At 62.2% G+C, this 115,963-nt stretch overlaps 6 protein-coding genes across 17 annotated transcripts in view; 3 read left to right on the forward strand and 3 right to left on the reverse strand.

The window, feature by feature from the left end:
• Positions 1–5,539: 5,539 nt before the first annotated feature.
• On the reverse strand, positions 5,540–19,261 carry YTHDF1 (YTH N6-methyladenosine RNA binding protein F1). 7 transcript variants are annotated; one of them, XR_016387967.1, is made up of 6 exons: positions 18,893–19,261; positions 18,607–18,631; positions 17,480–17,559; positions 8,897–10,417; positions 6,314–6,413; positions 5,540–5,802 (listed from the first exon to the last, which is right to left on the reverse strand). XR_016387967.1 is itself a non-coding variant. In XM_022597545.3 (5 exons), exons 1-5 carry the CDS (start codon positions 18,917–18,919, stop codon positions 5,776–5,778), a joined length of 1,680 nt encoding a protein of 559 aa, XP_022453253.1. In that variant the 5' UTR covers positions 18,920–19,260; the 3' UTR covers positions 5,540–5,775. The 7 variants fall into 7 exon arrangements, 5 of the variants coding, with proteins under 5 accessions (XP_022453253.1, XP_089753305.1, XP_089753306.1 ...); XR_016387966.1 differs by having other exon boundaries at positions 6,139–6,413; XM_022597545.3 differs by lacking the exon at positions 6,314–6,413 and having other exon boundaries at positions 18,893–19,260.
• A 9,515-nt stretch (positions 19,262–28,776) lies between these two features.
• BIRC7 (baculoviral IAP repeat containing 7) lies at positions 28,777–32,631 on the forward strand. The gene is made up of 7 exons (XM_089897181.1): positions 28,777–29,248; positions 30,117–30,216; positions 30,540–30,621; positions 30,706–30,772; positions 31,570–31,773; positions 32,084–32,178; positions 32,335–32,631. Exons 1-7 carry the CDS (start codon positions 28,885–28,887, stop codon positions 32,560–32,562), a joined length of 1,140 nt encoding a protein of 379 aa, XP_089753307.1. The 5' UTR covers positions 28,777–28,884; the 3' UTR covers positions 32,563–32,631.
• A 2,987-nt stretch (positions 32,632–35,618) lies between these two features.
• NKAIN4 (sodium/potassium transporting ATPase interacting 4) lies at positions 35,619–48,461 on the reverse strand. The gene is made up of 7 exons (XM_022597538.2): positions 48,033–48,461; positions 42,919–43,056; positions 41,878–41,958; positions 40,605–40,799; positions 36,480–36,721; positions 36,159–36,221; positions 35,619–36,021 (listed from the first exon to the last, which is right to left on the reverse strand). Exons 1-7 carry the CDS (start codon positions 48,195–48,197, stop codon positions 35,787–35,789), a joined length of 1,119 nt encoding a protein of 372 aa, XP_022453246.2. The 5' UTR covers positions 48,198–48,461; the 3' UTR covers positions 35,619–35,786.
• Positions 48,462–58,562: 10,101 nt separating this feature from the next.
• On the forward strand, positions 58,563–70,247 carry ARFGAP1 (ARF GTPase activating protein 1). Of its 6 annotated transcripts, none has more exons than XM_089897182.1 (13): positions 58,563–58,739; positions 61,500–61,563; positions 61,765–61,874; positions 62,050–62,221; positions 62,630–62,730; positions 63,497–63,583; positions 64,035–64,131; positions 64,933–64,989; positions 66,090–66,122; positions 66,826–66,855; positions 67,558–67,614; positions 68,704–68,780; positions 69,780–70,247. In XM_089897182.1, the coding sequence occupies exons 2-13, from the start codon at positions 61,504–61,506 to the stop codon at positions 70,123–70,125; spliced, it is 1,227 nt and encodes a 408-aa protein (XP_089753308.1). In that variant the 5' UTR covers positions 58,563–58,739; positions 61,500–61,503; the 3' UTR covers positions 70,126–70,247. The 6 variants fall into 6 exon arrangements, with proteins under 6 accessions (XP_089753308.1, XP_089753309.1, XP_022453219.1 ...); XM_089897183.1 differs by having other exon boundaries at positions 68,710–68,780; XM_022597511.2 differs by lacking the exon at positions 66,826–66,855 and having other exon boundaries at positions 68,710–68,780.
• A 3,897-nt stretch (positions 70,248–74,144) lies between these two features.
• Positions 74,145–102,058, forward strand: COL20A1 (collagen type XX alpha 1 chain). The gene is given in 38 exon segments (XM_089897186.1): positions 74,145–75,318; positions 77,752–77,862; positions 82,460–82,603; positions 82,777–82,941; positions 83,212–83,334; positions 84,257–84,332; positions 84,334–84,417; positions 84,715–84,833; positions 85,404–85,568; positions 86,220–86,303; positions 86,306–86,383; positions 86,565–86,734; positions 86,958–87,087; positions 87,780–87,925; positions 88,017–88,140; positions 88,301–88,996; positions 89,191–89,333; positions 89,485–89,585; positions 89,587–89,609; positions 89,924–90,066; positions 90,259–90,388; positions 91,428–91,466; positions 92,114–92,252; positions 93,475–93,617; positions 93,779–93,888; positions 94,332–94,490; positions 94,581–94,658; positions 95,189–95,275; positions 95,965–96,018; positions 97,718–97,813; positions 97,927–97,980; positions 98,106–98,159; positions 98,457–98,510; positions 99,337–99,408; positions 99,823–99,858; positions 99,964–100,030; positions 100,220–100,366; positions 101,615–102,058. Coding segments are annotated over 38 exon segments (4,569 nt in total). The 5' UTR covers positions 74,145–75,119; the 3' UTR covers positions 101,641–102,058.
• A 5,004-nt stretch (positions 102,059–107,062) lies between these two features.
• CHRNA4 (cholinergic receptor nicotinic alpha 4 subunit) overlaps positions 107,063–115,963 on the reverse strand; it is a 12,715-nt gene continuing 3,814 nt past the window's right edge. Inside the window, exons 3-6 of the mRNA XM_022597597.3 lie at positions 114,756–114,800; positions 114,560–114,669; positions 110,018–111,359; positions 107,063–107,301 (exon numbers count right to left, since the gene is read on the reverse strand). Coding sequence (XP_022453305.2) covers positions 107,176–107,301; positions 110,018–111,359; positions 114,560–114,669; positions 114,756–114,800 — 1,623 coding nt within the window. The 3' untranslated portion in view covers positions 107,063–107,175. The remainder of the gene's footprint in view (positions 107,302–110,017; positions 111,360–114,559; positions 114,670–114,755; positions 114,801–115,963) is intronic.

Raw genomic sequence — 115,963 nt, forward strand, 5'->3', positions numbered from 1 at the left:
GTCCCTCACCAGCAGCCAGAGAAGCTGGGACCAGGACCCATCCCATGGTCCAGGGCTGCCGAAGGTCTGTCCACCTTCCTCTCCAGCCACGCCCCACTCCATCCTGGCGTCCACCAGGCCACGCCCCTCCACAGCCAGTGGCAGAAAAACTGTGACCCAAGGCGAGAGCGAAGCCAGCTCCGTGCCATCCCCTCCTGGGACCGCTGGCTGCCAGGTACGGGGTGAATCGGGCCAGCCCTGAGCTTCGCTTCCGTCACACTGCCCAAGAGTAAGGCACTGGTGGGGACTGTCCCAGGAAGGCCGGGTGGGGCAGTGTGTCTTCTGGCAGCACCCACATTTACCCCCCACCAGCCCACCAGCGCCCCCGCCTCCTGTGCAGCTGGGACCCCTCATTTGGTCCACACCAGCCTCTTCCTTCTGCCAGCCTGCTCGCCCTCTGAATGTGCTCTGTGACCCCCGGGGGCCTCGTCCCCCTGCGGGCCCAGGGGCCCACCGTGGCAGGGACTGTGTCAACAAGCCCTGTCCCTTTGAAAGAGGCCAGTGACCAGAGCTCCAGAGGCTGACCGAGTTCCAGGTTCCAGTGACTGCAGGGCTTGGGGACAGTGGGAGGCCCTGGGGACCTGCACAAAGGGACACGTCCACTCACGTGGTGACGGGCTTCAGGTGCCTGCACCAGGCCTGCACTTGGGCAGGAAGGAACACTGACATCGCCAGGGGGAGGTGACTGGGGCAAAGGGTGCCATTCGGCAAAAAAAAAAAAGGGGGCGAACCATAGGCCCCGGCCACTCCCTGGAAACTGTCCTCTACTGGGACTGTCCCAGGGCTCAGGCATGAAGCACGGACCCTGCCCTACCTGGGCCACGTCAGAACCTTTGCCAGCAGCTGTCTTCACACTGCGGGTGGGGAGAGGCTGTCCAGCCCCTGCCACCGCAGTGGGGCGCAGAGGGCAGTCGTTACGCAGGACCACTCGGATGCCAGGCCTCCCGCAGAGCTGGCAGCCCGTCTCACATGAGCAAGGAGACACCGCAGTTCATCCCACCAGCGGGACAGGCCCTGCTGAACGCCTGCTGGCCCAGCCCTGGACCCCTGCCCCTGCCTCTGCCGGAAGGCGTCCCACCGCCCGCAGCGGCCCAGGGACTAAACCCACTTCCGCTCCCCTGGGCTACTGCCCTGAGCTTCCTGGCCACCAAGCACCTGGCCCCGGCGCTCCCGGTGCACCGGCCCTGGACAGCAATCGCCAGAGGCGGCCACCCAGGGGCCTCGGCGGAACGAGCTGGAGGGGTAAGATCGACCCCGAGGCCTCCCCACCAGGTCGGCGAGGAGCCGTGGCTCCTGGTCCAGAGCAGGGAGCGGCGGCGGGGGTGTGTGGGGGGGTGCTGAGCATGACCTTGAGGCCTCCTCCACAGGGAGGCTTGGCCAGGAAGCAGCGCCCCCAGGATGCTCTCAGGCACACTGTTGTGTTGGTTACCAAACTGGGCGCAGCCGCGTCCACTCACTGGAGCCTGACGACGCGCTGCAGCCAAACACGTGTGACCACCTGCTGAGAGCTCCATACAGCCCTCACACGGGGCAGAGCACACGCACGCAACACATGCACTCAGCACACACCTACCTGTACATACGCACGCGTGCATATACCGCACATACCGCATATACCGCACACACAACCACACATGCACACACACCTACACATGCACAGGCACGCATATACAACATACACGCACACATCTACACACATATATAACACATGCACACACCTATATATACACATACAAGACAATGGCACGCCTACACACCCACGCACACACACCCACGCACGCACACACACCCATGCACACACACCCTAGCACACACACCCATGCGCGCACGCACCCACACCCACGCACACACAGCCAGCAAATGCTCGAGGAAATGGGGCGAAACGCCGGCGACAAGCAGCTCTGGGTGAAAGGTATTCTCTGTTCTATTCCTCTTCTCACAGCTTTCCTGTAAATCTGACATTATTTCCAAATTAAAAGTTTGAAAACAAAGAATGTGGCTTCCTCACCAGCCCTCACCCCCATCCTAGCCCCCTGGAATATGCCTCTGTGAGCAGCTTTCCCCGACCTGGGACCAGGGTCCCCTTTCGCGGTACCCGGTACCCTCTCCATCTCCAGGTGCCTAAGCCCTGTACCAAGGGGGTGGCAGGCCCCCCAAAATAGCAAAGGGGAGTGAGGCCCTCCCCAGCCCATGGAGCAGCTCCGCCCAGGGACCTGGACGTTCTGGGGGCTCATCGAGCCCACCCTCCTGACCTCTCGACCTAGACTGAGAAATGGTACTTGCTCCCTCCCTCAGTCTCTCCCACCAAGACAGGGGCGAGGCAGGCCACCCTGCCGACACTTCCCGTAGGCCCTGGGGACGCCAAGGCCACCACTAACCCAACCCAAGCAAACTGTCCCGAGACAGAGGGACGGCTCGGGGTCTCCTCCCGCCGGATGGAGGTGGTGGCAGAACTGACACCTGGGAGGTGGGAGGGGTGCTTCCGGGGCTGGACGCCGCCTCCGGCCACTACTCGTCCAGAGCACTGCGCCCTGGGTCCCCGGCCTGGCTGGGCCCCTGCCGGGGAGAGCCCCTCCCCCTCAACCTATGGAAGCCCCTAATTTCTGAGCCAGTTAAGCAGGGCTGAGGTGACATGGGCCTCCCCATGTCACCTCACCCTGTCACCATATAAAGCAGGGGTCGGCCACCAGCCTCTCATCTCTCTTCCCCTCCCAGACTCCAGCGGGGCAGAGGGCAGCCTGGTCACACGAGAAACCACCACCCGCACTGCCAGCCTGCAAGAGCCCAGAGCCGCCCTGTACCTGGAGGGGTATTCCTGCGCCTCCCGGCTCTGCATCCGCTGGGACCCTTGAAGGGAGCCTCGCCCTGTGTCACCACGGGGGCCAGCAGGTCGGGCACCCGTCTGGTCGCTCCCAGAGCTGCCCTCAGGAAGGCTGCCGTCAGGGGTGAAGCCAGGGCCCCCGGGTGGGTGCTGAGGCTGCGTCCAGGTGGCACCTGCCCTGGACCCGCTGCCTGGTGAGGAGGGGTCCAAGTTACTACCTGGCGCATGGCTGTTTCCATCCCCCTTCCCCTGCACCCTCCTCTGGGGGCCTTTCCAGTACAGGAAGACGTGGTCCACCGGGTGATCGCTCAGCTCAAAAAGGTTCCCCAGGTGACTCATCCCGTCACTGGAGTAAAGACACGGTGCAGGACAACTGCTCAAATTCCTTTTACAACACACTGGTTTTGAAAAAAGTTGAGCGTGCAAAGCTCAAAAGCGACTCCAGGATGCGGGAGAAGCCAGCGCGGGGGGCGTGCAGGGGAGGCTGGGGAGGGGCAGGAGCGGTTTGCACACAAGGCTGAGTAGCCCACGCGAGGACTCCGCTGGTGGCCACGGCGTTCGCTGGTGGGACACGAGGACCCCGCACCCTGACAAGAACCTGCTCGTGGGCCTGGGCTCAGGCTGTTGTCGTGCCCGATGAGCCCCCCCCACCCCACGTTTCCTGGATGGCAAGGGACCCGAGGCACAGGGCCCACTGAGGGAGAAGCCACAGGCCACCAGCAGGCCAAGCCCGCCTCTGTCCGGGCCTCCCTGTCACTGGACAGTTTTAACACCCAGTGCGCAAGAGCCACCCATGGGCCAGCCCGTGAGGACGCGGTCTGTGGTCAGACCCTCCAAGGAAACCTCTGGAGCCGGAGGGATGTGTGGAGCACACTGGGCGGACAGAAGCCACCGCAGAGCTAAGACTCCCCACGGGCGGGCTTCTGGGTGGGCTGACCGGCTGAGTTTGGGGGGAGGGCAGACAAGCAGCAGCCCTTTGTAAGCGAGATGTGACGCGAGGTCCCCGCTGACCCTTCCACACCGCGACCTGCGTAGCTTTCCCTCCTCGGGAACGTTCAGGCCCGAGTGCCCCCAAAGCCAGCAGGGCGGCCACCCTCTGATCCAGGGCTGGTGCGAGCCGGCAGCATTGGGGGTCACCTTCAGAGCCTGTGCCATTTAAGGAACAGATGCACAGGCCGGTTGGTGGCTGATTCTGTCACGGCCTCTGCTGCTGACTCGCAGGAAGAGGCAGGGCACCGTGTCACAGCACTGCCATCAGCGCATCGCCCACCGACCACTTGACGAGCCGGGAGCCACCTGCTCTTTGAGGCCACCCGACGGCCAAGCACACGTGAGAAACGGCTGGCAGACATGGGAGACACACACGGACCTCTCGAAGTGAGCCTTTTAACCAGCTCTGCAAGTAAAATATTAACCAGTGGGCTTCCCTGGTGGCGCAGTGGTTGAGAGTCCGCCTGCCGATGCAGGGGACGCGGGTTCGTGCCCCGGTCCGGGAAGATCCCACATGCCGCGGAGCGGCTGGGCCCGTGAGCCATGGCCGCTGAGCCTGCGCGTCCGGAGCCTGTGCTCCGCAACGGGAGAGGCCACAACAGTGAGGGGCCCGCGTACCGCAAAAAACAAACAAAAACATTAACCGGTAAAACGGGGTGAAGAATGAAGTGACCGCAGACTTGCTAAATAGGTATTGTTTATTAAGGCTTGTATTCTCCTAGAGGAAGTTATCCGATGTCGTCTGTGACTCCATATAGGCAATAACAGTTCAGAGAAAGTGACACGTTCTAAATACAAGTCTAGATAAAACGGCTTAAACTGTAACTCGGAGGGCCTGACGAGTACAGCTTTCAGAGAGCACCTGCGCTCCGCACGGTAGGCTCTGCCCAGCTCGTGCGCGGGGCGCCAGGCAGGCGTGCACACCGCTTTCATGCTCAAACTCCCATGGCGAGTGCTTCGGAGGCCCCTCGTTCCACAAGACACGACAGCAAATTCAGTTTCTAAAAGGTTTTCTGTTTGTTTGCTTTTTTGTACCCATTCAACAGGAAAAAAACTAGACACGCACGCTGAAATTTACAATCGGTGGCATCATCCATCACACCGTCTGGACTACCAGATCCCAGGTTTAAAGCTTAGCATTATTGGCATAAAAACGTGAAACGGCATTAGGACTCTCCAGTGAAGAAAAGGGGGAGCGAACGGCCTGCACACAACGAGGAAGGCCTCCGCACGCGGGCCTGTGGTCACCGCCTGAGTAGGAGCAGAGCAGCCGCCGGGCGCGCACGGCTGTGCAAGACCCGTGTTCCCAGGAAACAGCAGGTTCACCAAACTGGGGAGACTGGAATTTATCCTTCTGTCCAGTAGAAATCAAACGGGCAGATCAGCATTCAGACGACAGGTAACAGACGAAATGGCAAAGCGGCTGACGAGTTGGTCATCAGCCTGTGACTTCGGCATATCCTGAAGGGAAGCCCTTGAACAGAACACGCTAAATGCCGGACGACGCACGGGTTCTTACGCTCGCTATTAAAGCAAAAGGGATGAGAGACAAGAAGTCTCATGTAAAGATATTAAATGACCGTGAACATAAGAACATAATTTTCACCAATAATAATAATAATAAATCTTTGGGATGGATTAGGTTTTTGTTTTTAAGGATACTTATATTTCACATTAGGTCAGTGTGACTGATAAGCTGACGAAAACATAGTCCTTTATTAGTGAGTTCTACAATACTGTAATACATAGAAAAAATACAAACAAATGCAGATCATCTGGGCAAAAATAAACTACAAAGAACGTAAAGATGCGAGCAGTCGAGCCCTGCACGAGGCCGGCCAGAGCCGACGCCAAGAGACAGCACCGAGCACACACTCTCCAACCGCGCCAGCCCCATGTCTGACGGTACAGAACCTGCTTCGTCCTCACTGCTTGTTTCGATTCTGCCGCTCCTGTAAAAAGAGAAAAGAAGCTTAACACAGTGAGCGAACATGCCGCGCAGACAAATTCCCTCCAGGTCGAGGTGCTGTGGCCAGGTCTGGACCCGGCTCCCTGCAGGGGCCATCGCCCAAGACAGTTCCAAGCTTCGGGGTCCTGGCCACACGGAATGGGCGCCTGATAACCGCCTGACGTGGTGGCCACCTGCGCAGGGAAGACTCCCCTAGCCAGTTTATTTCCTCCCACCAAGAGGACCACCTTTCCCAAAGTGTGTGACAAGCCTGTGACCCGCAGCTCAGTCCCTCCCCACAGCTGCCTGCCTGCCGGAAGCCATCTAGGCCTCTACTTACGATTCAGCTGAGACATGGAACAGTCCCCCTCCTCCTGCCCCCCTCAAGCAGGATGAAGCTGGTAATGGACACTGCTGGAGAGGGGCTGGTCGATGACGCAACGCCCAAACATTCAGGATCACTACACGTGTAATGTACAACACAAGCAAAACCCTCTCTTTTGCTAGAAACGGACCGCGTGTGTCTTCAGGTTCATAAGACGCCGACTCCCCCACATCCTCCGTGCCGTCACCAGGGCAGGGCACCTGCGGTGCTTTTCAAACCGTCTCACCGTCCTGAAAAGCCCCAGAGCATGTGGGTGAGCCGGGTTGGGTGGGTGGATGGCCGCAGCTCCAAGAATTAACACTGCCTCCCCACCCTGAACTCTGAACTGGAAGGATCAGGAGCTCTGTGTTCTGCATCCTCCGAGGAAGACCACAGCTACCGCCCCTCCTGGAGAGCAATGCAAGCCTCTCTTTGGAGTTCAAAGTGGCTGCGGCTGGAGTGGTGCCGACAAGGGTGGGCACCTCCCAAAGCCCCGACTCCCTTCAACCATTACAAGGACCACCATCCCTGAGACTGTGAACAGCCTCTTCTCACAGCAAACCCAACAGAGGAGGCGCACTCCTAACCCTGTCTCTGCCCGGTTTTCCACTGAGTTGCCGTGCCTGTGCAGAGCTGACCCTGGACCGTGGCCAGTCCAGTCATATGAGGGACTCTTCAGCTTGACTCTGTCACTTAAAACCTGCACTATTTAAAGCACCCTAAGGAGTGGCTGTTTCTACATTTAAAACCCAGAGGCTTGCAGGGCTGGGTCTGACCCAGCTGCCACAAGACTTGGTGCTTCCCTAAGGAGCCAGCTGGCTTTCAGATGGACGGCTGAGGTGCAGGACAGCCAGCACTCCTGCAGAAGGGCAAGTACATCTTTCCTTTCAACACAACGTGCTTCTAAGCATCATGATCATTTCAAAGCAATGGAGTCAAACTCCAGCTGATCAACCAAAGGACTTCTTGAGAGTCTCCAGGGCGGCCTTCTTGGTGACGGTGGCCTCGCTAGCAAGCTCAGGGCTTTAAGGGAGCTGCTCCCAACCTCATCTCAGTACCCATCTTTCTTAAGGACACACCCAACTCGTGCATGGAAAGCAGTGCCAGCTGCCGACTCCAGAATGAACCCTGAAGACAAGCGTCCTGGTGGAAGTTTCTGGGGCAAAGTTGAGACCCACCCCCACTCCTCTACAGTCCAGCGAGCTCGAGAGAGGCCACCAGGACAGCAAGAGGTCGGGCTTCCAGAACATGGATTAATGGAACGCTGACCCCTGTGGACCAAGGCTTTCAGCCCAGCTGGCCCGCGCACCTTTCCTCGCAGGCGCTCACCTGCTTCTGGAGCATTCGCTGCCCCAGGGGGAGGGAGGAGCAGCCCGGGGAAGCCTCACAGCGTAGCCCAGAGGCAGAGGACACCGGGCGACAGAGGACACCGGGCCGAGCCCACTGCAGAAACACCTGGAAGCCTCGGGCCCCGAGGGTCTGAGGGAGGGCTGCTCCTTCCTCCGCTCCTCCGCCCGTTCCTGACGTGCCAGCTCCATCACGAGGCAAGTTCTAGGTCACCAGCACCTTCAAACACCCACCAGGGCGGGGCAGAAGTTTACCCCTCAGTTCATCACAACCAGCAAAGCCCAGGGCCACAGCACCTAAGACGCCACACACGCAGAGCCGGCGCCCAGTCACCAGGGACGTCAAGTCTCATGAGCATGATCTCCGTCCTGTCCCTGCAAATCCAGCAATTTGGTGCTTCATTTTATACCCAATTTGGCAGTAACTGGAAATAGGCCCTTCTCCTTTCCGCCCAAGAGTGAGAGTGGGGCCAACCTGCTTTCAAAGTTTTGCAAACTGTGAGCTGTTAGTTTTGTACAACTTTAAAACCGCTACCAGCACTGTGTTCTCTGTACATCCCATTTACAAGCCTTTCTGCCGGAAAACACTCAGGACACTGAACTTCCCAGATGGGTAACGCTTTTTTTTTTTTTTTTGTACTACAGAGGACCAAACAGGGGTTGAAAACCCCCCTATTATCAACTGACATTTCATGAAAGAAAGAACATTTTAACACCAAAAAAGCAGGAAGAATCTCAGGACGAACTCTCTTGAACGAAGTGGCTTTGCCAAGTGTGTCACAATGTCCTTATTTTTCCCATTTCTGGGCCAACTGACAGGCCTCTGAGCCCTGATCTCCTACAGAGCAGACTCATTCCGTGGGCTGTCACAGGAGGTTGGGACCCACTCAGAGACCCACCCAAGGGTTTTCGCTGTGACTCTAGATGCACACATTCCAGTTAGGAACTGCCTGCATTCCAACCTCCCCCTCCCCTGCCCTTCTACTCTCTAGACAAGCAAACTCAGGTTTCCAAAAACTGCAGGATATTGGGTTTTCGAGAGAGAAGCAAGCAGCGACCCCTAGACCAGAGCGTCCCCACTGCTGAGGGCAACGCCCAGCGAGGCCCTCGGTGGGGTATCTGCCCCAGCAGCCCCGCCTGTCCACCCCGGGGCCACAGAACAGTATTTCTAAGTGTTCCTGGCTGGACAGAGACTAGGAAGCACTGTTCTAGAAAACATCATAATTCACAAAGAGAAAAGGAGCAAGTTACCCGCAGGTCCTTTACAAGAGTGTGTGCACCAGTGTTTCTTAACAGCTGGAAAAGGACCCCGGGTTCCCGGGTGGCGACCACTCAGACGTCCCCCGCCCCTGCCAGTGACCCACCACACCCCCGGGACCCAGACTCACCTTGCGCACCACCTCCTCCTCCTCCTGGCGCTTCTCGTAGTGCGAGAAGTCGTCGAAGATGGAGGTGGTGTGCTTGTACGAGGCGATGATCTTCAGCACTTGCTTCGCCTTCTCCAGGGGCACCTCCTGGGTGTCACGGGAGTTGGTGACCGGCTTGTTGTCATTGTTCTCCAGCCGGATGTGCCGGAGCTGGTTGTTGGGCACGTCCTTGACGAAGATCCACTTCACATCGAACTTGCCCTTCCACTTGTCCTGGGACCAGACCCCGGCGCTGGTGCCGTAGTCCACGGGTGACTTCATCTCAGCCACCCCGCAGAAGTGGCCGCTGCCATTGACGCTGAAGAGCAGGTAGACGGGCCCCTTGCTGCCGAGGGCGCGGAAGGCGCTGTCCAGGCGCCGGTTGCCGTGCTCCGTGCTGCACCAGAGGGAGTACTTGATGGAGCGGTGCACGTCATCCTCCGAGTAGCTCTTGATGATGAACACGCGGCCGCTCTTCAGGTTCCAGTCAAACTCCTTGGGGTTGTAGCTGTGGGCGGCTTTCAGTTTTTCTAGGACGGGGTGGGACTCCGGGCTCGGGGTGGCGCTGGGCTGGGCGCCCCCGGGAGAGTTACTGTCGCCGCTGGTCCCCCCGCTCTGCCCGAACGCCGTGCTTCTGTTGCGAGGGGCAACCCAGCGGGTCTGGGGCGGCTGCTGGGGGCCCGGATGCTGTGGTGGGGCCGGAGGGGGAGGCTGGGTGGGAAGGGGCTGCACGGCCGGCTGGGGCTGGGGGGCCGCCTGGGGGGCCGGCTGGGGCTGCGGAGCCGGGGCCTTGGGCACGGGCCCCTTGTTGTCCCAGGTGCCAATGTCCATGTTATGCTTTATGGGCGGAGGGGGCAGCGCGCCCCCGACGGCGGGCCCGCTCTTCGCCTTCATCTTCGGCTGCAGTTTGGCGGGCTTGCTGGCGATGGCCGCCCACGAGGTCGGCTTCGACACCGGCATGGTCACGTTCGTCCCGCCGCTGCCGGAAAGGACGCCCGTCATCGCCACGCTGCTGACGACCGATCCCACCGTCTTGACTGCAGAGGTGGTAACATCCCCAATCTTGAGGCCCACCATGCCCTGCTCCAGGCTATTCATTCCAGGGGCCTTGTTGAGGGTGTCGCTGTGAAAGCCCGTCTGTCCGTCCACGATCGTGCCGCCCAGGGAGCTCGGCGGGTAGGTGTAGCTGTTCCCGTAAGCTGAACTCTGAGCCTGCTGCCCCTGAGACCCACTCGCCCCCCAGGCCGAGAAGGCGGGGTTTTCGGGGAAAAAATTAAACCTGTGCTGATAGATGTTGTTCCCCAGGCCCCCAGGCTGCCCGAAAACAGCATCGTGCATAAAATGATGGTCTCCGTTACTGAGCTGTCCGTAGGTGGTGAGGTATGGGATTGGAGGATCCCCTCCAGTAGACCATGGCGCTTCATTGAGGGAATAGGGAAATCCGATGGATGGTGGGTAATAGCTGGACAGGTAGGGGTCGGCCATGGAGGGGTAACTGTTACTCTGCGGAAACAAGCACGTGATGAGTTAGACGTGTCCCGACATGGAGGAGGCGCTGCCACGTCAAGAGCGCCCACTTCAGCGCAGGCTGGTGGGGAATGGGCCTGTGCAGCACCGGCTCCCCTCCCAGCGGGCCCAGCCAGGACAGAGGCGGCGACGCCCAGACGACCCAGGGGCCACTCCAAACAAAAGGACCACTTGCAACTGATCTGGATTCAAGTTAGGTGACAGCAATCTTCTCAGCAACCCCTCCACTGCACCTTGAAGAGTGGCCCACTTCAAGGCACTCAGCCTGAGGAACAGGTCTCTGTCCCACTGGCAATAATGCTTACACAAGACACTGACAGCACGGACAGCACAGCGCCAAGTGAGCAAGCTTTAAGGGGCAGCAGCCACGAGCTCAGGGCTACAGGCGTGCTGATGACCCACCTGGATGACCCCCAGGACTCCCGCCCCACCCCTACCCCTGAGCCCAAAGGGGTCTGGCCCCCTCAGTCCCCACTGTTTCCTGGGGCTCTCAGAGGGGAGCTGGCTACGGTGGGGAGACCCTTACTGAAAACGTGCCTCCGTGTGATGGCCAGAACCCCTGGGAGGAGTTTAAGTAGCAGCAGGGCCTCCCCTTGGGGGGGGGGCGGGGTTCAGGAAAGCTGCCCAGGGCCAGGTTCAGACCTGGGGTCAGCAGCTCTGGGAAGACGTCTCCTTGCAGAGAGACTCACCCAGGGGTTCTAGTCAGAACTGGGCCCGAGAGCGGAAAGGCTGTGAAGGAAAGCAAGAGCGGGGGCAAACGTGGAGTTCTCTGGTCCGATTTCTGCATAGTTCTCCCAAGTAACCAGAAAGTTCTACAAGCAGAGCGGCGGCTGGAGCCCTCCTCCCCGACCCCGCACCTGTCGTCCAGTCCGAGGACCCGCTGCCCTGGCTGGCAGAGGGTGGCTGGTGTCCCAGGTGACTGGAGGAGGCTCTGCTTCACTGGAATGAGAACAGGGAGTAGCTCTCCGGAGCCCCCAGAAGTCCCGTGGAGGACAGGCCAGCTCCTCGGCACATCCCGGCCCAGCACGGGATGTGCTGACCCAGGCACCCTCCGCCGGTCCCCACTGGCACCTCCTCCCCCCTGCCCCATCCTAGGATTCCTGGGGCTTTGGGAATCACGCCTCCTTCCTGCTGGCTGCTCCACTTGACGGCAGACTATTCCAGAAGCACTTTTAAAATGGAGTAATGACTATTTGCCTGTTAACACGAATCCTTGAGATTCTCAGGGGGTAGAAGAAGCCAGACAAGTGGCCGTCATCAGTGCTCTGAATGCAGGGGAGCCGTATGAGCCACTGCCCTTGAAAGGATCTCAGCGACTCTGGCCCCCGCACTGTGGGCCCCCCAGCCCCGCCTCCCTGCTTGCCTCCACCCACCCTGTGCCCGCAGGAGCGGCTGCTCTGAGGAGAGTCAGTCCCTGGGAGGCCAGGGTGGCGGACTTGCCCTGTGAGGTGGGGCAGCCCCAGGGGTGGAAGCCTCCAGCCTCTGACCTCGGCGCCCACCGGTGTCTCAACAGCACAATGGGGACAAGCCTTCTGAAGGGAGGCCAGCACTCCCCTCCCCCGTCAGCTGGGCACCCACCTCGGCAGTGGCGGGGCCACATCAACGCGTCCTCCCTCGCACACAAGGAATGCACTCGGGAGAAGAGAGGACCCAAGGGCTGCGTGGCATCCAAACCACACAGCCACGCATCCAACCACAGCCACAGGAGCACGGCCACGGAACACTGAGCCCACGGGGCCAGCACCTCCCTTCTGACCCGCGCTTCAGCCTTAAGCACAACAGGACTTCACTTAGAACGTGAGCCCACACGTACTGTGTTAACTAACCATGGCACGTCCCGCAAGTCCACCCCAACCTCACTATTAATGCAGAAGCCCAACACCCTGGTCACACAGACCCCATCGTGCAGATGGGCAGCTCTCAGCCACCTCCAGCCAGGACTGTCCAGGGAAAGAGGAGGTGAGCCAGCCGGCACCCCCGAATCCTTCACCCAGCCACAGGCAGGACCAAGGCGGAGGCAGCCCTGGGAGGACTCCAACCTCTCCTCCCGCAACGTGTCAATGCAGGCAGGTCACTACGAGGAGAGCACCAGTGAGGCTGCAGCTCTTTACTGGAAAATCGTGAAATAACCTGGACTGCAGCTCTCCCTTGAACACTTAAATTCATACAACAAAAGGAACGAAGACGCCTCACTTCAAGTTCACAGGGTAAGCAGCTGTGGTTTACTAAGAAGATGCCACGTGCCACCCGCACCGCCATCCCCAGGGCTCCGAGCTGGCCCTGGCCGAGCCCTCCCGACATCGTCTGTCCCCACCAGGCCGCGTGCAGTGACCTCCAGTGCTGGGAACTGAATCCATTTTCATCCGCTTACTGGCAGCCCATCTTCTACCGTATCTGCTGGGTCTCCTTCCAAACTCCAAGAGTGAAGCAGCGGAGTAACAGGCAAAGCTGCCAGGAACAGCAGGAGAACCCGGGGGGCCTTCCCTGCTGCGGTCCGCATCCCCCCGCCCCGCCCCCCGCCACCAGGGCTCGGGGCCACTGTCCGCAGTGCTCGGGCTGACTGTCCCAGCCCCGAGTCACAGCGAAACTGAGCCGTGCCACTCAGAGAGCTGCGACACAAGGCCGCCAGGGGCACCGCAGGGTTCGGGCACTGCTCCAGCTCACACCCAGCCCCTCAGAAGCCCGCCCAGCCGCGGCCTCAGGCTCTTCAGAGCCACGCTCCCGAGCTGGGCTCCTGTGACAGCAAACACGCCATCTACTTAGTTAGCTGTGCAGCCCAGGTAAAGAGGCCCAAGTTCACCTGCCAGGGACGTGGGTGCAGAAACCAAAGGGATGACGACAAATCGCGCCCTTTCTCTTAGTGCATTAATACTTCTGTGCAGAGGTATCGTGGGGCTACTCAAAGGAGCAGCATGGAACAAACTCTTTTAAGGACGACGCAGGTAAAACCGCGCCCCCCCGAAGACCACTTTCACGTGTGACACGTCTAACTGTAGCCTCTGTATAACTTAGGGACTCAAGAAAGGGAGGCTGACAGGTCTCCAAGGCAGAATTAGTCTAGTGACAGTAGAAAAGACACCCCCAAGCGTTGGACTTTCAGGGTGCCTCCTTGTGACCGAGTCAAAAGCGATAAACAAAATGGGCACTCCAAACAAAATAAACTCCAATAGTCGTGACAGTTACCCCTAGATGACTTTCTTTGAAAAACCAAACAGTAAAACACGATAAACCCATAAACCTATTCTATAATTTTTTTATACTTAAAACAAAACTTAACCAGTTTTATAAAAAACCCTCATGCTCAATGACCAAAACCACCTGCCTGAAAGTTGGAATGTTTGATTTCTAGATCCATTTTTCTGAGAAGTTCTGAAATTACTCAAATGCTTTACGGTTCACAAACAATAAAGTGACTCAGCCATTACAGTGACCAAGAAGAGGGATTGGAGGGAGAAACAGAAAGCCCAAGGCTTCAGAGGCCCAAGGCACATGGAACACCCCGTACGCTGAGAAGCATTTACGTGGGGGATGCAGGGGGCTGGAATAAACTATGCAAGAGGGGAGGTACCAAGGGCAATTGTGAAAGCTGTGACAAAGTGACCCAGGGCTGAGAGCAGGCCCCCCACACCCACAGCTCCTGGGGAAAATCCTGGGGTGCGGCTGGCCGCTCGCTTTTCCTGGGCTTCAGGTTGCAGGTCAGGTCAGAGGAGACCATGGCTTCCGACACCCACACATCTCTGCGCTTGTCTCCCGCCTTGAGGTGCGCGGCTCTGAGCAGCTTCATAGCGGTGAGTAGTATGTCCTGATGCCACTCGGCGGTACCATCGCCGCGTCTGAAGGATGCCCCCGGCTCCCAGACGCAGCCACAGGCAACCAGTGCCCATGAGCAAGTGCTCCCCCTGACCCCCGCCCAGGCCCCCGGAGCCACTGTGGAGCAGCAGGAAGGCGCGGGCTGAGCTCCTCCAGGCTCTCTGCACGGGGCAGCGCTGCGAGAAGGCATCGGTGCGTCCAGCTTTGTGCCGCTGGGGGAAACGCCCCCAAACCTGACAGAAACACTGGGTGACAGCTGAGCACCATTTCCAAGGAAGGAGCCTTCAGGGTGGCCAGACAGGAGCTTCTTGCCAAGAGAGCAGAGAGGCGTAAGTGTCAGCTCGACCACGGAGGACGGACGGCACGTGAGAGACGGTGGACACGAGGTCTCGAAGAGATGCCACACTGACCCTCAAGTGGCGGACACCCCACAGCACTCCGGGCAGCTCCACCCACATCTCATCAGAGGACTCAATCAACAGCACGGCTTAAACCAACTACAAATGATCAGCCCTAGAACCTGAAACGAGTCAATTTACACAACATCCCTACAGGGTGAGCGCTGCTCATTACACTGAGGACACAGCTGAACTATTAAAGAGGAAGAACGAAAAAGCTGACTTTTCTCCTTTCTGTCTACGTCAGACGTGACCGGGCACGCTGACAAGGCTGCCGACAACTGAGTGCTTGAGTGTAGACGCAGAATCCCTGGTAACCCCTCCGTCCGCACGCTCGGCCTGGCATTTGGCCAGCAGCACCTACCCCAAACTCAGAGGCACTGTCTCCAAAACTCTGAGCAGGCACTTTCTGGGTCCTTGCAGTCTTTCCTTACCTTTCAGAGAAAAAAACAGAGAACGAGAAAGCAGGCCGGCCCTTAGGAGGGCGAGGTCAGGACAAGCCAGCAGCGTCAGAGCCCCACCCAGAGCCCCACACCCTCGCCCCTGGGCCCGCCCCGTGCTTCCTCTCCCCGCAACGTGTCCAAACAGCTGACTGAAGTGTAGTTCAAGTCTGCTACGTAAGGATGCTCCGGGGTGCCACTAGGAAGGAAAACACACACCGAGGGCAGGGTCCCCAGGCCTTTCTGAGGGAAGCGCACCCACCCCGAGTGTGGTACAAGTCAGCTAACGGAAAGGCACGCTTTTAAATGCTTTCCAAGTCTTCCGAAGCACTAAGGCGTCACAAATCAGAACACCAGAGTGTCTCCAACCGGCTACTACAAACCACAGCTGGGTTAAGAAAAGGTAAGAAAGCAGCCCAGGGCTGACGGATACGCCCACGACCTCCACCGCGGTGACGGCTCCACAGGTGCGCATGCGTACCAGGGAAAGGCCACATATAAAACCGTCCTCTTTAAACACGGGCAGTTCATCTCACGTCAACACCACCTCAGTAAAGGCTAAGTGGACAGACAGGAAGTGTGCGCTCACTGCTTCCTGCCACACCAATCTCCGCTCCGGCTTCCTCACTAGCAGTCTGGGCTGGACGTCACGGCAGAGGCCACATCTAGAGGCAGTGACAATCCCAAGGGACCCTTGACTGCATCACAGCCCACGTGAAGAAATGAGTGGCGAACACAGGACCGAAGGACCCCGCTGCACACTTGGGTGAGAGGTACCGACCCTCAGGCCACAGCCTGGCTCTGCTGCCAGGCACAGCAGAGCCTCTCTGGCCTTCAGGTTCCTCATCCGCCCGACGAAAAGGCCGGGAAAGCTAGGATCTAAGAGCCCTCCCGTGTTGCACGCTTCCTACACTCTGCAACAACTGGGCATTTCTGGAAGGTCTGCTCTCAGTTAAGAGTTTTCTCAATAAATTCTCTCCTAAGTGACGTGCGGATTAATCGTCTTGCTGACAAGTACACATTTTAACACACGAGATGAAGAGGATGTTCGAAGGCTGTCCACTGATAGCACCAACCCACCACGGTCCTTCCACGCAGCTTCTCCAGCGTGAGCCAGCTGGGACTACTCCCCTGACATCAGAAAGTCATCTACTCCACTCCTACCTTATAAAAAAAGATTCCAAGTGAAGCAACCCCCTCCCTTGAATTTTTGGTTAAAATCAACACACAACACTGCTAGAACAAATCATGTAAGAGAAATAAATAAGTCCACTTAACTTCCTGCCATCACCTCTGGCTGAAAGCCCGTCACTGAGCAGCCCCTTGTCCTGCCCAGAGGAGGGGTGGGCCCTCAGGGGGCCCCCTGAACAGGGTCTCTCAGGCTCCTCAGCTGCTGACTTGCCAAGTGCAGCAGGAGGAGAAGAATGGAGAAAAGTTCTAAGACGTTCTACAGAAGGGCAGACTAGCTTCATTCCACGGGGAAGAGGCAGAGCCTGACTTTGCTCTAAAGCAAACATACACTGTGCATTTTAAAAGCAGCAGATCTTTTGCTTAAACCTCAACTCCAACTAGCCCAGTGGTTTTAACCAGGACAGTTTAGCCCCCCAGCAGATGTTTGCTGAGGCGGTTTTGGTTGTTATGCGGAGGGTGGTACGCAAATACTAATGACATCTCACGGATGAAGGCCAGGGAGGCTGCTAAACATCCTACAATGCCCCCCAAACAGCGAGTGTTTCTGTCCACAACCCCCTTAGTGCCAAGGCTGAGAAAGCCTGCAACACCTGAGAGAACAGGTGGCTACATCTCTCTCAGGTGCCGCCTTGAGCTCTCTGGGCACCATCTAGTCTCACCTTCCCCACAACTCTTATCAGGAGCCACCTCTTCCAACTGTCCTAAGAAAAGGAAGCAAGCACAGAGGAGGCAAGCCATCGAAGAAGCGTCACAGTCAGCAGTGGTGTGAAGAACCCAAGGCTGGAGTCTCACTCCAGAGTCCTGCTCTAGCTGCTCCGAGACCAAACGTCCAATCATCCAGAGCTAAAAACAGTCACCAGAAAACTTCAGAGAACCACGCACACCCCCGCTCTGTCTAACGCAGTGCATCACTCACCCACCAGTGCTGAGGCCCACGAGAATCCCGCGTGCCTGCCAGGCGCGTGGGACGTCATTTCCTCCAGAGAGAAAACCAGCTTCCCCGCACTCATGCCCCACCTTCAACGTGAAGCTGCTCTTCAATATAAGCCTTTGTCAGCCTCTTCCTTTATTTCTAGTACTTTATAGTCTGCTTCTCTGTTGTTTAGGATGATAAAATCAGAAATACGCTAATAAAGGTTTATTACAAACCTCAGTCAAAATAAATGTAAAAATGTTAAAAAATAAAAAAACAAACTCACCTGGTTTGACTGTCCAGAAAGGTAGGGCTCAAAGTCATTGTCATGAACTGTATCCTTCTGATGCAAAGAACCATTTTGTACTAGAATGAGAAGTTGCAAAATATTACCTTTGAATTTTTTTAAGGTTACTTTTAATCACAGAAATTAAAGATAGTCAAGGTTATACCCATCAACTTCTACTATAAATCACTTTTACTTAAAAATGAGCACAGACATTACAGAACTGATACACAACTAATCAGAAAGCTGACACAAAACTTTCAATCACTTAGCTTACGTTTCTGATAAAAATTAATCGTACTTTGGTAGATGTTGACAAAATAGAGGTGCAGACAAAATACTGCAAGGAACTCGTAACCAGGTTTTGGTAAAGATGATGTGGGCTGAGATCTATGTCTGCCAGACAGAAAACGGTGCTTCCTAAAGCCTGGCTATGTGGGCAGCAAAGCTGGGAAGCTGCAACTGAGCGACGCTTCTTAACTGTTATCTGGCTGTGCTCTTATTTTCCACTGTCACCACGCTCAGCCAGGAAAAGAAGGGAAAGGTAAATAAGTGCTGGGCCTTCTCCAATCTCAAAACATGATAACCGTATTTGGTTACACCCGAGTAACACACACACTGGTTCAAAACAGTGTTTGGAGTAAACATGAAGCGTCACCAGTTCTCTCAAGACGGAGTTTTGGGGGTGGACCCCAAGCCAGAGTATCCCAAGAGGCTCAAAAGACAGGGGCTTTACGACTGGGGTAAGGCGCCAGCGTACAGGGCCAAAGGCCAGCAGCCGCCCCAGGGCCAGCCCCACACCTGGAGCCGCAGACAGGCAGGTCGCTCGGCCCCCGGCCTCCTTCCCTTCCCCCACCCCAATCAACCAGCCTGCCGTGGGAGGGAGAGATGGAGTTACTCTCACCACCGATTTGCTTGCTTCTCCTTGAAAACTCCCTATTTCGAACCTGTTACGTCTCCCCCAGTATCACAGCCTAAGGTTTCGTCTCCCCGAAGAAGAGGGAGAAACACTCCGCGGTTCTGGCTGCCGCTTCCAAGACCTCTCCTCCCCCAACACGCGCGCCGAGCTCTAGGCGAGCGCCGCCCCCTCCGCTCCCGGCCCGCACCGCCATCCGGACTCCGCTCACCTTTATTATCTTGCCCTTTTGTTCTCTGCTTCGCCGCAGGCCCAGACGCGCGAGCGGACAGCACCAGGGGAGAGGGGAACACAAAATTACCCAGGAGAACCCCTCCCGGCGGGCGGCGCGCTCCGGCCCCAACGGGCCCGCGGTCCCGGGCGACGTCGGCCCAGCCCCGCGACGCCGACCCCGCGACCCCGACCCGGGCCCCGCGACCCCGGCCCCCATGTTCCCGCTCCGCGAGCGGACCCCGCGACCCCGGCGCCCGGCCCCGCGACCCCGGCCCCACCGCTACCTGGGGGTCCACGCTGGTGGCCGACATGCTTCATGAACAGCCGGCGCGGTGCGGGGCCGGGGCGCCCGCCGGCTCGGGCCTCCCCGCGAGGCCGGGCCTGTCACCCGCGCTCTCGCGGCCCCGGGCCCGCCGCCTCCTCCCCGGGCGCCGTCCGGGCGGCGGCGGCGGTGGCTGGGCGCGCGGGCCGCTCGCGGGCGAGCGCGGGACGAGACGCACTGACGAGGCGCAGACTTCAATGGCGGCGGCGGCAGCGGCAGCTACAGCGGCGGCGACAGCAGCGGCGACTACGGTGGCGGCGGCGGCAGCGAGGACGAGGCTGCGCGACGTCAGCGAACGCGGGGCAGGCCGGGAGGTCGACGAGCCGCCACGCGCCGCGCCTGCGCGTCGCCGCCCGGCGGGATGGATCTCACACCCGGGTCCCAGTCTCGCGCGGCAGGGCGGGGCGAGCCTGGGCAGTCACATGGGCGTGTCCAGTGGCGCCGCGGGGACCGCCCAGCAGGTGTGCATCTGTCGGACCTCTCGGCCGCAGCCGCAGCGGGGGCGATGATGCTGCTGCCGCGTGGCGCGTGCAGGCGCAGACTGGTGCAGGTTGTGAGCCTGGTGGCACCACCGCGCTGGTTCTTCAGATGTGAAGAAACTCGAGCCAGCGAGTGCGGCCACCCACCGAAAGCCACTTACAGCCAGGCTGCAGTCCACTCTACCCCACAGCTCTCCCCCAAACACCCCTCCAAAAACCCCTGGAGGGGCGTCCAGGCTCTGAGCTTTGCGGTCCTCGGGGCAGCTCCTCCTGGGCTTCTGCAGCCTCTGTCCCCGCGGAGCCTTCGACTCGAGGTTCCCCGAGGGTGCTGCTGTGTGAGCGCTCTCTTGGGTCTCCAAGGGGCTCCCCAGTTTATAATCATAGTTGCATGTTAGATTCTTGACCACAGGGAGGAAAAGAGTTCATCCCTGCACTTTGCCCCAGTCCAGGACCTGCTAGGGGCCTTTTGGTCTCTCCTCAGAGATGGACAGCCCCTTCCTGGCTCCGCCTTCCTGCAGGGAGCCCACTTCTCTCTCCCCACTCACTCCCAGCCCACCCCACACCAGGCCCCCGGCCTGGCTGCTCCTCGGGGCTCCCGCGCCCCTTCGGCCACTCCCCAACATGGCTTCCAGGTGGGTCTCTTTTCTTCTTTTCTGGCTCTGGCAGGTGTAACATCTTCACAAGGCCCAGACCTGCTGAAGGTTGAAGGCCTGGAATGCCAGCTCTCTGCCTCTGTCAACACATGGCCTTCTCCCTGTGTTCTGCCTCTGAGTCTTCCTCCGCTTGTAAGGACACCATCATCGGATTTAGGGCCGCCCTAGTCAAGTATGACCTCATCTTAACTTCATTCTATCTACAGAGACCCTATTTTCAAATAAGGTCACATTCACAGGTATCCTTTGGACAGGAATCTGGTGGGACACTATTCAACCAGTACAGGGATCACAAATAATGTCAACTGAAAAATTTGGAGGCGAGTTACAGGGGCTGAGCGGTGGAAGGAGTAGCCCCGGAAACCAGAGGCCTGCAGAGGTATGGCCACACAGGCCTGCTGGCCAGGGAAGGGGCAGGCAGGATCTGATAGCCACCACCTGGGCCCACCCCGGGCTGCCACCCTGCCACCTGGGAAATCTGGCAGTGGTCCTCACTGATATCAGGGAGAGGGGGGTGTGAGGGCCACTCAGAGCAGGGAGCATAGGCCCCCAGAGGCCCAAGGTGGGGACTCTGTGGGCCCAGCACAAGGGGCTGAGGCTCCCAGACCAGCCCCGGGGAAGCCTTTCCTCTGCCAGGCCTGAGGACACAGGAAGGGTGGAGTCACAGAGTGTGGAGCTGAGCTTCCTTTTACTGCAGAGGGTCACTATGGTCTGCCCCGGCTCCTGGCACAGGGAGGGGGTGTGGGGGACTCATGTGACACTGATCAGCTCAGGCTTTGGAGCAGCACGGGGACCTCTGAGGCAAGGGTTGCCCGGCCCCGGGTCTGTGCTGGGACCAACGGGCTCTCCCCACTGCCCAGAACACTCTGCTCCTGCCCTCCCCCACCTGACCCCTGGTCACCCTTCAGCTTTGGGGAGGAGCCGAGTCCATGCAGGCACGTAGCTCAGGGATCTCCTGCCAGGTGTGTCCAGTGACAGAGGGAGCCCACCCCATCCGGGGCCTTCCACCCTCAGGCACCCCCTCCCTGCTGTACGCAGCTGGGGTGGGATTGTCTAAACATTTCCAACATTGATTTAAAGAGGTTTGATTTTCTATTTGTTTCACAGGCACATAAGCACGTGGTGAAAAACCTCATCTAGGACTTCCCCAGTAGTCCAGTGGTTGGGACTCAGCACTTTCACTGCCATGGCCCCGGGTTCTATCCCTGGTCGGGGAACTAAGATCCCAGGAGCCACGTGGCACGGCCAAAAGACAAACAAACAAACCAAGAACACCTCATCTATGTACTGAAAGGTACAAGGTGGGAGGCAGAAGGTCCTTCCCAGGCTGTTCCAGCCTCGCTGCCCCTGATGCACGTGCACACCTGTGCAGGGACACCTAGAGGGAGGTTCCTGCAGGCAGATCACTGGGTCAGAGAGCACACACATTGGCCACCTGCGTGATGTTAGATCTGGCAGGTGACCCCCAAGAGAGGCCTCTGGATTCACCGGCAGGGAGACCTTCTGCCGAGCTGGGAGTGGGGCCTAAAGTGTGCTGGCCCTGAGTTCAGGTGACCACCTGGCTGGAGCAAACTGCCCCCTGGGGGTTGGACAGGGCTCACCCAACAGCTGGCCTCCGAGGGCCTGCAAACAAAGACACCTGGCCACCCGAGGGGTGATAGAGGTGCTCGTGCTGGCGTCAGCCCCTCCCCGGTCCCTTTCTCACCTAAACTCTCGGGGCTCATCCTTAATCAATGGCCTCCTTCCAGAAAGCGCCCCCTCTGCACTTTCTCTGGAGCTGCTTCATACGCCACAAACCTGCTCACTTTCTCGGGCTTCCCTGCTCCCCAGCTCAGGAGTAACCTTGACGTGCCTCCTGTAATTTACAGCACTTTACGGTTTTGAAACTGCCCCTCCGTAAGTGTCTCATTGGGTCACTAATTCCGTAAGTGTTAATTGAGCACTTCTGTGTGCTCTGCATGTGTGGGGTTCTGGGGGTACAGGCGGTCCCTACCCCACAGAGCCCCTGAGGTGGGGGGATGCTTCACAGCCTGCTTGATCGTCCATCGAGGGGAAGAGGCTCAAGGGCAGAGGAAGCGCCTCATGCTGCCCCACGACCCAGAGCGGAGAGAGATGGGGGGAAACAGGGCACCTTGGATCAGAGCTCAGATGGAGCCAGGAGGGGTGCCAGCCTGACCTGGGGAAGGCCTCTGGGGCCCATCCCAGAACTGAGGCTCAGGACAGGCAGAGCCTCGTCAGCTAGGCCCGGGAGCCAGGGCGCAGAGCTGACTGCCCACCCACTGGGAGAGGAGCTCCCGCAGCCCGGGCCATGCCCGTGTCCACTGCTGAGTGCTGGGAAGACAGCTCGGTGTAGGGGAGGTGAACCATCTAACAGGTAGAGAGCAAACTGGTGAGATAGAAGCAGCTCTGGGTTCCTGGAGCTGGTAAGCCTCCCAGAAGAGAAAGCTTGCCCAGACCGCACAGCTAGTCTGGGGCCGGCTGGAGGCACCCCTGGGCCCTGCCGCTTCCCCGGGGGCCCTGCAGCACCCCTGGCCCGTGCCGGTCGTGCCTGTCAGCTCCCACCCTGCTTTTCCAGGAGCTGCACTTGTGGTGTCTGAGCTCCACTTGGTCAAGGGCACCTTCGGCCTCAGCAGCAAACCACCATCTGTCCCCAGAGACAGTGCCAGGTGGTTTGGGGCCCGGATGTCTCACAGCTGTGGGAGCGGGACGCACCCTGCCGGGTGGTTGATACAACAGCAGGGACTGAGTTGCTCTGCAGCTTCGTTCAACTCAAGGGACATCGACCTTGGCAGTGAGAGGATGCAGGTGAGCTCCCGGCACAGCGGGGCCACCACAGTGCAGGCTGAAAACCTGGGGCCTTGTTCCAGAAGCAGGAAGAGGCCTTGCCTCCCTTCCCTCCGCATCTCTCTCGGACCTGTGGTGGAAGTTATTATTTATTATTTGCTGTTTAATGTCAGGGGCTCTCACAGAGGAACACAGACTGTCGTAGACACCTGGGGCCCATCCCTGTCAATCAGTGTTCCTCTGTGTTCACCCCTAGACCCCCGCTGGGCCAAGGGTCAGTGATGGTCACTGGCTGGGGGACAGGGAAGTGGGCGGCCAAGAATCGGTCCTAGGGGAAGGGATGTTGGGAGGCCCCAAGTCCCTGCCACATGCCCCTTTGTCCCACTGGATGGTACTTTACAAAACGTACATTCAAAGACGAAGTATTAAGAATGTCGAGATGGTGACCACAGAGCTTTAACCCCCAAGCACCAGCTCACCTCAGTGCGGGTCGGATGCCGTGAGGCCCCAGGACGCCACAGGGACTCTCCGCTAGAGGTCCACGAAGATCGGGGGCCCCAGCAGCCAGCGTGGCAGCACTAGGAGAAGGGGCAGAGGGGCCAGGGTGACAAGACCGTGCAAGATGTATCAAGGGCTGCATGTGGCCTGGAAAGGGAGGGGCCTCGAAAGCTGGGCCAGGTGCCTGGGGAGGGTAGGTGGGTGGGGCGGGAATGAGGGCGAGCAGGGCCAGCCCTGGAGAGGGGACTGGCACCGGGAGGGGTCCTGGGGGCAGGTAAGGAGAATGGCGCCGGACAGTACAGCCCTCCTATGGGAGGAGGGGAGCCCAGGGCCTGCAGCGACTGTCCTGGGACGGGCAAGGCTCTCCGCACGGCTCGCCCGCTGTCTCTGCATGCCAGCATCATCCCCCCCTGTCTGGCGACACGTCCCGCTAAACTCTGGCTGGGGTGGGCGCCTCACCTGGCCCGCTCAGAGCCTGTGAGCCCCAGCCCAGGACCGCAGCTGGGTCCCCAGGGATGCGATGCTTCCCGGCTGCTGAGCTGTGAGTACAGGAGCTGTCGGTGGTCACTCAGTGGGCATTCTGGACTTTGCGGGACTGAGACCAGAAGGCCACTGCTCAGCCTTCCCTCCTTTCCCTTCCCCGGGCCATAATTCCAGTCTGAGGTCCCCCGAGCCTCCCAGCTCAGCTTCAAGGGGTACCTGGGCTTGGGGAAGGGGCAAGAAGGAGTCAGGCTAGCTGTGCCGAATCCTCTTCAGGGACCAGCCAATCATCCTGCCGGGCCTGGGGCCATGCATGCCCAGGAAATCATCTGATCTAACAAGCCCAGGTGATGCAGACTGGGGTGCCTAGCCCCGAAGCTGTGGTCCAGGCGACAACTGCACGCAGGCGGGTCCAGCCTCAGCCAGCGGGGAGATGCCCAGGAGGGGGCAGGCCGCTCTGGTGCTCACTCTCCCCACGCGCCCCCTTCTGGCCTCTTGCGGCTCTGCCCTCGGCTCTGGTCACAAGCCCGGAGCCAGAGCCTGGCCCAGCTGCTGGGGGTCCGCAGGCCCCAAGGCCCCCAACAGGGGTGCCCACAGCAAGGACCCTCAGGAGCACCCCCAACATCGGCGCCTTGCCCACCCCCTCTGGCTGTTTCCTGCAGTGACCCCCAAATAAAGCTCTTCCACTCCAGTCTTGGTTTCAGGGTCGGCTCTGGGGGCCCCACTCCAGCCTCAGGGGTGGAGGTGGCGTAGTATAGAACATCCTTCTCTAAGGGTGAATTTTAAAAGCCATCCTTTCCCTCTCCCTCCGCCCCTCTCGCTCTCCTTTCCACAGATCTTTATGATACTCTGGCCCAGGCACTGTTCTAGGCTCTAAGAACCCCACCCCCAGAACCGCAGCAGACATGGCTCCCCCCAGCCCACGCGACCGCCTTGGTCTGTCTGTGCCGACCCAGCCCAAAGGCAGTGCCGGTCGCACCCAGCCTGTACTTCGTCTGACTCCCGCTCGTAGCTGGAAGGACGGGTCCTCGTCATTGTCAGCAAGTGGGGTCCCAGGTGGAGCTCGGGCCACCAGGCAGGGTCTGTCTGCAGAGGCTCTGAGGGGGATGTCTCTGTGGACACGGCAGGGAGCCGGTGCTGAGGGTAGGGTTGGGGTGTGGATCCCAGCCCCAGGTGCTCTGCCCCGCCCTCCCCAGGCCCTCAGCCCGCTCCTGCTCTGCTGTGCTCACCTGGTGCCCTGTGGTCACCTGGAATCCTTGCTCTGCGGACACAGGTCGGGGTGTCCCTGTGCCAGCCAGGTTCCCAGACCCCTGGGTGGGGTGCTTGTGGAGCTCTTTTCTCAGCCAGAAGAGAGGTGGGGGTGTGGGAGGGAGGGGGACCCTACTCCCCCATCTCAGAGGAGTCTGTGGTGCCCCCAGGCCTGGGCAGCAGGCCCAGCGGCTGAGCACTGAGCCTCCTGGAAACTCAAGAGCCCGCAGGGAGCCCTGAGGCCCAGACCGGACCAGAGCTCGGTGAGCACCCCTCCCCCGCTGTATGTGGACTCAGAAGCCTCATTCCAGGGGAATAAGTCCAGCAGGTCTAGCCACCTGCCCAGGTGGCCCTGGCCCCGCCATCCTGAAGGAAAGCCAGAGCTCGTTGGAATGGCTGCCTCCGGGGGGTGTGGCTCTGGGGGAGGCGGGACCTGTGATCATGCTGGTCTGGCCCCCCACTGCTCTTGTCATGCCTTCTTGGGCCAGGCCCCATCCTGGTGTGGTAGGGGAGGGAGCCCTCAATTTGAGGATATTCCTGTCCAACCCCAGCTGGTTCTGAACCTTTTCGGGAGAGTGGGGATCTGGTCCGAATCCAGGAGCAAATTGTACGGGGTCCTGGGTCGTCTTTGGGCTCCTGTCTTTAAACGGATTGGGGTGACCTGGAGGCTCTACCTGCCATCTCCCATCTGGCATCGTCTTACCTGGGGAGATTTCGTTGTAAAGACTCACAGCAAAGGTGGTCAGGGTGAGCCATCGGAGGCATCGACAGATATTCGTTCATGTTTAAAAACTGACATACAAACAACAGCAATAAAAACCTGGTATGTGCCCATTTAAAAATAAAAACAACTGGCACATAACATTAAGTGAGGAAAACGGGCAAACACACAGGGCGCGTTTAGAAGGAAACAGTGAAATGTAAGAGCTGTGCTCCCAGTGGAGGGGAGGCTGATGGCTGTTTTCAGTTGCTTCTTTTGAAGTAATTATAGATTTACAGAGAGTTGCAAAGAAATCTGTGAGGCTCCAGTGAGCTCCATGCCCAAGCAGCTGTCGGGCAAGGTCGGTTCTGGAAAACTGGCCCTGGTGGTGCCAGAGCTGTTCAGATGGTGGCTTTTACTTTCTTTATGTTTTCAGTATCCTTGAAGTTTCTGGAATAAGCATATGGTAGTTATTTTTAGCTCCTGATTTCTTTTTATGTAACTGTATAAGTAAGACACGAATAATTCCTTGTGTCAAGAATTTCAGCCATGGCCACAGACAAGCACAGAGGCCGAGGCTGTTCCTCCTCCGAGAGATGACCACGGCTCTGTGGGCGATCCTCCCAGCCCCTCCTCTGTGCAGCCACACGCTTGGATGTGCTCGCAGAAATACCTGCTTCCAGGCGGGGGGGAGGGGCAGGAGGCGGGGCTCCCTCAGCTCAGGCACCGGCCCTCCTTCACGGGGAGACTCCACCACAGGGTGGGGTGGTGCCTGGAGGATGCGTGTTTGGAATTTCCAGAAGTGAGGGAGGCTGTTTCTCCCCTGCCCACCCCCAAATTTCAGGATCCGAGGGAATAGACCTCAGATGTGCACCCAGGGGACACCGCCCCTGCTGCCAGGGCCACCTCAGAGGGTCCTCTGAGCCAGCCAGTCCCCAGGTCCAGAGGATTCAGAGCAAACCTGGGGGCTGCGGTTTCCCTCCTGAGATAGGAGCAGCTGGAGACCCAGTACCCGGGGACCCTTGTCCTCGTCCCCGGCCACCAAAGGGTGCTGGTAGGGCGGGGCAGAGGGCCGTCCCCGGAGAGACCCACTGAAGGGGCCCCAGGACGGGCACACCTGTGGTTTGTTGGAGTGGCAGAGGTCACGGTGTTTCTGCACAGGTTGGGGAACCGGAGAAGAGAGGGCAAGGGCCGGGGGTCCCAAGGCGGCTCACTGGGAGGTCCCAGCTGTGGCCCATCCATCTCCACCTGCCCCCAGGACCCTCTCCTGGGAGACCCGGCCTTCCAGTTGCCCGAGCGCCCCTCGCCCAGTGGCCCTCCCACCAGCCCGGGATAGGCAGCTCGGGCTCAGGAGCCTGGGAGGGGCACAGACATCCGGCTACACCCTTTACCAGGCTTTCCTGCAGGGAACTAGATGGCTCCAGGCCTCTGCTGGGAGAGGACTCCAGGGACTCCATGGGATCCTGGCCACGTGGGGCTGAGGGCCAGTGCAGCCAGGATGTCAAAGGTGTCTCCCTGGGGGCAAGAGTGCACCCCACTCCCAGGACTGGGGTACGGGCCTGGGCTCCAGGCTCCTCGCTCTGTGCCGGGCTCGTGCAGCTCCACGGGGGGTGGGGGGAGGGCCGCCGAGGGGACATGGGCGCTCCAGGCCTGGGTGGGGCCCCCCTCCGCCCACCCCACTTTGTGGCCCTCACTGGGCCTGCCTGGCCCTGGGGTCCAGGCAGGGTCCCCACTGAGCCTGTTCTTTGCTCTGCTCTTGGGAGCAGCAAGGACCTTTGCACTCCGGGGAGGGGCTGTGGGGGCAGGCCACCCCGTCCGGTCTTCCTTTTCGTCCCTTCCACCCCAGAGCCCTCTGTCTTAGGGACCCCGCTCTGCCCACTGGGGTTACAGCCCTCCACCTCCTTCCCTAACTGTTGGGTTTGGGGGCGCTGGGGCTCCTGGGCTTGCGCTGATTGGCAGACCTGTGGCTGTGACCAGGCTTGAGGGCAGCCTGTCCAGGGAAGGGGGCACCCACATGGCCAGGGACTCGGGCTGGGGCCTGGAGCAGCCCCGGGACCCCCAGACCGGGAGCCAGGGCACCCTGGGCTGGTTGGGCTGCACACCTAGCAAGGAGGGGGTGGCAGGGGGTCCAGACCTGGGGAGGGGGGCCAGCTCTAGGCACCCGATGGAGCGTCAGGTACAGGGAGCTAGAATTGTGGACGTGCCCCAAACATCCCTGGCGTCTGGGTTACAGCGCCTCAGGGAGTCTAGTTCAAGTGGGAAGATCGACCTCACCACATGTGGCTCCACCTTCTGGGCCCCTGGGACGCTGAGGCCGAGGGAGGGGACAGAATCTTCAAGGCCGGAGGGCAGGAGCTGCTCCAGGGCCCGCTGAGGGCCTGCTACTCCCGCCCAGCTGGACGCAGGGATGACTCAAGCCCCTTTCAGCTCCAGGGTTCAGAGCGTGAGAACATCCAGGGGAACCAGTCCAGGGCATAGGCCCAGCCCTTCGCTACGCACCCCTGCATCCTTGGCGGACCCACGTCATCCCTGTAGAGGGAGCTGCCCTCCCACCGCCGGGCAGCACTACCTGTGTAGTTTAGATCACCTGGAACCTGCTGCTTTCAGAGGCCCCCCTGGCACGCCGCCCAGGAGCTCGGAGCTGACGGAGAGCATCACCCACCCCTCCTCCCCTCCCCCTCCCCCTCCCCTCCCCCCATCAAGGTCCCAGAGCCAGTACCAGCCCTCTGCTGCCTTGGGTGGGTCTCCATGCTCCGGACCCTCCCCTCGTGCCAAGGGACACCGCCTTCCCCTGTAGAGCAGAGTGAGAGCCGCAGCCCTCACAGTGGCCCCGGAGCCCTGTGACACTCCCTCTGCAGTGAGCATGTGACACAGGCTGCCACGCTGGCCCCTTCCAGAAAGTGGTGGGCCCCAGCGGCCCCCACCCCCAGTCCCCTGGCTGCTCCCCCACCCGGGGCATCTAGGGGGCAGGACCGTGCCTGCCCAGCCACTGTTGTCCCCAGGCAGGGCCCAGGGGTCAGGAGCCCTGGGGAGGCTGGCTGAGCACATTCCAGAACCAGCTGCCCAGGGGCCCATCCCTGCCACAGAACTTGTCACGGCTGCTGTCTTCTCTATGGGGTCCGAGGACGGGACCAAGTGCTGGTGCTGTGGCCTGGAGCCCAGCCGCTGTGCAGCTGGCGGCCGCCCCGCTTGGGGGCACCACCGACCCCACTCTCTGTGCGGCCACCTTCAGGGCCAGCGCCCTGACAGTGCCCTGTCCTGGGGAGGCCAGGACCACATGGACGGGCAGATCCTGGGCCAGCTGCGCCCCCTGGCAGAGGAGGAGGAGGAATACGGGGCCGGGGATGCCCCATCCGCGAGGCCCGCCTTCCCGGGGATGGGCTCCGAGGAGCTGCGGCTGGCCTCCTTCTGTGACTGGCCACTGAGCGCCGTGGTGCCGCCGGAGCTGCTGGCCGCTGCCGGCTTCTTCCACACCGGTGAGTCCCAGGGGCCTGGGCGCCACTGCAGATCCTTCTGGACTGGGCTCTACCTTCTCCACGGCGTCTGCCCCCGGGACAGGGAGGGTCCCCACAGCCCTTCCATGCCTGCCCCCCGCCCTGCAGTCTCTCCTGTGCTTCCGACCTACACGCGCACCTGGGGAGAGGCCAGACCAGCACGGGACAGTTGGACCCTGGGCTGGGGGGACAGTGATGGGACGGGGGAGCCAGGAGGAGGAGAAGGGGGTATGCGGGCACCGGCAGGGCCCCCGGGAGTCCAGGGATAGGCTCTTGGAGGGCTGGTAGTGGGGATGTGACTGTAGCAGCCCCTGATCTGTGGTCTGTGCACCAAGTCTGTTGATCGTAGGGGGTGAGGCAGGGGTGAGGGTCTCGGAGGTACAGAGATGAGGGTCCACATCCCCCGGTGGAGTCGTGAGCCCCTAGGACCAAGCCTGGCAGCAGACAGCTCCCCTTCTTGCCATCGCTGGGAATCCATCCTGAGGAGGGGGCACCTGGGGCAGAGGTGCGGGGTGCGAGGCACCAGGGCTCTGCCCCCACCTTTCCATACATACTGTGGACACCCCCTGCATCCCTTTCCCCAACGTGCACCTCGATCCTGGCAAGTACCCAGACATCGTTACCCCTATTCCACTGTCGAGAAAATGGGGTACACGTGAATTCTGAGGACAACGCTGGGCAAAGGGGTGGCAGAGGCCAGTGGGAGCCTGCAAGGCTCACGAGCAACCCCAGAGAGCCCCTGCCCCAGAGGGAAAGGCCACCTGGGAGCGCCCAGCCCTGGCCTTGGGGGACACACAGGCTGTGCAAGGGGCCAGGCGAGGTCAGGACCAGTGTCTTGACTCCATCCCAGGCCAGCAGGACAAGGTGAGGTGTTTCTTCTGCTACGGGGGTCTGCAGAGCTGGGAGCAAGGCGACGACCCCTGGACCGAGCATGCCAGGTGGTTCCCCAGGTACGGGCTCTGCGGGCCAGCCTCCCTTCCCCAGTCCCGGGGGTGTCGAGTCTCAGGGACCGGGGTGGGGGGGACTATCTGGGGACGGCGCTTCTGCTATTTCTCCCTTGATGTTCAAGGGTCTGTCTCCAAAACAGCTTCCCGGCAAGCGCCCACCACCCCGGAGCCCCAGCTGCCCCCACAGGGGTGGGGGAAGCGGGGGCAGAAGGTGGGACCCCGGCCCAAGGGGTCCACGGGGCCAGACCTGGCCGGTGCGGGGGGTCCTCTGACAGCCCCAGCCCACTGCCCACTGCCCACGGGGCTTCCGAACTCGCTTTCCTCAGGTGTGAGTTCCTGCTCCGGACAAAAGGAAGGGACTTTGTCTGCAGGGTCCAGGAGTCTTGTTGCTGTGTGCCGGGCTCCTGGGTGAGTTCTGCCTGCCCTAGGGCTCTGGGGTGGTGGTGGTGAGGGTCCCCCCGACCCCTGCTCCTCCGCCTACTTGGGGCACAGGTATTCTCTGGCTCCTTCCAGGACCGTTCAGAGGAACCAGAAGACGCAGGTCCCACCACCCCCTCAGGTGAGCCGGGACACGCAGCCTGAGCTTGGCTCCCTGGGGCACCTCCCTCCTGCACTGTGGCCGAGCCGTTGGGTATCCCCCCTACAGAACATTAGGGAGAGTGAAGGGTGCTGCCTGGGCTTGCTTCACGGGGGGCTTCACACAGGCACTGCGTGTGTGTCCGGGGCTCCAGGGAGGCCAAAGCCATCCCCTGCTACCCCTGAGCTGGCCTCTGTGTGCACAGCCAACCCCGAGGCTGGCACGGGGGCGTGGGCGGGAGAGGCTGCCGTACACTGGGCGGCCTCTGCCAGGGCGGCAGCCAACCACACGCGAGAGCCGACCAGCCTCCATCCCCAGCACAGAGGGGCCGGCGGCACGGAGCTCTGCTCTCCATCAGTGCCGGGCGGGGGGTGGGCGGGGGCAGGGTCTGAGGGGCTCCAGGGTTCAGGTCCTGACTGTGCTCTCTGAGCCTCAGTGCCCTGAGCTGTGAAATGGGGCTGGTGCCAGCCTCGACTGGGATTAAACAGGGGTCTGTGTGTCGCCCCGGGAGCAGCGCCTGGCACGTAGTCGGGTTCTGTCCATGGCTGCTTTGGTGATCAGGTTTCCATCTTCCCGGTGTGGCGGCACCTCTGACACAGGCCCTGGGAACACAGCCCTGACTCGGACATGGATTGAGTGGCTGTGATGGCCACAGGGCCCCTTGTGTTGAGGTGGCCCTGGTGACGTGCCACAGTGGTGGGCCGCTGCCTCTCTGCCGGGACCCCGAGGCCCTGGCCCCTGACTGCCCTCGGTCCAGCACCCCTCGCCCTGCCTTGCAGATGCCGGGGGCGACCAGCAGCGGCCCGCCTGGAGCCAGTGCCCAGCAGTGCAGGCCGTGCTCCGGATGGGCTTCGGGCGGGGCCAGGTGCAAGGGCTGCTGCAGCGTAAGTACCGCCAAGGGGTGCCGACCGGCGTGTCCACGTCGCAGCTGGTGGCCGACCTGCTCCAGGAAGAGGACGGGGGCCGGGCAGCAGGGGCCAGAGGTACCTGCACCTCTCTGGACCCCGCCCACCTCTCCTCTGGACCCCGCCCACTTCTCCCTGCTCATTGCCTCTGGGCACAGCCTTCCCTTGCCGCCCCCCCCCACCCTGGGGCCCGGCCCGCAGCGTCCAGGGCCACAGCGCGAGGGGCTGCATGGGCCGAGCGTCCTGGTGGAGAGTGGGCTCTGGGATCCTGGAGCACCGTGGGTGGGGGAGCGGGCTGGTACTAGGGCTCACCTGTGGCCTGCTGTCTCTGGCCAGCCCTCGTGTCCCCTGGGGACCTGGGCCTCACCCCTGTTCTACCTGCCCACAGCTCCTGTCCACCCAGGGCCGGAGCTGCCCACGTCCAGCAGAGAGGCCCAGTTGTCAGGCACCAGGGAGGCAGGTGAGGGTGAGGGCCCACCTGGGGTGGGGGCCGGGCCGGCCCTCCTGCATCCCGCGGTGGGGGGCGGGCACTCCCGGTCTGGCCCGCCTCCCCATCGGCCAGTACAGAGGGTGGAGGTCAGGGTGTGGGGCGATGTCACAGGTCCCCGCTGTGGAGACCCAGGTGGAGCCCAGGCCGAGGGGGTGCCGGTGGCTCTCGAGGCCCCAGGAGCCCGGGATGCCGGCATGGAGAAGCAGCTGCAGCGCCTGCGGGAGGAGCGGACGTGCAGGGTGTGCTTGGACCGCGCTGTGGCCGTCGTCTTCGTGCCCTGCGGCCACCTGGCCTGTGCCGAGTGCGCCCCCAGCCTGCAGCTGTGCCCCATCTGCAGGGCCCCCATCCGCAGCTGCGTGCGCACCTTCCTGTCCTAGGCCAGGTGAGCGCTCAGCCTGGACAGTGACCTCAAGCGCCGGCTCCTGAGATCCTGCTGCAGGGCCGATCCTGACAGACATTGCTAATCAACCCCATACCTTCCCCTGACGCTCAGATATTTGCTCTGAATCCTTCTCAGCACAGCACCCTGGGGGGCCACTACCACCCCGCTTAAGCGCATTTCTGCCTTGGTTTTCCTAGCGGTCAAGGGGGATAATTCCTCCTGTCCAGCTGGGCATACATGGCAGCAGCCAGGCCAAGGGGAGGACGTCTTTGGAGGCATGTGAAGAATTGCACGATGCCCTTGTTAGGAGAAAGCGCTGGGGTCTGCCTGAGCATAAGACCGCGATGGGGATCTCAGCCTGGGATCTAAGGCCCGATGGAAATGCATGGTGGGTGGGGGAGGGGTGCGCGATGCTCCAATGCTCATGTGGGGGCAGGAGCCGTGGCCTTCTCAGGGTTCCCAAAGGCTCTGAGCCCCAAGGTCCCTCCAAGAATCCTCCGGGGGGAGAAGTGGCAGGGAAGGGAACTCCCTGGGGGCTGAGGGTCCCCAGCCGGGGGGAGAAGCCAACTGGAGCTGCCGCTTCGGCCCTCCTCCCCACCAGGAGCTGTGAGCACCGGCCCCATGTGGGCACCCACTCGGTGGCTTGCTGAGCACGGCTGAGCTCGCGTCCAGCACTGACCAGTCCAGCACGGAAGATGGAGCTGCAGGCGGCTTGGCGTGTGGGGTGGGGGCCATTTTCCCTGTGTGTGGGTGCTTTGGAAGAGTCAAAATAAAGTGTGGGTTTTCCCTGGATGGTGCGCAGCAGCCTCTGTTTCAGAACCACCAGCCCCCTCTCCACCACCTTGCCCCAGGCGTCTGTCCCACCCCCTCCCCCCCTGGCCTTACCAGTAGGGCAGGTGAGGCCAGGCCCATTCCAGGCCATTCCCACCACCCCTTACCCTTCCCCCTTTCCCTTGTTCTTATCTTTTCAGCATTTTAAGGACTTTTAGAATGGACTAGCCTTGGGCTGCTTCTGAAACTGAACTTGTAATTGTTCCCCAAGGTCCTGCATGGTAGGGAAGGTAGTCTGGAGGGCAGGTTCCTTTCTATCCTCTACTTGTGGGCACCTTGGGATACACTAGGACTGTTGCATCCCAGGGGCTCGAACAGTGCCCTCTGCTTGTCACCAGGAAGCCCTTGTCTTGTGGGCTCCTGGGCAAGCCCAGCCCTCACCCCGGGGGTCCCACCGGCCGCAGCACCTGGGGCCCTAACCCTAACTCCCACCGCGCTCAGGTGGAGGTCACCATGGGCTCACTGGACCCTCGTGGTGGGGTCACTCTTTCCCTGTCTCGCAGGCCCCTTGGCCAGCCCCCCCCCTCCCGCCCCAGCATGGGTGTGTGCAGCCCCCGGGGGTCTGGCTGCCCTGGGGAGGGCATCTGAGGGACGGGGCTCCTTGGCCAGCAGCCCCAGGCCTGCTGTAGATGGAGTGCATTCCCAGTGCTACCGGAGGCCAGGGATGAGGTTTTTTCTCGTGTCTTTTTTTTTTTTTTTAGAAAAAGGAAACAACAAACTCTTTAGAAGTTGCAGCCGTCCCGGCCTGGTGCTGGCCCTGCCACCCTGGCTCACGTCCAGTCACCAGACCCTGGGGGCGCCTGCAAGGCCACGGGAGCAGGAAGGTCCACTGCCTGGAGGCTCCTCACCGTCAGCATGGGTCACCGAAGCTGGAGGTCGCGGGGGCGGGTGGGGGGCGGGATGGGTGCTCTTCACCTACGCCACCGGCCAGCCTGCGGGGCAAGGTGGGGGGTGAGCAGGGGCAGAGAAGCGGAGGGAAGGCGCGGTCAGCGGTCAGCAGGGCTGCTGTGCCCTCGTCCGTTGGAGAGCAAATGGGACAAAATCCAAGAAGGGGAGGGCTTCCTGGCCTTTGGAAAAGGGCGCGGGGAGGGGCCGGGCTTCTGCGAGGCCCGGCCAGGACTGGGGCTCCCCACGCAGGCAGCTGGGGGCCTTGTCCCTGCAGAGCTGACTCTGGCCGCAGACATCTCGTTGGGGTTTGAGCCAGGGGGCTGGGAGCGGAGTGAGGGGCTCACCCTAGGTCCTTCTGGCTGCCCAGCTCCACGGCCAGGGGGAAAGCCCAGAGGCGTGTCCAGCCTGGCCAGTTCTCCCAGCTTGTGTGCCCGGGTCATCAACTCCCATATACCCTGCCCTGGCTCAGGGGTCTGAGCGAGGCCTCTCCTCCATCACGGGAGCTGGATGCCTGCTACCTCTGATGGCCCTTAGCTGACGTGGGGCCTCACTTATAGGGTAGAAGGGCTGGGGGGCTACCAAGAGGGCCAGGGTCCCCAGGGATGGCCGCAGGTGTGGCCCTGAAGGGCAGGCTTGACTCTGAGGGCCTGGGTGAGACGGAGGAAGCACAGCTCTACCAGGAGAAGGACCACAGCCACCTCTGCTGACCCCGACTTTCAGGAATCCATGTGGGCCAGGACCCATGGCAAAGGCCGCTTTGGAGGAGGGGAGCCAGTGGCCCAGGCACCCCCACTGAGGCCTGGGGTGGTCAGGGCCGTGGACACTGCTTTTCAAGAGGGAAGAAGTCTGATCCTCCAAAAGTAGGAAACCAACTCCTCAAATTTCCTGCCACCGTGAGACCCAGGAAAATCGCTCTATCGCTCTCCTGGGTGGTGGCCTCTCAGCGTCCCCTCAGCCCCGACTCCCACAGACTCTGCTGGGCACGGGGGCCGAGCCCCAGAGCCTCTGCACCCCACACCCAGCCCAGAGCCGGCACGGAGCAAGTGGGAAAGTGGGGGATGGACAGACAGATGGATGATGGATGGACAGGCAGACAGACGCCTGGTGAGGTTTCCCCAAGGAGAGGAGCCTGGCGGCTATGCTACCTGGATTGGCCAGACCAGCGGGGCAGGCTCTGCGCCCGTGCTTACAGGCACGCCTGCTCCAACGAGAGGCTGGAGGGCTTTTCACTGACATGGCAGAGAGGAAATGGGTCAAATCCACAAATGAAATCAACTGAAAGAAACCAAGACCCAAATAAAACAAACCCAAACAATGGACGGGACGGCAGAGTGGAGAATGTTCCCAAGTGCAAACACTCAGGAGGTGACGCAGAGGTGGGAGGGGCCGCGGGCTGCCCAGACTGGAGAGCAGAGGGTGAATTCCCGCTGGGTGCAAAGCTTCAAAGGACGCTGGCGCTCTCAGTGGGGGGCTGCCCCGTGCCCTGCTGGGCTGCCCCAATCACAGCGCCTCAAAGCTGTGTCTGCACAGCACATAGGCGGCCGGGGCTTGCTGGGCAAAGCGAACACGTTTCTGAACCCCAGTGCTGGCTCCCGTCCTAAAACGTTTTAATGTAACCAATACAGGAAGCCCCTTCTCTTTCCTCCCAGCCGGCTGTGGGCTGAGTGATGGTTTGGGGCCACCCAGCACCAGAACCGAGGGTAGCTGGGGGCTGGTCCAGGACTGAGTCTGGTCTCTGAAGGACACGTGGACCGCCTACCCCACGGCCACCTGACCTCTGGGAATAGAGGCTCTGAATTCTGATTCAGATCCCAGGGAAGGCTCTGCCCACAGGAGCTGTGGGCCCCCTGGGTGCGCCCAGCCCCGGCTCACCCCGGCGAGACCCCGTCTGAGCCTGGGGTGGTCAGCGCTGGCGAGGGCACCCGAGTGTTGATGCTGCAAATCAGAGGAAACGTCAACAGGGTTCACGGGAGGGGGATGTGCGAATTCCCCTCAGATGCATCCCCGCTAGCACTGGGCCTGAAGGTGGGCCGCTTCCCAGCTGCAAGGGGGCACGGGGCAGGGGGACTTTCCTCTGTATGTCAGAGCTCAGCCTTCCGCCTGTGACATCTGTGGGGATCGTGGGGGGCAGCTCCGCAGCACAGGAGCCCTCAGACTGGAGGAGCTGGGGGTGCACTGACCCCTGGTGCCCACAGCCCAGGGCCTCCCCTGTCTCTGCTCAGGCCAGGACCTCCGTGGCACGGGGACCCATTTAAGAGGCCAGGTCGCAGGCCTCTGTGGCCAGCCCTCAGCTTCTCTTTCCCTCCCCCACTGCCTGATGGGGCCAGCAGGTCACTAACAGCATTCTGCAGGAGGCTGGTAGCCGCACACTTACAGCCGTCCTCCTCCTCGGTGACAACGCTGGCCACGTGGCAGGCACAGATGAAGCCCACAAGCTGAAAGACATGGAGACATCACTCAGGGTGAGGCCCCGGGAGCCACAGAAGCATCATCGTGGGACGTGGGCCCCAGCGCATCCTAACCAAGCAGCCACTGCCCCTCCTGGCCTCGGTGTCCTTGTCTGTAACACTGATCGAGGGGAGTGATCTGCCAGCCTCCTTAGCTCTGGAGTTCCAGGCGGCGTCCACTCCCCAGTGGGGCTGACCAAGCCCTTGCTTGAACGGGGGGATGAGATGCAGAGAGAAGCCCTGGGAGACACATGACTGCAGCCTGAAGGTCCCCCAGGCTGACCGTGCCCCCACAGGCTGACACCCCTGTGACAGCCAAGCCATCCTCCCCAGCACCTCTCGCCGTAAGCAGACCACTGTCAGGTTTCTCCTCCTTGGAAGCCATGGTAGAGAAGCTTCGAGCCAGCCAAGCTCATGGTGTGCACAGCAGTGCAGGGGAGACAGACCGAGGACTTGGTGCAGCGGGCAGCTCGGGGCAGAGTGGACGGGGCTGGCTGGAGCTGAGGGCTTGGCCTGGCAGATGTTCACTAGCCAGGCTCCTCAGAGGATGCTCGGACTTCAGGGCAAAGAGGACAGGCCTGCATTAAACCCCCACAGATGCCCGGGCACCAGGGCCACTGCAGCAGAAAGGGCTCCAGTTGAGAGGGGGCAAGGCCGGCACTGCCCACAGCCCGGGTGATGGTAAGCATGGGGGAAGGGGGAGTTATTCCATGCATGGTGTTTACTGCATCCTCTTTGATGAGAACGAGGGGCCCAGCCCTGACCCTCTGCTGGGGCTGACAGACAATGCACAGGGCGGCCCGGAGTGGGCAGCAAAATGCATCTTGAAGCCACAGGGTCTCGTGGAAGGCCCACAGCCCCGTGTGCTGGCAGGACCCGTGGAGGGGCAGCCCCGCCCCAGCTCATCCTGGAGGGGAGCCTCTTCCACAGAAGCTGGAAACCTGAGAGGTGGCCCAGGACGGCAAAGTCACGCCCTCTGGCCTCTCTCTGCCCTGTAGGTCAGCCCAGCATCCTCTGGGGCATCACCTATTGTCTTTGGTCACCCCCATAGCAAGCAGTGGTCTCGACCCTGAGGATATAGCACATAGTGAGGTTCCAGTAGTGGTGGGTCAGAGGTGCCCCACCTGCCCCTGCAGGTGCTCCCTCCACATTCCCCACCCTGCATGGTGTGGCCAGTGTCCACCAGCGCCCTCCAGCTTGGGTTGGCCCATGCGGAGCCCAGCAGGAGACTGGGGGGGGAGGGGGAGAAGAAGGGCTCGTATCCCCCAGCCCCTTCTCTGCCAGCACAACTCCTGCCCACCTCCCTTCAGGCTGGGGTGGCAACAGCTCAGCCACGAGCCCCAGGGGAGGGGGATATCCCGTGGGGTCCCCGACACGGCACCTATGCTTAGAACAGCCCCTTCACCTGCCCCCGGGAATTAACCTAAGCTGAGTGCCTCACCACTGTCTTGCTGGGACCCTGACTGATCAGGGGAATAAGCAGAAAAGATGTTTCGCGGGGGGTACCTGCCATGGAGGAGCTGCAGCGGGTCTTCTGAGAGAGGGTGGTGGGGTCTGTCTGTGGGGCAACCACAGCCGGGGCAGGAAGCCAGCCAGTGGTGCAGCTTTAGGGGCAAAGGGCCACGGGAAGGAGAGACTGGCCTCCCATCAGCAGTGGCAAGACCTCAGGGGGGTTACTCTCACCGAAGAACAAGCCCAACAGCCTCCCTTGACGCCCCACATGCCTTGAAGGAGGAGACGGAGCTGGAAGGGCTCGGAAGCCCGTCCTTCCAGGCGGCAGGTCGGGGGCCTCCTCTGTGCCTGTCTCCCTGCCATTGCAAGGCAGACCTGAGCTGCCTCCCGACGCCCGAGAGCTGGCCGAGGTGCTGAAAACGCCTCCGCAGCCCCGCGCTGTGGGCGGGGCGCTGGGGGAGGCCGCCCCACCTGCCACACCTCTGCCCGCCCACCGCCCCTCCCAGGCGCCCTCGGGATCCGGCCCAGCTCCTCCCTGAGGCTCTCAGACCTGCCCGTCCCGCCCCCCAGCACCGGCCGACTGTGCAGCCAAGGGTCTGCTGCTCCTGGACCCTCAAAAGCAAGCAGCAGAGGGCTGCCTGGTATTTAGAAGCCGGCATTTCACTGAAGACCTACTGTATAACACAGGGAACTCTACTCGATATTGTGTAATAACCCCTACTGGAAAAGAATCTGAAAAAGAATGGATATATGTATACGTATAACTGAACCACTTTGCTGTACATCTGAAACTGACACAGTGTTGTAAGTCAAATATACCCCAATATAAAATAAAAATTATATTAAAAAAAGAGGGCTTCCCTGGTGGCGCAGTGGTTGAGAGTCCGCCTGCCGATGCAGGGGATACCGGTTCGTGCCCCGGTCCGGGAAGATCCCACATGCCGCGAAGCGGCTGGGCCCGTGAGCCATGGCCGCTGGGCCTGCGCGTCTGGAGCCTGTGCTCTGCAACAGGAGAGGCCACAGCAGTGAGAGGACCGTGTACCCCCCCCCAAAAAAAAGAAACCCCCATCCCTGGGGATGAAGGATCAAAGTGAGAAGTCTCTGTCTCTGCCATCACGTGCAGTCAGAAACGCCCAGGAGAATCCTCCTTTGTTCTTTTCCGCTTGCTTCCTGTTACCTTTTCACAGATTCTGTACGTGATTTCAGAAGCTCTGACCTGTATCCTTGGCAAGCGGTTCTTTCTCCTTTCGAGGAATGCACCCAGGTTCCCAAGTATTTTGGGAAAACCAGAGCCCTCTTTTTGCCTCAGTGAATGAGCCATGGTGGGAGAGAGAATGTCCCAGCACCCGAGGGACCGGCAGCACCCAGATGCCCCAAAGTCTGGATTTCTGCAGGTCCTGTAAGAGCAGGAGGGGAGGGAGCCCTGGGAGCTCGAGAGGCACCCAAACTGTCACGTGTTTTCTGCCAGGGAAAGCCCTAGACCTGGCATTCAGCTTCCAACGTCAGCTGTTGGCACAGAGCATCCGTGCTATAAACCCAGCATCCAGCCGGACACGGTGCTGTTGGCCTGCGAGCACCCAAGCAGTCAGGAGCCTCCAGGTCTGACCAGCGCCCTCCAGTGGCCGCACCCATCCCGCCCGAGCCCTGGAGTCAGCCGGGGCTGCCAGCCACTGGTCCAGCCCGCTCCGGCCCTTCCCGTCTGACCACTTCTCTGGAGCTGCAGACAAAACACCCCAGGCTCGACTAAGTTTGAATTTCAGATACGGAATGAAACCATTTTTAGTATAAGTAGCTCCCAAACATGGCATGGAACACGCTTACACTAAAACTTGCTGTTTATCTGAAATTCAAATTTCACTGGGCGTCCTGCATTTTTACTTGCGGAATCTACACCCCTACTCTCTATGCCGCGGGAGCAGAAGAGGCCAGCGTGCAGGCCAGGCTGGGTCTCCCCCGCCCCTGGCCCCCACGGTCGGATTGTCGGGTATGGAAACAGACGCTCTGACTTGGAGGAGCTGTGGAGAAGCTCCCAGGCCTCCTCCCCTGCCACGCTGCCTCCAGGGTGGGGGGGTGGGGCTGCAGGAGCCTTCACCTTGATCCCCCTCACGGAGGGTCCTACCTGCCTGCCCGACCCCACTGCATCATCAGAAGTTTCAGGTTCTGTCCCCTCGGTTCATCCTCACGCCAGCCCTGGGGTTGGAATTGGTTTTCTGCCCACTTTGCGGAGTGGGTGGCCCAGGCCACACAGGTGGGGGTGGGGGTGCGGTTCCTTAACCTCTGGGCAGGGACGGTGTGAAGAGGGGCTCCCCGCCCCCTGCAGAGGACCTCCTCTGCCTCCACAGGAAAGGCTGAGACCGGGGCCCACAGCAGGATGAGCCCCTCCCCCCGCCACACCTCCCCTCCCCCCCCCCCCACTCACCGCCACCAAGATCTGCAGAGCGCTGTGCAGGGCCTCCACGTAGCCATGCTCCAGGGTGCAGCCAATGCCTGGCACCAGGGCCTGGCTGTCCGGGGGACCCAGGCTGGCCGCCGGCTCCTTGTGCACACAGCCCGGGCCATGCTCATGCCACCAGGAGTGGTGCCAGGAGAGTCTGAAGGTCAGGAGCCCGCTGTCCTGGGGGAGGGGGGAGGGGTGGGGGTGGGGGTGGGGTGGGGTGTGTGGGACCAGGTCAGCACCAGGGACAGAGCCAAACCCCACCCACTGCGGCCCAGATGGGCTCCCTGAGAAGCGCAAGGGGTACTCTGCCCTCCTGCCTCCCCTGCCCCGGCCCCTTGGGCTCCAGCCATCGGGAGCAGGGGGCACCAAGGCCCTCCCAGTCGTTCCCATGTAGGGAAGGCCTCCGTGTGCTTGCCATGGGCCCTGGCTCACACCCCGTCCTCCAGGAAGGCCTCCCGGCCCAGGACAGACACCCAGGACACACTCTAACGGTGCCCTGGGCCCCTCCTTTGCATGTCAGGCCAACGCTGCCATTTCAGGTACATCTGAACTAACCTCTGTTTCCCCCACTGCTGCCCAGGTGTAGTCCCAGGAAGCAGGGGCCATCTGCTCCACTGCCCACCCGTGCCACCCCACTCCTGGCTCTTAGACTCCCCTCTGAGCTTTGGGCAAAGATGAAATACAGTGCTTTGTGTGAAGTGCCTGAATCAGCTGCATAGGCAGGCTTTGCTCACACTGATGCTCCCAGAACATGGCTTGGATGAGGTGTCCCCTCCCCTGCAGGGGGGACCTGGGGACTTTATCAGCATTTGAAGGAGTAGCCCAGAGGGTGGGCAGGGGGACGACATCCCCTCTGCCTGGCTGCCCCGGCGGTGTTCCCGCCTGCGCCCTTCTGCAAAGGCTGGTCTCTCTGCTCCTGCTCCGCAGCCCTGACTCTCCTTCCAGGTGCTGCCCAGGTTTCAGGCCCCCTCGTCCAGGAAGCCTTCCCGGTGCATCTACTACCAGCTGGAGACCACCTGCCAACCAATGCCCACAGCCCCTCATCCATCCATCAGATCACTGATCTTTCCCCAAAACTTTACTGAGTCGCTGCTATGGGCCGGGACTGTTCAGGGTGCGAGGGAGAGAACCATGAAGAGACCTGACCTCTGCCACCATCGGGGAGCCGCGCGATAAACAAGCAAACACATCCAGTGCCCCCGGGCCCTCGCCAAGATCCCTTCCGTTTGCGTGAGTTTCCCATGACTTAACTCACCTTTGAGAGGCCCCCCACTTCCAAGTAGAAGCAGATAATGAAGACATTCCAGGTGACCCAGGCGGCCGCCCACACTGCGTACTGTGGAGACAAGAGAGGGCGGGGGAGGGGGTGGGGGGGAGGGAATGTGACTTTGCACCTCCCCCTTGGAGGACAAGGCCTCTGCAGGGTGGGGGGGCTCTGGTCCCCGAGTCTGGAGCCCAGGATGCTCCGTTTGGCGGAGGGTGTCCCTGAGCCCACCGGGAAGAGGTCCCACACTGTGCCAAAAGGGCGACAAGGCTCCTGCCCCAGCAGGGCCGGGGAACACCTAGGAGATGGGGAACAGCGGGCTGGAGGGGGCCAGCACAGAGCACACTTCCCGAGCTTGGTGTCCTGTCCCAGAGGTGCCCGTGGCCCATGCCACATGAACCAATGACAAGCAAGGGCAGAGCACCCCCAAAACCCACCCCAAAGATTGCCCCCAAGAGCTGCCTGCAGCGGGGAGGGCTGCCAGCTGGTACCTGCTTTCGTCACGTTTTACTGAGACGCAGCCCCGCCCATTGTGCGGCACTGCTCAGGCTGTGTCTGGGCCATGACAGGGCTGAGTACCTTCCATGAGACTGTGTGGCCTTTACAGGAGGGTTTGCTGCAAACCCTGATCCAGACCAATTATTCTGATCTGTACTGAACGAAAATGCTACTCTGCTTGGAGCAAAACTTTCTGCACATCGTCTGAGCTTCTCCAGAGGCAGGACGGTCGGGGGCATGGGACCACGGGCAGGGAGGGGGTGCTGAGACATGCTGGGTTCCAGTTCCGCCTTGGGCCCCTGGCAGGTGCTCTGCAGCTGTTTCCCAGAAGCAACCCGGAAGCCACAATGTCCAGGTCAGAACTCAGGCGTCCAGGCTGTGGGAAGGTCCGAGCCTGGGGGTCTGTGCGGCTGAAATCCAGGCCTTTCCAGGTTTTCTCATGGCTTCCAGGAAAATACTGCCACTGAAGCCCCCCATGTCGGTCATCCCGGCCCCCCTGCCCACAGGAGAAGGGCCGGAGCAGAGCGGACTCACCACCACGATGTAGCGAGGCCGGTACTGGATGGTGCCGAAGAGCCCCAGGATGACCACGACAATGTGGGTGAAGGTGGCCAGGATGGGTGCCCACTGGTAGCCCAGGAAATCGAATACCTGCCGCTCCAGGGCGGTGACCTAGGAGCAGGGCAGGCGTGTGAGGGGCGGCGGACCCCTGGGAGCCCCAGGTCCCGCTCCTGCCTGATCGCCACCATCCAGCGCCCACTGTGGTCTCGGCTATGCAACAAAAATCTCCAAACAAGTCGACGGGCCTGGAAGCATCACCACTGGGGTGTCCCTCTTGGAACAAGCCCCCGCCCTCAGCTTCCTCACCTGCAGAACGGGAACACGGCGGCCGCTCTAAATTCGGGGGCTGCAGGGCCAAACAGCAAACGTGGGGCAGGATGGTCGAGTGGGACACTGGGCTCCTTGGGCCCCCAGATCAGCACCCTCCCCGTCTGTGGGGCTCTCTCACCGCTTTGGGGCCTCTCTTTCCAGGACGTTCCCACCGCTCCCCCGCTCTGTGGATGCCAACCCTGCAGGCTCGGCCGACAGAGGACCGATGCCAGGGGATCAGATATGCCTAAGAAACCTGCCGTTTTATACGCAGGGGAGATGGACCAGATCTGAGCTTGGTCGTGACTTCAGAAAGCATTCCCTCATTCATTCATTCATTCACTCATCATGTTTGTGGGGCCGAGCTTATCACCAGGAGAAAGTATGACCGAAGCCACTGCACCCCAGATGCCATCCCATCTGTATTCACGGCAAGGAAGGTGCGGCGAACAAGGGCAGAGAGGACCAGCACATCCCAGAGGACGGTGGCAGAGAAAGGACAGCAGAGCAGCACGGCCCGTGGCTGCCCTGCACAATGTCCCCGTGGGCCACCATGTGTCCAGCACTCATTGTCACTGCAGAGGCGAGAGAGCCATCTGGACCCAGAGCAGGTGGGCTCGGGGGCCATCCACTGAGCCCGGGGGTGGGGGGGACCCTGCAGGGCGGAGGAGGGAGGGGAGCCCCTCCCAGCAGGCAGCCTCAGGCCGGCATTGGAGAAGCCAGACTTCTCACAGCCGGGCGGGGGAGGTCACCGCATGCCCCTCCTCAGGACTGGATGGGCTGAGGCCAGCACAGCAGGGCTGGGACAGAGGGGAGTGGGCGGGACGGGGCTGCGAGGGGTAGCCTCCCTCCCACGTGGCCCCCGGCACTGAAGGACAGAGCCCAGCCAGGTGAGCCTTTGTGGACCGGCCCTGTGGTCACCAGGCCTGCTGGCCACAGAAGCCCCTACTGCAGCCCGGGTGCTCGGCCCTCCCCTGACCACCCTCCTCTCCTCTGCTCCAGGCCTGTGTCCTGGAGCCCTCACGGGACCCCCGCCAGCCCCCAGGAAACAGCTGCTGTGGTGCGTCCTGGGCACTGCCCAGCCACTGTGGTTGGCCTGGACCAGGTAATAGCTATTTCCAAGAGGTCTCAGGGAGGCGGCATTCCAAGCGTGTCCTGCAGGGGGGCTGGGGTCTGCCCTAGAAAACAGCTGGAGTGGGGAGTGGGGAGGCGGGAGCAGACCCACAACGGGGCATCCCATCAGGCAATTTCCAGCGGGATGGCGTCCCGCAGCAGGGTGGCCAGACAGAACCCCCAGGGAGAGGCGCCAGAATGCTCTTCCCCGACGGGAGGAAGCACACAGTAGGTACAGAGCCACGGCGCAGAGTGGAGACCTTGGCAGTGAACTGGGCCAGCTTCAGGGCACGAGGATGAGCAGTCATTGAGCCCCCTCCCCAGTCCGCTGGACTGTGTCCAGGGAAGGCTGTTCCCTGGCGGGTGGGCGCCAGCAGCCCCCCCAGGCCTTCAGGGACACCCCACTTCAGGGATGCCCACGCCCTTTAGACAAAGTCTGAGCTCCCCGCGTGGGCTCGGGCCCTACCACCTGCCCCTCCCCCCCCAACAGACCCTCACTGCCACGTCCCCGAGACCCTGCATCTCTCAACTCCCAGAGCCACACTCCTGCCTCACCTGGGTCCTCCGCATGCAGCTGTCTCTGCGGGAGCCCCGCCACACGCACTTCTCCCCAGGTGCCTTGCATTCTCACACGCCTGCGCCTCAGTCCACTCCGTGTCAATGTCAGCAGCGCTGACCCAGGACAGCAGGAGGGTCTGTCTGTCCGTCTGTCTACAGATGTCGCCTGGGCTAGGCCACTGCCTAGCCCCGAACGAGCCTCCTCGCCCATGAGGGCTCAGCTGTCCCATCTTGGCGTGGCCCCTGGTGCCCAGAGGAGGCCTGCACATTGAAACTCCTCAATTACAGATTTTGGGCAAGGAGACAAGCATCTGAGGGCAGAGGGCCTGCCTCTGCTGCCTCACGAGAGCCCGGCCCCGCCTGACTGGGCAGTCGTGGGCTGGTGGACTCGACCCCACGCGGGCAGTCTCCACGGAGGACAGCCACGTGGGCCCTTGGCCGCAGATGAGGGCAGGGAGGGTGGATGGGCCAAGGTCCGAGGTGGTGCAAAAGGAGGTGGTGCAAAAGGAGGGGGAGGGGCCACACATGAAAGGCCTACACTGTGGTGGGAAGCTCCGTGGGGCAGGGAAGAAGAGATGCACATCCACACACACACACATGCGCACACATGTGCACCCACACGCATACACGAGCACACATGTGCACGCACACAGGCCTCGGGGCAGAGCTGGCCGACAGCACCTGTTCTAGACACAGAATGAAATTTCAGTCTTAGCCCCAGGCCTCCCCTTGGTGCCCAGAAGCCCCTGACCAATGGGCAGGGACGCCTGCCCTGCTTGAAGTCGCCCGGGGTGCCATGCACGGGGCGGGGAGGCGGAGTGAGGGTGCCCCAGGTCCCCTTCCTACCCCACCCCGACCCATCACCGGCCGCCGGCACTGCCCTGGGAGGCCCAGACTCAGGGCCAGCCTGGCTGTGCCTCCCTGCTGACGTCTAAGTCTGAGGGGCGGCCCCCAGGGTCTGCTTGCCAGAGAGACCCCACAGCTGGCAGGGTGGGGCTGGTGGGGGTGTCTATTTCGTTTCTAAGCCAAGGTACTGGAAGGCTCAGCTCTCTGCAGTGCCCCAGTGGCCTGCTCACTGGTCCCAAACCCCTCGCTGGGCCCTGGCTCCCATCAGAGCCAGGGCCCAGCCTGGGAAAGGGCCTCAGGGTGCTGCAGCTGGCTCAGAGTGGACAAACGTCACGCTATTCTTCAGGGAGAGGGCTCTGAGATGTTCAGGCCTTTGTCCCATAGCTGGGTAACAGGAAAACTCTCACGCTTGTCAAAAAGAGAAAAGAAAGCAGAGGACTCCCCACAGGGCTTCCCCCTCGGCTCCCCCCGCCCCGCCCCCCACAGTGACCAGAGCAGTGGGCGGCGTCAAACCTCTTCCTGCTCCGCTGCCCCCTGCACCCGGCGGAGGAGGGACAGGTGCACGGCCGGGACAGAGGGCCGTTTGCAGCTGTCCGCTGCTCTTAGCTGTGGCCACTGGCCGCATGGGGACATAGCTCCGTCCCGGCCCTAAGGCTCGCCTGGCTGAGACTAAAGAGTCTGCAGGAAGCCCCCATCCAGGGAAACCCTGCTGCCCTCAAGCCTAGATAGCCCTTCCCCCACAGCTGCGGCCAGATCTCCAGAGGCCTGTGGTGGGCTCACCTGTGTGCCGTCCACCACAAGACAGTGAGTGATACCGCTGCTCCAAGGCCCGGGATGGCTCCCTATTGCCAGTGGAGCAGCCCCTGGGCCTTCATGCCTTCTGCAGGCCCGGGCTCTCTCTCAGCCTTATCTGTCCAGCAAAACCCCCCAGACCGCCCACCTCCCTCCTCACTCCCCACCACCCCTGCCCCTCGCTTCCACAGCACTGAGCCTGCTCCACAGGGAAGCTCCAGCAGCTCCTTCCTTCCTCCAGGCAGGCCTGTGTACCTCTGCCCCCTGCCAGCCTGGACAGAAGCCCTGCCCCCAGGCAAAGGACAGAACCCGCATCCGTGCATGGCCGTGGGTGCAGGAGGACTTCCTACTCACAGCCTCTTTGAAGCAAGCCCCTTCCTCCTCCGTGGCCCTCTAGCTCCAGAGAAAGTACCCTGCCAGCTGAGTTAGGAGCACACCCAGGGATCTTGGACAAAGCAGCATTTCCCTTTTAAGACCAGGGACCCAGGGGCTCACCAGCATCTCCTCCCCAGCCCAGGAGCCTCCACCTTTGTTTAGCCCCCACCCCCTAGGCAGCAGGAGCTCCTGAAGCTCCAAAAGCAGAACTGACACTTGGCAGAGGGATGCCCAAGTCCTCCAACAAAGCTCTGCATCCAGAGGACCCAGCTCTGCATGCAGGCCCGGACACAAAAGACAGGGAAGCACAGCCCCGAGCACAGGCTCAACCTCTCCTCCGCTCCCGGACTCTCCAGGCCAGGGCAAAGGGGAGGGGCCTCCTCCTCCAGCTTGGGGCGTCAGGGGTGGGCACGGCGGGGCTCACACACCCCTACACAGACACACCGGCAGACATGCAGACAGACACACACTCCCAAATTCACAAGCACCCTGGCCACCAGGGGCTGTCAGGTCTCAGAAACTGGACTCCGCCGCTCACTCATTGCCTAGTGCTGGCTTCGGAAAGGGAACACACACAAACACACACACACACACACGCACACACCCTCGCAACGCTCCTTGCGCGCGCACGCGGGGCCACACATACCTTCCGACACGTGTGGACACCGCCCGCAGCGGCGCCCCTTCCCAGCCGCGCGCACGGGACTTGGAGATCGCGGAGCCCGGCGCTCCCGCGGGAAGGGTTTTGTACCACGACAGGCACTTCCAACGGCTCCCCAGCACCTGCCACGTCTCTCCGGACCCCGCGGCCGCCCCGCCCCGCGCCCCCAGCCCGGACTCCGCGCGCGCGCACACACGGCGGGGCGCGCCGGGGCGCACGGAGGGGCCGTCGGGGTCGCACATAGGGCGCTGGCTTCCCACCCCACCCGGACGGCGGGGAACTTCGGCCGCAGAAGCGTGCGGGTCCGAGCCATGCCCAGTCGGGAGCCCCCAGGGGCTGTCGCGGACCCAGCGGGCAGGGCTGAGTGTGGGGATGGCGTCCGGATCCCCCAATGCGCTGGGACTGCCGGGCCCGAGGAGGGGTCGCCGCTCACCAGCTGGAAAGTGCAGAGGAAGATGAGCGTGCAGCGGCCGGAGCAGCAGCCCATGGTTCCGGCCCGGCCCGCGGGCGCCGCCTCTGCGAGTCTGGACCAGGTGCCACCAGCGCGCGGGACGCCCGGCGCCTGGGCCCGCAGCCCCCGCCCTTCACTTTCCCCCATTCCCGCCCCGCCAGTCCCCGGCCCCCGGCCCCGCCCCACTCTGCAGCGTCCCTCCCCCCCATTGCAGGGCTCCGCCCCGCCTGGCCCGCGATCCCAGGTCCCCGAAGTCCCTGCCCCCCCGCCCCCCGCTGCAGCCCCGCCCCCGCCCCACAGACTCGAGATCACGGCCGGCCAGTTCCCACCCCGCAGCCCCAGCCAGTCCTCTGTCCCGCCCTGCTCGGCAGCCCCGGGTCCCCCAGCCCAGCCCCGCCCCTCCGAATAACAGCTGCGCAGCGTCTCTCTCCCTCTCTAGCCCGACTCGCAGCCTCTGGGGACTTGTGCCAGCTGGGGAGGGGGCGCGGGACCCCTTCTTAAAGGGGCGATGGCGCAGCTTGTCAGGCGGTGCGGAGCTGGAGGGGCTGCGCGGTGGCCCCAGGGCAGACCCAGAGCTGCTGCAGACCTGCCCCATAGAGTCCAGGATAACCCCCAGGATATCCTACCCCGAGCCCCGCACCCGCACCTCCCGCGCTTGCCCCGGGCTCTCGTGTGACCCACCCACCCAACCTCCTTCCTAATGGGTTCCCGGGCGCACTCCATCCCTGAGGCATCCTGGACTAGGTCAGGAGCTCCCAGGTCCCCCTGCGGGGGTGAGGACTCAGGAGGAGGAGGGGCGGTCTAGCCTACCAGGAGCTCACCTGCCCAGGCACGGCGGGGAGGGGGGGGGCTGCAGGCCAGGCCAGGGTCAGGCCTGAGGGGGAGGTTCCCTGGGAGACCCTGGGCTGTAGGCAGCTTTGGGGCACGGGACCTGTGCTTGGTGGAGGGAGGGCTAGATGAAGACCTCCATGCGCAGAGGTGTGGAGGTGGGACTGAGCAAGATGTAGGGCTGATGGTGGGAGTGAGGCAGGTAAGGAGGGGGCCGGAGATGTGGGCACAGGCTGGCTTGGGCTTTACCCCACTGGTCATAGGCAGTCGCTGGGTTCTATATCAGGGTGACCCATGGTCAAGTGAGTCTCGTGCTGGGATGCGGGCTGTGGCCCTGGTCAGACCCCGGGGGGAGAAGGACCCAGACAGAGTGGCCAGCGAGGGGCAGCCCAGCACGTGGCACTTCAGCCTTGGGCCACGGGTCTTGGGTCCAGCAGTCCAGAACCAGAGGGTCCCAGCCCCGTGGTGACGGTGGTGACAGGGTGCCTCGAGACTAAGCAGCACCTCCAGGCAAGGGCATTTGCAGAGAGGTTGCTGGACATTGGGTCCTTGGAGCTCTGGCCACCCTGTTATCACCAGCCCCCTTCCCAGAGGAGGGACCTGAGACCAATTTCCCATGGCAACCTCAATTCCTGACCCCACTCATGTGAGTTCACAAACTACCCGGAGTTTTCCCCTCCGTGATTTTGGTTCCCCCGCATGCATTTGCCCACCTGTGCCAGGATGCATGGGCCATGGCTGTCACCGCGCTGTCTGCAGACAGAAGCCAGACAAGCACCTGAAAAGAGAAAAGCCATTCAGAACCATGAGAGACCACTTCACACCCACCAGGATGGCTGGAATCCACAGACACAGCAAGTGCTGGCCAGGACTCAGAGAAACCAGAACGTGCACACACTGCTGGTAGCGGTGTAAAACGGTGCAGCCGCCGTGGAAAACAGTCTGGCAGGTCCTCAGAGGTTAAATATGAAGTTACCATGGGACCCAGCAATTCTACTCCTAGATATTTACCGCAAAGAAACCAAAATGTCCACACAAGTGTTTCAGCGGCATCGTTTATAAGGGCCCAGAGTGGAAACAACGCAGGCACCCCTGAGTGGATGGATACGTTTTGAAATGTGGTCCAGCCGTACAATGGAGTGTATCCAGCTATATAACAAGGTATCTAGTTACTGATACCTGCTGTGCCGAGAACCAACGTTGAAAACCTTATGCGGGGGGCTTCCCTGGTGGCGCAGTGGTTGAGAGCCCGCCTGCCGATGCAGGGGACACGGGTTTGTGCCCTGGTCCGGGAAGATCCCCATGCCGCGGAGCGGCTGAGGCCATAACAGTGAGAGGCCCGTGTACTGCAAAAAAAAAAAAAAAAAAAAAAATTATGCGGGTGAAATAAGTCGTTGCAGGCCAGCCACTCCTCTTCAAAGCTGTCGCCAGGTGGGGGTGGAGTGGGGCTAGCCTCCCCTGCTGGCACCTCCTGGAGGCCTCCTGGGCATCACCCGCTCCAGAAGGACGGGTCCTGGCGGAGGGGTCGGGGGTCAACCAGAGCCGCTCGGACACTGACCTGATGTGTGGAGCTCTGCACAGGGTCAATGGCGTCCATACATCTGGGGCATGCACGCTGGGTGGCCAGGAGGGAACCCCGGGCGCAGAGCCACCCGTTGTACAGATGACAAGCCTATGACTCTCCCTAGGCCCCCTCTGCACTGTGAGACTTTACATAACACTGCACTTCGTATTCCTCCTGGCAGAGGGCTACGGTTCTTGGAGGCTGAATGTTGCCAATTCTGCATTTTACATAGACCCCCAGATGGAACTCAGTGATCAGAGGCCCCCCTTGCCTGAGCCAGATCGGGGCAGCAGGAGACTGCAGTGCTATGTGAGTCATGAGCAGAGAACAGAGGTGGGCTATCTCCAGGCCCCCAGCAGGCCGTCCGAGGAGCTGGGGGACAGACGGCAGCCTGACACCTGGGCAACGCTGCCGGGTCACCAAGGTGAGGCCGGGAATGTCCACACTGCCCACAGCTGAGCACAGACAGCAAATCTGGAGGAAAGCCTGCCCCTGGGGTCTGCGGGCCGAGGTGGCACGGTCGGGGGAGGTGCCCCTGGTTTCCAGGACGCTCTGAGGGTGGGACTGAGTCCCTGGGGGAGGAGCAGTCTCACCCAGAGAAGGCCTCCAGGCAATTTGCTGTGGGAGCTGTAAGTTTACTACAAACTGGGCGGGGGTGGGGTGGGGGGTGGGGGTGGAGCTTAAAACAGCAGAAGTTTATTCTCTCCCAGTTCTGGAGGCCAGAAGTCCAAACTCAAGGTGTCGACAGGGTCACGTTCCCTCTGGAGGCTCCAGGGCGGGACCCATCCTTGAGCCCAGCTCTCGTGGCCCAGGCGTCCCTGGGCTTGTGGCCACGTCACTCACATCTCGGCCTCCATCTTCACACGGCCTTTTCCTCTGTCTGTCCCTCCTCTTCTGTCTCCTGTAAGGACACACTGCGGCCTCACCCAGGTAATCCAGGAGAATCTCATGCGAGATCCTTAATTCAATCCCTGACGAGACCCTTTTCCCAAATAAGGTCCTGTTCACAGGTTCCAGGCAGTAGGGGTGTATCCTCCGGAGGCCACCATTCAGCACTACACTTGGAGAGGCCAGATTGAGGTTTTGGGGGGCCCCCTGCACCCCTCTGCCACCCCCATCCACCCTGCAGAGCTCAGCCATGCCTGTGGCAGAAACAACAGCCGGCCTCAGGGCCTGTGTGGGGTCAGCTCACAGCGGGGCTAGAGGAATTTCAGCTCTGTCAAAACCTCTTGCCTACTAGAGAATGGACTTGAGGATATGGGGAGGGGGAAGGGTAAGCTGTGACAAAGCGAGAGAGAGGCATGGACATATATACACTACCAAACGTAAGGTAGATAGCTAGTGGGAAGCAGCCGCATAGCACAGGGAGATCAGCTCGGTGCTTTGTGGCCGCCTGGAGGGGTGGGATAGGGAGGGTGGGAGGGAGGGAGACGCAAGAGGGAAGAGATATGGGAACATATGTATATGTATAACTGATTCACTTTGTTATAAAGCAGAAACTAACACACCATTGTAAAGCAATTATACTCCAATAAAGATGTTAAAAAGAAAAACAAAAAACCTCTTGCCATCTCTGTTCACCCAGAGTGACGGAAACCGCCATGTGCACAGATGTTTTCAGACGAATTTGGGAGACATTTATAAGTATCAACAAACACTCCCGGAAAGATATTGGCTGAGCCCCAGAACTGCATGTGGGGGGGGCCTGACCCCTTAATCCGAACCAGATAAAAGGCACTGTGGGTCCTGTTCTTCCTTTGAAAGAGCAACAGAGCTGGACAGGCTTCAAAGGACAGAGAGCGGCCTCAGGCTCCCTGGGGTGCCTGACACAGGAGCAAACTCCCTCGGCCCAGGTGGAGGCCCCACGTGCAGACACCCCACTGGTTCTCCCAGACGGACCACAGGCCCTGTGAGGGTGCCCGTTGTCGGGCTGGGGTACAGACGAGGCATTAAATCCAGGAGCCCTCCTGCGGGCCTTTGAGAGCTAGAAGCGCTGGGCGGGAGGAGACAGCTCGCTGCCGTGACCCAGACGCGGCCCAGGTATGTCTCTGGCCCGTCCACCGGCACGTCGGCCCGGGCCTCCTGAGACCCGGTCCAGGAGAGCCCAGAGGACACGTCCGCAGCTCTCACTGGGACCTCGTCATCACTCTCAGTGGTTCAGGGATTAAAGAGGAAAGCGGGGTAGCGGGGGAGTTGCTTAAATATTTGGCTCATTAAGCAAACTGGAAACAAAGGAGAAGGGAAGCTGGTCTGCAGGCCTGTGACCTCTGCTGAGGTCAGCGGCTGCCCCCCCCCCCCCCCCCCCGCCTGGCTCTGCGTTCTTGCTCTCCCTCTGTCTCTGTCTCTCTCTCGATGGAGGGCTGGCATGGGGTACGATTCCCGAGTGGCAAAGGACCGCCCACATCAAGCCACGTTTACCGAGTCCGCAGGAAGGACTCCTGGGCTTTGGGAGCAAAGGGAACGGCAGGTGACAGACTCTTCCAGCCCTGCTGACACCCCCTCCGTCACTCCTGAAGGCTCTGCTTCTGTCTTCGCGCGGGTGGGGGTGGGGTGTGAAGTGACCAGGAGCCCAAGGTCCCTCCCGGGCCCAGAAGCCGCACCTCCTTTCATCTCCCTCGATGTCACGGGACCATGGGGGAGGAGCGATGATGATCCCGCTTCACAGCTTCACAGAGGCTGAGGCTCCACCAGGTCCAGAGACCTGGCCGCCCACAGCTCAAGGCGAGATTGGGTCCAGGTCTGGGTAAGTCCAGAGACGGAGCACAGGGGCAGGGGCTTTGGGAGTGGCAGCAGAGGGAGCCGGGGGCAGGATGGCAGCTCGGTGGCTCCCCTTGCCCTGTGATTTCTCAGCTGGCAGGTGCCTGGGAGGTAAGGATGAGGGATGCTGTGGGCCCCCCGGGGCCACCGGCTCTCAGGCCTCCTGGCTGACCAACCAGGAGCGTTCTCAGCCCAAAATGTGACTGGCTGCGCTTGCGGTCCTTCAAGACCTGATTTCCAACCGCCCGCCCCCCCCCCTCACCCTGCCTCCCCGTCGTGTTGGCCTTGGGGTCAGTGTGTCAGTGGCTGTTCCCAGTTGCCGCCCACCCCCTGGCCGGCCCTTCTCAGCCTCCCCGTGGCGCCAGGTCCTGTGTCCACCTGAAACCCCTCTTCCCTCCTGCCTCCAGGCCAAGTTCCTGCCTCTCTGGAGAGACGATCTGCCTGTCCACCTCCACCCATTCCCTCCCTCCTTCTAGCAGCAGCTCCCTCAAAGAGAAGAGGAGACAGGCAGAGCCCCACCCAGGCCTCCCCAGTGTTCGTACCACGCTGGCTGGGCTCATGCTGGGCCCCGGGGACACAGAGGGGAGCCACAAAATGCCCACCTCAACCTCGGCCACAAGGAGAGCTCACCTGACCTTCGGACTTCTGTTTGGGGTCCTTGCAGTCCTGGGAACCTGCCTCCCCTCTGGGGCTCCAGGGCTGGAGCTCGGGGCTTAGATGCCACAGATCAGCACATTCCATCCCCTTGGCCTGTTATTAGTTTAGAAGTGGACACATGACCCAAGCTAGTGAATCTTGGGGTTTTAGCTGGGATGTGAACAGGGAGCTTACAGCCTTAGGAGCTGCATTTTGGGACCTTCGGATGAAAATGGAACAGCAGAGCAAAGATACAGAGAGAAACCTGGTTCTCAATGATACAGTTGAGCTGCTGGATCAAGCCTCACCTGAAAGCCAACTTACCACTGGACTTTTCACCACATGAGCCAATAACATCCCTTTGTTGTTTAAGCCATGTGGGGTTGGGTTTTCTGTCTCTAACAACTAGAATCTGGATAGGCATGGGAGGGGCTAAGGCAGGGGGTGTGTGGGTCTTCCTGTCATAGCCCCCGGGATCTGAGCCCTCAGGCCTGCAGTCTGAGAAGCTGGCCCTGTCTCAATACATTCCTGGCCGTGACTCGTTAGCCTGTGTGACCAAGTGTCATTCGGCACAGCTGCAAGTTCCTGGGTGTTTTAGGAGGAACGAGAGCTCTGGGTCAGGAGCAGTTGTGCTCCGTAGTGATGCACGGCCTCGTGAATTAGCAGGACCACATTCTGACATTCCTTCCATTTCCTTCATCCTGGGGCCCAGTTCTTCCTGTGCATCATTTAGAGGCAGCAACAGGGGTCGGATGGGTGGGCATCGCGGCACCCTCTGTGCGCCAGGGCCGGCATCGGGACCAACGCTGCCCGGCAGGGGCCCCTCCCTCTCTTCCTACCAGCGCCCAGCAAACAGTCGGCTCCATCCGCATCGCTGGGACAGAGCGAACGATCCTGACCTTGAGCCCTCCCGCTGGGAAACTGGGGCTGTTTCCATGTACCTGAGGCCCTGTCGGCCTCAAGGTGGGTCTAACTGCTCCCTGGAGCCCAGCGGGGGCCAGGTGGCATAGGCATATCCCCTTAAACACTGGGAGAAACAGCCCTGCCCCCGAGCTGAGCCCAATATGGGAGAGATTTCAAGAGGAGTTAAGAGTCCAGAGAGAGACCGAGGGCTCTGGTGACATCCATGGCCGGCGACCACCTCTCCAGGCGGCCCTGGAGCGCTGGCCAGTCAATGGGATTAGATAGTCATTTCAAGATGCCCCCAAGGTCCTGCCATGCCCCAGCCTCCTGGAGGCCCACAGAATGGCTGATCTTTAAATATAGGCAGCGAGACTTCCTGAGAGCCACCCTCCCAGGCAGGGAAGGAGCCTTGTCCTCACGGGGCCCCACATGGCCCCTCCTCAGCCCAGTTCCTGGTTTCAGGAACACAGACCTGTGGGCCATGCCCGGGGTGCGGGGCGGAGCAGTGCTCCTGGGGGCGAGGCGGACACAGCCCTGGCTTCATTTCTCCCCGCGCCCAGGAGCTCTGGACAAGCACTGCTGGGGTGCCTCCAGGGTCTGAGTAGCCTGGGCCCGCATCTGTGTGCTGCTGCCACTGGCCGGGGCCAGGGCGGCCTCTCCGACTCCAAGCTGCCGCCTCTGCCGCTGTGCAAAGCGGGTATGGCAGACCCTGCTTCTCTGGGAAGCCCTGTGGGCGGCGCCTCTTCTGGGCAGACCCCAAAGCCACACCTGTTGTCTCTGTGCGCGTGGGGGACTCAGTACAATGACCTTGAGCCTAACGAGCCTTAAGGCACAAACCACACATGCAATACCGTGCACACATGTATACACACACGCACCAATCACATGCACACACGTGCAAACCCAAACATGCTCACAGATGTGTACACTTACACACATGGCCCTCACCAGTCCTGGGTAGCCTCCGCTGTTTCTTTAGGCTCTGCCACCCCTGATGGCAGCTGGCTGGACCCCCGGGACCCGGAGGTGAGACCCTGACAGGGTCACGGTTGACAAGTGCTCACGGCCCAACCCAGTTTCTGCGTCACTTGCACATGTCTGGAATGAAACTGACCTCTGAGACTGGTGCTGGGTCAGATCAGAGGACACAACTGCGCCCCCAGTGGACGCTCGCCGCACACGCCCTTCTACTCTGAGGAAGATGTTACACAGGCTGGGTACCAACCTCGCCTCCACCACTTACTGCCTTTTCGACCTGGGGCAAATTGCTTACTTGTTCTGTGCCTCCGTTTCTTCACCTGAACAACAGATGCACATCAGGAAGAGCTGCACTGCCGTGCAGTTTACACAGGATCTTCCTTATCGAGCCCAGGGCCTGACTTCAGACAAGCAGGCAGGAAGCGTGGGCCCCTGGCCTGGAAGGGGAATTGGGGTCCTCCTTTCACAGATGGGGAAATTGAGTCCAGGAGGCAGGAGCGCTGTGTCCCGGGTCCCACGGTGACTTCACGGGTGAACTTGTGTGGCCCAGGCCAGCCCCAGCCTTGCGCAGCCATTTACCCCGAGGTTTGCATATTGCTGCCCTCGTATTCCCTTCAGTTTTACTCATATCATATCGAGAGCTTCAGCAGCCCTGGGGAGGAAACCACAAAGATGATCACATTACTCTAACTGGAAATTAATGTACTGCCGGCAGGTCTAGAAGAAAAACAAATTATCTAAATATTTCAGATGGGGTAATAAAACATTTCCAGTTTGCAGCTGCGTGTTCTGCTCCATTCACCACTTCAGTGCCCAGACTGATCCTCTGTTACTTGGTCACTGAGCCAGCCTTGAGATGGCAGAGAGAGGCAGGGGCACCACGGATGCTGTGAGGAGGCAGGCTTGCCCTGTCCTTGCAATGGCCACCTCCCTGCTCTTGGCCCTGGGGATGAGCGTAGCCCCAGGCCTCCAGAGCCTGAGGTGGAGTAGGGGTTGACCTTTTAGCTTTATGATCAGAAAACTGAAAGTTCAGCCTCTGCTCGTTGTCTGCACTAGCAGTGCCAAATGTTGGCTTCCGCTGTGCCCTTTCAGGGACCACCTTCCGTCTTCCTCTCCTCCCTTTCAACATCCTTCATAGCCCGCTTCCTCCAGGGAGCCCACGTGAGGAATCCAGCACGTGGCTCTCGCTCTCTGAACTTGTGGAACCCACACAGTCCCAGCCCCAGGGTCTCGTGCCGAAATCTACACTGTCTCACATTGTCCTTGTGTAGACCCTATGGGTGCCCCGTGCACATCACCTCAGTCCTCTTGTTTCTGTGATGCCAGTGGCTTCTCACTGCAAGCCCTGCTGGCTCCTTCCTGAGGGCTTCCCCTGGCTGCACGAGGTGCTCATGCTAAGCTGGGCACAGGGTGGGCTGGAAGGGCCAGGAAGCTAAGATAACCCTCCAGGGCAGCTTTCAACCAGCAATGGAGGGAAATGCAAATGAGATAACCCAGCATACATGCCAGACACTGGAGCTCTCACACTGCTGGTGGGGTGTGAGATGGTACAGCCATTTTGGAAGACTGCTTCACAATTTCTTATGAGGTTCAACATACACCTCCCCGATCACCCAGCAACCTAACTTCTAGATAATTATGCACAAGAAATGTTAAAATATACCCATGTGAATTTCGGGGCAGCTTTATTCACAATACCCAAGACTCAGAAATGACTCCACTGTCCAATATGTGAGTGGATAAACAAAGAGTTATATTCATTTAACGGAATAGTATTCAGCAATAAAAAGGAATGAAGTGCTGACATGCTATGACATGGATGAACCTTGAAAACATTATGCTAAGTGAAAGAAGCCATTCAGAAGAGTACTTATTGCATGATTCCATTTATATGAAGTTCTAGAACAGGTAAACTAAGAAATGGGGATAAAAGTAAGAACAGTGGTTGCCTGTGATGGAAATGTTCTATAATTGATCATGGTGGAGGTTACACTGCAGTATGCATTTCTCAAAACTCATTGAACGTAAATTGTTGAATGTAAATTATACCTCAGTAAAAACGTTCGTACTTGATCACTCCAAAAGTTCCATAGATCAATGAAGAATATGTGGAATACACATAAGAGCACAGAGTAAAAACAAAACCAAAAATCGCTTGCAGTTATACTCCCCAGAGATCATCACTCTGGACAGTTTTCTTTCTACAGTCATATTTCCCATATTTGGGATCCACACTGCTTTGCAGCCTGCTTGCAACGTCTCCAGCTGTCCTCCGTGCCCCCCCCCCTTCTCCACCTCAGACTGCACCGGTGGGCCTGGCCAGTGGGAGGCAAAATCGGGAGACCAGAGGGTGAGAGGCCAGAGAGGCCGGTATTTATTCCTGTGCCTTCTTCTACTAGGTCACCTTGGGCTGGTCATGCCCTCAACAAAAGATAACAGCTCCTCTTGGGCAGTGGCCCTGAGGACACTGCCCTTCCCGAGTCCGGGAACCCCTCCTTCCCTCTTTTCCTTGGAGTCTGCTGACGTCACAGCTCTGCTGCTCCAGCCCTGGGTTCCCGCAGAATTCCTGCGGTGCCCTAAACCCGCGCATACCCTGCTAACCAGCCCCCTTGTGAGTAAACGCCCATGAATCGTTCTAATTTGAGCAGGCCATCAGTTTCCCGTCTGATCCTGACGGCGCACCGCTGGTGAGCACGGCTGTCGGTCCCCAGGCTACCGCGGTCCCCGCTGGACTAGCAGCTCCGACACAGCAGCCCGGAGGAGGACGCGTCCCCATAGCTACGGGGTGAGGCAGCGCTTCCGGCCAAGCAGGCGGGGAGGAAGGCCCGCCCCCGCCGGCCCATCCCCGGCTTCCCGTGAGGCGTTGCGAGGCGCGACGTAGCCGGAAGCTGGTGGCGGTGGGGTGGGTGGTCGGCGGTCGTCCTCGGTGCGGTTCGCGGCGCGGCCGACCCCGGCCAGGACCCCGGCCCTGACCCTGGCCTGACCCGGCCCGACCCGGCGCGCAGGATCGAGCCCTCTGCCCGGTAAGCGCGCGGCCGAGGCCCCGAGGCCCCGGCTCCCCTCGGGCTGGTCCACTGCCCCTGCCGGCGGCCGCCTCCGCCCAGACCCCCACCCGCTCCGAGGCCGCTGTCCGCAGGACCTGGAAGCGCCCACCCCGCCCTCCCCCGGCCACCCCGGGGCTAGTCCACGGGCCCCCGGCCGTCCCCCCTCCTCTGGCCGCCCCCGCCTGGACCCACACGCCCCCGCAGCTCGCCCCCGGCCCCCAGCCTTCTTTCCTCTGAGGCTGTCACGGGCCGCTGCCCACCAACACCCCCTCCGTGGGGCGAGCCGGCCCTGCCCCGTCCCTTCCTTCGGCACCAGGAGCTGGTTTGGACACAGGGTCCCGTCGGGCCGGGTCTGAGCTTTGAAGGGGCTTCCACTCCTAAGAGGGAAGCGTCCTCCCCCTCGGTTTTGGAGAGGCCGGTCTAATCGGAAATGGCAGCCTCACCCTTGGTGGCCGTGGGTGATCGTCTTGGGGGAGGGAGAGGAAACCAAGAAGGGACTTTGGACTTCTCTGTCAGTGCCCGTGCGTTTAGGTAGAACTGTGCTCGTCTGCCCTGTTCAACAGCTTCGTTGCTGACCACCCATGTGAGAGTTAATTGTGTCGTTTAGTGCAGGCCTGAGGGTTCTGCCATCCTCTGTTTCTGTGCCAGGTGGGGCTGTGATAATGGCCCGGGGGATAATTAGCGTTTAAGTTGGCTTTGGCATCCCTTCCTGGGACCATACGCTGCAGAAGTTCAGAAGTGATGGTGTTTTAAGTGAGAAACAGTTGTTCTTCGGTGTAGGTGCTTCGGGGGCCTCAGGTGGTTTCTGGGGAAGATGAGCAGGATTTCTGCCTGTCGCCTGTGTAACAGCCCCAAGCGGTGTCCCTAAGTCATCCCTTTTCATCTCAGGCATTGAGGAAGTCCCAGCTTAAGGAACAGCGTTCTGCCGGCTGACAAGTGGCTTTTTCCTGTAAACTGAGAAGTGTTATTTGGTTCACCGTTTACTGAGGCCACGTTCACTTGCACAGAGCTGGGTTTGGTTTCAAGCATTAATGCAGGAGTTCTTAGATTATGTTTCAAGACAAACTATAGTTTTGAAAGTTAGGAAGTGTTTGTTTTTTATGTATTAAAGTTAGCATTTCACAGAAGTAAAGGATTCTCACGTCCAAAAAAAGTTCCTTTTAAATCCGAGCCAAGTCATTTAGTTTTCACGTATTTCCTTTGCTGTACTTTTGCAGACACTCTCTCTGCCTTCTTTTACGCAGTTAGAAATTCAGGGCAGGCTCACCCGAGTTGTGACTTTTGTTTGCCTGGGTCCTGTTGGCCAGAACGGGAGCCTCTGGGCAGGCACAGTTCTCTGGAAAGAGCTCCCAGGGGCCACCCATTTCTGCCTTCGCCCTGTGGGTGACTGGAGCTCAGCGTGAGGACAGGATCCCGCCTGGATGGATCGGGCCAGGTGCTGGGTGCTGGGCAGGATTGTGGGTTCAGGTGTTTGCCTTTGAGACCGTGATGCACAGCACAGAGAAATACAGAGAAGAAAGGCGCCTCCGGCTAGCCCTTGGCTTTGTTTCCCTCAGTTACAGAAAGCAGACATTTGTCTCCTAACCTCAGCTGGCTCAGAAGTGGGCGTTGTGGGCGTTAGGCATCCTGGGGCTCAGGATTCAGGAGGCCTGGGTGTGGGGAGAGGCAGGGTCCCCTTGGGGAGTAACCGAAGGTGACTGCTGCTCATGGGACTTTCACGCTAAAGCATTGGCAGGGAAGCTGGTTGGAGCAGTCCCTCACAGATGGTGGGGTGCAGGGTCGGAGGCTGGAGACACCGCCAGCAGCCCAGGTGTGTGGCTCTGTCCCTTAAGCGGCCTGTGTGTCCTGAGAGGACGCATGCTGCCGGGGGAGCTGGAGGGACAGCCTGCAGGTCCTGGTCACGAGGGAAGGGCCAGCCTGAGACTCAGGCTGGGCATCCATGGGGTTACTTTACTGCCGACACCACCCTGGGCTCCCTCCCCATCCCCCGCCTGAAACTTACCGGGCCACCACTTGAACTTGAACTTTGCCAAAGCTAGGAGGTCTATAGAGAAGTAAATGGGTTTTCTCTTCAGCTCAGGCTGTGTGGCTGCTGTTCCCCGGCAGTGTCCCCCTGAGATGCGGTGGCAGGTCTGCTGGTCCATAGGCCCCTGTCCTTGCCCTGCTGTGGCCATGCTGTCTGTCACCTCCATCCTTCAGATGGTCCCTGGGAGGCCAGCTTCTTCCTGTGTCAGTCGGGGCCACTGCTTCCGCCCCAGGCCAGGAGCCTCCCTGCACTGGTAGAAGTAGAGGGGCTGCGGGGGCCGAGAATGTGGGGCTCCCTGGCTTCGGATACTGTCAGCCCAAGTCTGATGTGTCGCCCTGAAAAGGGGAAATGAGATTTAACAGCCAGTCTGAGCACGTTTTGTGAAGACCACCCCTTGCTGTGAACTTCACCAGAAGACGGGTGTTTTTATAAATCGTGTGGTCTTGATGGTACATGATGAGCAGCCTCCGGTAATTGCGCATTGCCCCTAATAATCACGCTGTGGTTGGCCCGGGAGCATCCAGACTGATCTCGGCTTTTCTTAGCACGTGGAGAGCAGGTTCCTGCAGTAAGTAGCCCTGTTCCCCTGTAGCTTCCAAGCAGCTTCACGGAATTTCTTGAAGTCATACTTTGTAGTGTGTTTGCACCAAAGGTTGATCTTCTTGTGAAGTGACCTATTTGGAAGTTGAAAAGTTTGTTTTTCTCTTTCACAGCACCATGGCCAGCCCGAGAACTAGGAAAGTTCTTAAGGAAATTAGGGTGCAAGATGAAAACAACGTAAGTGTCCGCTTTTCCTTGACACTTGGCTTAGGTTTTGGGGTCCTCTCAGAGTTGCTCGTGGCCTCAGAGTCCTCCCTCCCTGTCACCGTTGGCCTCCCAGCCAGCCTCCCTCTGCCCCCTCTGGGGGCCCCCCATTGGGTCTTCGGGGTCCCCGGGCCCCGCCCCGCCCCGGGTGAGTCGCCTGGGCGCTCTTCGCAGGTGTGTTTTGAGTGCGGCGCCTTCAACCCTCAGTGGGTGAGCGTGACCTACGGCATCTGGATCTGCCTGGAGTGCTCGGGGAAGCACCGCGGGCTCGGGGTGCACCTCAGGTCAGTGCCCTCTGCTGCCGCCTGGCGGGTGACGGGAAGGTGAGGGCCACCCCCAGGCCAGCTCCTACCCGCTCCGGCGCTCTGGCACAGGAGGTGCACGTGTCTAATTCCAGACTGTTTGGGGTGGGCTCTTGGATGCTGGTACTGGTGGCGAGGTCGGCCCTCTGGTGTGTAGCTTTGTCCGGTCCGTCACTATGGACAAGTGGAAGGACGTGGAGCTGGAGAAGATGAAGGCCGGCGGGAACGCTAAATTCCGGGAGTTCCTGGAGTGTCAAGAGGTCTATGACCCCTGCTGGTCCCTGCAGGAGAAGTACAACAGCAAGGCCGCCGCCCTCTTCAGGGACAAGGTGAGCACAGGCCGCCCGGCCGTGTGCAGGCTGCTCCAGCCATCGGCTGCTGGAGTGGTTCCAGGGGCTGAGATCTCCTGTGGGTTCTGACACGACACGGAGGCCATGTGCAGTCCACACACAGACAGGACGTGTGGCCCCAGCTCGCCCCACCCAAGGAGAAGCAGGTGGCCTGTGATTAGGAGGGCTGAGCCCTCCTCGCAGCCTCTGGGGAGCGCTGCATCCATTCAGGGGGTGCAGAGGGGGCCCGGGCGCCACACCGACCAAGAGCTTGCTCACTCTGCCCATCGTGAGAGCCAGTCTCAGTGTCGGCACCCGCAGAGCCCTGGCCCGTGGCAGCTGAGCCCGAGGGGCTGTGTGCGGGGCAGGCGGCATCCATGCTGCCTGACGCCCTGGCTCCCTCTGCAGGTGGCCACTCTGGCCGAAGGCAGAGAGTGGTCTCTGGAGTCATCGCCCGCCCAGAACTGGACCCCGCCTCAGCCCAAGACGCTGCCGTCCTCTGCCCACCGGTAGCTACTCGTCTGGCCTGTGGGCCGGGCTCTGGGCTGGGTTTGCCCGGCTCTGACCTTAACTGTGGCTCAGGGTCCCTGTGCTGTTGTGGTAACAGCTCCAGTTGTGAGCTGTTTCTGAAAGTCAGTGGGAAAAACAACTTTTTAAGTTACAATTCAAACTTTTAGTAGAAATTCAACCAGTAAAGGTACGTCTGAAGTAGAAGCACCATTCCCCATTCCTCAAATCTGTGCCCACAGCACACGGCATCTCTGTAGGACCCAGTCTGTCTGCTGTTTATGTCTCCTGTCCTGCCTGAGGGCTGCCCACGTCCCCAGGGTGACCCATCCCCCTGGCGGTCATCCTGTGTCCTCTCGTGGGTTGGAGGCTGGTGTTCCGGGGTGACTGGTCTCAGAGAGAGCTCCCTGTTGACGCCAGGGGTGCCCAGCGGCCCTCCCCTCTGCCTCCCCCTTGTGTGGCGAGATTCCGGTCGGAAGGGTTCCAGATTCCTGCCGAGCGCTTGCTTTGGCCTCGACCCCTGCGGCCTCCCTGCAGGCATGGGCAGGCGTGGAGCTGCTGTGCCCCCCACCCTGGGCTGCAGCACCTCCCCCTGCTTCTTGCCGGCTTCAGCCGCTGAGCCTAAGCCTGAGCCGCCCTCTGCTCCAAGCTTTGGAGGAGCCAGGTGTGAGCAGGTGGGCGTGACGGCACCTCCCAGAGACCCTCGTGATCCTGTGGGCGTGTGCCCACCCCATGTCGGCCTCTCTGACCTCTGACCCTCCATTGCAGAGCCTCTGGCCAGCTGCAGAACTCCACCGCCTCCGCGGACAAGGCTTTTGAAGACTGGCTGAACGATGACCTTGGCTCCTATCAAGGGTAAGGCCTCCGGAGGGCTTGGGGGAGCTGGGGGAGGCCCAGGCAGACCTGGGGCCCCCGGGGAGGCTGCTGCCCACATGTGCAGGGGGTGCAGAATCGGCAGGCGTCCCGGGGTGCTGCCTGGCAGCCCAGGTTCGGGTGGGGAGCTTGAGTGGAGAGAAAACCGCGGCTCAGAATGCTTGGGAGCAGAAAGGACGTGCTTCCTTCCTGGAACCTGCCTGACCTGTGGTCGAGCCTGTCCCACTCCCTGCAGTGACCGGCTGTCGCTTTGGGTCTCGCCAGGTCCTCTGGCAGGTGCAGCAGGAGGGCCTCGTCCCACCAACAGAGGAGAGCCTGACCCCACACTGGGGTGTGGGAGCCGCACGTCCTCCGGGGTGCCCGTCCCGGGTCTGGGCACGTCCGCACCCCCAGCTGTCGGAAGCAGCAGGGCTGTTGCTTGTGTCCCCACCAGGGCCCAGGAGAACCGCTACGTGGGGTTTGGGAACACGGTACCGCCTCCGAAGAGGGAAGACGACTTCCTCAACAGTGCCATGTCGTCCCTGTACTCGGTGAGGACGCCCATCCTGGCTGTCCCCCGCTCCCCAGGGGCCTCCCGGCGCCTGGCCGTCCTGGGATCCCGCGCTAGCCCGTCTCACAGAGACCCCCCTCCCTTTCCTTCACTGACGTCTCTTCTTAAAGCGCCGCTTATGGTGTTTAATCCCACGCGTGTTTTGTCGTTCGTTTACTTTGGCTACAAAACACGTCCCTCAGATTTAGCAAGGCTCGTTTCCTCTGAGTGGAGCCCGCCTGGCCGCCCGCTCCTGGCAGAGCCTCCCAAGCATGTGGATTCTGGGCCAGGGCTGCCCCAGGGAAGAAAGGGGCTGTCGGCCTGGCACGCCGTGCAGGAGCCTGTTCTCCAGAAGCGCCTCCCAGGCTGTAGTGTGTGTGTCTCCGTGTCACCCCGCCCCGCCATGGGGAAGAGGCCGCACGCACTTGTCTTCTCAGTTCCTCGCGAGGGTCCCTCCACGTCTCCTTGAGATGGAACAGGCCGAGTTGGGATTTAAATGAAGAGTTTCTATTTCCAAATTGCTTTCACCTATCTTGGAGGCTTAGGGGAAACAACCTTGGACTTAGAGGAAGGAGGTCAGCTTTCAGTGCCCCCAGCGCCCCGTGGTCTGTCTGGAGGGGCAGCAGGGCACTTCGGGGGAAGGCATGTCTCCAGGGAGCCGGGCCAGGAGCTGCTTCTGGGGCCCTGGCTGTGTCCTTCCCACAGAACGTGGGTGCGAGGCGGCCGGCGCGTGTCTGAGGAGCACTCCCCTTGGTGGCCACGTGTGGAGCCACCATGTGGCTTCTGTGTCACTTCCTTTCAGGGCTGGAGCAGTTTTGCCACTGGAGCAAGCAGGTTTGCCTCAGCAGCGAAGGAGGGTGTAAGTAGCCTGTCCCGTCATGCAGCCACGCAGGCCAGGTGGCTCTGGGAGACCAGGGGGTCCTGACGGGGCTCAGGCCGCACGTCCATCTGCCCTGAGGGGGTTTCGGTGAGCAGCCTCTCGCCCTGGCGAATCCTCCAGGCCCCACGGACGTTCTTTGTTGTGACGGTTGGTGGTGTACCGGGCAGAGCGGAGCTGCCTGCAGGGGCTGGGCTGGCTCCAGAAGGTGGGTGCCGGTGGGGCGTCAGGGTGACCCAGGCTTCCCTGCCTCCCCCTCCCCCGGCCCAAGCAAAGCCTGGAGTTTCTGCTGCTGGGTCTCCAGGGTATAGACAGCCTGAGTTTCCTCTTGCCCTCGCCTGCTCCTGGGCTTGAGGCGACGCAGGATTTGGGGGTTTTGTCAGGACAGGCAGCTGGGCCGTGGGCACATGCTCGGCTCCTGGCAGTGACTGGGTGGAGGCCAGGCAGGAGGGGCCAGGCCAGAGGCGTGTGCGAGGGTACGGGCCTGGCGAGGAGACCGTGGCGTGGCAGGGACAGGAACGCCCGGAGCAGGGACGGGAGGCCGCCTGGCAGGCTGACCCAGAGCACACGGGCCCTGGAGAGGCCAGGACGGGAGTTTCTGAGGGCCAGAGCCTGGGGAGGAGCCTGCCACGTGGCCTCTGCTGATCCTCTCCGGGGCTTTGCGGGGCCGCGGTGGGGATCCAGGCCTTTCTCTCTTTGCTTATGAGAGCGGCCGGGGTGCTGGGCAGAGGTGAGAGGTGTGACCAGACCGCGCTCGGCAGCGAGGGGGAGAGCTCGCTGGAGAGGGACCTGCCCCACCTGTGGGCCCGTGGGCGGCCTGTGCGCCCTGCATTCCAGAGCAGGGAGGTCGGCGTCAGCCCTGCTCCCTCATCCTGGCTGCCCCTCCCCTGACGGCCTTCCTCCAGGGGAAGCTGGTGTGGTGGGCAGCTTTGCAGGGCCCCTTAGAGCTGCTGTGGGGCGAGCACCAGTGCCTCGCAGCCGTCAGGAGACCAGCATGGGTGTCTGGGCCCCAAGGACGTGCAGCCCTGGTGGCCAGCGTCAGGCAGCTGACCAGAAAGCCCTCTCTCTGTGTTTCCTTTCAGGCGACAAAGTTTGGATCCCAGGCAAGTCAAAAGGTAACAAAGGAAGCCTCTGCATTCGTGCTCTCAAGGGTTTTAGGCTGGTCGCACGCTTCGTGCCTCGCGCTCAGGGGAAGGGCGCTTCCGCGGGCAACTCGGGCACTGACAGGCCCGTGCGTGCGTTCGCCTCCCAGGCTCACATGTCCACGTGTCACTTTGGGCGCCTGCGGGTTAGCAGGTGGAGGAGGCTTAGATCCTGCCCCTTCCCTGGTAGGCGGGCAGCCATAGGCCCCTGTGCCCTTGGCCTCGTGGGGAAGGAGGCTCTGTGCCATGTCTGGGCAACCGCACACGGGAGGCCCAGCGCCCCCCAGGGGACCGGGGTCTGCATCCTGTGGCAGCAGCGTGCCTCTGTCCCTGGTTAGCGCCCTCCCTTCTCGTGGGCAGCATCTCGGGCCCTGGTGTTCGTGTTTTTCTCACACCTTGGCTGGCAGCCCCGGTGGTCCCGGCGTGGTGCCAGGCCGTCCAAGGAGCCTCTGGGGCCACGCGGGCCCCCTCACGGCCCAAGGGCTGATCTCTTTGAGCCCCCATCTCGACTCCCTAACCGCTCGCTCCTACCATGCTGGAAAGCTCCCAGGTGGGAGGTGCCGGGTCTAGAGAGCGTGCGGCGCCCACGGGACCATGTCCTGGTTGTTGCCAAACACCGCTCCCACCGCCTCGCTCTCTCTCCCACCCCCCGTCTCCCCATGCTGTCTGGGTGAAGTTCTGGGGTTCCAAGCAGCAGCCAGAGCTGGTAAGGCCGCGTCCATGCTCGTGCAGGCCCCCCCCCCCCGCCGCATGTCTGGCGCGTGCCCCGCTCTGAGGTGTCTGCGCCGCGGCTGCATGTTGGTGCTCCCTGTCTTCACGCTCAGAGCTGCTCCCCAGCCCGATGGGCTCCCGCGTGGCCCATCCACGGTGCTCGGGCGTCCACGTCTCAGGCAGGAGGCGCGGGATCCGGAACCTGAGGCTGCTGCTGCAGCGGTGCTGGGGAGTCCTATGCCAGTGGCGAGGGCCCCGCTCCGTGGTTGCCTCCCCTCTGTCCTGCCTGCCCCCCACCTGAGCTGCTGGCCTGGGCTCGCTCCCCAGCTCCATCCCCTTCTGTCCGAACTCCCGCAGGGCCCCTGGAGGGCAGGTGGGGCTTGGGATCCACCCGTTTGTGTCGGGGGGATGCCAGGGGCTGTTCTCCTGGGATGGATCCTGTGGGCTCCGACGGGAAGAGCCTGATGGTGGCCACCGGATGGGGTGGGCTTCCAAGAGCTGGCTGCTGTCCGAGCCCCTTCCCAGAGTGCGTAGGCCAGGGGCAGCGGTCTCCAGCCTCTGCGACAGCATGGAGCATCGGGTGCTGGCGGGCTGCTCGCCGTCTGCAGCCTCCCCTCGGCGGGCAGGGCTCGCAGTCCTGGGGTGAACGTGCTGCCACGTACACGGCTTTTTCTCATCGCATCTGTCCTTCCAACAGGCATCAGAGTTGGGCCACAGTCTGAACGAGAGTGTCCTCAAACCTGCCCAGGAGAAGGTAACGCGGGGACTCCGGTACTCGGCTGCGTGCGTCTCCCTTGGGCCTCATTCGGGGGGCAGTGGTGCTGGGAGGCGCTGTTCGGGCTTCAGACTCCCGTGCTCACTCCCCGTGTCCTCACGCGTGCGTTGTGCCTATGGCTCTCGTCCCCCAGCCCAGCAAGGCCTGGCCTTGTACTCTGCTCCCGCGTGGCTGTGTGTGTGCCCGGCCCCTCACCCCGGAGGAGGCCAAGGCGGCGAGAGAAGCTCCCGGGGGAGGGGGGCGTGCGGTTTGCGGCCAGCGCCAGCCTGTGCTCGGGAGACCACCGGGGGAGGGTCCGAGCGAGACCGGCCCGGGCTGCGGGGTGGTCGGCTTGCTCGTCGCCCTCACTTCTGGGAGGGGCGACGCGGCGTGGAGACAGGTGCCCTGACAGGTGTCGGTGGGCGTTGCCCTTAGTGATGGGCAGCAGGGCATCCGCCTCGGCTGCGGCGATGCTGTTTCGATCCAGCAGGCGAGGGGGAAGATTTTTGATGATGTGTGCGGTGGGTTCTCTGAGTTGGCGGCCAAGGCAGGGAAGCCCCGCCTGACAGACGGGCTCGGCTGAAAGCGTCTCCATATTCCAAGGAGCCCGGAACCGCGAGCAGGAAGGGCCGGGCGCTTCATGCCCCGTATGGCTTCTTGGCCCGAGGGGCCTGTAGGACGTGAGGAGGGTCAGGTAGACGCTCCGGTGCCGACAGCCTGAGGAATATGGAAACGGCTTGACGGGCACCCGTCACAGCCACTAACCTGTTGCTTCTCTTCTTTCTGCCCTTGTCTTGCTGCTGCCGACCTCCCCTGGTGAGTGCGCTGGGGGCGGCCGCCTTCTCTGCCTTAGCGCCGCTGGGGGCGGGGAGGGGCGGGTTGGCGTTTGTCCTGCTTCCCACCCAGGAGCTTCTCCGCTGAGCTCCTGGGGCCACAGCCTCTGCGTCCACACAGCGGGCATCCCACCGTCCCCAGCGCCAGGGCGAACCGCCCGAGCCCCGTGGTGTCGCCGTGTTCCTAAACTTCACCCAGGTCTCAACTCTGCACTTGGCGTCAGAGCCCAGGCTGAGCGCCTACGTCTCCTTCCAGGTCCAGGGAGTCGGTAGCAGGGGCTGGAGGGACGTCACCACCTTTTTTTCTGGGAGAGCGGAGGACCCGTTGGACAGGTATACTGGCCCCCCTTCCTGAAGTGGGCCCCCTTCCGTGTGGCATTCTCCCCTGGGGTCTCTGGGAAGCAGGTGTGTCTCCCCCAGGGGCTCAGGGCTCACAGTGCAGAAACCCCTGGAGTCCTGGGGGTGCAGAGAGGCATGTCGGCCCCCTGACCTCTCGCTGTGAAGCCCTGCCTTCGACCTCGTGGGAGCTGCCACCGTCCAGGGCTGGGGAGGGAGAGTCTCAGCCTCGCCTCTGTGGGACAGGCTGAGGGAGAGGGGGTGCGGCTGGGCTCTGACCCCCCTCCCAGGACTCCGGAGCATTCAGGGCTCCCGCCCGGGCCTTTCTGCTACGAGCCCAGACTGGGCAGCCTTCTCCTTCTCTGACCCCAGGTGGGACCCTGGGGATCTGGTGGGGGGATGGATGGTCTCAGGCCAGGCCCGGAGCAGCGGCCACTCCGGCCGTGGCGCGTGCTGTCCTGTCCGTCTGCCCGAGGCCTGGGCGTGTTTCCCATGCTCGCGGACGGGATGCCTCAGCGCTTCCCCCTCTGCGTGCTGTCCGCTGTGCTCAGTGGTGTGACTGTGGTTTGAGGGACTGAGGGACTCCACAGTGCAGAGAAGGGTCTGGGTTTTTTTCCCCCTTAATCGTTGCAGGAAACCAGCGCTTTACGTTTTCCTTCAAAACATCCTGCGTTTGGGTGGGACTGGTGGAGAGTGGGCTCTGGTGGCAGGAGGCCTGAGTCCCTCCCACAGGTTCCACGGCCTCAGCTCTGTGGCGGAGCCGCCCTGAGGCTGGGTTTCCTCTGCCCTAGATCGAGAACAGTGACTCTGGGACCCTGAGTGGCACTGGCTGAGTGCCCTGGTTGGGGGTGGGGCTCTGGCTGGGGGCTTGGACTCGGCCTTGACCCCCGTTCTCTGGGGAGGAGCCTGGGGAATACCAGGCGGCTCAGGGCCACGACGGCAACCTTCTGGACTTCCTGGTTCTGGGAGCCGCTCAGAGACCACTCTCTGTCCCAGAGCCCCGGAGGGCCGGAGCTGTCAGAACAGCAGCGGGGACAGCTCCCACGGCACCACCGACCGGAACTTCTGGGAGGCCTTCGGGAGCAGTGACCCTGCTGGGGCCCACAGGTCCCCAAGCGGCAACAGCTGGACGTGTGCAGACCCCTCAGCCGACAAGAGGAGCTCGGATGGCTGGGACGTGTGGGGCTCGGGCCCCGCGTCTGCGTCCAGCAACGGGGGTGGCGACATTGGTGGTGGGGAGGCCTGGGGGGCTGGGGTGGAGGGCAGGGCCAGGGCCAGGGCTGTCAAGGAGGCGGCACCACCGGCCGCCGTGGACGACGGCTGGGACAACCAGGACTGGTAGGGCGCAGCAGCCGCGCCGCCGCCTTGCTCCTTTCCACCCAGGAAGTGCCGGCCGCATGGGAGGACAGCCTCGGCCGGGACCCCAGGGGCGTGTGCCTCCCTGTTCCGGCTCTCCTGGGGCCCCGGGCCGGGCGCTGTCGCAGGAAGTGCTCCCTGCTGCTGCGGGGGCCACCCACACCCAGCCACCACCCCCAGTGCGCTCGGTAATAAACGCCCTCCCCAGCGGCGCACGCGGCTGCCCAGTGACCGTGACAGGCCTGTCTCCTTGAAGCCACTTTCACTTCTCAGTCGCTCTTGTTCTCGCTTCCTCTGGAAGAAACTGCCTAGCGTTTGAGAGCCGCCACCTGCCCCCTGCCCTTCGCTCCCCAGTCCGTCTCTGCACCAGTGCTGGCCTGCGTCCGCCCGGCCCGAGCACCGCCTGCCTGGCCTTGCCGTCACCCTAGAGCCCGTCATCAGCTCGGGGGGGTCGTGCAGCGGTGCCCTGGCACCCCAGCCTTCCTCGCGGCCCCTCTTCCAGCCTCCTTGCACTGTGATTTGGATCTCACTGTCGCCCAAGCCCACTCGACTTTGATGGCTGTGTGCCGGCCACCCCGTTCTTACGGTCCGGCGCTGACGACCACGTGACACGACGCCGTGCTCGGTCCTCTGTCCCCGCACTTGTTTCTGCCGGCCCTCAGGCCGTTCAGCCAGGCTTCCCCCAGGCCTCCTGTGTGATTTGTGTGCAACGTCCCTGCTCCCTGCCCCGCGGGAAGGGCCGTCCCCGTGTGGACAGCCAGATTGCAGTGGCTCACGTGGCGGGTCTGCAGCACGGCCACCCACACTTCTCCCCAAGGAAGACGCCCAGTGGCCAGCACCGGTGCCTTTAGCTGACCCGCGGGTCTCAGTCACTGAACCAGTAGTCTGCCACGCTCAGACCCAGGTCAGCCCGAGAGCCAGGGCCAAACATGGTCTGCCAGCCCGGGTCCAAGAGGCACTCAGGAGGGCCAGGTGTGAGGCGTGGGTCCTCACCAGGGCTGGTGGGCTGCACTGCAGGCGGCCTTCAGGTCAGCACCGGGCCGGACAAGGGGGTGCAGTCTGTCCTGACACTCTTGTTTCCACGCTGGAACCCCAGCCTGTTGGGATCGGGACTCCGGGATCCTGCCCCGGCCCTGAAGGCTTCGGGGACACTTCGTTCCTGTCGATTCTGGTCCAGGAGGCCCTGCCCTGGAGGCCGTGTTCAGCTGGAGTAAGTCGCCCTCTGCCCGGGAGCCCCCCGCGCTGATACGCATGGCCCTGAGGCCCACTGGTCTGAGATGTGCTCTGCTCTCAGGCATCACGTCAGGACACTAGGTGGGTGGCCTGAGACCCCTCACGGGCAAAGGACGGGCGCCCCTGCCGTTCTGCAGTTCTGTTCGCTGGGCCAGGACAATGCCAGGCCCTCTCCTCCTGGCTGGGTTGGCAGTGAGGGCCTGAGCATCCGATCCAGCTCCCTTGCCACACGCGGGGGCATCTGCGCGGCACCCTCGTTTGGGGGAGAGGGCAGTTCTGTAAGGACAGTCCGGCGCTCCCCTGGCCCTGGGTAGACTTGGGGCTGCCAGCCGGCGGTCAGCCAGCCTGCGTCATCCTGAAACTGCCTGACCGAGGGCACCTGTGGCTGCCACGTGGGGCCGACTGGAGGCTCCGGGCTGGAGCTGTGTCTTCTGGGTGGTTCTGTGCTGTCCTGTCCCAGAGCAGCGCTATGGGCAGGGGGGCCCCGGGGTGAAGGCAGTCGGGTCTGAGTGGGGAGGCGGGTTAGGCAGCCAGGGCGCCGTGTAGGGCGGTCCTGGGTCCTGTTCTCAGCTGAGCCCCGGTTGTGCTGAACACACGGGGCCTCTGCCTCTCCGGACAACATACCCGTCAGCCGTGAACCTGCCCTCGGCCCCCTGGCCGCTGCGTGCTGTCCTCCCCAGATTCCGGCTCCAGGAGGCCAGGCCAATCCACCAGCTGAGGCCTGGCCAGCCTCTGTCACCTGTTTGCCCCAGACCTCCTGGCCAAGACACCACGACTGACCAGCAGACACCTAAAGGCAGCCCTTGCCCAGCTTAGTTAGCTTCCTTTTCCAGAGTTTTCGTAGGTGACCTGCACTACCCAGTCCAACCATTGCTCCCAGCCAGATGGCCCTGCCCAGCGGGCCCAGGCCTGCGGCACGCCAGATGCTGGTGGCTCTCCTGGGACTCCACGCCCTGAGCCGGTCCTGGCAGGAAGATGGGGAGTAGGGCTTCTTGGGCACCGTCTGGGGGGCTTTCTGGGCAGTGGGGGTCCTGCCCTCTGCACCTCCTCCCCAAGGGGCTGGGGAGGCTCTGCTCAGCACTGAGGGCCGGCTTCTCGAGCGGTCAGGGCTGGGACTCCTGGGGCCACCTCCCCACTGCTGGGGCTGGGGGAAGTGGGGCCGTTGCTCGGGGTCCCCACCTGCACGTCAGAGTGAGGGCCGTGACGGCCGTGCCGCTTCCAGAAGGCCGACGGGACTTGCCCAGCAGGGGCAGCCTGGCTCTGTCCTGCCTTTCTGATCTGTGACCGTGGGCAGCTTGTGCCCTGGCTGAGCCCTGACGCTGCTAGGTGGGCTGCGTGGCCTCGGTCCTCGGGCGTGGAGCACGTGCCAGGTGCAGGGACTCCTGGGTGGGCACATGGGTGGGGGGCTGCCCGGAGTCTAGCCAAGAGCGCTCAGGACCCGCTGGCTTGTGAGCGTGGAGAGCGGCACCTTGGTGGGCTGCGTGAGTGTGCACACGCATGTTCCGAGCGCCTGTGAGCCGTGGACGTGGACAGACACGTGTATGCCGGTGTTTGTGTGTCTGTGGCCACCAGGCCAGGCGCCCTCTGCCGGCCTCCACTTGGGACTGCAGGGCCTGCCTCTCCCCCCACCCACACGCCCCTGCACCAAGCGCCAGCACCCAGTGCAGGGCATCCACCGGCACTGCGGCGTCCGGCGTCCAGCCATGGGGCCGCAGGCATGGGCGCCTGGCTCCCAGGCCACGGCAGGTCTCAGAACTACCTTCGCCTCGGGTCCTCAGGCCCCTCCTAGCTGCAGGAGCACCAACCGCAGGGCAGGACTGGAAGCCAGGAGGGGCTCTGAGGGTCCTGGGTCAAGGCCGGGAGCTGGCTGGATCCTGCAGCGCCTGCCCAGTGGCTGGGGGTCGGAGAGGGGGACAGGAACCTCCAGGGGCGTTGGGAAGGGTCCCGCCTCTCCAGCAGCATCCAGCCCCCGACCTTTGGCCTCTCCCAGTCTCCAGCAAATGTCAACTGGCCTGCGCTGCGCCCGCCTCTCCCGGAGCGCTTCTGCCTCCGGAAGCTGAGCCCAGAGCAGGGGGTGGGGGTGGGGGCCGGGCCGGCCCAGGTGGGGGTAGGGTGGTTCTGGGGGGTGAGTCCTGGGGTCCAGCAGGGGTTGGGTGCTTGGGGCCCAGGCTGGGTGCCTCTCCCCCCCGCAAGCCCTGGTTACCGGGCCCAGCCTGCGGGGAACCTAGTCGGTCGGGGTGGGGCCTTCGGGGTGCATAGGGAGGGCTGGGGGCGGGGCTGGCGAGGCTGGCCCTCACCGACCTCGGAGGGCTGTAGAGAAGGGGCAGGTGCGGAGGAGGAGGCTTGGGGGGCGGGGCACTGGAGAGGGACCCATGAGTGGCTTGGGTTTGGGGTCACGTGTCTTGGGGCGCGATGCCGGACAAGTGGGGAGGTTGTGAGGCTGGCGTGACCCTGGGGTCCGGGGGCTGCTCCAGGCTGCCAGGGATCCCCATGCCCATCACCCACAGCTTGGCGCCCAGGACCACACGTGGTGACCTTGGTCCCTGAGGTGCCTGCCTTGTGGGCCTCTTTGGAACAGACCATATGGAGTGAGGGATAAAGGTGTTTGGCCCCTTGGTGCCTTGGATCCCACCCTGCAGTGCGATGGGGTCCTTTACACTGGGACCCGTGTCCCCCACGCTTGGAGAGCCGTCCTGGGCAGCAGATGGGAAGAGTGGAGAGCTGAGGAGGGGGGCCAGGGGAGGGGGGCAAGCCGCGGGGTGGGCCGGGGCAGTGACGTCGGAGGAAAGGGGCCTCATAAGCCCCAGCCTCCCTGTGGATGCAGCAGGACCAGGGTAGACGGGAGTGCGTGGGACGGAGGGACGCTGCTCTGGGACTGGAGCAGGTTGGTGACTCGCCACAGGGCCAGGTGGACAGGGAGGGGCCACCAGGGGATGCACCCAGGTCTGTGATCTGAGGATGACCTTGCCCTTCCAGACAGAGTGGGGGCGGGCTCAGCAGGACCGGATGCACAGTGTTGGGCCGGGGAGGGCGTCTGGCCCCCCAGGGTCACAGGGGTGGAGGAAGGAAGGCGCTGCGGAGGGGTCCTGTTCACAGCCTCGAATTCTGTGGGGAGGGGAGGGGAGGGGCCTGGCTTGGGGCCCGGGGTGCCCGGATAGCCTGTGCGCCATCCTCTAGCCCATCTGCAGCCCCGAGGACCCCCTTGAGCTCCACTGCCCTGGGTGTGTCTGGGCCGGGGCTGGCCGGAGGCCTGAGATCCCGCACTACGTTCCCCTCTGCTCTGTCAGCAGAGGCCCAGAGGCAGCCCCCCAGGACCCAACCCCACCTTTGGGGCTCCCCCCACCTCACTGAGAGGCCAGCTCTGGAGCCAGGGGGCTGGTTGTCCTGGGTGGCCGGTCCTCAGCCAGGACACGCCCCTCCTGGGGCCAGCAGGGGTCCCGGTCCCAGCTCTGATGCCGCTCAGGGCTGTGGGCAGGGCCGCCCCCCACCTGGCCTTGGTTTCCTCCCCAGACCCCTTGGCCCTGACAGTGGCCACCCCAGGCTGGTATAATGACAAGTGAGTGACCAGGGCAGTGGCCAGGCCCCGAGCTGGCCTAGCTGGCCTGTGGAGAAGGTCCCGAGGGCGGGATGCAGAGGGTGTGGTGGGCAGACGGAGGGCAGCTGACCTCCTGATCCAGGAAGCTCCCCCAGGCCTGTGGGACACTGGCCCCTGGGGACAGGAGGGCCAGTGGCTGGAGGCCTCCGGGTATGGGCTCGGCCCCAGGCCTACACAGGCACAGACAAAGAAGCTCTGGCTTCGAGGTCAGGAGGGGACAGACGGACAGATGGCTGAGTGGCCTCTCCTCCTCTCGCAGGCCACACACCATGAGCATCCGTGTGTGCCCCCGCCTCGGGGTCGGCCTCTGGCTGTGGCTGGGTGTCACCCTAGGACTCGGCCAGGGACAAGGTGAGGACACGGGTGTGGGCTTCCTGTGGCCCTTGCCTGCCCCCCACCCCAGGCCGTACCTGCCCAGGGCACAGGTCCCCCGAGGGACCAGCCTCCCTCTGGCCCTGAGCCCCCAGCAGCTGCTGTTCTGGGGGGACAGATGCGCAGGGGGCAGAGACGGGAAGAGGGGACAGCTCTGCCCACAGTGTCGCGGGGACAGATGCGCAGGGGGCAGAGACGGGAAGAGGGGACAGCTCTGCCCACAGTGTCGCGGGGACAGATGCGCAGGGGGCAGAGACGGGAAGAGGGGACAGCTCTGCCCACAGTGTCGCGGGGACAGATGCGCAGGGGGCAGAGACGGGAAGAGGGGACAGCTCTGCCCACAGTGTCGCGGGGACAGATGCGCAGGGGGCAGAGACGGGAAGAGGGGACAGCTCTGCCCACAGTGTCGCGGGGACAGATGCGCAGGGGGCAGAGACGGGAAGAGGGGACAGCTCTGCCCACAGTGTCGCGGGGACAGATGCGCAGGGGGCAGAGACGGGAAGAGGGGACAGCTCTGCCCACAGTGTCGCGGGGACAGATGCGCAGGGGACAGAGACGGGAAGAGGGGACAGCTCTGCCCACAGTGTCGCGGGGACAGATGCGCAGGGGGCAGAGACGGGAAGAGGGGACAGCTCTGTCCACAGTGTCGCCCTCAGCTGTGGCTTGACCATTTGGCCTTGCGGTCTTTCTATTTCTTTGGGCTCCTTTCGTTTTCTGGTTGTTGTTGTTTGGGGTTTTTTTTTTTAACAGTTATTAACACACTGGGTGTGCATTTAATTCCTTCTTATATTAATATTTTTTCCATCATTCCCCAGATGCCTTTTCAATGTGAAATTTTCAAACAGCAGAATCTAGAGTAAAAAGTGATACCCCCACCCCCCAGGAGAACCCAAGATGCTGCCTCCAGCAGGTCCCTGCTCATTTAAGCTCCTTTAAGGCGCACATCACATCAGCCCCCTGCCCCCTGCGGGTAGCACCTTGGGCGGCTACACCCCATCCAGCGAGGGGACGCTTCTGCTCCCTACTGGACGTTCACAGTGTGTCCCTTTCGGGGTAACGCTGGTCGCAGTATCCTTTGTAACACCCCAAACCCATGGGGGAGGGCTGTGTAGACTGACACTGGGAGGTGGTGTCCACGTCCCAGGGGCCGTCCGAGGCTCCGGTTACCCAGTGAGCCCCCTCCACCCCCGCCGGCCACATCCCTGGCGTGCACCTGGCTCCCACGGATGATGAAGGGGCAGGAGACTGCCGAGGCCTGGCCTCATGGGGGGCGGCAGGGGTGCATCGTGCAGCCACCCAGCCCGGAGCCCCGGCTCTGGTAACCGCCTTCTTACTGGTGGTGCATCTTCGTGGTTATACTTTTGCACGCAGGTGGTCGGGGCCCTCTGTTCCTGGCGCTCTGACAGGATCACCCCGAAGGGGCCAAGTCACTAAGGGACCCCTACAGACACTTGAGTCCAGACAGCACGAGGTCCCTGCAGGCTCTGGGTAGACAGGGGAGGGCTAGGGTGGGGCGGGGCCCCACATCCACGCTGCCCTTCCCCGAGGGTGGCCCCGTGGGGGGTGCCCCTGGGTGGGTGCTGTCTCCCAGGCGCCCCACCAAGGCCCTGACGTGCAGACTCAGAAGGCAGCTGGGGATGGCCCCCAGCATGCCAGGGGCGCAGGGAGACAGAGGCTCTTCATGAGCTGGGCTTCCTGTTCACAAGTGGCTTTTCAAGGCCCCCGCTCCTGAGGCGTTCCTGCCTTTCAGCCCAGGCTCCAGGGATCAGCGGGGCCCACCCGGCAGCCCGGCTCAGCTGTTCCCTGCTCTTAAGCGATCATTGTGTCTGCCGTGGGCTCCCCCCGGCCCTGCCCTTCCCCTGTGCCCCAGCTCTGAGGGGGGCCACCAGAAGAAGCCCATCTCTGTCCCCACTTTCCAAAACTAGTTGCCTCCGCCAAGGAGCTCCCGGAAGCTCGGGGGTCAGGCTGTGCCTGAGGGCTGAGGCCTCCGCTACCCCGTCCTCCTCCCAGGATGGCCAGGCCCTCCCCAGGGCACCCCACCCTCATGGGCTGTGTGAACCTAGTGGTGACCTTGGGGTCTGCAGCTGCGGGGACTCGGCGGGGACATCCGGGCGGGCTGGCAGCTGCCGTGCTGGCTCAGTGCCCGCGTCTTCTGTGGGGCAGTTACGGTCGCTCCGGGAGGCTGGCCTCAGTGCACGGGGGCGGGGGCCTCCCTGGACAGAAGTCTGCCCTCCCGGGTGCCGCCAGGCGGTCCCGGTCCTCTTTCAGCCCTGGGTGGGGCCTCTTCTAGAGTTCCCCCAGGTGGGACTGGCCCCCTCTGACCCCTGATGGGGCCCCAGCTGCCTCGGGGCCCCCACAGCTGGTTGGGGCGGTTGCCAGGGGGCAGCCCTGACCCCCGTCCTGCCTTTGCAGCAAGCGGCCGCCTGAGGCTGGTGGTGCTGCCTGAGGACCGGCTGCAGATGAAGTGGAGGGAGTCGGAGGGGAGCAGCCTCGGCTACCTGGTGCAGGTGAAGCCCAGGGCAGGTAGGGGCCCGCGCCTCCCCTCTGCGCGCACTGACGGTGACCACGGTCAGCATGGCGGTCACTGGGCCCGGCTCCTCGCGACTCTGCCTCCCTCCTCCCCCACTGCCCCGCTAACACGGGGAAGCTGTGGCAGGAGAGCGGGGCCCCTGGAGTCCCCACCGCCGTATCCCCGCGCCTGGCGCACGCAGAAGGCGCTCGCTCACTTGGAAGAAACAAGGATCCTCCTCAAGCTTAGAGCTCTTAGGGCTCTGCCAGTGCCCAGCGCCAGGGCAGACTCACGGTATCAGAGCGCGTCCCACAAGAGGGCAGGCGGCAGAGGCGCCTGGCAACCCGGCACAAACCTCCAGACGGGATGAGGGCTGCGAGTGTCAACAGCCTTTCAAAAGTTGAGGTTTGACACGCAGACGAGCCCACAATCGTGGGTGTGTGATTGCAGAATGGGTACATGCACGATGCAAAGGCAAACTGGAGCTCACTCCCTGGGTGAGGAGAGGCCCCTCCCGGTCTCCACCCCCTCTGCTCCCAAGCAGAACCCCCTTATTGATGCGCCTGTGGTTTTCTACTATCTCAACTAAGCCAAATTTATTCACCTTATTTTCACATCTTTTTTATCTTTGCTGATTTCGTGTGCGTCTACTTATCCCATTAGTTACTGAGAGAAGTATTTTAAATCCCCCATCGTGACTATAGATACATCTTTCTGTGGTTTCTCACTAATCTTTGTTTTATACGCTGAGGCTCTGACATTAGGTGCATACAAATTCAGAATTATCATATCTTCCTAGTAGATTGAACCTTTTCCATTATGAACTATTCTCATTACCTCTGCGGTTGCAGTCTTTTCTTATAATCTCTTTTTTGTGAGATCAGTGTTGGTCCGCCAGGAAGCGTTTGCACTGAAAACCTTTTCCCATTCATTTACTCAATTTTTCTTTAGCCTTTCATTTTAGATGCATCTTCTGAGAAGCATAGAATTTGTATTGTTTTTATGTTACAATCTTTGTCTTCTAATTGAAATATTTTTCCACCTACATTTAATGAAGTTACTGATATATTTGGGTTTAAATCTGCTATCTTCCTACTTGTTTTCATTTTGTTACACTATAATTTTTTCCTCTCCTTTCTTGTCTTTTTGTGGCACTGAATTTTTATGGAGAATTTTAAACACATGCAAAAGACGAGAGCGTGATGTAATGAAGCCTCATGTTCCCAGAATTTAGCTTCAACAGTTATCAACGTACGGCCACTATCATTCCATGTCTGTCTCTCCAACCCCTTCCTTATAGTGTATTATCTTAAAGCAAGTCTCAGACACTATATAATTTTGTCTATAAATATTTCAGTATGTTTCTCTAAAAGGAAGGACCAAAAAAATAACTCTGGTACCATTGGCATGCCTAAAAAGTAAAAATATTTCAGAACCATCAAGAAATACTTTGTTGTGTTAAAAATCTTCCAGCTTGCCTGATAAACATCTTTTGCAATTGACTTCTTTGCACTGAGACCCCAACAGAGTCCTCACACTGTGCTGTTTTCCCGCGTCTCCGGTAATGTTCCAGCTACAACAGCTCTCCTCCTTTTCCTTGACGCTTATTTGTTGAAGAAAGAAGATCGTTTGTCCGCCAGAACTTCCAACATTCTTTGTTCTGCTGATGGCATCCCCGTGGTGCCACTTTTATTGCTCCCCTACCCCCCGTCTGTCCTGAAGATTGACAGGTCCCAGAGGTTTGGTCAGATTCAGGTTTGATTATCTTTTGTTGACAACAACCCTTTATAAGTGGTTCTGTGTCACTCCTGCTGCACCACAGCTGGAGGCCCACAGCGTCTAGTGTCTCTTTTTTGTGTGTGAAGTTAAGATTGATGGGTAGGTGGGGGACGATTGAGTGCTGTTTATCATCCCATGTCCTCTTCTGCTCAGTAGTTACGTATCCCTTTACTCCTGCAGTGATCACCCAGAGACCACCGTGCCATCCTTAACTTATCAACGTGTAGTATCCATGAAGGCTACGTTACCTTTTCCCACACAGGAGCAGCACAACCACATTTATCCCCTTTTCATGCATGTTAATCTATATCCATATTAAATCTCATAAAACATTTTCATTTGCGTAGTGTATAAATTCGACGTGAATTTGGACCAGCTCACGTGTTTACCCTTTTGTTGTTCTCTTTCCCTTCCAGCATGTCTGGGGTTATTTTTCTCCTGCCTGAAAATGTTTCCTTTAGTAAGGGTCTGCTGGTTACACATTCTTGTGTTTTGGGGGGTTTTGTTTGTTTGTCTGAAAATGTCTTTATTCCGCCTTCATTCTTGAGGGATATTATTGCTGGGTATAGAATTTCAAGTTGGAACTTTCCTTCAGCACTTTGAAGACTCCTTTGAACGTCTCTTGGTTCCTGTTGTTTTTCTCGAGAATTCAGTTATCAACTCAGTTGCTGTCGTAACGTCTTTTTCTTTTTCCCTGGCTGCTTTTGAGACTTTTTCCTCTGTTTGGATTCTCAGCACATTTAATCTGGGTGGTGTGTGGGTCTCTTTTCTCCTGCTTCAGATTCACAGGACTTCTCAAATCGGTGTCTACTGTTTTACAGTTCTTTAGCTGTATCTCCTCAAACATTGCTTGTGCCCCATTCTCTCTCTGTATCTATGCCTTTTACTCTTTCTTCTATATTTTCAATCCCTTTATCTCTCCATGCTTAACTTCGTGTTTTTTATTCTGACTGATATTCCACCATTTATCTCTTCGTGTGTAACAAGCTGTTAGGTCATTCTTTGAATTTCTAACATCATGTTTTGTGTTTTTCTCTTTCTTTTTTTAATTAAATTTATTTATTTACTTATTCTTGGCTGCGTTAGGTCTTCGTTGCTGCGCACGGGCTTTCTCTAGTTGCGGCCAGCGGGGGCTACTCTTCGTTGTGGTGCGTGGGCTTCTCATTGCGGTGTCTTCTCTTGTTGCAGAGCACGGGCTCTAGGTGCACGGGCTTCAGTAGTTGTGGCTCATGGGCTCTAGAGTGCAGACTCAGTAGTTGTGGCACACAGGCTTAGTTGCTCTGTGGCATGTGGCATCTTCCCAGACCAGGACTCGAACCCGTGTCCTCTGTGTTGGCAGATGGATTCTTAACCACTGCGCCACCAGGGAAGTCCCTGTGTTTTTCCATTCTAGAATTTCCATTTGGAAATTTCCGTTTGGTTTTTGCATTCAAGAATTCCTTTTTTTATGGTTCGATATCTGAATTCATAGGCTCGTCTTTTAAAATTTCAAACTACTTAGCATAGTTATTTTAAAGTCTCATGACTCCATTATCTGGGAAATCTGTGGCTCTCTTTCTGTTGTCTAATGTCTCCCTTAACATTCAATCACATTGCCTTGCTCCTTCGCATATCCGGTTATTTTTTACTGCATACCAGACATTGTGACAACTTATAGAAATAATTTATGGCCTTTGATAACATTGCCTTCCTTCAGAAACAATTTATGTTTGTTTCTGACAGACAGTGATGTGAACTAGCAGTTTTGGGTCATCTTCACTCCGTTTTAGAAGTTAAGATTATTTGAAGTTGGGCTTCAGTCCTTTCAAGAGCCAGTCTATCCTCATTAACCCTTGCTCCTGGGTGGAGCTCTTCAGTGTCTCAACCCAAAGAATGGCGGCGGGGGGGCACATGCCAAGGACTCACTTCCTCAAAGGGCCTGCGTGTACATCCCTCCCCTGTGCAGGCGGGCCCAGGAACCCAACAGACCTGGGTTTAAATCCTGGTTCTACCATTGAGTAACTGTGTGACTCGGTTTTCCCACCTACAAAATGGGGGAATGGTTTTGTGAAAATTACACAGCTCGAGTCATATGAAGCACCAACACCCTCGCCCTCCCGGCCTGTCCCGCCTCCCCACGTGGGGCTGGACCCAGGCTGGGGGCCGTCCGTCCCGCAAGACAATGGACTATGGGGCGGGCATGCAGGTCCTTCCTCTGTTATCCCCTTCCTAGCACCTGAGACCCGAGAACCGCTAGGTGCTTCCTGACCTCTGACTGCAGTCTCTCCAGTCGGTTCCACGACTGCCTCCCCAAAGAGCGTGGCAGTGTCCCCTTTGGAATAGTTTCTTTTTTTAGTCAGACTCACAGAGTCACAGTGGGACATGTTTGCAGATTCGCTGTTGTGTGCCGTCCAGCCCCCTGCACACGGGCAGGTGGGGCCTTTCTCTGTGTGCAGCCCCCGTCTTCACACCTTCACGCTGTCCCCAGGGCTGTTGTGCTGGGCATCTGGAGGGTTTATGGGTCCTCCCTCTGGGGAGGATAAGTCCTTCTGGGGAAGCTTTGTAAAGGCATATTATTTTGCTGTCGCAGAGATACATTCTTTCTCCATTTGTTACCCAGGAGGTCCTGGAGAGGGCAACAAAGACCTCTCCCCTTTTCCCCTCCCCCGCCCCAAGGGGAGGAGCTGGGGGGAGGGGAAGAGGAGGCGCCTGGAGGATTTTGCCACTCCCTGACATACCTGCAGGCACACGCAGGACAGAGTGGGTGCAGCACACCTGCACGCACAGGTGCACACATGCGCGCACACAGCATCCACCTGGGCGGGCTCGACAGGTCTCCCCACCCCCACCCAGGGGACCTGGAGCAGGAGGTGATGCTGACTACCAAGACCCCCAAGGCCACGGTGGGGGGCCTCAGCCCCTCCAAAGGGTACACCTTGCAGATCTTCGAGCTCACAGGCTCAGGGAATGTCCTGCTGGCTCGGAGGGAGTTTGTGAGTAAGTCCCTCCGGGGGTGCATGTGTGCAGAGGAGGCTGGAGCTGAGCCCTGGCAGCCCCTCGGCTGGGAGCCCCAGGGAGCCTGGACGAACCCTCGCGGGGAGGGTTGTGTGCAGCCCCAGGCCTCTCTTCCCTCCCTGGTGGTCCTGACAGCCCCTCGCATCTCTCTGCAGTCAAAGATTTGAAGAGTAGCTCTGCGAGCAGGAGCAGCCGGAGGCCACTGGGGGCAGCCCTGCAGCCCAGCCCCTCCCACGAGGGGAGCCCAGACCTCGATCCCCCAGTGGCCTTGGCCCCAAGCCAAGACCTGCCCACGCCTGGTGGGTCCAAGCCGGGGGACGGTAAGTGCCTGGGACGAGGAGCGGCCCTGAGCTTCCCGCGGATCCTCTCCATGCGGCCAGGACGTGCTTCCTCCATCTGACCTCACACTCCCCAGCTTCACTCAGGCTTGGCTGCCGCGCTCCTCGGTTCACTAAACCCACCGGGGCAGGTCATCTGCTCGGGGCGTCCTTGGGGCCCCAGTGCCTGGTCCCACCACCCTGACCCCTCTCAGGAGTCCCCCAGCCTGAGTGTGGCTGGGGAGAGGTGACACAGCTGTGCCCCCCCCCCAGGAGTACCTGGTGAGGAACAGCCCCCACCCAGGGGCCCTGAGGGTGAGGCCCCTGCCCAGCGCACCCCAGACCTGGAAGGGCACAGCCACGCCAGGGCCTCGGCTGGAGGGAGAGAGAAGCCAGGTAAGACGGCCAGGGTGCCAGCCTCCGCAGGCTAGCGGGATGGGACCACAGCGCCGCACTTCCCTCGAGGCCCTGCAGGCAGGGCTGTGCCTCCCCCATCAGACCTGAGATGTCTCTGATTTTGTTTCTCCCATCAGACTTGGAATGGAAGAAAGTACCTCCTTCCTTAGCCTCACGTGGGGTCCTGGGGTCCGGGCCGCCTGCTGTCTCCCAGTGGACTTGAGGCCAGGGCCTGCCTCCCCCACTGGGGGGGCGTCTCACCACACCTACCCTGCCCGGGAGCCTCAGGTGGGGTCTGGCCCTGGCTCTGGGGCTTGGCCTGGGGGCACTGTCTGTGCAAAACTCAGGGAGCCCCAGATCGAGGGGTGTGGCTTTGTCTCCAAAGAGCTCTTGGGTCCTTTGGACAAGCCCCCTCACCAAACGGTGAGGCCTCAGCCCAGAGCTGGCAGGATGGGCAGCTGCCTGGAGCTGTCCGTGGTGCTGACGCAGCGACCCCGGTTGGCACCCCGTTGGGCAGTCTCTGCCCGCTGGGCCCGGGTGTCGTGTCAGCCGGATGAGGAAGGTGGAACCCCCCTACCCCTGCCATAGACAATCGCACAGTGACCAGCACCGCCAAGGCTGATGGAGGGCAGAGGTGCCAGAGCGGCTGGATGTCCTGTGAACCCTCTTTGGGGGGGCTCGGAGGGCCTGGGATGATGGGCTGAGTTCAAGTGCGGTTTTCTAAGTCTGGGGAGACCCTAGTGCCTGTCCCCCAACACCCAGCTGCCCACCTCACTTGAGGCCGGAGTCCTGTGGCTCCTTACCCTCTACTTGCCCCAGGGAAGGAGATGCTGGGGCTGCAGCCCGCCTCCGGGGCGGATCAGGGTCCTGCAGCAGCAGCGGGTCTCGCCCAGCACCTCGCCTCCCTCCCCTCCTTCCCCAGCCGGACCCCAGTTCCGCTGCACGTCCCCCACACCCGTGGACATGATCTTCCTGGTGGATGGATCCTGGAGTATTGGTCAGTCACTTCCAGCAGGTCAAAGACTTCCTGGCCAGCATCATTGAGCCCTTTGAAATCGGGCCAGACAAAGTCCAAGTAGGTAGGTCCCAGCCCTGCCCTGCGCCCCACCCGGGGTGGTCCTCACAATCCCTGCCAGCCCCCAGCACAGGCGTTGCTTGGAAAAGGGAGTGAGAATTGGGGAAGGAGACACGCAGCCTCTGGGAACTAAGGCTAAGTTCCCACCTGGACAGGCAGGGGTGGGGTCCCGACCTGCACTGGAGGGACAGCTGGCTCCTGGGGGGACATTGTGTGGAAAACGAGGCTTTGCAGATGTGCCTCCCTGGTGACCCAGGCGAGGCTGTGTGTGTCCTGCCCGCCTGCTGTGTGCCCACCCCTCCCAGCCTGACTCAGTACAGCGGGGACCCCCAGACCGAGTGGGACCTGAATGCCTTTGGCACCAAGGAGGAGGTGCTGGCCGCCGTGCGTGGCCTCCAGTACAGAGGGGGAAACACGTTCACAGGTCTGCCTGGCCCCAGCCCCACCCTCGGGGTCTATTCAGGTCTTGTCCTGAGGTCGGCTGCCCTCGCACCTTCCCAGATTTGGAAACGTGTGTTCTGAACCACGCCTGAGAGCTGTGTATTCACGCCTTTGCAAAGGACAAGTCCGCCTCGTTCATCCATGGTGAACGTGGTGTGCTGGGCAGCCCTGCCGAAACCAGGAGACTCCTCTGGTCGGTAGAGGCCCCTGGGAGGGCCCACCAGTCGCTTGGGGGGGCCCTGCCAGCAGCAGCCCCCCTCAGGGGGTCTCTCCCTGGCAGACCCCTCCCCCCACCGCAGGTCCCCTCCCTGTTTCCCGTCCTGGGGCCTCACTGCTCTTGAGAAGGCAGCAGGGTGTGGGGCGCCGGCCCCTGAGTCTCTGGGTGCCTTTGAGGGAAGGAGAGGGGGCATCGCTGCCCTCCGGGCCCCCGCAGCCTGAAGGGGCCAGGACCGGCCTGGTGGGCAAAGCAGGGGGCCAGCGGCTGGTGGAGCCATCGCGAGCGGGCAGGGAGGGTGCTTGGAGCTGCCAGCACTTTCTTCTCACTGCACCCAAGGCCTGGCCCTGACCCACGTGCTGGAACAGAACCTGAAGCCCGTGGCGGGTCTCCGTCCGGAGGCGGCCAAGCTGGTGATTCTGGTGACGGACGGCAAGTCCCAGGACGATGCCTGCACTGCTGGCCACATGCTCAAGGATCTGGGCGTCGACGCCTTTGCCGTGGGTGAGCAGAGCCCGGGCTCTCACGGGGAGTTTTCACAGCAGGTGGCTCCCACGCCCCCCCCACCGCCCCCTGGGCTGCAGGTCTTGTGGCCTCTGAGCCCCAGCCCGCTGTCTGCGAATGGGGAGGACAAGTCCCTGCTCCGAGGCAGCCACGTGAGTCGGCGTGGGCGGCAAGGCCGCTCTCTAATGAAGTGTCTGTAGACGTCTCCGTGCCCCCTCCTGTCTGCACGGGCCCTGTGCGTGGCCCGGAGGCCTTGCTCTGCTCCCTTGACTGGCCATTCATTGACTCTGTTCCTTGGGAAGGAAACTCCAGACTTGGGGGCAGGGATTCCTGGAAGCAGAGACCGTCCTCGGTGCCTGACCCCAGCCCCAGGGTGTGCAGGACGCCGAGGAAAGCACACTGGCCTCCCTCCTGGCCCCAAACCCCACAGAGAGCCAGGCAGGCATGGCACAGCCTGAGAGGGGCCTTCGGGTGTCTAGCCCCACCTTCACACCAGCCCGTCTCTCGCGGGGGCCCGGCCGGGTGACCCCGTTCTGGGGCCTGTGGAGTCTTGGGTCTGTGGCGTGGGAAGGAGCCTCTGCCGGCTGGGTGCCTCGCAGGGGCCCAGTGGTCCTGGCCCACAACGGACAGCCCGCCCCCACCCCGCGGCAGGCGTGACGGACGCCAATGATGCTGAGCTGAGGCTCCTGGCGTCCCAGCGTCCGGACATCACCGTGCACAGCGTGCAGGACTTCCCCCGCTCGGCTCGCTGGCCGGCCTGCTCAGCCGCCTCGTCTGCCAGAAGGTGCAGGGCAGGCGCCTGCGCAGCGGCCCAGGTGAGCGAGCAGGGGTGGCACGAGGGCAGGGTCGCCCATGCTCGGCCGCAGCCCCACCAGGCCCCGCCCACGCGGTTCTCAGGGCTCTGAGGATACCTGGGGGAGCATTGCCCTTCTGGGAAGTGGCCCCCAGGGGCGCAGGCAGAGCCACTGTCGCCAGCTGCCCCCTCCCATCCCACAGTTACACCGGCCGCAGCCGCTCCGGCCCTGGACCCCCCTTCCGCTCCCACCGGCCTGGTCCTGACCCAGGTGACCTCCTCCAGCATCCACCTCTCCTGGACCCCAGCCCCGCGGCCACCCCTCAAGTACCTGATCGTGTTGCGGCCTTCTAAGGGCGGCGCCCCCAGGGAGGTGAGAGGGCCCCCCCTCACGCAGGCAGGGCTGGAGTCGGGCCCACACGTGGAGGAAGAAGGGTGGCAGGGGCGGGGGGCTACCAAACCGCAGCCCCTTGCCCCCGCAGATGGCCCAGACCTGGCCAGGGACGCAGCCACGCAGGGAGCGAGGGCTAACCCAGCCCTCCCCAGCCCACGCCCCCGCCCCCACCCCGCCCACTCTGTCGCGGCTTCCGTTCCAGGTGGTGTTGGAGGCGCCCGCCTCGTCGGCAGAGCTGCGCAACCTGACCTCCAGCACGGAGTACCTGGTCTCCGTGCTCCCCGTCTACAAGGCCGGCGTCGGTGAGGGCCTGCAGGGCCCGGTGACCACAGGTGGGCGAGGGGGGACTCGCCTGCAGCCTCCCCTCGGAGCCTGGCACTGGAGCAGTCTTAACCCAGGTGGGGCACACCCCCAGCCTGTGACCGAGGCCAAGTCACTGGGCCTCTCTGACCCTGTGTCCTCTTCTGAGCACAGTGATGTCGTTTGTGTCATCAGCCCGGTCGTGGCTGGGACCCAGTACTGCTGCTGCCTGCACTCTTGGTGGGGCTCCCGCCCCGTCCAGCCCGCAGGCCGCCAGGGCCTGCGTGAGCCGCCCCCCCGGCAGCTTTATTGAGATACACCCTACGACCCTCCCATCTACAGTGTACAAGTCGGGGGTTTCCGTTTGTCCCAGCATCGCGCACCCACACCTTAGCAGTCACCCCCAGTCCTCCCCTTCCCCACGGCCCCTGCCCACCCCGATCTGCTTTCTGTCTCTGGGGTTTGCCATTCCTGGACCCTCCATATAAATGGGACCACACAGCATGTGGCCTTAAGTGAAACCAGGGTTGCCCAGGGGGAGCCGGGACAGGGACTTCAGTTGTCTGTGCCCCCCCACCCGCGTTGGTCTTCCCCCCTCTGTGTGTCCATCAAGACACACCTGGCCTGCACTGCCTGAGACCCTTTGTCCCGCTGGTTTATGGGGCTGAATTCTGCCTGTGCTGAGTTTCTAAAGCCCCTCCACGCCCGCCCCCGTCTCCCCCAGTGCCCCTGCCCCCACCCCAGGCGCTGACCCTGGCCGCAGTGATGCCCAGAGCCATCCACCTCACCTGGCAGCCCTCGGCAGGGGCCACCCAGTACCTGGTGCAGTGCTCGCCCACCTCCCCCAAGGGCAAGGAGGAGGGGAGAGAGGTGCGGGGCAGAGGGGGAGGGGAGGCGGGGGAACCAGTCTGGGCCGGCGGGCGGGGGCGCGCAGGCAGGGGCCAGCGTGAGCCTCCCGCAGGTGCGGGTGGGGCAGCCCGAGGCGCTGCTGGATGGGCTGGCCCCAGGCAGGGACTACGAGGTGTGGGTGCGGAGCCTGCGAGGGGCAGAGACCAGCGAGGCCCAGAGCACCCGCGCCAGGACCCGTGAGTGCCCCGCCCGCAGACTGCTGCCCACTCTGGCTCCCCGCAACCTTCCACGGGTGGGGGACCCCGACCCCATCCGGTAGCCCCATCAGACCTGGCCATCGCCCGCCATTCCCCCGTACGTGTGGGGCGGTCCCTGAGGCCTTGGTGTGCCCTGCAGCCGCCCTGGCCCCCCCCAGACACCTGAGCTTCTCGGACGTGAGCCATGACTCGGCCCGAGTGTCCTGGGAGGGCACCGCGAGGCCTGTGCGCCTGTTCAGGGTCAGCTACGTCTCGAGCAAGGGCGGCCACTCGGGACAGGTGAGGCCAGCCCCTGCCCGGGGCCGATGTCCTGGGCTGTCCAGGGGCATGAGTTGTCCATGGGGACCCAGTGCCCTCCGCCTCCCCCACTGGGCACCCTGCATTCAGGGTCGGTGGGTGTGGCCAGGTCTCCCCAGGCACAGCCTCAGCCGGTACAGGGGAAGTGGAGGGCACCTGACACCACCTGGGCCCTTGTGGGCCCCTGGGGGCGGCAGACGTGGAACAAAGAACCGCACACGAGAGCCCGCGTGCATGTGGGCGGGGGGTGCGTGGCCTCACGAGAGGCGAAAACACCGGCTTGTTGGGCGGGCTGGTGGGCAAGACCCCACCCCGGTGCCGTGGATCCTACGCCCCGTCCCCGTCTCCCCAGTCTGGGGGTGGTCACGGGGCAGGCCTGCCCATGTCCCCACCCCCACCTGCCTGCAGACGGAGGCTCCTGGGAGCGCCACCTCGGTCACTCTGGGCCCCCTCTCGTCCTCCACCGTCTACACGGTCCGCGTCACCTGCCTCTACCCTGGGGGCAGCTCCTCCACACTGACTGGCCGCCTGACCACACGTGAGTGTCCCCAGGCTGCTTCCCTCTGCGCCCCTGGACAGTTAAGATCAACATAGCTGCTCGGTGTCTGCTCTGTGCAGCACCAAGCCAGGTGAGGGCGGGTACCTTGGCAGGTGTGACAGTGGGCCCTGCGGGCACTGTGCGTGAAGACTGGGGGCCCCTCTGCCACCCCAGCCTCAGTCTCCCTCTTCCAGGGAAAGTCCCCAGCCCGAGCCAGCTGTCGGTGATAGAGCTGCCTGGGGACGAAGTCCAGCTGGAGTGGGCGGCCGCAGCGGCGTCCGGCGTGCTTGTCTACCAGATCACGTGGACGCCCCTGGGAGAGGGGAAGGCCCATAAGGTGTGGGGGGAGAAGACCTTCCCCACCCCAGCTCCCGGGGTTCAGACCCCCATGCTGCACCCTGGGGACATTGGCCTGCATGTGGCCCCGGCCGGGCCCCAACGTGTGGACACAACTCCATGGCTGGACACGCGGTCCCTCCTCTCCGCAGATCTCCGTCCCGGGGAACCTGGGCACGGCCGTCCTGCCCGGCCTGGGGAGGCACTCGGAGTATAAGATCACCATCCTGGCCTACTACAGGGATGGGGCCCGCAGTGTCCCTCCACTACACCCCCCGTAGGTGACCCCTGCTCTGCCCCAGACCCCTCGATCTGTGGGCCCCCGACAGGCAGTCCCCCGAGTCCCTGACCCTGCAGCTGGACCACTTGGGTCCTGAGCCGTCCAGGCAGGCATCCCTGGGATGGCCGAGGGTCCAAGTCACCTGGAGTGACACAGTGCCCAAGATGGTCCTGGAGCTGGCCTGGTGACCCTGTCTTGGCCGAGGCCACTGGGCAGCGTGGCGGGGCCGTGGAGTGGGAGGGTGGCGGACGTGGTGCAGAGCGGGGGACGTGCTGCCATCTGAGGCCCCCCCGCCCCTTGCTCCCCCGCAGTCAGCTGGAGCCCACCCTCCAACCTGGCCCTGGCCTCAGAGTCTCCCGACAGCCTGCGGGTCAGCTGGACGCCCCCGAGTGGCCGTGTCCTCCACTACCAGCTCTCCTATGCACTGGCCTCAGGCTCGGGACCCGAGAAGTCGGTGGGTCTCCCTGGAGCCGGGAAGCCATCGTCCCTCCTGGGCCCCTGGGTCCTGGGCCTTGGGGGAGACAACGTCCCACCCTGCCTGTTAAGGGGGCCACTCTTCCATGGCAGGACCCACAGGGAGCTGAGAAGCCCAAATGAGCAAAGACGCTCAGGTGACCATCTCCCCCACCCCCCCACCCCCCCCCAGATCTCCATTCCAGGACCCAGAAGCCATGTGACTCTCCCTGAACTGCTGGCGGCCACCAAGTACCGGGTCCTAGTCTCAGCCGTCTACGGAGCAGGGAAGAGTGTGGCAGTGTCTGCCACGGGCCGGACGGGTGAGTGGGCACTAAGACCCCCAGGCCCCAGCAGACCCCAGCAGGACCCAGGACCCTGGCAGGTCCCCAGGAGCCAGGATGTGTGGGCCCTGTCACTCCCAGAGGCACCCTGCACTGCAGACCTTAGCGGAAGGAGAGCCGGTCTTCACGCAAGACCTTCCTTGGTGTAGAATGCCAACCGGGACCCCAAGGGTTAAGGCCACTGCAGTCCAGCTGAACGCGTGCAGGCTGACGCGGAGGGGATCGCGGCTGTGGCCCGGCCTGCAGGTGCCCAAGGCTGGGGAGCGGCCGGTGTTCTCCTGCATCTGCGTCTGGGAGGCGCAGGGCAGACGTCCAGCCTGCAGGAGCAGGAAGCCGGACGCAGACCACAGACGGGGCGGCTGCAGCGGAGCCCAGGGCCCATGCCGGGCTGGCCCCACCCTCGGGGTATCGGTTGTCCCTGGGGGTCCCACCACCTGCAGGCCAGGACCCGGCTGAGAGGAGTCTTTTGTTTTGTTTTGCTGCTTTTCTTGGGTAATCAGACACTCGGAGTAGAAGGCCCTCAGAGGCCAGTTAGCCGACTGCCCCAGCTTCCCTCTGTGTCCCCTCCGTGGGGTTGCCTGGTTTTGGCTTGAATACCTCTGGGGACGAGGGCCTCACTACCTGAGGCTCAGCACCCTTCCTATTTTTTGAGGGGGAAGCCGCTTCCCGCCCTGAGGGTCCTAGTTTCTGCACGCACTCGCCTGTGAGCGATCCTGAGTGCCCACGTAGAGCTTGGCAGTGGGGCAGGCCTGCAGAGCTGGGTCCCGGGATGGCGGTGCCCCGGGCACGTCCTCACACCCAGGCATCTCCCTGGCCCTGCCGCCTGGGGCGCATCTCCTCTTGGGTGCAGCCCCCAGTGGCAGCACCCAGCCGGATGCTGTCTTCCTGGGGGTGGAACCTGAGGCAGCAGGACACTGTCCCTGTCCCATCCCCATCCCTGAGGTATGGGGACCACAGGGCATGGTGTCCGGCCACAAGGGGCCCCTCCCCACTGACCCTGACCTCTGTCACCTCTCAGCAGCCTGCCCGGCCCTCCACCCGGATGGCTCCCTCCCAGGTAGGTCCCCCCACCCTGTGTGGCGGCTGCTTCCCACCAGCCCCTAGCCGCCCCTGCTCTGGGTCCTTGTCGGGGGTGTGGCCTGGGACTGGGGTCAGGCAATGCTGGAGGCCCGAGTCCTGCGTGGCCTCCGTGAGCCTCTGCTGACCAGGAACGGGGCGGGCGAGGGGCTGAGCCAGGGTCCCTGGCATCGCATCTTTACTGCTGTGGGTCTGAGACAGCCAGAGGGAAGGCTGACACGTGGGCCTCCCTGGTCAGGGAGATCTGCCAGGTTGGGGCGGTGGGGTCGGGCTTCAGGCGGGGGCCCAGCTTGGGACGGGGTCTCCCGCGGGATGTCCAGCAAGCTGCTCAGCCCCAGCTGCAGGGCCGGCGAGTGGGGATGGGGGTGGGATGGGCGGGGGTCCGGGCACTGAGGGCCGCCGGGAGGCGAGGGCTGCGGGCAACAGAAGGGGCAGGACGGTGCTGCTTGTGTGTCCTTCCCCAGGTCAGGATGGAGGGAGAGGGGGAGGAGCAGGCCCCCGAAGGCCTGCGTCTCCCTCGCTGCCTCTGCTGCCTCCTCTCACCTGACACCTGGCTTTCTTCTCTGCCTCCTGCCCCCCACCTCCCCTCCCATCTCTGCTTGTCCCTCACGCCCCACCCCTCCCCAGGCTTTGACCTGATGGCAGCCTTCGGGCTGGTGGAGAAGGAATACGCCTCCATCCGTGGCATGGCCATGGAGCCCTCGGCCTTTGGCCCCATCAGGACCTTCACGCTCTTCAAGGATGCTCAGCTGACCCGCCGGGCCAGGTCGGGGAGGCGTGGGCCTGGGAGCAGGAGGGCACCCTGCGGGGGTTGTGGGGGGGGGCGTCCCCCAGGCCCAGCGGCTGCACCCCAGAGCCAGCCAGGGAGACTCCCGGGGGGACGTGGGCTCCGGGAATCCGAGTTCCACAGATTAATAAATCTCTTGTGGGCGGAATGAGGCCACGGTTGGGGGGGCTCCTTCTCCCCATGTGGCCCAGGGATCGACCAAACTTGCAGACTTCTGGGCGGGGGCCACCAAATTTGTCTCCCTGAGAACTGCCTCCTTTGTGCTTTAATTTGATTCTGCAAATATCCGGGGTCTGTAAGAAACCACTGCTTTGTGACTCACCACGATCAAGGCTTGTGATGACCTCCGAGGTCTAATAGTCGCCCCACTTCGTATATGGAGGTGTCTTTAATCACTCATTGGAAATTCCACATGCACAGCATAATTTTTCTTAAGTTAAAATGTTTTACATTGCAAAGGTAAATCACGTACTTTATAATAGAAATTTGAGAAATACAAAATGCAACCCTGGGGCTGCTAAGAGTGGAAGGGGCTCCTCCCTGGGTCAGGAAGTCTCCCCAGGAGGTGGCAGAGGGTAGGAGAGAATGGGAGAGGGGAGGGCACTCAGGAAAAGGAGCAGCACGTGCCAAGGCCCTAGGGTCGCTTTGCTTAAAGAATTGCAGCCATGAGGCTGGGCTGTGTCTTCCAGGCCCTTGGTTATCCCAAGAGCAAAGGAAGGGCAAATAGGGAGGCTGCAGGCCATTAGGAGCGATTTTATTGGGTGACTCAAGACCCTGTTCCCTGCCCCTGCCCACCGCTGAGCACCAGGGTGGGCACGGCACCAGCACAGACCCCAGCTGCCCACCCAGTCTGAGCAGCTCCCAAGGGCAGAGCTGTCTCTGGGCTCGTGGGCTCCTGGCCCAGGAGACAGGCTCAGAGACTTTGCTGGGAGCCCTCGACCTGCACCCTCCCCACCCACGCAGAGACCCTGAAGAACGATCATCGTGGACACTGGCCGTGGTCCCTTCTGGGCCTTGGGGGAGCTATTCCCGTTGAAACCTGACAGGCCCAGGCTGGGAGTCCTGCCCCTCACACTCCCCGCGTTACTCACGGGGAAGCCGAGGCAGGAGAGGCCCAGCCTGGCCCCGAGGACCCCACTCTGCGGCCCCGGGGGTCCGGCCTCCTCTCAGGCCTGCGGTCACCCCTGCTGTGTGCCCACAGCGACATCCACCTGGCCACCCTCCCCACGGAACACACAGTCGTCTTCCTCCTGCGCCTGCTCCCCGAGACGCCCCGCGAGGTCTTTGCGCTGTGGCAGGTGGCGGCCGAAGACTTCCGGCCCGTCCTGGGGGTCCTGCTGGACGGTCAGTTGGAGGGGAGCGGTGGGCCCCAGTCACTCCTCGAAGGCAGGGGCCACTGGTGCAGCACGGCCTCTGAGGCTTTGCACGCCCATCGTGGCCCCACTCCGGTGCGTCCTCCCGCCTTTCGCCTGGGGGTCTCACGTGCTCCCTGCCCCGCCCCCCAGCCAGCAGAAAGTCGCTGACCTACTTCCGCAGTGACCCCAGCGCCACCCTGCAGGAGGCCACCTTCGACCTGCCCGACGTGAGGAGGATATTCTTTGGGAGCTTCCACAAGGTCCTGGAAGGTCCTGGAAGGACCAGCGCGTGTGCCTCCCTGCCTAAGACCCTCCTGGCTCCCAAGTTCTGGGGCAGACCCCCCACGGGGCTCTGCAGGACACAGGCTGCCCACCCCCGTCACCGTGGCTCCCCCTCTGCTCCTGTGGTCCCCTCCACCCTGGACGTCCTTACCTTAATTTGGGTCAAAGAGCATCCCGCCCTTTCTCGTGCGTCCCACAAGTCCCTGGGAGGGTCTGTGCGGGATGTCATTTGGTCCATTTCACAGGAGGGAAACTGAGGCCCCGCGAGGGGGGTCTCACGAGACTTGCGGTGGAGTCAGGATCCTGACCCCAAGCCCCAGGGGATAGTCACCTGCCCCTCCCCGCTCTGGCCCTGGCCTGTGGGCGTGGAAGGGAGCCCTTCTTGGCCCGGGGCCGCAGGAGACCTCCTGGTGTCTCCCAGGTGCATATAGCCGTGGGCCGCTCCAAGGTCAGGCTCTACGTGGACTGCCGGAAGGTGGCTGAGAAGCCCACTGGGGAGGCCGGCAGCCTGCCCACCACCGACTTCGTCACACTGGGGAGACTGGCCAAGGCCCGGGGCCCCCGGAGCAGCTCAGCCTCAGTGAGCCAGACAACCCGGGGCTGGTGGACCCCCTCCCGCCCCCTGACCCAGCTGCACCTGGCTGACCCTGCCCCTCCCCCCAACCTGCAGTTCCAGCTCCAGATGCTACAGATTGTGTGCAGTGACTCCTGGGCAGAGGAGGACAGGTGCTGCGAGCTCCCGGCTTCGGTAGGCGGGCAAGTGCCCACTGAGGGCAAAAGATTCTGGGGGTAGACTGGCCATCCAGGTCATTGCCGCTCCAGGAGAAATCCAGACAGCCTTCCTGGAGGAGGCGGCCCCCGGGGCTAGAGCCGGAGCTCAGGGCGACTGGATGTGTGTCCTGGAGGCCCTGAGGCAAGGCAGGCTGGAGCAGGCCTGGAAGCTCCCAGCCCCAGGGGTGGCTGCTTCCACATACTCAGGGCCACTGCCCTTTTCTGTGGGCACAGTTGTGGGCAGGGGTCCTTACCGACTCCCCTGGGTGCCCACACCGGGCTTGGCCATGCTGGTGGCCTGCAAGGGACTCCCCTGTGTCAGGGGGCTTGTGTCAGGCAGCTTGGGGGGTGGGCACCCAGGACCAGGTCCTCCCCCTCCCCCCCAGCCTCCCAGGGGTGGGTTTGGAGGCTCCATGGACCCTGGTGTCCGTGGATACCCTGAGCTCTAGGGTCGAACAAGAACTGAGGAAAGGGTCCATTTAATGGTGGGGGTCTCCTTTCTCCCAGAAGGATGGAGAGACCTGCCCTGCCTTCCCTTCTGCCTGTGCATGTTCCTCGCAGACCCCTGGGCCCCCGGGCCCCCAAGGACCTCCTGTGAGTCCAGCAGCTCCTCCCTGGGGTGACCAGGGACTCCTGGCATATCTTGATGCCAGCGGTGATGAGGGTGGCCCCCGCATGCCCCAGCAGCCGTCCCTAGGCCCACCACCCAGATGGGATAGACTTCATGAGTGTCCTGCCCGCCTCTTCCACCCCATGGCCCACGAGTCCCCTCCTGCAAGCCCCTTCCTCCCGATGGCCACCCTCTCCCGAGCAGGCCCCTCTCTGGTGTCGAAATCAAACTCCCCCACTGGGGTGGGGGTCTGGGCCCAGCAGTCTGCAGCACCGCGCTTGTCCCTGGCCACAAGTCACAGCCACACAGGCAGCCTCTGTCCTGGGCGCTCTGGGCTGTAGGGTAGCCCTGAGGGGCCTTTCCCCAGGCCTCCAAGGAGGCGTCCTGGGCCCCGCTGTGGGGCAGGTCCAGACCCTCTGGCCACCCTGAGGCTCCAGGACCCGTTCTAGCTGGTGGTCCACAGACCTCACCAGGGAGGGGCCAGGGCTGGAACCCAGACCCGCCTGAGCCCATGAACGCGGTAACCAGTTGGCTGTGGGAGGGCAGGGTGGGCCAGGATGGCCTCGCCCCCGGAGCCCCTTCTTCTTCTCCCCCTAGAGGTGGGGACTGGAGTCCAGGGCTGCTGGGGAGGCCAGCGTGCAGCCCGGCCTCAGCCTCGCTTGTGTTTCTGCAGGGCCACCCTGGGAGGGACGGAGCCCCAGGAGAGCAGGGCTTCCCAGCGCCCAGGGTGAGTTGTGAGGCGTCCTGGCGGGGGGGTGCAGGACTGAGCCCCCCGCAGCCCAACCCCAGGCGGGAGCGGGGCCCCCCAACCGGGCTACGGTGCCCTCCCTGCGGGGCCCCAGCCTAGGGACCGCGTGACGGGCAGTCTTGGGCGTCTGGCCAGGACGTGTGTCCTCTGCCCTCAAGTGTGTTTCTCTCCCCAGTGGCTCCACCGGCTTTGAAAGTTGCTGGTGTTTTCTCGTTGGACGCGTGGCCTCCAGCCCCCGCTCCGCTGGGTTACCTCTTCTTCTTCACTCATGGGGCTCTAGGTTTAATGGAAACACCTGTGCCCTGAGTTGTGACTAGTTTACCCTGTTGTTGTCTTTTGACCTGGCCTACCATACGTGTCTCCAGGCAGATTTTAGGATCGCCTTTGTCTAGTGGACCGCATGGGTCTGTCTCTACGGCTCCTGACTTCCGCACCGTGTTTCAAGGCTTTCCTCAGTCTGAGAGGGCCCACCCGCTCCCGGTCCCTTCTGGTGCTTCTAGCACCTTCCGACACACAACGTGCTTCCTCCTGCCTCCCCAGACCACTGCCCTGTCCGTCCTCCCAGTGTTGGGTAACCACAGCCCCCGCCAACTTCAAATGCAGCCTAATCACATCACGAGTTTCCACGGACTCCAGAGTCCAAACGGCTGCCTCAGACGCGGATCCTGGTGTCCAGCTCCGCCTTCAGCTTCCCCAAATCCTCTGTCCTCTCTGTGTACGATTTTTGTGCCCCATTTATTACTCAGTTAGCTTATTTGCAATAGTTTTTTATTTTCAGATGGTTTTCTTGGAATTTCCTGGTTTAAATTTACATCACCTGTGAAAAATCACTTCACTGACTCCGATTTTTATTACACTCGTTTATTTTTCTTTTTATTTTTCTTGTTTATTTGTCTGGTGTGGTGACACTCCAGAGTTTGTCAGAGAACCGCGGTGATAGAAGACGTCCTCATGTTTGCCGGTTGAGTGTGGGGCTGGCCTGGGAGCTGAGACAGATACATTTTGCCACGTGATAGTCAAATCCTACCCTTATTTTATTAGGAGATTCTAAAAATCAAGAGTGGGCGTTAAATAAGATTTAGTGCCTCGTCAGCTGCTGTGGACGCAAACAAATCATTTTTCTTCTTGAAGCTATTAGTTTGGTGAATGATTTAATCTCTCCCACGTTCTGAACCGCGCCTGCTCCCGTTAAAAGCCGGCTTGGTCACCGAGCGCTCGCGGCCCATTTAATGGGCTGCAGGCTTCTGTGCACTCAGGTTTTATTTAGGAGTTTCGCATTGATATTCACAAATGGGAATGCCTGTGGTTTGCTTTAGAGTTTGGTGCATTGATATGCATGACTCACATGATTATTTGAAAGCAGTCTTTTTGTTTTTAAACTGCAAATCAAGCAGTTTAAATGGCGTTAGTGTCATCTGTCCCTTAGAGGTTTGGTAGAATGTTCTGGTGTCTGGGGATCAGGGCTCTGTGCTGGCCCGTCCAGAGTCGGCCCAGCTCCTGCCTATACAGTGGGGTCATAGCAGGACCCCTCCCTCCCAGAGTGCTCTGCGAGGGTGAAGATGCCTGTGACGGGCCTGGGTCTGGAGACCATGGGCCGGCAGGAGGGCGGGATCGAAGGAGGGGCAGCAGGACGGGCCACACGTCTTCTCAGCCCCACCACACACCCCCGTGTCTCTAGGGAGGGCCCGGGCCACCTGGACAGATGGGACCCGAGGGTCCTGGAGGTCAGCAGGGGTCACCAGGCACCCAGGGCCAAACCATCCAGGGACCTGTGGTAGGTGTTGCCTACCCCCCAGCACCCACCCCCAGCCCCTCTACCCTCGCCCTCCCTCCCATCCCCCTGCCCCTCTCCCCTCACCCTCCCACCCATCCATCTTCCCCATCCAGGGTCCACCAGGGGTCAAAGGAGAGAAGGGGGACCATGGACGCCCCGGCTTGCAGGTAGTGGGTCAGACCACACTCGGAGCACCAGTGCTGTGTGCTCGGGACGGAGGTCTGGGGACAGGGCCTCCCCCTCCGGGTCGGACCTCGGCCCAGCCTGGCTGGCTGCCTCTGCTCTATTCCAGGGCCACCCCGGCCTCCAGGGCACCCCTGGGAAGGTTGGCGTCCAGGGACCAAAGGTGGGAGACGAGCCTGGCCGGGAGGGTCTGGAGATGGAGACTGTGGTGGGGCTTCCTTCTCTGCCCCACACCCACCTCCCCCGCTATCCTGCCCCCGCCGGGGCCTGGCTGGTGGGAGGGGAGTGTCAGCCCACACAGACTGGGGCATGAGTGGTCACTGCCCGGGGCGGGGGCAGGCCCTGGGATGGACCAGCCTCAGCCCGGCACAAGCACGTACCTCCGACAGTGGTGGGTTTTGGGGGTCACTGTGGGAGGAGCACCTGCCTCTGCCCCGCCCACCCCTTCCTTTGCCCTCAGGGAATGAGAGGCCTGGAGGGGACTGCTGGCCTGCTCGGACCCCCTGGCCCTAGGGTGCGTATCGCCTCCTCCGTGAGCCCCCAACACCACTCACCCCACCGGCCCTCCCCAGGTTTCTTGGGGCTATGCTGAACGGTGACCGGGGAGGCCTCTCAGCCCCAGGCTGGGGCCTTGTCAGCGGCGGCGCTGGGCTCATGAGAGTCCTTATCCCAGGAGCGCAGCAGCCGCGCCCCCCCGCCCCCCTCCCCGCTCCCCGCACCGGGCAGGTTGGTAGGAAACGCCGCCACTCCACACGGCAGGAAGGTGCCTGGGCTTCCGGGTGGGCCTGGCTGCAGGACGTGGTCGGGCCCCCCTTCTCCCTCTCTGCCTCCAGAAACCCTCACCTCGGCAGCCCAGGCCGCCCTGCTGGAGGGCTGGGGGCACGGGCCGTTCACTCGGAAGCGCCTTCCCTCCCAGCCTGGTGTTCCTGGAGGTCAGAGTGGAGCTCAGGGGCTGGGAGCTCCTCTGAGTTGGGGGTCCGGGGCCGGCAGCCCAGGCCCGGCCAGGATCTCCCGGGGGTCGGCCTCGCTGGGTTCCTGGAAGGCCGAACTGCCCCTCCTGCAAGAAGCCCCCGCGGGGGGCCCGTCCTGCGGTCACACCCGGACTACTGGGACGCGGGCGGGGACGTATTAGTGCAGAACTAGCGACAACAGGCAGGGCGTGCGGGGGGGCTGCCTGGGCGCGGGGTGGGTAGGAGGCACAGCCTGCAGGAGGCTGGGGACAAGCTAAGGGGTCCCCTTATAGCTTGTCTTAGCTTTGCTCTTGGTCCAGAGCAGGCGGGACCGAAGGGAGGGGCCCCCGCACCGGAGCTGCAGCCAAACCGGAACCCCCGCCTTTGCAGGGCTTCCAGGGCACGGCGGGGGCCAGAGGCAGCAGCGGGGAGCGAGGACCCCCGGGGGCTGTGGGGCCCACGGTAAGCCCCTCCCTACCCAGCCCACCCGCCCGACAGCAAGGGGGGGGGTGTCACATGTGTGCAGACTTGTCCCCGCTGACCGCTCGGGGTGTCCTGCGACCGGCACGTTTGTAGAGCGAGGCCGGCACAAAGCTCGCAGGGGAGAGAGCCCAGGCTGCCCCCTGCCCGGCCCAACACAGACAAGGTGGGGGGCAGGTGAGAGGACGTGGGCTCTAGGGGCCGCGGAGGGGCAGACCTGGGCCTGCAGGCTGGGTGGGGCCTGGGGGGCAGGGAAGCTCCCTCTCGCAGCGGGAGAGGTGGGTCCTCTGTCCTCTGGGGACTCCTGGGATGAGTCCTGCACGAAGCCTTCGGTTGGGGGGCACGGTGGGCGGGTGGCCACGGGGTCCAGATGCTTCTCCTTTTCTTCCCACTCAGGGGCTGCCGGGGCCCAAGGGGGAGCGAGGAGAGAAGGTGAGTGTGGGGAGTCTGGGGTCTGGGCCGTCCCTGGGGAAGCACAGGGAGGCACTGACTCGGGCAGCTCGATCCGCTGGCCACGTGGCCCGTCCTCCCTTCCAGGGCGAGCCACAGTCCTTGGCCACCATCTACCAGCTCGTGGGCCAGGCCTGCGAGTCCGCCATCCAGAGTGAGTGGCCCAGCCTCCCGTGAGGACCCCAGAGCCTCTGCCTTCACCCAGGAGGGAAGGGACGCCCAGCGCCCGGTCGTTAGCGAACCCAGCCTTGCGGCCGTTCTCCTGGGCCACGTGCCTCGGACCAAGGCAGGGAGCGAGGGAAGGTCTCCCTGCCCCGCCCCCTCTGACCGTCCTCCCCTGCAGCGTACCTGCTGAAGCTCCACGCCTGCACCCACGAGAGCACCCGGCCCCCCATGCCCATCTTGGAGGCCCCCAGGGCCTTCGGCACGCGCAGAGAGGCCCGGCTCCCTGGAGAAGGGGGGCACGGTGGCCCCCGCCCAGAGGACAGAGGTATTGGCCCCCATGGGGAAGGGTCTCCCCCAGTCCTGGGGCTGGTGGCTCTGTGTGGCCCTCCTCCCCCAGGTGACAATGGGTGGGGAGACAGGCCCCCTGAGCCCACACAGAACTGGGGCTGCCTGGCTGCCTGGGGCCCTCGAAACAGCCCCTTCCCCAACCTCCCAGCAAGCCTGAGCTTAGGGCCTCTTCCCCAGCCTCTGGTCCCCTCCCTCCCGTCCCTGATCCGTCCCCCTCTCCTTGGCTGCCGCAGCGGGAGGCTTGGTCCAGTGACCTTGTTGTAAAGAGTCCGCCCATCTGACTGCGGCTGCGGCGCCGTTCACGGCTCAGATGCTGATGCTGAGATGGACGGAGAAGTTGATGAGGGGAGACGGAGCTTGTGGCCTCGATGGGGAGGAAGGAGACGGGGGGGCGTGGGATGTGGCGGCTGGGAGGACAGCTCTGCGCCGAGGGCAGGGGGTGGACAGGGATGGGCGGAGAAGGGACCCCCCCCGACTGCACCCACCACAGTCCCCCAGACATTGTCTTTGCCGTGTGTGCCCCCCGTTTGTACCTGCCGTCCAAAGCTGGCAGGCGCTGTCATGATGCCCACCCCAGCCCCCTCCCCCGTCCCCACCGCACACTAAACCCCGGCCTCTGAGACAATGATCAATGCCTGTTTGAGGTCAGGGACCCCCGACCCTAAGCTTTCAGCCTCAGCCTGAAGGCTGGACCCGCTGCCCCCAGGACCCACCTTCCCCAGGTCAGCACAGGCCCCTCAAGAAGGGAAAGCACTGCCGCCTGCACCCCTTGGTCCGGCACATCCCTCCTTCCCCTCCGCTGGGCCTGGAGCCCTCAGTCGGACAGGCAGCCCTGGGCCGCAGCGGGGAGCGGTGGGGGGGTGGGAGCAGCGGGAAAGTCGTGCAGGTGCCAGAGAAGCAACTGGGGTGGGCGCAGTGGGGCGTGTGGGGGCCTCGGGGGAGCCGGCAGGACTGAGGTGGGTGCGGGAGACAGAAGCTGGCCCAATGGGAACCCAGGGAGGCCCTGAGGGGGGTCAGCACCGCAGTGGACACCCAGCCAGGCTGGCTGGCCGGGGCAGGGGCCCAGGGGGCAGCGTCCTGAGGGGCGGGTCTGTGCAGAGGGCTCACGGTCCAGCCGGGACCCGGGGGCCTGGTCCACGCAGCCGCGCAGGCCGGGCGTTGCTTTCTGATGGCTGTCAGCTGTCCGCCACCTCCCCCAGACCTGACCACCCTTTCCTCCTGCCAGGACGGTCCCCCTGCTGCCCCGAGTGAGCCCGAACGTCCCCCCACCGGATCCCAGACACCGAGCGCAGCTGGAGAAGAGGGTCTGGAGGCGGAAGGAGGGGAGGCAGAGGCCGGGCCCGGGAACCGTTCCTCTGTGCACTTCCTGTTCAGATAAACCACGTGTACTTGTCAAGGAGGGTGCTGCTCATTGGCGGGGCCCCCACGTCCGCCCCGTCAGGTGGAGTCCCAGATTCCCCACCCCCGTCTCTCGGAGAGGAGCCGCCATCCATCCTCGGCCTCAAGGACCCCCCCACCATACTCTCCCTGTAACCCTGGGGCTTGCCCCTGCTTCCTGTGGGGCCACTGCAGCCCCCAGACTCCAGTGCCCCGGTGGCCCCGGCCGGCCCCTCCAGAGCTCAGGCCCCGCTTGGGGGTCTCGGCCTCGGCTGCACTCTGAGTCCGCAGGGTGGGGGTGGGCTTGGAGAACACTGGCGTGGCTGCCCCGGGCCTAGCCAGGGGCTCCCTGCCTCCCTAGTAGCGCCCCCTCCTCTAGAGTCGTAAAGTCTGGCTCAGCCCCCATGTGCTCAGGCCTCATGGGACCCCAACCCGCTGGCCCCTCACCTCGTCACTGCCCGGCACGCCTCCCCCTCCCTGTGACCAGCCTGGACGCCACCGTCTGTGCAGTGCCCGTTCCCCCCCCCCCCCGCCCCCCGCTCCCCATCCACCTGGGAGGCTCGCCAGCCAGCCGTGGGCCCTGGGGCCAAGCAGTTCCCTGAACACCAGGACGAACCGGGGGTGGGGCCCGTGAAGGCTCCGAGGTGACACTGGGGCAGAGACAAGACAGAGTGGGAGGAGGAGACCGTGGAACGTTCCGGGCAGCCTGGGGCTGGGCCTGGCTGCGCCTGACCCAGAAATGGCAGGAGGACTGAGCGAGCTGAGCACAGGCCAGGGAGGGGTCAGCCCGGGGAGCGGGGAGCAGGGCAGGGGCTGCGGGGAGGGGTTTGGGTTTTGTCCTCAGAGCGACTGGAAGCCCCGCGTTCTGAGCAGGGGCTGCCGTGACCTGGCATCTGTGCGAACGACCTGTAGGTGAGAATGCAGGTGGCCAGGTGGGGGGGATGCCCACTGGCATGGAGGTGGCCGGACTGGGGAGGTGATGGCTTGGAAGGGGTGGGCGGGGGCTGAGCCCTGGGCGAGGTGGGGTCCAGGGGCCCAAGAGCAGCCAGGTGGTGGGGGGAGGGGCTGGGTGGGTTGGCGAGAGTGGGGTTCACGGGGGCAGAGTGTGGGTGCTGCCATCTCAGAGCGGCAGTGAAACAGACTGGGCTCGTCACAGGACTGAGTCCCTCGTGTCTCCAAGGCCGGGCGGGGAGGGCCGGGGGCAGCAGCAGGAGGGGGTGGAAGCTGCCAGAGACCACCTGTCAGGATGCGGCTGGCAAGCGGCAGAGGAGAAGGCTCTAGAGCCGGGGAACACCTGCTCAGGAGGCAGGCGACGCCCCCGCAGGAAGGGTGAGATGGGCAGGAGTGGGCACTGGCCTCTGCCAACCACCCTGTCCAGTAGCATCGCCTCTGGCCCTTTATGGTTTGAGCTGCCTCAAGGGCTGACATGAAGCCCTCACAGGACAGTAAACGTCCCTCCCCAATTTCCCCCCCCAGCCCCGTGTGCGCACACACGCACACACACACACACGCGTGTGTGCATCTCCCCCTGTGGGCACACGTGCTCCCGCACATTCACACGCGCAGCGCTGCTCCCGGGTTTGGGAGATGAGTTAACGGGAAACGCGACATGTGAGCCGCACGACCGCCGAGCAGGTCTCGGGGGTTGAAGGAGAATGCGGGTCCCCTTTCGTCCATTAATTTAAAATTACAGTATCTTCAAAGAGGGAAGGACGGGTAGTAATAACATGGAGCTGAAATGAACAGGTGCGAAGAAACGTGGCGTGGGAAACAAAAGGAGAAATAAAGTCGGTGAGGCAGGCTCAGTAATTACGGGCCCAACTTCAGACAGGCCGTGGGATTCGGGGGAGAGAAGCCACCCAGGGGCTCGGGGGAGGATAAAAATGGAAAAAGCGTTGCATCCTCATGAGGGGCTCCAAGAAGAAACAGGAAGTCAATGGAGGGAGCAGAATGTTGAAATAAGTACTTTTTTAAAGATTTGAGAATTAGAGAAGGATTTAAAATCCCAAATGGAAAGTCTCAGAGGGCAAAGTGGGACCGACTTTTAAAACATACCCTTAGATTCACTGATGCAAAAAAACAAAGATGGTGGGGAAATTCTTTAAACGCTTTTCTACAAAAAGACAAGAGTCGCCCTACGTCAAAAGGTGGGGGAAATGACCTCAGAGTGTTGAAGGGGAAAGGCTCGAATTTTATGCCCAGCAGAATTACTACTGAAACGAACAGGGTGAAAATACATTCTGAGGCCCACAAAGTCTGAGAAGGCAGGTCACACGTCACAGGGCATCCTCTTCGAAATCTGGCTGGTGACGTTTTCTGCAGAAAGGGAAAGTAACCAGCACTTAGGCCCGATACACGGAAAATCCCAGGTAAGTAAAAACCCTAGTGACATTCGCCGTTCACAGAATCGTCAAGCCCTCCCCAGACCATCACATCGGTGGCAACCTAGACTAGATTCCAGGCTGTTCCAGAATCCCTGAGGGCAGCCGAGGTGCTTGCTTTCTTTGGAGGTGGGAGGCATGATGGAGACAGTTTTCATGTCATCTTGTTAGGCTCTTGAAAAATACCAACACTCTTTAAGTTAGGAGCAGCCACCAGGAGGGAAACCACTGAACATATAACCTTCAAGATTAGCCAACTAGATCAAGTTTTCTTGTATGTAGGGGGACAGAACACATGCAAACAGAAAAATCAGAGAGACGGCCTAACCATATCCCAGTGTGGCAGAAATTACAACAAATAGCGGGGAGTTTAACCCTTCAAAAGATTACAGCTGTCTACTTCTAGCCGTGATGGAGTAACCCATACTGGACCAAAAACCATTAAAAAGCATGGAAAATATACGAGGAAACTGTTTTTAGGCATTTTAATGTAGAAGGGTCAGTGTTTCAACAAATGGTGCTGAAACAACCCTCTCCCGGGTGTGTGAGGCCCCCAAGGTGTCAAAACATCACAAGACACAGAAAATGAAACACAGTCAACACTAAAAGAAGGAGGACACCCAGCGGGACCTGCACACAGCGGCTTGAGTCAGAATGACCGGACAGAGGCCAGCACAGGTGACGGAGACACAGACTTGCTTTAGTTTATTTGGACAGAAGAACACGACTCAGCAACTAACGACAAAACTGTTTACGGAGACACGGCCATGGCGGATGGAGACACGGCCATGGTGGGCGTTGACCGCACCACACCTGGTGGAAGACCAGGACAGAAAGGCTGAGAACGGGGGGTTCCACGCACACCAAGGTCAGAGAACGCCTCTGGTGAGGAATTCAGAGCCATCACTGCCACCGGGCACAGGCTGGAAGGGGCTGGAGGGGGCTCTGGGGGATGGGGGCCTTGGGGTCGAATCTAGTAAAACTCACTGATCTGAGGGCTTAAGACCAGGCATTTTGTCATAGGTAAATTTCATGTCAATCAAAACAAACAAAACAGAAACCCTGGAGGCAAACACCTCAAAGTAGCGGTCATGGTTAATTTGGTGGGAATGTGGGCGATGTATTCTGTGTGCGGATTTTCTGACTTGTGTTTGGGTCTCAAAAAACAGAAAAAGCGGAAACCAGAAAGGGGAAGCATCCCCATCCCTGGGGCTCCTGCTGTCTCCCGACCCAGAAAAGAGCATCTGCAGCTGGGCACCCCCAGGGCTCCCCACAGCTGCCCCGTATCTGGCGCTGGATCCGCTTACGTAAGGAGGATTGAGGCGTTGACATCTGAGATCTGTGTCCTGGCTGCGTCCTCGGGGGGCCTGGCCCTCCCCCGCTCCGCTGCCGGGTCCTGGGTCCTGGGGAACGCCCACCCGGGCTCTCCCCCAGCATCCTGGGATTGGTGCCCCAATGGCCCCAGGAGACAGGTGCCTATCTGAGATGGGCAGATGGGGGCCTGGATGTCCAGGGGGCCGTCCTGAGCCTCACAGGCGGCGGGGTGGGGGGGCTGCAGGCTCCAGCCTCCTCCGACCTGGCGTTGCCCTCCAGCTGCACCTCTACAGCAGCATCTCTGAACTTCACTAAATTATTCACTCCATCCTCCCCAGCACCTTGTGCAGGACCCAGGCACAGCCTGGGGAGTGGGGAGACCCAGGGCTCCAAGGGGGCCGGCTCCAACCTGCCAGCCACACCCCCCATGCATGGGGTCTGGGGAGGTGGGAGCTTGACCATAAAGGGGGAGCGATTCTTTCAGCCTGGGGGGCCCCCCACCCAGGTGCCACTCCTGGGGGAGGGGCCACATTGTCCAGGACCCGCCTTGGCACCTGGAGCCTGAAGCTTTGGAAGAATCAGAAGATGGGGGGCAGCATTCGCCCACCCCGACACCACCCCCAGGGCTGGTGTTTTCCCAGAGTCTCCAGGGACACTGTTGGTGCCGCCCAGTGCTTAGCCTTGGGGTGGGGGGACACTGGGCCCCCAGGGCCATTGCCCGCGCACCTCCCCCCCCCACCTCAGGCAGGGCAGCCCCCGCATGGTGTGATGTAGGGCTCCTGGGCTGGGGGGAGGCCTGTGGAGGGTCCCCTCCACCCCCTCGATGTTTCTCAGGGGGGACCACACTCCAGAGGGTCTCCAAGTCGGCCAGATGAGCTGTCGTCGGGTCCCCCCAGGTCACCATGGCTACTGTGTCAGGGAAGTCCTACCTGTGTCTATGCCCCAGAGGGGTCTCCGGGCTGTGAGCAGAGGGGAACCCACGGGAGGTGTCGGGGAGCCCAGTCCTGAACGTGGCTCTGGGTCCCTCACAAAGTACCAGGGCCCACGGGGGTCTGGGGGCATCACAGGCCCCTGCGAAGTGCTGGCCCGAGACCCCCGGCACCCCTGGAAGGCAGACATCTGGACTCCCTGGGGCTGAGGATCCCTCACCCGAGGGGGACCTGCCACTGGATTCTCCTCCGAGCAGGACCACGTCTCATCACTCCATCCCCAAGGCCCCTCAGGCACAAAATCTGGGTTTTCGTTAATTTACCCAGAACAGACCAAAATAAAATCCCTGCTTGGACCCTCCCCTGGCAAATGAGGTTCGAATGTTTGCTGACTCGCCTCTGGGGTCAGAGAGAGCAGGTCTGAGGACCCACGGGTGCCCCAGGCCCGGGTGGGAGAGGCAGCCAGGCCTGGCTCAGTGCCTGGGCCTCGGGGATCCCACAGGGACGAGGGGCTTTGGGGGCTGAGAGGGGCTGAGCGTGGCCACGGGGCGTGGCCCTGGGACAGTCAGGGCTGCTGCGACATTTGCCGAGAGCGGTCAGACGTGCGTCCTGGCGGGAGGCCATCATGTCACCATGCTCCGGATACACCGCCCTGTAGACAGACAGGCGTTTACCAGCCTCCCGGGCAGGTCCCCAGGAGGCAGCTTCCAAGGCCGTCTCACAGCAGACAGATGATGGGGGGCAATCTGGTGAGTGGCATGACCGCATCGAGTGCAGGGAGTCCCCTAGATCATGCCGGCCAGCCAAGGCGGCAGGAAGAGGCCCACCGTCCCCAGCAGGCAGACGAGAACGAACACCCAGAGGAAGATGCGGTCGATGACCATGGCCACGCACTTCCAGTCCTCCTTCACCTGCGGACAGACACACATGGTCACTCCTGGCCGCACCCTCAGGCCTCACCGCAGCGCGAACCTTCTAGAAGCTCTGTTCCTATCCTGGCCTCCAAGGTCACAGGCACACCTGTACTGGGGTGAGGGGTGGAAAGGGGCCACAGAGAAACGGCTTGTCCAGCTCAAGTCCGGGCTCAGAAGCAGTGGGCTGTGGGGTCAGTGCCCTCTACGGGGGCTGGACCGCAGAGCTGCTGCAGGGGACAGGGCCCAGCATGGTGGCCCCACCTGACTTCACCTGCCTGAGCTCCAAGAAGGTCGTGATGCCTCTGGAGGAATGCCAGGGTCCGCACTGTGTCACAGTGCAACGTGCTCTGGGTTTGCTAAAGCTGGCGGCACCGTGGGGACCAGCCAGTACACCCCCATTTGCAGGTGGGCAAGTGAGGCACAGGGAGGGGGCACCCACAGCCTCTTGGCTGTGCAGGGCAAGAGCCAGGAGCAGCCTGAGCAACGGGGCCTGGCCTCCAACAAAAAGCCCAGGGCAGGCTCCACGGTGGACGGCGTCCCAGGAGTGACAGCTGAGTCCCAACTGCCCTTCACTCCCGCCCCCTGCCCCGGGGGTGGCACTCACGGCCGGCTGCCCATGTGGCTCGAGCCCCTCATGGGTCAGGGGCTCTCTCGGCTCTGTCCCTAAAGCCGCTTGAGGGTGAGGGTCACACGTGAAGGAGGGCACAGCCCTGTGTTGCCTCTGAGCCGTGCAGCTGCCGGGGCAGAGGGCTCCATGCAAGGGCAAGCGGGGGACCCCGGGTTTGAAGTGGGGGCACACGCTGAGTGCATCACCTGCGGTTGCTCCCTTGGACTCGACAAGGAAGGTGACTGCACCGTCCCGTCTGCAGGTGGGACCCTGAGGCCCAGGGCGGTGCAGGATGGGCCGTGGTTACACGTCCACGCTGGGCGAGCAGGCCCCGGCCTCCACCGGGTGTGACCCCAGGGCAAAGGCTCAGGGAGGCCACAGGCGGGTCCTGGGTGGGCAGCTGTCAGCCCTTGAGTGACCAGAAAGGATGCGGCCCCCAGGCTCAGGCCAGCCAGGCGCCAGTGGGTCTGATGGGCCTGGGCAAGGGCAGGCTCGTCACACCCCGTTTGGGGGCCGTCGAGGGAAAGAAGACTTCTCACTGCTGTTTCGTGCTCTGATTTTTAAAGTAATCAGAGGCGTCCTGATAGTTTTAAGCCAAAGTTTATTCTCAGGAAACCAGAGCAAACGGGGTCACTATAAGCGAGGGAGCACCAGGACCCTCTGTTCCAGGAAGCAGCCCCGCGGCGCGCGGCCTCTGCGCTGCCTTTCAAACCGCCCCTCCTCCCAGGATGAAAGGCTCGCAGACAAAGCTGCCCCAGCCCGGATCCCAGGCTGGTTCCTGTGAAGTCGCTTTGCTCCCCAGAGCCCGGGGATGACACCCAGAACCAGAACCAGGTCGCCACAGCCAGGCCCGCGATGCTGGTGGAGGGGTCTGGGGACGAGGGGCCGGCCCTGCGCTGAGGACCGCTGGGCCTCCGAGATCCTGGTGACACTTCAAAGGCGTCAGTCTCTGCTCAGCAGGCCCTCAAGCCCTCACCAGAGCCAGAGGTCCTCTCGTCTCAAGAGCTGGCTGCAAGATGGAACCTTCCAGAAACCCCCAGGTGGCCTCACAGCCCCTTGGGATTCAGGGGGATGACCAGCCGGTACAGGGAGACCGGCTCACTGCTGGAGGCGGGGCTCAGCCACGGGACAGACGGTCCCCAGGGATCACGCATGTCTGGGAAACGATCACGGGCCATTCCCAAGGAAGCAAAGGGACCAGGAGGTTCCTGGAGGGAATGGCAGTGTCACACCCGCCCCCAGGTCCAGGGAGGGGACAGCAGTGTCACGCCCGCACCCAGGGTCCATGTCACGGGCAAGAAGAAGCTAATGCGGGGCGAGGTCAACCTAGCATAACCGATGCCCAGGTTGAGCAACCGGTAATGACCAGGCTGACTGACCAGTGCCCTCCCCCTACCCGCCTGTCTCTGCCCATGCCCTGAACTGGGGCTCAGCCACCAGCCTGGACCCACCCTCACAGGCACCCACGACGTGGCCAGTGGAGCCTGAGCCTCGGGGAGCAGCCCCACTGCCACCCCCCACCAACTCCACGGGGCCCTGAGTCTCAGCCATGTCTGAGCACCCTCCCTGCCCACCCAGACCCCGGGCGCCCTCTCCCCAGCTGGGCACAGGGACGCCGACCAGAGAGGCAGGGCTGTGTCCCGGGCCTGAATTCTCCTTTCACCCCGCCTGGCCGCTGAGGCCACTCAGCCCCCTCCTGTCTCCTCTCAGCCCCTCTCACCCCAACCCCAGGGCCCAGACCGCCCCACTAGTCCTTCTCCGGGAGCCCTTGGCGGGGTGGGGGGCGCTCAAGATCGGGGGAGGCGCTCACCAGGTACAGATGGTGCTGGCAGCCCCACCCCCGCCTGCAGGCTCCCTGCGCCCTGAAGCCCCAAGGGGGTGCCCGAGATGCACTCTGCTCTCTGCCAGCCACTCAGTCACCGCAGGGACCCCCACTGGTCTCGGAGGCTTGGGGCAGAGGGAGCAGACGGCGGGGTGGGGGTGGGGGGCCTCCAAGCTGAGCAGCCGGCTCTGGGACCTGGTTTCTGGGTCTTTCACCGGCCACCCCCTCCTTCAGAGTGGACAGGGCAGCGGGGCCCGTCCGGCACGGCCGTGGCGGGGACTTACCGAGAAGTCCATGTCTTCCGCCTTCAGGTGGTCTGCAATGTACTGGACTCCCTCAACCGCCCGCGCCAGAGCTGGCGACAGGGGCTGGGGTGGCGCGCCGGTGCCGGGGGCCTTGAGCGCGGCACTTGGTGCCTCCGCCTCCGTCCTGCACTTACATTTGCAGGGGGAGGCCTGGTCTGGGGGCGGAAGCTCGGCCGAGGGGGCCGTGGCCAGCGAGGCAGGGGAGCCGTCCGTCGGGCGGCCGGCTGGGGAGGCGGCCTCCTCTCGGGGCACGCAGTACTGGATGCTCTGGGACCGGCACCTCACGCCGCCCTCTGCCACTTCACTGGGGCCGGACACGTGCTGGACGCTCAGGGACCGGGCCTTGGCGAGCCCTGGGGCCCGGGTGCCAGTGGGTGGGCGGCAGGGCCCGGGCGAGGGGCATGGGCCGGCCTTCTCGGCCTCTGAGGGCCGCAGAGCAGAGACCTGGTCCGAGGGCGACGTGCAGGCCGGCCGGTCCGGGCCACAGGATGGGGTCGGGGACGGGGCGGGGCCCCTACTCCTGAGCTCGGGCTCCCCCCGGGGCTCCGGCCAGAAGCGCGGGGCTCCGGCCGCCTCGTGCACGGACCCGACGAGCCGCCGGCAGTTGTCCTTGACCGCGGACGGCCGCTTCATGAAGAGCAGACGCGGCACGACGTCCAGGAAGATGCGGCGGACCCAGGCGGGCATGGTGTGCGTGCGCGGGGAGCGGTGGTGCACGTTGAGCACGAAGACGGTGATGGTGATGGAGAGTGTGACGAAGGTCATGGTGAAGAGCAGGTACTCGCCGATCAACGGGATGACCAGCGAGGTGGATGGGGTGATCTCGGTGATGAGCAGCAGGAAGACGGTGAGCGAGAGCAGCACGGAGACGCACAGCGTGACCTTCTCGCCGCACTCGGAAGGCAGGTAGAAGACGAGCACCGCGAGGCAGGAGACGAGCAGGCAGGGCGCGATGAGGTTGACGGTGTAGAAGAGCGGCAGGCGCCGGATGACGAAGGCATACGTGATATCCGGGTACACCTCCGCGCAGCACTCGTACTTGCGCGTGTTGTAGGTGCCCACGGCGTCCACGATGACCCACTCGCCGCTCTCCCAGAAGCCCAGCTGGTCCACGTGGCTGTGCATGCTCACCAGGTCAATCTTGGCCTTGTCGTAGGTCCAGGACCCGAACTTCATGGTGCAGTTCTGCTGGTCGAAGGGGAAGAAGGTGACGTCGATGCTGCAGGAGCTCTTGTAGATGGCCGGGGGTGTCCACTGCACCCGCCCGTCGTGAAAGAGGTGGGCCTTGGTCAGGTGGGTGACGGCAAAGTCCCCGTCCGCACTGGGTGGGAGACAGAGGGGGTGGGTGAGGTGCCCGGCACCCGCGGCCCGGAAGCTGTCTTCCCCCCGCCCGCCATACGCGCCCCCACTTCGCAGTGGCCTCGCCCAGGACGGGGCGGCCCTGGGCTCGTTGCTCCCCTGCCCGCCTCGCTGTCACCGCCCCTACCCTGGGGGCGATGCTCCGTGGAGACCTTCTCAGCGGCCCACACCGCGCCTGACGCCCAAGCTTGATGACCGTGATTATTTGGGGGCCGGAAAGGCCGTCCACGCCACATCAGGGGCCCCAGGCACACAAGTGGCCCCTGGGTAGCACGCAGAGCAGCTCGTCCCCTGCGGTCACCCCAGAGCTGTGCAGAAGTCGGACCTGTCCGGCCACCTTCTCATGCTCCAGACTGGTGTTTTCTCCCCATTGACCCCACCCCCCTAAACTTAGAGGCAGGACCCCACTTCCTGCACAGGTGAGGACTCCAAGGCCCAACGAGGCAAAGACCAGTCTGGGCCCACCCCGGGCAGGATGTGGACCCCAGCATCACATCCCAGGCCCTCAGCCCTCCTGCCTCTCCCTCGGCCTTGGGATGCCCTGTCCACAGACTGGTACAGGCAACGAGCGAGGGGCTGCTGTCCCAGCCCTTCTCCTCGCGGGCAGAGTGCCCAGCCTGCAGCCCTGGCCCTGTACCTCCCAGACAGTGACGTCCACCTCAGTTTTCTCCACCAAAGACACCCATGGTGGGATGGGGGGCACACTGACACCGCGAGAGGTGAGGCAGCCAGCTGTGGGGACACAGGGACACCTGCTCACGGCCCCCCTGAAGAACCCTTCTTGCCTCCAGAGTCAGCCACTCTCTTCTCTGCAGCTGGAAGCATCCGGTCCCCAGTCTGGGTCCTGAGTGGGTGCCACCTGGGCCTCGGAGGCCCCTCTGTCGGCCTGTTTCCCCACAAGGCCTGTGCTGCCCACGCCGACCGTGCGTGGTGCCCACAGGCCGGTTGAGGCGGCAGCCGTTCCCCCAGCCCCTCCAGCAGCCCTGCCGCTTCGGCTCTGAAACGCTGATGGGAGACCTCGCCTCCTCCCCCCAGGGCACCCCCCAGACAGCTGGCCCCAGCACTGAGGGCCACCGGACGCTAGTCACCAAGCCCATGTCTTCACACTCGTGTGCTGAGGGCACATCGGCCCCGGCCAGGTCCTCAGAGAGCCTAGGGCTCTGCACGTGGGACCCGGCGCCTAGCGCAGCCCCAGGAAGGAGCAGCTTTCCCCAGGGCACGCTGTCACTACCTGTCACCGCTGCACGAAGTCCCGCCCCTACCCCCACAGCTGGTTCCTGTGCCCCCAGCAAGCCCAGGGGTGTGGACAGCGGGACCGCATGACAGCGCACGTGGGAGGAGGGGAGCCCGAGCCGGCTGGTCCCGTCCCTGCTCCAGGCCGCAGACGCCTATCCACGTGAGACCCTCTGCCTGACAGGCCGACGCAGGGAAGCCCCCAGTGGGTGGCACGCCCTCCAGCCTTGAAGGGGTGCCCCAAAGCTATCAAAAAAGCACCCCCCGACCCTTCCCCTCGCCCAGCAGCCTGTGCTGACCACTCGGCCTCACTCAAGCGCACACGGCCCTGGCCGTCAGCTACCCGCTGCCCCTGGAAACAGGACTCCTCAGTGGCCATCCGGCCAGCATCAGCCACCAGCTCTGGGGTCTGTCCTCACCCACGCCCAGCCCCACCCAGAGAGGGCCTCGGTGCCGATCTCCATTCCCAAGAGAAGCTGGAAGGAGGTCCATCCCGCTACCTCCCAGGGGTCTTGGGAAGGAGGCCAGAAAAGGAGGGGGCTTGGGTGGCGGGCCCACTCTCTATGGCTCCCAGAGCAGTCCTGACCATGCTCCCCTGGGTGCCAGAGTTCTGACCCTGGTACCTATGTTCTGGATCAAAGAGCCAAGCAGGTGTATTCCGTGCCAGGTCCCAGCGGGGCAGGGGGCTGGGGGAGCTGAGCGTGGACCCGGGGGGCCCGGGCGGCTGGAGAACTCCAGGGCGCAGGATCAGACCAGGCAGCTTGCAGAGGGAGAGCGGAGAGCCCGCCCCGCCTTCCATTCCCCGAGCGGCCCCCCCTTAATGCAGCCCCGAAACCCATCTCCTCCACGTGTGGCCACTCTCCCACGGCCATTATTGGAATCACTTAAGCTGGAAGAGAAGCCCAGTCGTTCTTAATCAGACAGCAGCATTTTGTAGGTCAGGCCCAAGCCTGGGGGCCCAGGAGGGCTTTTGTGCGGAAGCAGTGAGGTCTTGTGGGGAGGGCAGGGGCTCTGGGCAGACGGCTGGGACCAGAGGGGACCAAATGCTTCCATTGGCTGTAGCTGTAAGTGCTGTGGAACTACCGCCACCCAGGCCCGAGTCTGCATCTGCCCGTGTGGATTCAGCTCAGGGTGAGCTGGCCTGGCAATGACACAGCAGGGACACGGGGACGCGGGAGGGCACCAGGCTGCCCCGAGGTCGGGGACACCTCGAGGATCCCAGGAAAGGACAAGTTCAAGGACGCCAGCCCTCTGGAGCCCACTGTCTGCCACAGTCGTGCCCCTAACACCCCGGCCCCCAGCACAGAAACATCCTCCAAGAGGTCAGATTTCAGAGCCAGGGACACGCGGCCCACACAGAGGCTTTGTTTGCTTGAGTGTGGTTGGCGGGGTCTGGGGAGACTGCGAGAACAGACAGAGGGGCAGGAGGAGGGCGGGGGCGCGGGCAGTGAGCCGGCATGGGCAGGCCAGTCTGGGGCTTCCTCCCCTACACCTCCCAGCCTTTGTTCCCAGGCGCGGTCCACTGCGTGTGCAGGGCCCACTTTCCCCGGACAGGGACTGACTCTGGAAAGGACTCCAGCCTGAGGGGGAGCAGCTGCAGGGCCTGCAGTCATCCTGGGAGGAGCTCAGACCCCTTCCCGGCCCGTGAGTGACCGAGGCCCCTGCCCCAGCCTGGGCAGGGACGGAGCCCCCAGGCGCCACTGCTGCCCCCAGGACCCCGTCTCCTTGCCACTTTGCCCGCTCATGGGCCCGCCCCCCACACCCCAGGCCTCAGCATCCTCCTTTACTCACTCCTCCTGCTTCCGAGCCCACCCTCAGCCCACACAAGCCGCCTGCCTCTTGCTCACACCGGCCTTGGAAGAGCTGCTGGCCGGAGCACGGCTGGACCCGGGCACCTGCCACCCTGCCGGCTAGGAACCCCGGGCTCACTTGTTGTACAGGACGATGTCCGGCCGCCAGATGAGCTCAGAGGGGATGCGGATGGAGGTCACGTTCTCGTAGTCAGCGGGGTCCCAGCGCAGCTTATAGTCATGCCACTCCTGGGGGAAGCGGGGTGGGGGGGGCGGTGAGGGGGAGGGGCGGGGGAGGGAGGGGCGGGGGGGCGGGGGGGCTCCCTCCCACTCACCTGCTTCACCCACACATTCGTCGTCATCATCTGGTTCTTCTCATCCTAGGACACAAACGAGAAGAAGGCAGGTCGTGATGCCCTCGGGTTCAGGACACGTCTCTCTGGCCGAGTCTCTTTACCCAAAAGGACGGGCCAGGGCTGAACGTGGCGAGTGGGGGACCTCAGGAGGGAGTGAGCGCCTTGTCCCTGGAGGCAACCAAGCCCAGGATGGCGGGCCCGGAGGGGACTCAGGGCCAGAAGGAAAGTGAGGATAACATTCAACTGACTTCACTGGTGGCCGGGCCCGTCCCCGCCTCCAGCGACCGAAGGGTCTGAGGGGAAGGGAGACGGCGCCCCTTCCCAGGCAGCCGTGCTGGGCCTGCCCACCTGCATTGCTCCGTCCCGGCTGGCGGGGCAGCTGCCCTGCGGATGGGCTCCAGGTGAGCTGGCATCTGCCCCTCCTGCTGCACCAGGGCAACACACTCACTGGCCAAACTGCCCCCCCAGGGCCTGAGCCTCAGGACCTGAAGGTGAGGGGCTAAAACAGGTGAGGTGGGAGCAGGAGACCCAGCAGGCCCCTCTCCAGGTCACTGAGTGGGCACCTGTCCAGGTGAGAAGGGCCGGACCACACACACTGTGAGCTTCCTTCTGGCCTCTGCACCTCCCCCAACTTCACAGCCCTCCCGGGTTCACAGACGGGCAGTCAGGCCCAGCAGAGGCTGGAGGCCTCTGGAGAAGACCGCCAGGCTCCGTGCAGGGACGTAGGGGTCCTCACACCCCACTCTGAACCAGCCTCCAGGGACTATGGCCACACCCAGCCCACTCAGAGGGCAGCTGGGCTTGGGGGCTGGCTCCTTGCCCGAAGTTTGGGGCAGGGCACTCAGCGGCTGATGGGGGGTCCCCTCAGGGAGCAGGGAGCCCATGGGGACCAGAGAGGCAGGGGCTCTTTCCCTGGGGGAAGAGGGACTGGACACGGGACACAGGGTGTGGGGAGCAGCGCCTGAACCAGCCTCCCCCCACTTGCTGATGGCCCAAGCTTTGCCCCCATCTGCCCCAGACCAGGGACACACAGGCCGTTGGGACAACTGCTGAGGCCAAAGAAACCAGGGGTGGTCAAGCAAGCAAAGCGCCCAGGGCTGGGGGTGTGGGCTGGTGTCCCTGGGAGCCTCCCCTCCTGCTTCCCCCAGGGGACAAGCCCCCATCAGCCAGCTCACAGGAGGGGACAT

The sequence above is a fragment of the Delphinapterus leucas genome, chromosome 15 (assembly GCF_059928025.1).
Source record: "Delphinapterus leucas isolate spDelLeu-1000000601 "Yukka" chromosome 15, BTC_Dleu_Yukka2, whole genome shotgun sequence".
Classification (NCBI taxonomy): Eukaryota; Metazoa; Chordata; class Mammalia; order Artiodactyla; family Monodontidae; genus Delphinapterus; species Delphinapterus leucas.

Coding starts and splice junctions, on each gene's coding strand:
- YTHDF1 (XM_022597545.3), bottom strand. CDS start 18,919: ATGTCGGCCACCAGCGTGGACCCCCAG. Junction 18,632..18,892: donor CCACCAGCGTGGACCCCCAG/GTAGCGGTGGGG, acceptor GCGGCGAAGCAG/AGAACAAAAGGGCAAGATAA. Junction 17,560..18,606: donor AAAAGGGCAAGATAATAAAG/GTGAGCGGAGTC, acceptor TTCTCATTCTAG/TACAAAATGGTTCTTTGCAT.
- BIRC7 (XM_089897181.1), top strand. CDS start 28,885: ATGGGGTCCGAGGACGGGACCAAGTGCTGGTGCTGTGGCCTGGAGCCC. Junction 30,773..31,569: donor AGGTCCCACCACCCCCTCAG/GTGAGCCGGGAC, acceptor CCTGCCTTGCAG/ATGCCGGGGGCGACCAGCAG. Junction 32,179..32,334: donor AGGGTGAGGGCCCACCTGGG/GTGGGGGCCGGG, acceptor GCCCAGGCCGAG/GGGGTGCCGGTGGCTCTCGA.
- NKAIN4 (XM_022597538.2), bottom strand. CDS start 48,197: ATGGGGGAAAGTGAAGGGCGGGGGCTGCGGGCCCAGGCGCCGGGCGTC. Junction 41,959..42,918: donor GGCCTCGCTACATCGTGGTG/GTGAGTCCGCTC, acceptor TTGTCTCCACAG/TACGCAGTGTGGGCGGCCGC. Junction 36,022..36,158: donor TCAGACGGGGTCTCGCCGGG/GTGAGCCGGGGC, acceptor CGTGTCCTTCAG/AGACCAGACTCAGTCCTGGA.
- ARFGAP1 (XM_089897182.1), top strand. CDS start 61,504: ATGGCCAGCCCGAGAACTAGGAAAGTTCTTAAGGAAATTAGGGTGCAA. Junction 62,222..62,629: donor CCGCCCTCTTCAGGGACAAG/GTGAGCACAGGC, acceptor CTCCCTCTGCAG/GTGGCCACTCTGGCCGAAGG. Junction 68,781..69,779: donor GCGGAGGACCCGTTGGACAG/GTATACTGGCCC, acceptor TCTCTGTCCCAG/AGCCCCGGAGGGCCGGAGCT.